Raw genomic sequence first — 144,179 nt, forward strand, 5'->3', positions numbered from 1 at the left:
TCTGTGGGGACAGTTACCTGTCTCCCCTAACCAAACTGAAATCTTCTTTCAAGCTGAAAGTTTGAATTGCAGTCTCTGAGACAGCATCATGGGCCATGGCAGGGCCTTGAGCACCCTGGGTTTTCACTGCAGGTGTAAGAGAGGAAAGCAGCGGAGAAGCTCTGGCAATTCAAGGAAATGGAAAGAGCACAAGGACCAGGACGTGCTGTGACTTTGAGATGACATGAGTGTGCTAACCATGTAGATTTTCCCTTTGTTTTGTCTCAGCTTAGGACCTTAACAAGGTGCAAGAGGTGAAAAGGATACAGGTCATATGTACCCTGAAGCTTCTTGGGCAAAATGTAAGTCAAAATCCCCCTCTCTGGAGAGAGAGAGATTGGAGTCAGAGCCACAGGAAGTACAGGGGGGTGTGTGTGTGTGTGTGAGAGAGAGAGTGTGTGTGTGTGTGTGTGTGTGTTGTCTGCAGAATGACTCCTCCATGGCCATTGATTTCATGCACCTCTCTGAGCAGCCACAGCCCTGGTTAGAGTTAAGATTCCACCCAGGCCAGCACACTGAGACTGAGAAGGTCCTAGGGGGAATTCTGAAAGGCTGGAGCTGGAAAGGACTTACAGAGCAAGAATCCCAAGTCACCCACTGCACAAATGGAGCATTGGAGCCTGTGGCTGGTGCAGAGCATGGACCAAGCAGGCTACAGCTGAGCAAGAACAGCCACTCAGGCACTACTTTGGGGTGGGGCACACATGCCCACAGGGAGCCTTCCTTGGTACTATAAAACACTGCCAATGCAAAAATACAGGAGCAGTGAGACTCAGCTTCTCATTAACTTGCCATCCTGGGCTTGGCAGTACATGTTGTCTTTCCAAACCTTGCTACTGGGCCTGGCAGTAAAACTTCTCAGAGACTCCACAGGGGAATCAGAGGTGGGTAGAGAAGGTTTAAATAAGTGCAATGTATGAACAGGTGGGGAAGAGGGATGCCTCAGTGGAGAGGGGCACACAAGGTGAGCCAAAGAGAAGCCAAGGTCAGCCATGTACATATGACTGCAGAGGCCTCTGGCCGAATTGAGCAACGCGTTTTCTCCTGTCTGCAGGGGAGGAAAGCCAGATGAGGCGCGTTCTGGGAGGTGCTTTTGAAAATCCCTGCCTGCAGAATCCTTTGGCTTACATCACCTATAAATGTTAGGTGACAGCATAGCCTAGAGGAAAAGCTGATGGTAAGATGAGACCCAAAAACAGACTGTGAGGTCCATCGGAAAACTCCAGCCTTCCCAAGGAGGCCACCAAAACTGCAACTTGGAGTCCAAAGCAGGGTCAAACCTCAGAATATGGCAGTTCCTTAGGGACTTCTTGTCAACTTTTTGTCTGAACCTGCCTAAGGCCAAGATATCCTGTGCCTCATGCCAGCCTAACCCTCCCGAAGTATGCTTTCATCTCGCCCCTCCATCATCAGATCACTCCCCTGGTTTCATCCTGCCTCCTGCTTCAAGTCTAAACTTTGCTGCTCCATTCCAGGCCTCCACAATCTAACCCAGCCTCACTCTCCATCCTACATTCCTTCCTCACCTCCACACCTTCCACTTTATTGTCCCCTGCACTCTGTGCTCCGTCCTGACTCTGTGGTGTCTTCCCCCACTCTTCTACCCAGATAGTCCTGTTTTCTCCCTCTGTCTAAAAATAAGTTACCTATTCAGCAAAGTGTGGCTCAATTCTTCCACAAATCCTTCTTCTTTACCAATGCACATCCATCTCTCACTTCTCCAAATGTTGTTATAGCACTCCAATACCCATACCAACCCCAATTATGTTACTAATGCTAGTGCTGACACTATCACTGATAGTAAAACTTATGCTGGCCTAAATTGTAAGTAATTTCGTGTTCTAGCTCCTTTAATCCTCCAACAGTCCTAAGAGACATGTACTCTGATTATCCCAATATTACTTGCCTGAAAACAAGAAAGGAGATAGAGCACTCCAGTGGTAAGTGTCTTCATATTTGGTGGATATTTAATATATAAGAGGCCCTCAGTGGCATCCAATGAGAGGAGAAAGCTATTCCCACTTCTCAGCTATAGGGCCATTGCCCCCCAAATAAATCATCCCTGACCTGACTCAGGGTCCAGGATAACCAGGTTTCAGGCGAGGGAAGCAGGAGCATAGGGAGAGTTGCATTTATCATTGTAAATATCTTAGGTCTTGTTAAATATCTGGTACATTACATGTGTGCATTACATTTTGTTGAAGCCATGTATAAACATTCAATTACTCTTCCTTGGCCTCCACTGGAGCAGAACTCATTGTCCTTTTAAGGATTTATTTTGTGTTTTTTATGATGAATAATTTCAAACATACACAGAAGTAGAAGAGTTTAACAAATCCCAGTGTACCTGTAACTCAGATTCAGCAATAATCAACTCACAGCTATGCTTGCAGATTTTCTAAGGGAAAAAGCTTAGAAAGCTTTTAAACTTTGTTCCATTCACCCCTCACCCAAACTCAAATTATTTTAAAGTGTATCCAAGACACTGTACCATTTCCTGATGAGGATATTTCAGAGAGAAAGGAAAGAGAGAAGGGAAACATACATTTTACATAAATTTTACTTTTCCTAAAACAAGGGATGAGACCTAGGGAAAAGGAATGCAAGACACCCTGTTCCCAGGATGGACAGAAAGTGACTAATTCTGCATTTTAATTGCTTCCCCACTTTATATTTATGCAGTGTATTCTTTACCATTGTTGTTGTATATGTTGCCCTGTAATTTGTAACTTTAAGGATCTCACTTGGGTTTGCCTCATTGACTCCAGTTGAATTGGAAACACCTGGTTAACAGCATCCACATTATCTTCTTACTGGATTTAATGTTGTATGTTCTTGTGCTCCGCATAACATCTGGCTTACCTTCCTCTCGTCTTTCCTTCTCAATGTCCTTCCTTCCTTTCTTACCAATCCCCTAACTTCCTAATAACTTCCTTTCATTAATCTCATATTTATTGGGTACAGCTCCCGGCATACAGTAGACAAAGTAAAAATGAGATGGGAACATCTAGATGACTTGTTGGGACTAAGAGGTGGCAGGAAAGTCTTGCAGAATAAGAATGAATTAGCCAATTAAAAAAAAAAAAAAAAGGAGGTAGCAAGCAGTTGAACATGAAGTAAGGGCATTCAAGGCAGAAGCAGCAGTTCCAGCAAGGATCTGTGAAGGAATTTGGGGTCCATTTAGAGAACTGAAAAATGCACCATGTGACTGGACCAATATTTGAGAGAAGAGGGAGTAGAAAACAAGGAGGGTGGAAAATGTAGAATTAAGCATAGTTGAGAGCTTCAATAACAATATTGATTGCAGTCATGGGGAGATGGTTTGAGTCGAGCTAGGGAGAGAGGGGGAATTCTGCTACAATAAAGATACATAACTATGATGCACTCCCCAAGCACCTGAATTTACCAAAGCACTTTTCAACTTTGACATCATCTTCTACGAGAACATATTCTCCCAAGACTAACTTATCTTTTTGATAATTAACTAAAGACTGTTTCCTCCCCCAAAGATTTTTCCTTGATTAAGAACTTGCATGTCAGCTGGGGAAATCCATGGCATGCATATTTATTTAGTTTGCAAACATTTCTTTTCCCAGAAAATGTTTTCAAAACAGAAATTAGACTAGACCTTACTTTTTTTTACAAATTTGTTTTACTTCGTATAACGAAATAGAGACAAAACAATTATAAGATGGGAGGGTGAGAATGTAAATAATCATTTTTATTGTGGTGGTTGGTTTTTTATTAGGTTGACTGTATCTGCAGTGCACCTGTGGAAACTTACTTGGAAATGTTCAGTTCATGGCACAAGAGCTGTTTAACCATGTAGCTGAGACTTTGAGCTAGATCTGTAGAACTCAAAATGAAATTTAGTGTTGTCAAATGGCTGCTGAATTGGAGTTGTGTAGATAATCATTGCCACTGAATGATGTGTTCTGGCTATTGTCACTGCCCACATTTGCTCGGCAGTTAAAAATTCTAAACTTTGCACTTGATTTGTTGCACTTGACTGGTTTCAAAGCTCAAGGGCTGGATGGGTAATGTTTTTAAGTTCCAGGGGTCATAAATTTCAATTGCAGTGCAGTATGCACTAGAGAGCTCTGGAGTGAGAAATGTGATTAAATGACCTCTAATGTACATTCCATTTACATAATACTCTAGTCCTTGAGTCACAGATGTCTGGAGCTACTTAGTAGATCATGTTTTTCTAAAGTAAAACTTAACAAAACTTCTAGAAGATGATTTAATGATCAGTTTGAATGGTGGAGGCAAGCATTCGATCATACTGGGATCTAGTTTCACACTTTATGAGATTTAGGTTCAGGATCCACCAAGAACCTTGTTCCAGTACAATGCCAGTTTTTCTGCATCCAGACGTGACATCATTTCCACCCATTTGTTCTCTCATTTAAGTCAGGGGATTATTCACCCATTTCTCTCATTTTCAACTCATGTTTTTCTAGGCTTTGATTATACTGTCTTACTTGACCCAACTCTCACATTTCACCCAACTCTCACCCTTATTTTGTAAACTCAATTGCGCCCCAACTCTAGGTATAGATGTGATTTTAGACAGAGAGGAAGAGCTGTTTGGAGGGCATTGAGAGCCTAGAATCTCTGTTTTTAATCTCCTACCTTCAGACTGCCACTATGAGGGTTTCTACCTCCTATTTCCAGATTTCAGGCACTAGTTACCCAACATATGCTACCAGCTTTTTTGATACTAACATTGTGCTGTCTGAGCTTTAGCTGGCATCCCACCCTATTCCTGCCTGGAGTCACCTCTGAATGTTATACTGTAACATCTTGGAAATGATCCTTGCAACCTACAAGCCCTAGATCCCTGGGACTAGGAATCAAGTCCTAGATCCCTGACACTAGCATGTGCCCTCTGGAACCTGCCCCACATGTCCTCCAGCCAGGCTCGCATGTGGACCTTCAGACTGTGTTGACTCTATGGATAAGCTGGGCTTACGATCCTACAATTCCCCAGTCATCTCCAGCCCCTGCTAGGCCTGAAGCCTCACTTATGACCCTGGACTTGGTTTCTGCCCAAGGAGAAAGTGAAGGTGAAATCTCTATCTCTGCCAAAGCCTTGCCTCAGTTATCAGCATCACATCATCACTTTCTAATTGCTTTTCTCTGGTGTCAGTTTTCTTTCTTATATGTCCAGTCACTGGTCCCTGACCTGGAGCTTGACCTGACTGTGGTTACAGTGTCTGTCTCATGCCTCTTGCTTCCTTGAAACTCTCAGAGTCTCCTTAGCTGCTGGGGTATTACCTTACTCTGATATTTGGCTTGAATGTACTCTGACCTTCCTGGCTTTAACCAATAGCTGCTGTGGGCCCAGGACTTCTGACCCCAAATCCAGCTTTATTTCAATGTCATGATGTAGCTCAGTGTCAACTGGACGCTGTCCTGAAGAAAATAACTATTCCATGAGACAACAGGCCTTGGTTAAAAAAAAAAAAAACAAAAAAAAAACAACTGATAATTGTAAATTATATATTAGTTAGGAAGTATGTATTTCATATCATGTGAATTTGGGAAATGCTGTGTTAAATAATGTTAAGCAGGTGACTTCATGGCAGGACTTTTTGAGTCTATTAATATGCTACTAATGAGCATAATAATATTCAAGGAAGGTTGAGGGGGTCAGAGTACGTAGCTTTTTTCAAATGTACTGGCCTACTGAAGTTTTTCCTGTAGAACACTCTACATATCTCGCCAAAACTTTTCCAGAACACTTTGTGAGAAATCCTGAGTGATTTCAGTTCCAGCCTTTGACACTGACCTGGATCCACTCGAACAGGGAAATTTCCCTCTGTCAGAACCTAAACAGAGCATGTTGGTCAAGACATCTCTGAATATGAGAATGAAATTGGATCCTTATTTTACACCGCACACAAAAATCAACTTGAAATAGATTAAAGACTTAATCATAACACCTTAAACTGTAAAACTCCTAGAAGAAAATATAGGGATCTAGGAGTGGAGGACAGACCAAGATGGCCATTTAGAAGCAGCTGCAACTCTCACGGAGAAGAATGAAAATGACAAGTGAATTTTGCACCTTCAACGGAGGTATCCATGTTCTTGCATTGGGACTGACTAGGCAGTCAATGTGACCCACGGAGAGCCAGGAAAAGCAGGATGGGGCAACAGCCCACCCAGGAGTGGCACGAAGCCAGGGAAGTCCCCACCACCAGCCAAGGGAGGTAGTGAGTGATTGTGCCACCCTGCCCGGGAAACCACACTTTTCCCACAGATCTTTGCAACCCTTGGATCAGAAGATCTCCTTGTGAACTTGTCCCACACCCCTAGGGCCTTGGGTCTGATGCCCAGAGTTGTGCAGGCTCTTGGCAGCTTCTCAGGCATGCACAGAAACCCAGGAATTTTTGCATACTCTGGCCCCAGGAATTCTGGTGAGGCAAGAGATCGGTCTGTGCATTCCCCTAGGAAGGAGGCTGAAGCCAGGGAGCCAAGTGGCATCATTCTGTGGACCTCACTCCCATGGCACCTCACAAGTTAAGACCCACCGGCTTGGAATTCCAGCCAGCCAGCGGCAGCAGGCTGGAGAATACCTGAGACAACCGAGTTCCAGAGGGGGGAGGGGCAGCTGCCATCTCTGTAGCTCGAGTTGTGGGTCCTGGCCTGCTGACTTTAGAGAGTTTGGGCAGTCCAAACCATGAGGAATTCCCCACAGTGCAGCACAGTTGCTGTGGCAGTTCACAGCCAGACGGCTTCTTTATGTGGGATCCCAATCCATCCCTCCTCACTGAGAGGGGCCTCCCTGTGTGAATTTCAGCAACTCCGGCCAGGATTTTACTGACAAAACCCTGATCTCCCTGGGACAAAGTCCCTGGGGGGAGGGGCGGCCATGGTCTCTGTTGTTCAGTGGACTTAACCTTTCTTGCCTGCTGGCTCTGGAGAGTATGGGCAGTCTGGATGAGAGGGGTTCCCCTCCAGCACAGTGCACCTGCTCTGCCAAGGGGCAGCCAGACTGCTTCTTTCAGCTGGTCCCTGATTTTGCTCCTCCTGACTGGGTGAGACCTCCCAACAGGGGTCTCCAGACACCTCCTACTGGAGCGTTTGGGCCCCCATTAGATGAATCCCCCTGGGACAAAGCTTCTAGAGGAAGGAGCAGGCTGCCATCTTTGCTGTTTTGCAGCCTTCACTGGTGGTACCTCCAGGTGTGGGAGGGACTGTGACAATTAGGATCTGGAGTAGACTCCCAGCAAACCACAGCAGCTCTACAGAAAAGGGACCTGACTGTTAAAAGAAAAACAAAATAGAAAGCAACAACAAGAACAACATCAATGAAAAAGACCCCACAAAAACCCCATTCAAAGGTAAGCAACCTCAAAGACTGAAGGTCGATAAACCCACAAAGATGAGAATTAATACAAAAATGCCAAAAACTCAAAAAGCCAGAGTGCCTCTTCTCCTTCAAATGATCACAACACCTCTCCAGCAAGGGCACAGAACTAGGCTGAGGCTGAGATGGCTGAACTGACAGAAATAGGCTTCCAAAAATGGGTAATAACTAACTTTGCTGAGCTAAAGGAGCATGTTTTAACCTAAGAATCATGATAAAACATTACAGGAGCTGATAATCAGAATAATAGCCAGTTTACAGAAGAATATAAATGACTTGGTGAAGCTAAAAACACACATGAGAACTTCACAATGCAGTCACACAAGTATCAATAGCCAAACAGACCAAGCAGAGAAAAGCATCTCAGAGATTGAAGACTATCTTTCTGAAATATGACAGGCAGACAAGATAGAGGAAAAAAATGAAAAGGAAGAAACAAAACATCTGAGAAAAGACTGAACCTACTTCTCATTGGGGTACCTGAAAGAGAGGGAGAGAACAGAACCAAGTTGGAAAATGTACTGTAAGATATCATCCAGAAGGCCGGGTGCAGTGGCTTACACTTGTAATTCTAGCACTTTAGGAGGCTGAGGCGGATGGATCACTTGAGGCCAAGCGATCAAGACCAGTCTGGCCAACATGGTGAAACCCTGTCTCTACTGAAAATACAAAAATTAGCTGGGTGAGGTGGCATGTGCCTGTAATCCCAGCTACTCAGGAGGCTGAGGCAGGAGAATCATTTGAACTCTAGAGGTGGAGATTGTAGTGAGTCAAGATTGCACCACTGCACTCCAGCCTGGACAACAGAGTAGGACTTGGAATAAAAATAAAATAAAATAAAGAGTATCATCCAGGAGAACTTTCTCAACTTAGCAAGACAGGCTAACTTTCAAATTTAGGAAATCCAGAGAAACCCAGTAAGATACTCCATGAGAAGTTCAACCCCAATACACATAATCATCAGATTATCCAAAATTGAAATGAAAGAAAAGATAAGGGTAGCCCGAAAGAAAGGCCAGGCCACCCACAAAGGGAAGCCCATCAGACTAAAAATGGGTCTTTGAGCAGAAACCGTACAAGCCAGAAGAGATTGGGGGACAATATTCAACACTCTTAAAGAAAAGAGTGTCCAACCCAGAATTTCATTTCCATCCAAATTAAGCTTCAAAAGCAAAGGAGAAATAAGATCCTTTTCAGACAAGCAAATGTTGAAGAATTCATCACCACCAGGCCTGCCTTGCAAGAGCTCCTGAAGGAAGCACTAAATATGGAGAGGAAAAACTGTTAATAGCCACTAAAAAAACACTGAAGTACACAGACTAGTGACACCATGAAGCAACTACATAAACAGGTCTGTAAAATAACCAGCCAGCATCATGATGACAGGATCAAATTAACACATAACAATATTAACCTTAAATGTAAGTGGGCTAAATGCTGCAATAAAAAGACACAGAATGACAAGCTGGATAAAGAGTCAAGACCCATCAGTACACTGCATTCAAGAAACCCATCTCATATGCAAAGACACACATAGGCTCAAAATAAAGGAATGGAGGAAAATTTACCAAGTAAATGGAAAACAGAAAAAAGCAGGAGTTGCAACCCTAGTTTCTGGCAATATAGACTTTAAACCAACAAAGATCAACAAAGACAAATAAAGGAATTACAAAATGGTAAAGAGTTCGATTCACCAAGAAGAGCTAACTATCCTAAATACATATGCACCCAATACAGGAGCACCCAGATTCATAAAGCAAGTTCTTAGAGGCCTACAAAGAGACTTAGACTTCCACACAATAATTGTGGGAAACTTCAACACCCCACTGATGATATTAGACAAATCATTGAGACAGAAAATTAATGAAGATATTCAGGAGCTGAACTCAGCTCTGGATCAAGTGGACCCAACATATAACTACAGAACTCTCCACCCAAAACCAACAGAATATACATACATTCTTCCCATTGCCACATGGTACTGACTCTAAAACTGATCACATAATTGGAAGTAAAACACTCCTCAGCAAATGCAAAAGAACTGAGATCATAACAAACAGTCTCTCAGACCACAGCACAATCAAATTAGAATTCAAACTGGAAATTCACTGAAAACCACACAACTACATGGAAATTGAACAACCTGCTTCTGAATGACTCCTGGGTAAATAATGAAATCATGGCAGAAATCAAGAAGTTCTTTGAAACTAATAAGAACAAAGAGACAATGTACAAGAATCTCTGAGATGCAGCTAAAGAAGTATTAAAAGGGAAATTTTTTTTTTTTTTTTTTTTTTTTTTTTTTTTTTTTTTTTGAGACGGAGTCTGGCTCTGTCGCCCAGGCTGGAGTGCAGTGGCCAGATCTCAGCTCACTGCAAGCTCCGCCTCCCGGGTTCACGCCATTCTCCTGCCTCAGCCTCCCGAGTAGCTGGGACTACAGGCGCCGCCACCTCGCCCGGCTAGTTTTTTGTATTTTTTAGTAGAGACGGGGTTTCACCGTGTTAGCCAGGATGGTCTCGATCTCCTGACCTCGTGATCCGCCCGTCTCGGCCTCCCAAAGTGCTGGGATTACAGGCTTGAGCCACCGCGCCCGGCCAAATTTATAGCACTAAATGCCCCACATCAAAAAGCTAGAAAGAGCTCAAACTGACAACCTAACTTCACAACTAAAAGAACTAGAAAACCAAGAGCAAATAAACCCCAAAGTTAGCAGAAGACAAGAAACAACTAAAACCAGAGCTGAACTGAAGGAGACAGAGACACAAAAAACCCTTCAAAAAATCAACAAATCCAGGAATTGGTTTTTTGAAAAAAAAATTAACAAAATAGATAGACCACTAGCTACACTAATAAAGAATAAAAGAAAGAAGAATCAAATGGACACAATAAAAAATGATAAAGGGGATATCACTGCTGACCCCACAGAATACAAACCATCGGAGAATACTATAAACACTTCTACGCACATGAACTAGGCAAGAGAAATCTAGAGAAATAGATAAATTCCTGGACACATACACCCTCCCAGGACTGAAACAGGAAGAAACTGAATCCCTGAACAGACCAATAATGAGTTCTGAAATTGAGGCAGTAATAAATAGCCTACCAACCAAAAAAACAGACCAGGAACAGATGAATTTATAGATGAATTCTATCAGAGGTACAGAGAGGAGCTGGTACCATTTCTACAGAAACTATTTCAAATAACTGAAAAGGAAGGACTCCTCCCTAACTCATTTTATTTAGCCAGCATTATCCTGACACCAAAACCTGGCAGAGATACAGCAAATAAAAAAATTTCAGGCTAATATTCCTGATGGACATTGATACAAAAATCCTCAATAAAGCACTGACAAACCAAATCCAGCAGCACACCAAAACTTCTATCCACCACGGTCAAGTTGGCTTCATCCCCAGGATGCAAGTTTGGTTCAACATATGCATATCAGTAAACATAATTCATAACATAAACAGATCTAAAGACAAAAACCATATGATTACCTCAATAGATGCAGAAAAGGCCTTTGATAAAATTCAACATCGCTTCGTGCTAAAAACACTTAATAAACTAGGTACTGAAGGAACATACCTCAAAATAGTAAGAGCCATATATACAAACCCACAGCCAATAAACTGAATGGGCAAAAGCTGGAAGCATTCTCCTTGAAAACTGGCACAAGACAAGGATGCCCTCTCTCACCACTCCTATTCAACATAGTATTGGAAGTTCTGGCCAGGGCAATCAGGCAAGAGAAAGAAATAAAGAGTATTCAAATAGGAAGAGAGAAAGTCAAATTATCTCTGTTTGCAGATGACATAATCCTTTATCTAGAAAACTCCATCATCTCAGCCCCAAAACTTCCTAAGCTGATAAGCAACTTCAACAAAGTCTCAGGATAGAAAAATCAATGTGCAAAAATCGCTAGCATTCAGATACATCAGCAACAGGCAAGCAGAGAGTCAAATCATGAATGAATTCCCATTTGCAATTTCTACAAACAGAAAAAACACGTAAGAATACAGCTAATAAGGGAAATGAAGGACCTCTTTAAGGAGAACTACAAATCATTTCTCAAGGAAATCAGAGAGGACACAAACAAATGGAAAAAACATTCCATGCTCATGGATAGGAAGAATCAATACTGTGAAAATGGCCATACTGCCCAAGGTAATTTATAGATTCGATGCCATCCCCATCAAGCTACCAATGACTTTCTTCACAGAACTGGAAAAAACTACTTTAAAGTTCATATGGAACCGAAAAAGAGCCCACATTGCCAAAATAATCCTAAGCAAAAAGAACAAAGCTGGAGGCATCACGCTCCCTGACTTCAAACTATACTACAAGGCTACAGTAACCAAAACAGCATGGTACTGGTACCAAAACAGATATATAGACCAATGGAACAGAACGGAGGCCTCAGAAATAACACCACACATCTACAACCATCTGATCTTCAACAAACCTGACAAAAACAAGCAATGCGGAAAGGAATCTCTATTTAATAAATAGTGCTGGGAGAACTGGCTAGCCATATGCAGAAAATTGAAACTGGATCCTTTCCTTACAGCTTATACAAAAATTAAGATAGAGTAAAGATGTAAATGTAAAACCAAAGACTATAAAAATGCTAGAAGAAAACTTAGGCAACACTGTGCAGGACATAGGCAAGAATAAAGATGTCATGACAAAAATGTCAAAAGCAATTGCAACAAAAGCAAAAATTGACAAATGGAATCTAATTAAACTAAAGAGCTTCTGCACAGCAAAAAGAAACTATCATCAGAGTGAACTGACAACCTACAGAATGGGAGAAAATTTCTGCAGTCTATACATCTGACGAAGGTCTAATATCCAGAGGCTACAAGGAACTTAAACAAATTTACAAGAACAAGACAAACAACTCCATTAAAAAGTGGGCAAAGGACATGAACAGACATTTCTCAAAAGAAGACATGCATGCATCAAACAATCATATGAACAAAAGTTCAACAACATAACCAACCATTAGAGAAATGCTAATCAAAACCACAGTGAGATATCATTTCACACCAGTCAGAATGGCTTTTATTAAAAAGTCAAAAAATAACAGATGCTGGTGAAAAAGGAATGGTTACACATTGTTGGTGAGAGTGTAAATCAGTTGAATTATTGTGGAAACTGGTGTGGTGACTTCTCAAAAACCTAAAGGCAGCAATTCCATTCGACCCAGTAATATCATTACTGAGGATACACCCAAAAGAATACAAATTATTCTACTATAAAGACACATGCACACATATGTTCATTGCAGCACTATTCACAATAGTAAAAACATGAAATCAACCCAAATGCCAATCGATGATAAACTGAATAAAGAAAATGTGGTACATATACACCATGAATGCTATGCAACCATAAAAAGGAACAAGATCATATCCTTTGCATGATCTGATGGAGATCATCACGGATGGAACTGGAAGTCATTATCTTCAGCAAACTAACATAGGAACAGAAAACCAAACACCACATGTTCTCACTGACAAGTGGGAGCTAATGGATGAGACCACATGGACACTTTGGGGGAACAACACACACTGGGGCCTATTGGCCGGGGAGGGAGGGAAGGCATCAGGAAGACTAGCTAATGGATGCTGGGCTTAACACCTAAGTGATGGATTAATCTGTGCAGTAAACCACCACAGCACACGTTTACCTATGTAACAAACCTGAACATCTTGCACATGTACCACGGAACTTAAAATAAAAGTTGAAGAAAAAAAAGAAAATATAGGGATAAATCCCCTTGTCATTGTTCTTGGCAATCACTGCATAGATATGACACAAGAAGTACAGGCAACAAAAGCAAAAATAGACAAGTAGGACTACATCAAACTAAAAAGCTTCTGCAGAACAATGAAAACCATCAACATTGTGAAAGGGCAAATTATAGATTGGAAAAAAATATTTGCAAACCATTTATCCAACAAGGAGTTTTTCAAACTATATATTTTCAAAATATATAAGGAACCCCTACTACTCAATAGCAAAAAATACTAATATCCCAATTTAAAAACGGGCTAAAGACTTGAAGAGACATTTCTCTAAAGAAGACGTACAAATGGTCCACAGCTATATGAAAACATGTTCAATGTCATTAATCATTAGAAAAATGCAAATCAAAACCACAATGAAAGATCACTTTGCATCTGTCAAGATGACTGTTATGGAAAATTTTAAGGTAATTGTTGAGGAGGATGTGGAGAAATTGGAACACCTTCACACTATTGATAGGAATGCAAAATGATGCAAACCCTATAGAAAACAGTATGGAGGTTCCTCAAAAATTAAAAATAGAACTATTTTGTGATCCAACAATCCCACGTCTGGGTCTTTATCCAAAAGAACTGGATGAGAATTGAAGAGATGTTAGTGCTCCCATATTTATTACAGCACTATTCACACAATAGCCAGGATATAGAAACAACCTAAATGTCCATCAATACATGAATAGATAAAGAAAATGCATATATAGACAATGGAATATTATTCAGCCTTAAAAGAAAATTCTGTAATGTGTGACAACCTGGACAAACCCTGAGGACATTATGATAAGTGAAATAGTCACAGAAAGACAAATACTGCATGATTCCATTTATATGAGGACTCTAAAACAGTCAAATTCATAAAAGCAAAGACTGGAATAGTGTTTCCAAGGGGAAATGGGGAATTAATAACCAACAGGTCTAAAGCTTCAGTTAAGCAAGATGAATAAGTTCTAGAGACCTACAGTACAACATTGTGCCTATGGTCAACAATACTATATTGTAAACTTGAAGTTTTAAGGGAGTAGATTCATGTTAAATGTTCTTAACACACATAAAGTGAATTTGTTTAAGAAAATAAATAAGAATGAAATTGTAATAAGTAAATAGAAGTAAGCATCAGAGCATTTTCCTTTTTTTTTTTTTTTTTTTTTTGAGACAGAGTCTGGCTCTGTCGCCTAGGCTGGAGTGCAGTGGCAGAATCTCGCCTCACCACAACCTCTGCCTCCCAGGTTCAAGCGATTCTCGTGCCTCAATCCACCACCACGCCCAGTTAATTTTTGTATTTTCAGTAGAGATGAGGTTTTACCATGTTGGCCAGTCTGATCTCAAACTGCTGACCTCAGGTGATCCGCCTGCCTCAGCTTCTCAAAGCGCTGGGATTACAGATGTGAGCCACCACACCCGGCTGAGATAGCACTTTTCAATTTTAAATTCTTACTTAGTTGCATGTCTTCATAACTTTTTTATTTTTTAATTTTTGAGGCAAGGGCTCACTCCAGTTGCCCAGGCTGTAATACAGGGGCACAATCTCAGCTCACTGCAGCCTTGACCTCCCACGTTCAGGGATCCTTGAACCTCTGCCCCCCAAGTAGCTGGGACTACAGGCGTGCGCCGCCATGCCTGGCTAATTTTTTGTATTTTTAGTTAAGACAGGATTTCGCCATCTTGCGCTGGCTAGTCTTGAACTCCTAGACTCGAGCAATCCTCCAGCTTCCGCCTCCCAAAGTGCTGAGATTACAGGTGTGAGACACTGCACCCAGCCCATAACTTCATAAATTTAAGTTTGTACCACTAGACACTTAGTTGAATGACTATAATAAAGAATATTGACAATACCAATAACTAGCATGGATACAGCGCAAGTGAATCTCTTATACATCAATATGGGATTATATTACACGATAGTGTTGTAGTAGTTATTCAGAAATTATTTTAGCCAGATAGAGAGGAAAAGGGATCCTTGGGAAGTTTTCGTTTTTAAATCAGCTCCTAGAGCCAGGCCAGCAACCTTTGATATGCAAATACAGGCCATTAGAAACTGGGTCCACCCAAACATGGCAATTGCTGCAGCCTTCTTGCCCTTGCCCCACATGTTCCTGGCAACATGCCCAACCCCACATATCCCCACGTGTGTAGAACATCATTACGCCCTCAATTTGCATATTAAAAGGCTAGAGTGGGAGTGCCAGCTTTTTCACTGCCTATGTGAATGACATACCTGGTCAAACCAATCCCCTGAGCCCTTTGCGAATCAGGCACCGCCTCCTCCAGCCTACTCATAAAACTGACAGGTATCCGTGGCACTTAGGGTTGCCTCTCTCAGCTTTGGAGCCCCGCTCCCTCTGTCTCTTTACAGGGCAGCAGTCTTCTTTCTTTCTCCCCACTTCTTTCTTGCCTATTAAACTCTACGCTCCTTAAAACCACTCCGCGTGTGTCTGTGTTGTTTTTTCCAATTAGACTGGAGACAAGACCCCTGGTGTTCCTCCGCTGATCAGAGCCGTATCAATAGTACCACTACTGCGAAAACAGCTTGACAGTCTATTATAAAAGTTAAACATATATTTACCATATTCCCCAACAATCCTACTCTGATGTATTTACCCTAAAGAAATGAAAACTTAGGTCTGCACAAAAACCTGTGTATGAATGTTCATAGCTTTATTTATAATAGCCAGAAACTGGAAACAGTCCAAATGTCCTTCAAAGTTTGAATGGTCAAGCAAACTATGGTACATCTATACCATGGAATGCTACTCGGCAATTAAAAAGAACAAACTTTATTTTTCTGTTTTTTTTTCTGCTACAACAAAAGAAACTTTAAAATATTTTTTACAGACATGAGTGCTTTAAAAAGCTCTTAACCATTATGGAAATGAAAAAATTAATAATTAATGTTAGTGGAACAGACCTCTAAATGTTAATACACTGGCAAAATAAAATAGACTTAAAATGAAAATGAATCTTAAAGCTCTGCTCTCTCTGTAAGAACATTTACCTTCTATTTTTCTTTTTCTTTACAGGTGATAATGATTACATACGATTACATACTGCTAATATAAATAGTTTTTATATTAATAACACACTTTTTAAAATAGTCTGTGGAATTTGTTCAAGTTCTTTATGGAAGCTGGAAATTAGACTTTGTCAAATTCATAGTTTGCAAACATTTTCCCCCATTCTGTAGGTTGTCTCTTTACTCTGTTGATAGTTTCCTTTGCTGTACGGATGCTCTTTAGTTTAATTAGATCCCACCTGTCAATTTTTGCTTTTGTTGCAATTACCTTTTTTGTCTTTACCATGCAATCTTTGCCTGTTCTTATGTCCAAAATGGTATTGCCTGGGTTGTCTTCTAGGGTTTTTATAGTTTTGGGTTTCACATTTAAGTGTTTAATCATGTTGAGTTGATTTTTGTATATGGTGTGGGGAAGGGGTCTAGCTTCAATATTCTGTATATGGCTAATCAGTTATCCCAGCACCATCTACTGGATAGGGAGTCTTTTTGCCATTGCTTGTTTTTGTCAGCTTTGTCCAAGATCAGATGGTCATAGGTGTGTGGCCTTATTTCTCAGTTCTCTCTTCTGTTCCATGGATCTATGCTTTTGTTTTTGTAAATTTACAAGAGAAAAACAACCCCATTATGAAGCGGGCAAAGGATATGAACAGACCGTATTCAAAAGAAGACATACATGCAGCCAACAATCATACGAACAAAAGTTCAACAACATAACCAATCATTAGAGAAATGCTAATCAAAACCACAATGAAATACCATCTCACACCAGTCAGAATGGCAATTACTAAAAAGTTAAAAAATAACAGATGCTGGTGTGGTTGTGGAGAAAAAGGAATGCTTATACATTGTTGGTTGGAGTAAATTAGTTCAACCATTGTAGAAATTGGTGTGGTGATTCCTAAAAGACCTAAAAGCAGAAATACAATTCGACCCAGTAACACCAAGACTTGAGTATACACCCCAAGGAATACAAATCATTCTATGATAAAGGCCAGGCACAGTAGGTCATGCCTGTAATCCCGGCACTTTGGGAGACCAAAGTGGGCAGATCACTTGAGGTCAGGAGTTTGAGGCCAGCCTGGGCAAAATGGTGAAACCCCATCTCTACTAAAAATACAAAAATTAGCCAGGCATGGTGGCACACACCTGTAATTTCAGCTACTTGGGGAAGGCTGAGACAGCAGAATCACTTGAACCTGGGAGGTGGAGGTTGCAGTGAGCCGAGATCATGCCACTGTACTCCAGCCTGGGCAACAGAGGGAGACTCCATCTCAATAGAAAACAACAACAACAAAAAGAAAATGTGGTACATGTACACCATGGAATACTATTCAGCCACAAAAGAGAACAAGATAATCTCCTTTTCAGGAACATAGATGGAGCTAGATGCCATTATCCTTAGCAAACGAATTCAGGAACAGAAAACTAAATACCACATGATCTCACTTATACATGGAGCTAAATGATAAGAACACATGGATGCATAGAGAAGAACAACACACATTGGGGCTGATTGGAGGTTGAAGGGTGGGAGGAGGGAGAGAATCAGGAAAAATAACTAATGGGTAATAGGCTTAATACCTGGGTGACAAAATAATCTGTACAACATACCCCTATGACACAAGTTTACCTATATAACAAACCTGCACATGTACCCCTGAACTTAAAATAAAAGTTAAGTTTTTGTTTGCTTGTTTGTTTGTTTGTTTGTTTTAAGTCCACGAAAATCTCACCGTATTTGTTTTGTTTTCTTCTTAACACTGATATACAAATTGGGACTCTTCATTCTGGGGAAAGCATCAAGTTGTCTCCAGCCCCATCCAGGTGAAGAATTTCAAAATCATGAATAAGGAGTACTGATATGCAAAACAATTGTGGTCAGATCTCAAGGGGATTATGCTGAGTGAAATAAGGTCAATCTCAGAAGGCTATATCCTTTAGATTCCATTTATTTAACATTCTCTAAACCACAGAACTATAGTGATGGACACGGTTGCCAGAGTTTACAGTGGAAAGTGAGGTATGAGTATAAAGTTAGCAGAAGGAAGTTTCTTTGTGTGAAGAAACAGTTCTATATTCTGGTTATGATGGTGGTTCCCAAGTGAATCAATACATGTGATAACATTTCATATCCACCTCCAAAAACGTGCAGGTTAAAAGCTAACATGAACTGTGTTCTGTAGTTTTAGTTAGTAATAGTGTATCAATGTCAATTTTCTGATTTTGATAGTATCTATGGCTACACAAGATATTATTCTTAGAGAAAGCTGTGTGAAGAATAGAGAAACTATTAAAATACAAAACTAGGTGAAGAAAACAGAAACTCACTGTGGTATTTTTGAAACTTGTGTGTCTTGGCCGGGCGTGGTCGGGAGTTCGAGATCAGGCAGAGGTCGGGAGTTCGAGATCAGCCAGACCAATATGGAGAAACCCCGTCTCTAGTAAAAACACAAAATTAGCCGGGCGTGGTGGCACATGCCTGTAATCCCAACTACTAGGGAGGCTGAGGCAGGAGAATCGCTTGAACCCGGGAGGCAGAGGTTGCGGTGAGTCGAGATGGCACCTTTGCACTCCAGCCTGGGCAAAAAGAGCGAAACTCCATCTCAAATAAATAAATAAATAAATAAATAAATAAATAGAAAGAAAGAAACTTGTGTGTCTTAAATTATTTGAAAGTACAAAATCCTTTGCTAAGGAAAAAGCCCTCTACCCCAAAATTCAATTTCAGTTCAGTCCAGGTGAGAGGCTCTAGGAAAATAGGAATCAGATCCACTTTATTTGCCATTTTGTCTCCAGGATTTACCACCATGCCTGGCTCACTCATCTCTACCACAAGCCTTCCTGGCTATACTCTTTACTAGCTGTGTGACTTTAGGAAAGTCACCGTCTCTCTTGGCCTCAGATTCCTCATTAGTAGAATGGAAATAACAGACCCCACATCATAGGATTCAGGTTAAGATTGAAGAGTGAGTAATGCCAAGTGCTTTCAATACTTTATAGGAAGAGTCTGTCCATGAGGGGACGTATATCCTTTCTATCCTCTGAGTATGTGATATGCGCAAAGGAATAGCATGACTGGGCCTCATGTCTTATCTTATCTTGTAATGATGGTAAACTACAAGCCCGGGGAAATGGTGGAACAACCAATTTATAAATGACACGAAATCCTTGCTTATAAAATCATGTCTACAGTATGCCTATATTTTTCCCTTTGTTTTCTTCCCCTTTTCATCTTCCTTCCTCAAGCTTTGAAATGCATGGAACTGCAACTGTCAGCCCTTTGTTTTTGACACAATTTTCTTTAAAATTATTAAGAAAGAAGGTTTACAGTAGGGGATCTTGCAATATTTTTCCTTGATTCATATTTAGTTTCTTGCTTTCCTAGTATCTTCTTCATGTTACTATCACTTCACTCGGATATATTTGATGACGTTCATAAGTCTATTTCTCTTTCTAAGCTGTGAATTCTTGAAGCCAGGATCATGCATTCATTTATTTATTCAACATTGTAGTGACTGAACAACTACCATGTTCCAGGCATGGGTCTAGATGCTGAGAATACAGCAGTGAACTAATGCCTTGTTCTCATTGGTAGTTACAATCTTGTATCACATTCCTCTTTGTACTTCTAGCTTCTAACATAGTACCTTGTAGTTGCTCAAATGTTTCATGGATAGATGAGTAGAGTGATGGAATGAATGTTTCTGTGGGAGAGTGTACTACATTTAAACAGCAACAACAACGACAAAAAGCCCATGCTATGAAATTGGCTGTTCTAAGTTTCTGGAAGCAGTGAGAAACAATTGTCATGGGATTCTTGGAAATGAACTGTCTTTCTGCCTCTCCCTTCCCCATGAGATTTCCTGTTTGGCATGTTACTGTGGATAAAGCAGTAGATGAGTGACCATGAGACAGTGCCAGTGTGGAACAGAAGTATCCCCTTTGGAGAGATGAACTGCTAAAGGATCTTTAAGAAATCTTTTATATTTTTCGTCACAGAGACATTGATTATGAGCGATATTTTTTTTTCTTTTCTTTTCTTTTTGAGATGGAGTTTCACTCTTGTTGCCCAGGCTGGAGTGCAATGGCGCGATCTAGGCTCACCGCAACCTCCTGCCTCCCGGGTTCAAGCAATTCTCCCGCCTCAGCCTCGCGAGTAGCTGGGATTACAGGAATGCACCACCAGGCCCAGCTAATTTTATATTTTTAGTGGAGACAGGGTTTCCCCATGTTGGTCAGGCTGGTCTCAAACTCCCGACCTCAGGTGATCCGCCCACCCTGGCCTCCCAAAGTGCTGGGATTATAGGCGTGAGCCACTGCGCCCAGCCTGATTATGAGAAATTTCTGTGATAAGAAATATAAAAAGATGTTTTGGCCAGAAATTAGCTACTCTGTCCCATCTCCCTAAATTTCAAACTTTGAATTCTCTCCATTTGAACTTTGTATTACTTTTGTGTTTGTGATCTAAGCCCAAGAAAAGGATGTCAAATTCTCACGAAGAGGATGTGGAGGGGTGGGGAAGGTGGCCACTTCTCCTGGAGAGCAGGGCAAGAAGCTGATTCCCTTTGCAGATTTTACTCAAATGCTCCTCAGAAAGCTATTACTAGAATTTTAAGTCTAGTGCATACGACTCTTACCTTGGGCTTCATCAGTGCACATTTCCTGGAAGCCATAGAAACATTCTACAGTTTTTATTTACAACTTTTTGAATTCAATAATATATACAAATATTGTACTACTCAAAACGCTCAAAATAACAAATCATGACAAGAACATGTCCTTCTTTGCCTCCTGTCTCCTTGCTAGCCCATTTTCCTTCCTAGAGGCACCCATTGGCATGTTTCTTATGAATCCTGGCAAGTTATTCTATGAATATCTGTATTGGAAATCCAAGATTCCAAAATCCAAATGTGTTTCATGTAAACAGCTACTTCAAAGTCAAGTACAATAAAAGCCTTTTTAAAACTTAATCCTTACTCAGATGAGTGGATTTTGTTTTCTACTTACTTTCAAGAAAGGTAGTAAGAAAAGAAGCAAAAAGAGATAGCTTGGAATAATAAAAGAGTGTTGACAGGGGCTAAGGTGACCAGGCTCCACCACTAACTAGCAGATGTGAGTCTAGCTCCTCCACCAGAAAACCACAGGGCTCTCCAGGTGATGTCCAAGGCTCCTTCCAATGTAAGGACCTCAATTCTGCTCAACAAGAGATCACATCTTTTTTCTCCAGTCAAAGGCCAGCATAGGTACCTGTTGCATCTGCAGTATTGTACAGTAGATTGCTGCTCCAAATGGCTCAGTCTGAGACTCTAATATAGTCAGGGCAGTTTCATGACTCATTGTATTTCACTATATCTCTTTGAAAATTGGCATTCTATCAAATATAAATACAGTAACTTAAATCATAATAACATAATTTCTGAAATATTCTTGACTAATAATACCCTATACATTTTGCTAAAAACCATGAAGAATTGATTACTGCACTTGCAGGTAGGTTCATCAACGCAATTGAGCTTGAAGGTGTTGCCTCATCAGTGCTTGGTGTGTATCAATTCTTAGCATAATCATATAAATCTTACAGTAAGGTTATGGGTCCTAAAGCAAATGTGCAGAGTCAAGTAGGCTGTAGCAAAATCACTTTTCAGTTACAGATCTTCAGGTTAACTCCCTGCGAGCTTTGTTCATCAGATCTTGGGTGAGGCTTGAGAAAGGCTCTCTTTCTAAGCTCTCTTAGCTGACTATACATTGGGATCTCCTGGAGAGCTTTAAAAAATGCTACTCAATCCCATTACCGGGTATATACCCAAAGGAATATAAACCATTCTACCATAAAGACACATGCATACATATGTTCATTGCAGCACTACTCACAGTAGCAAAGACATGGAATCAACTAAATGTCCAAGCATGGTAAACTAGATAAAGAAAAAGTAGTACATATAGAATGTGGTACCATGGAATACTACACAGTCATAAAAAAGGATGAGATCATGTCCTTTGCAGGAACACAGACGGAGCTGGAGGCCACCATCCTTTGTAAACTAATGCAGGAACAGAAAGCCAAATACTGCATGTTCTCACTTATAAGTGGAAGTTAAATGATGAGAATACAAGTACATGAAGAGGGGAACAAGACACTGGGGCCTATTTGAGGGTCGATAGTGGCGGGGGGAGGGGAGAGGATCAGAAAAAATAACAGATACTAGGCTTAGTATATTATTTGGGTGACAAAATAATCTGTACAATAAACTCCTGTGACAAGAGTTTACACCACACACACACACACACACACACACACACACACACACATATACAATCCGCCCATGGACTCCTGAACCTAAAGTAAACCTTTTTTTTAAAGCTCCCCTTCCACATAAAAAAAAATTAAAAAATTTAAAATGAAAAAAAAAGTGCTGCTGCCTGAGTCTTATCTCCTGTGATTCTGACATTGTTGGTTTTGTGTATGACCTGGGCATTGGGTCTCTCAAAGTGCTCCTGCTGATTTCAATGTGCAGTCAGAATTAAGACCCACTACTGTAGAATTTGCCCAAGATTGTCTGGTTCTGGAAATCTCTTTGGATCATCAGAATTTGTTTACTTCTCTCACATGGAAGTGGTATAATCTCCCATATTAGTGCTACCCTTTGCATGAAACTGAGGCATAATTGGCCTGTTTCAGGCTACCCAGTGTTATCTGATGACCAGGAGCATCCACATCACCCAGAAGCTTGTTAGAAATGCAGCCTCAGGCCGACTGCAGTGGCTCACGCCTGCAATCCCAGCACTTTGGGAGGCCGAGGTGGGCGAATCACGAGGTCAGGAGTTCGAGACCAGCCTAGCCAACATAGTGAAACTGTCTCTACTAAAAATACAAAAAAACAGTAGCCGGGCATGGTGGCGGACACCTGTAGTCCCAGCTACTTGGGAGGCTGAGGCAGAATTGCTTGAACCTGGGAGGCAGAGGCTGCAGTGAGCCAAGATTGTGCCACTGCACTCCAGCCTTGGTGACAGAGTGAGACTCCATCTCAAAAAAAAAAAAAAAAAAAAAAAAAAAAGAAATGCAGCCTCAGCCCAGTCCCACAGACCAATTAAAACCCAATCTGCCTTTAAGATACCTAAGTGTTTCATTTGTATATTCAAGTTTAGGGAGCACAACATAGTGGCCTCAAATTCTGCATTCCTAACACAATGCTTCCTAGTATTATGGATACTGCCGGTCCTCATCCACAGTGGCAAGGATCTAAAGCACTTTCTCTAAGTGTGGGAAACTCATTCTGGAATTCTCCACAAACCTGAATCGAATTCTCTCTGAAACTGCCTTTTTGACTGACGGCTTATTCCCAGGTGATTAGTTACATGAAAGTTTAAGAACCACTGATGCAGGCCCAACTTTTTCCCAGAGCAGGAATCATTCTCTTATTTGAAAAGCAGCTCAGTCTAATTGCACTTAGCCTACATGAGCCTAGAGGAAAGTATATCACCCTCTGGAGAAAACTACATCATCCCTTCCTTAGCCCTTCAAATAACTGAAGCTCATATTTCTCCAGCTACCTGGTCTTCATTGTCAGGCTTAGATTTGCTGACAGTTGCTCCTGATTCTGTTTCTTACTCTTCTTGGTATCCCATTATAGCCCCCAGACACACTGGAAACCTTTCACTTCAGCCATACTCCTCAAAGTAAGACAGCCCAAAGCTAGAGGAAAGCTCTGAAGTGAGCCACACAGTATAAAAATGACACTATCATCGGCTCTGATCAGAACTTTTTATTTTTTAATAATGCAGCTGGAGGTTGCATTTGTTTTAGAAAAGATATATGTCATGTTAGTTCAATATTAAGCTTTCATTTAACCACATGTCCTATGTTCCTTCCCTATGGGTCATCAACTGATGTCACCTCATTCCAATACTTTCACAAGGACCGACTGAACTTGCATATAGGGCTTTACTTGTAACCCAAATAAATGTCATCACTGTGATCTCTGCCCACTATTTCAGCCAATAAGGAATTTCTGGTCGCTGGTCCTACATACACGGAACAGTCAGTCTTAGATACAGACAGTCAGAACACATGGATTCAAGTCTGATCTCTACAACTTTGCTATAGGTCTTAGACAAGTTATTTGGCCTTTATAAGCCGGGTTTTTAATCTATAAAATGGACACAATAATAGTACCTATCCTATGGTTGTGAGGATTCAATAAAGTAATATAAAAATCACTTTGTAAAGTATAAACCTGTGTAAATGTGAGTTATTAATAAAAGCATCGCAAGATACAAGGTACAAATAATCCAGAAACTTAACCATAATAACAATTTGTTCATTCTTCGTGTTTTCTACCCCCACATGAAATTAGTGGCAGTTCTGAAATCCTCTGAAATGCAAACTCTGTCTCCTCCACTACCATCTGTGACCGATTCTAGTTTGCTTTCCTTCCTGACAGAGTTTCTGTCTTTTGTCGACAAAAGAAGGGGAAAGCCGGTGTAAGAACCAGTGTCATTAAATACCAGGATAGTTCTCTAGAAACCAACTATGTGGAAGCGGATGAAACCAGAAAAACCCTTTAATGTCGTTGACGTGGGTGTCCAAATGTTCAAGCAAGACATCCACTTCCAGTTTCTCATGGAAAGAGGAACTTAAAATTGCTGAGGTTCTGGTTGTTGGAATTCCATAGAGCCATGGTCCCCAAGAAAAGGGAGACACGCAATGAATACCAACGTGAGATCTCACCCTGCCTCAAGACCATGAGAGTCCTCTGAACTTATTCAGGAACAATGAGGTATCTACCCATTTCCTATAATAAGGACAATCTCAAAAACTGAATTCTCAGATTTAACCCAAAAGACTAGGAAATGCTTGGTAGTTTTCACTGAAGTCTCTCCCTACGAAACTCCAGGTACCTTTCCAAACTCAAACCTTTGCAAATTTCCACGATTTACAGATTAGAATGGCTGAGGTTTTTAGAACACACATACTTTTGCAAAAGACTAATCAACACACAACTAGAGGAAATGTACAAAGCAAGAGATTTAACGATTAAATACACTCGGACTACTTAAGTAACAAACACCTAATGTTTATTAATAAATTAGTACACTTGAAGGCATTTTTCTGATATCGGTCCTTCACCACTACCCACGAACCCCGCCCACAAAAAGGGAGTCCATGCCACCTCTGCATTGGAATCTGGCAACTGAGCATTAGAAGGTACATTTGTAAATGGGAGCATAGTTGCAAATATATCAGACACGGGTTCTTATAGCTGCAGCCATTTTTAATTAAAGTAATTGGTGAAGGAATCCCACCAAGACCAAGGCCTTGAGAGCAGATTGGACCTATTGACTATATGTATATAAAAAACAAGACATATGTTAAAGCAAAGCTGGGCAAACTCTCTATGGAAAGGGTGCCACTGGCACTTGATTTTGACTTTCCAAAGTGCAGCAATGTGTTCCAGAACAGCTCAATTCTTAAAAGGTGAAGTTCAAGTTCTTTGGTGGCCCAGTTGTCAAGCCACTTAACTAGCAAATCCTGATGGCTTGAGGATATCATTTCTCCAGCCCAGAGCATATTAGCATAAGAAGAGTACAAGTAATCAAGCATTCTACACAGTGTCCAGGTGAAAACCATACAATCAGCAACAGTGTGGTCAAGTTTCAGCCATGAATATGAACTATACAAGACGTATTTAAACGATAACTCAAAGTTGAATTGCATTACAGTAACTCAAATGGGGTCTTAAATTTTCTTAATCTTTAAGAAAATTTATAAAGGACAAATAATAATAAAAATAGTAATAATATTTGTTTTTAAAAAGTAGGTGTGAATGTTAAGAGACATAAAGACTGCTTATAGGATTCACAAGATGCCATTATACTTTTAAGAAGTTAAGAGCCTCACAATCCAGTGTGTGGGAAAAGTCACACTGCATTTATGGTAAGTTAAGTAAATTTAAAGTGCACAGAACAATTTTGAAAATACGTAAGAAGGCAAAATGGAGAAAATATGGAACTTAAAAAACTTTAGTGGTGGGTATTTCACAACAGTTACACCTTGCAAAGCTTATAAACCAACTTCCCAGAAGAGTTATTTAAAAAAAGAGAGAGAAAGAAAGAACTCAAGCACTGGCCATATACTCTGTTAAACACGCACACACACACCCCAAACAACAAAAATCAGAAACAGAAGAAAATAAAAAAAACCACCCTGCCACTAAATTGAGTAATTTCCAGAATGCAGTAACCCTATGTTCTACAGCAGGTCAGGAAGATGGCTATAAACAGAGTCCAGGAGGGTCTGGCTGGCTTCCTGGCTCTTGACTCCAATAATTTCGAATAGCCGGTCCAGTTTGTCCTCAGCCTGGGGAATCTCTTCAATCACCCGCAGCTCCTCAGGATTTAGAATATGGAGCATGTCGTCAAAGATAGGCTGCAAGTCACAGGGGTCCAGGCGTACCTGCCGCAACACTGTGTCCTTCTTTTCTGTAGAGAAGAGAGGGAAGCAAAGACAGCTGTAAGGTGACTGTACTGGCAAGGCCTGGGGAAAGGAGAGGGGGTCCTGGAGAGAGATACATCTATTTCCTCCCCAGCCTATTATTATCCTTCCTCCATTACAGTGAGAGAGTGAGTGACCCTCTGGCACATTCAAAACAACACAAGAGTTTTTACTGGCATTGCACGTGTAAGATAGCAAACAAGATTTGCCTGATAGAGAGCAGACAAGTGTCTTGCTTGAATAGCTTACTGAGGTATCGTTAATGTGACATTTGCCTAGACTTAACTAACTTCTAAATTATTTTGGAATTCAGAAGGTGAATGGTGAGATACTTAAAGAAACCAAAGAAACAAAAACACAAAACTAAAAAACTTTTACTACTTTCCCTATCTGTAATGTGTTTACTAAACTAAGATATACATAGGCCCACGCCTTTTCCAAATGATCAAAAATTCTAAGACAAAGTAGTCTACTTATCTGACTTTCCGATTACATTGTGATACTTTAGAACTAAACTAATGAGACAGTAAAAGCACATAAATAAGAAAATATTATTTCTTCTCAGGTCATACCTTACACTGGGATGAGGAACTATAACTTTTATTACTATTAAAAAGCTCCTTTTCTAAAATATAATATATAACATAAATATAAACTAAAATATAAATATTTTATGTAAATGTAAAAGAGATTAATATAAATATATAAAGTATATAAATTATAAATATGTAAATAAAACATTTTATAAATACATAAAATATCAAATATAACCCTTTCACTAAAATATAATTGGAATTACCCAAAACTAGAAAATTTCTTTAAAAACTGTCATAGTGTATGCTAATTCCCTAACCAATATTAAAAATTAAAAGTTGCAAATTCTTTGCCAAAACTACCAATCCATAACGTTTAAAATATTAGTATTTGCAATGTAGAGTAACAAAATGAATTTTAGGGTATTTTTAAGTCACTAAAACCTGTAGTTTTCTTTTTTTTTTTTTTTGAGACAGTTTTGCTCTTGTCACCCAGTCTGGAGTGCAGTGGCACGATCTCAGCTCACTGCAACCTCTGCCTCTCGGGTTCAAGTGATTCTTTTGCCTCAGCCTCCGAGTAGCTGGAACTGCAGCGGGTTAATTTTTCTTTTTTTTAGTAGAGGTGGGATTTCACCATGTTGGCCAGGCTGATCTCTGGCTCCTGGCCTCAAGCGATCTGCCAACCTCGGCTTCCCAAAGTGCTGGGATTACAGGCGTGAGCCACCGCACCCGGCTAGAACCGCTTTATCAATGACGCTCAAGCTTGGACATTGTGCCTACCATCTGGATATGGTGCCAGCCAGAGCCTGGACTTATAAAGAGGCAAATGAGGCACTCGCCCCTGGTACAAAATTTAAGGTGGCACCAAAAAACTCAGTAGTCAAGTTAAATTTCAACGAAATAGGTTTTTTTGGTTTAGGGGTTTTTTGTTTGTTTTTGAGACAGGGTCTTGCTCTGTTACCAGGTAACAGAGTGGCACAAACTCCTGGGCTCAAGGGATCCTCCTGCCTTAGCCTCTGGAGCAGCTGGGACTACAGGTTAATTTTTAATTTTTTGTAGAGACCACGTCTTGCTTTGTTGCCTAGGTTGGTCTCCAACTCTTGGCCTCAAGTGATTGGCCCACCTCTGCCTTCCAAAGTGCTGCGATTACAGGCATGAGCTGCTGCGCACGGCCTAAAACGTGTACTTCTGACTCTTCAGATAAGTTCAACTTTAAATCTTTGGACACAGCAAGCTTGGTAAATAATTTTCAAAAATCTTGCCAGACTACATTTTATCAGGCCTTCCCTGAAACACACATTTGATAGCATCATGAGGCCAAAGGGTGGCCCATAGCTCTCCACCAGGCAGTGTGAGCTGCAAAGATTTCGGAGGCGTGTCTTCACCAGCCAGTGGCAAGGTTTTTCTCGGGCCAGCGTATCCTGAAGTTTTGGACTGGTCTTCCTGGGCAGGTAATTCAGATGACTCACCTCTCAACTACAACTGGACTGTGGAAGGGGAGGGACAAATCCCAGGGGCTCTTTGGGGGGTTTAAAGTGCGTGTGTGAGGTCTGCTGAGATGCCCGTACCTTTGGTAATAAAGGAACCGTTCCTGCTCAGCGCGGAGGAGCCGCTGGATGTAGAGTCACAGCGGAGAAGGGGCTCCGACTCATCCACGAAGAAGCCCTTGTTCTTGTCCTGGGGGGAAGGCTCCACCGTCAGGAGAGCGGAATTCTCAAGTTTCGCGTTGGGGCTGGGGATGGGGCTCGGGCTAAGCGGGCTGGGGCTCATCGGGAGAGCCAGTTTGTCAGTTTCCAGCTGTAGGAGGGAACATTTTTTTTATTATATATAGACAAAAACACAAACAAAAAAAAAAAAACCGTAAAATTAAAATCCCTCCTCAGAGGCTATTTTCTTCCCATTTAATATTTTATATATTCATCCTCCCATTTCAGTTGACCATAACTTATTTATATGATTACTAGACATACACACAGACTTTTAAACCCTTCAAAACTACAGTGAGGATATGCATGAGTACTAAAAACTGGGAGGCATATGAACCAAGCTATTATCTCAGGGGAGTAGAAGGGAACATGGGTGTAAGGAGAAAGATCCCCAATTTAAAATATAATTTTGTAGAGCCGAAAGGAGTCTTAGATATAATTTAGTATTGTGAGCTGAATGAATTATGCCCCTCCATGTTGAAGCCCTGACCCCCAGTACCTCAGAATGTGACTATTGGGAGAGAGGGCCTTTAAAGAGGTAATTATGGTAAAATGAGGTCATTAGGGTTGGCTACACTCCAATATAACTGGTGTCTTTAATAAAAAGAAGAGATGAGGACACAAACGCACACAGAGGGAAGACACAGTGAAGACGTGGTGAGAAGGCAGCCATCTACAAGCCAAGAGAGAGACCTCAGAAGACAGCTATCTAAGGTTCCAGAATTGTGAGAAGATCCATTTCTGTGGTTTAAGCCCTCAGTCTGCGGTCCTTTGTTACCGCAGTGCTCGCTGACTCTTACACTCAGCTTCACAGGGAATGAAACTGGGGCCTGGAGAAGTGAAGTGACTTTCTTAACTAAGGGCCACAGGGAAGTCACAGAACTAAAACTAGACCCCAGGTTTTCTGACTCCCATTTCAAACTAGCTCAGGAAAAAAACTGCTAAAATTAAGAATGAGAACAGGAGAAAATGAGAGGTGTCAGTGGCTGGGAGGAGAGAGTAATGACCAAAAGGACAGAACAGACACTGTGAAGATTGCATTCTGGAGTGGGGAGGTCAGAGAGACAACAGCAAACACACAAGATGGTTTCAGATAAAGATGGTGAGCTTCACCACCACTCTGGCTGGTGGGTAGAGAATGGATTTTAGGGAGGCAAGAATCAAAGTAGGGAGAGCAGTTAGGATGCTCCTACAGTGGCTACATACAGTATGACTATGACTTGTACTGGGGGCGTGCAGTGGAGATAGTGGGGAGTGATAGGTGATGTGACCTCATTTTACCAGTGAAGTGACTGGGGCCCAAAGAGAGCACACAGCTACTGGGAGAAAGCAAGCAACTCAGGCCTGCTTGACATCTCTTTGGCCCTTTCATTTGAGAAAATACATCAGAACTCTGGCAGGTACTTGTGGCCTCTCCTAGTAATTGACTTTATCTTTTTATTGGCTCTTCCGACATGGATTAAAAATCCTGGGAGCCAGCTGGCCCGATCACACAGAGCAGGGTTCAGGGAATGATGGGCACTCTCCCCAAGCTGTTAATCACCACTCAGAATCCTCAGCCCTTCACTCACACACTTCAAGTAAAATGTTTTTAAGCTCTTCGAAGAAGATATTGATATATCAGAGTATTATATGGAATAGTTATATAAAGCACAAACCAAACACAACTGCTTCTTTTACAAATTTTAAGGCCTGAGAAATTCTTGCAACTGATTTCAGATTGTGAAAGACAACTGATGACTGCACATGTCTAATGTTCCAACAGCGTTTTTCCTCTGAACCACCACCCACGCCCCGCTGCTGCTTCCAGTGCAAGTTTCAGACTTGGGAAACATGCATACCTAGCAGTCCGTTTCTGATCTACAGACAAATGTTATGTATACGCTTGTAAAATTTTAATTCCACTGACCCTGGCATGTGCCCCTCCTCCTTGAAAATGCACATGGCCATTTATGCCAACACACTTCATTTATGTTTTGTGTTTTTTGTTTGTTTTGAGACAGAGTCTCGCTCTCATCCCCAGGCTGGAGTGCAGTGGCACGATCTCAGCTCACTGCAAGCTCCGCCTCCTGGGTTCACGCCATTCTCCTGCCTCACAGCATCCCCAGTAGCTGGGACTACAGGCAACCGCCACCACGCCTGGCTAAATTTTTTGTATTTTTAGTAGAGACGGGGTTTCACTGTGTTAGCCAGGATGGTCTCAATCTCCTGACCTCCAACACACTTTTTAAATTCATTCAGTTACACAAAGAACATTTGTCTACATTCTGGTTCTCGGGGACAATACATTGGAAGACATGGTCAGTCAACACAGTACACTGTTCTTGCTTAAAAAGGAAATTCCCACCCACAAATCACATGCCAACAAACCAAAAAGTCCACCCACCTATTTCCTAAATTCATTTGAAAACTTTAAATGTTTAATTTTCCCCCCAATTTTGCCAAAAGGTCCTATAGCAAAAATTAAGCACATGATTTCCAACATAATTGGAAAGACAGAATGCTGAACTGATGCTCTCCTGTAATTAGCAATGAATCAGGGGAATATGAAAATGCCCCTACAAATGATATTAGCATCACAACAGAGCTCACAAGCATTGCTAAAGTCAGAGACCATTTAAAAATCATCTTTCTAGAAAATCTACTCAGTTACTAAGTATAAGTATCTCTTAATTTGTGTAACAGTAGCTGGTTGCATTCTGACTTCATCTAAAGTTGTTTTCATTTTTTCTCAAAAGAAAAAATCATGTTCATAGAAATTTCTTTCCTCGCTTTACCATAATATATACAATATCCATCAAAGCTGGTTTGCAGTACTGCTACTGTACTAAGCATTGTGTTACTTCTGCTTTCTAATCAGAGCACTGAGTCATCAGAATATGTGGAATAAATTAATTCCTCGTTTTATTAATTCTGAAAGTTCATGGTTCAGTATTCTGAGTTTACAGCCAATGAAGAACACCTACAATAAGATTTAGATATTAAAGAGAAGACAAATACTCTAAACAAGAAAGCTGTATTTCCAGAGAAGAGGATCCTCTTATAAAAACTTTGAGCATAAACTTACCAAGATACTCATAAAATAAAATAATTTATATCCTAAGGTTCTATGAGCTTTCCAAATTCTCTATAAAGATATATTAGGCTGGGCATGGTGACTCACGCCTGTAATCCCAGCACTTTGGGAGGCCGAGATGGGTGGATTACTTGAGGTCAGGAGTTCAAGACCAGCCTGGGCAACATGGTGAAACCCTGTCTCTACTAAAAATACAAAAATGAGCTGGGTGTGGTGGCGTGTGCCTATAATCCCAACTACTTGGGAGTCTGAGGCAGCAGAATCACTTGAACCCTGGAGGTGGAGGTTGCAGTGAGCCAAGATCATGCCACTGCATTGCAGCCTGGGTGACAGAGGGAGACTCTGTCTCAAAAAAAAAAAAAAGAAAGAAAGAAAGAAAGAAAAGAAAAAAGAAAAAACGATATTAACTTTTACAGCTAGAAAATCAATAAATGTTGTTTTTAAAAGCAGTCACCACCGATAAGTATATTTTCCTTCGGGTACCTTGAAAATGTGACCACAGCAGCTCTTATTTATATGGGTAGCCAAGAAACAGGGTAGCAGGAAGATTATCAATGTGGCTGAGCTCCTCTCTATACTTTTGTGAAATGTTCATGGACTTGGCATTCATACATGCCCCAACCTATTTCAATGAGGCAGATATTAAGAAAATGTGTCCTGTAAAGGCAATGTATCTGTCACTTTTTTGAAGCTCCTTTGGAGAAACTTGAAAACTATAGTTCTTTTTGCTTACTGCTGTGATATAATCCTAACTTGGAAGACTCACATGAGAAATGAGGTGGAGACAGTAAATAGACCAGAATGGTAGGGGGCATGGAGAGCTCCCAAAGCAGCCCAAAAGGGAACAATTCTATTTTGTGAACTTCAAGAATGTGGCATTTCTTTTGGCCAAACAAGTCCCAAATGTCCTTCTGATTAGTTTCCATGCAAACACACTTAGTCCTTCCAGATACTTATTAGTCCAAACTGATAAGGGAAGAAAGATAAACGGTTCAACTTACTCAAGGCTGAGTCACACCTAAAGCTCTGCTGCTGACCTAACAATTTTCCTTTCCGAGCATCTCTACCACTGAGTACAAGGAACCATCCAAACGATTAGGTAAACAGACTACTGCTGGAAATCTGGGAATCTGAACATCTCTGGGTTACTGAGTTTGGTAGCAGTGTTTATGAGAATAATGATTTAACTTACATCTGGATTGTACTGCAATGAGCCCTGACTGTCATCATTGCCCTTCCCCATTTCCAGCTGTGATCTTGCCAATCCTACATTCCCACACCAACCAGACTTCTAAAAAACTGAAGTACCCACTCTGGGTGCTCAACCAAATCAAAATTGGAAACTGAAGCCAGGCACGGTGGCTTACACCTGTAATCCCAACACTTTGGGAGGCCGAATGGGCAGATCACTGTAGGTCAGGAGTCCAAGACCAGCTTGGCCAACATAGCGAAACCCTGTCTCTACTAAAACTACAAAAATTAGCCGGGTGTGGTGGCACATGCCTGTAATCCTAGCTACTCAGGAGGCTGAGGCAGGAGGATCACTTGAACCTGGGAGGCAGAGGTTGCAGTGAGGCAAGATCGTGCCACTGCACTCCAGCCTGGGCGACAGAGCAAGACTCCATCTCAAAAAAAAAAAAGAAAAGAAAAAGAAATGGAAACTTTAGCTCAAAAATAATTCTCCACTTCTAATAACAAACTGAAAAATCACTTCCCTGTTGACTGCCTTTTCCTGAGATGACACACTAGTGAAGGTTGCAGTGTTCCCCTAGGCCCTGGGGATAGCAGAGCCATGGATGGTAAAGGAAAATCCTTCCAAGTTTTATTCATGACAAGGGTGGTAGAGAAATGAAGTAAGATTTCGAGGCAGCAAGATCTGGCAGCATTCCTGAGTAGACTCTGAGAGCAGGAATGGGCGAGAACTCCAGCCTCAGCTGCCATCTGTGTGGCATGCACTTCATGTTCCCCATAGTCAGCTCCTAAAAATCAAAGTCATGAAAATCCTGGAAAAAGCATTGCAAGAAAAGAGAGAAGACATAACACTAACTAGCTGTGTGGTGCTAGGAAAACCACTTCCCTCATCAGACCTGTGGTCTCATTTCTAACCTAAACAGGTTAGACCAGGTCACTTTTGTGTTCCTTCCATTCAAATTATGTCTTATTTATTGCTCGTTTTACTGTTGCTACTTCATTCTCCTCATGCCCTAATCCCCCACTCCAATTCTCTTTCCCCTTCCAAGTTACCCCCAACTGAACTACCTACTCAACTAAAGTTTACCACAAAGTTATTTTCAATTACTACCCAATTACTATCTCCCTGTGGTTGCACAATCTGTTTTCATAAAACTAATTAATGACTTTGATGCAACAGTAACCCCCTGAAATGAAGTACTAATTACCCAGCATGGATGCTCTTTGCCAGCCTGCTACCATGGTTCAATTGAACCCCTTGGCTCCTGGCACTACCCAGTTCAATAACACCAGGCCCCCTTTCCCTAATATAACCAGATATGCCTGATAGTCCCCAGCAGAAAGCTCCTTACAGTAAAGTCGCTGTTTTGATTTACTTTTCCCTCCAGACCTCATTCAACACTTAGAAAGAAGGAAGAGTTCTATGTTACATTTGTGAAAATCCCTATCACTTTAATAATGGTTTTTAAAAGCCCTTTGCTAAATCTAACTGAAACTTACTGCTGTTCCACATGAGGTAACAAAAAGAGACCCGAAGAAATAAGCCATTGCCGGTACTGTGCTAAGTGACTCAGCAGAAAGTTCTGTGATTCATTTGCTGCTAAGGAAGTTGTATCAGCCCCATTTTATAGATGAGGAAACTGAGGCTCTAAGAGGTAATAACTTGCCCCGAGCCATAGAACCAGGATTCAAGACCAGGTCTGTCTAGTTTCAAAGTTACCCTCTTTGCTGCCAAGTCACTTCCCTGTCTGGACCCCACAGCATTTAGAGAAAATTGACAAACTCTGTAATCTAATCACAAGCAATCACATGACCACAAGGCATTGCCTGAGCCCCTCTGCCAGAGTGAAGGGGGCAGAGGTGACATCTGTAAGTACCTGGGACTCAATGGCAGATTTACACTCCAGCTGGATGATTGCCCTGAGATAAATATGAAAGATTCTGTAAGTACCAGATACCTCAACTGTAGTCAATAACTTTGTTTTCTATTGAAAATATTTCAGATCCCAACAGACCAGTGGCTAGTTTAAAAAAAAAAAAAAAAAATTCAATTTCTACTAAAAGTTTATCTCAAAGGAATTCTAGTCACAAATAAATATAAAATTACAACTATTTAAGAATTATGATATTATCTCAAGCCCATTTCCCCTGCTTTCCCAGCTGTCCACATAATCAAAATCAAATTAGATTTCAAGACCTTCTATAGGCCTATATAGGCATATAAGATTGGGCTCTGGGAGGAAAAAAAGGCATATTTCCTTTGCCAGAAAAGTATTTCTTGATATCTGAATCTATGGGGTCTTTAGAGAAGAGGAATTCAGATAATAAGAAATGCTTTCTTATTCAAATCTATGTGGTTCCAGGATTTCAGATATAAATGAGGGTTCATATAATGAGGGTTACCAGCCTGATCACAAAACAATTTATCTGAATCTATTCAATTCCTAAGTTCCGACACTGTAGAATACTTGTATATAATGGTTTCTCCCTTAAAAAATAAAAACAAATACATCACCCTAAAAAGAAAAAGTTTCAAATGATGAGAGACAATGATTTTTAAAATTATTCTTCTGAGTGTGAATTCTTGTTCAATTCAATCCCGAGTAAGGGGTCTTCACAAGTAGAACCCAAATATACTCAAATTTTTTTGCAAACAAAAATCTTAAGAGGCAAATGGAAAAATGCCGATTTCTAAATGCTTGAAAGAAGAATGATCAGTTATAAGAAATTTAGGGAAAGTCTTCAAAACGGGAATATGGACTGGAAACGTATACACACATAGATAAAGCAAATATGCCAAAATGTGAATAATTATTGAATCTAGATGGTAGATTTATTATTTGTGGTAATGTGCTTCCAAATTTTCCTTGCTTTGTAAGGCTTCTCTTAAAACGTTATTTTAAAAAATTAAAGAGAAGGGCCAAGAGTTAAGTAACTTTAAGACAAAAATTCCCCAAACTTTTCCTGAGCTTTTGATCGTTGAGTTAAAACCTCTTGTTTTCTTTCCTTCTTTCTTCTTCTCCTGTGCAGCGCAGACTTTAGTACATGAAGCAAGGAGGTGCTTCCACTGCAGAAGTAGGGAACAGCACCAACACTTAAATCTAAATTGTCCATTGCCAAGTGGACAGCGAGGGCCATCTGCTATCTAGAGCTCCCTGGGATCACTGGATGTCATGGGATGGAAGAAGGAACAGGAGTACAACACCAAGATGTTCTGCTCAGCTTCCTGGGGAGCCCTTAAGCCAGACCACAGAGATGCATAGGTGAGTGAACCTTAAGCTGGGAGCCAATGCAGAGCCTGCAGAACAAACTCACCCACCATCAAGGGAATCTAGGATTAACCTGGCCAAAAAAATGCCAAAACCACTGGGGAATTATTTTTTAAAACTCCCACTCACCCTAGATCTGTTCAAGCACAAAATAATGAAAAGGTTTTGTTTCAACTGCAACCTTACTTAAGGCATATGAAGTTAGCCTAGGTTAGCTGGTCACGGTGGGTTTCTTGCTTAAATACCCCAAACTCAAATCGAGGTAGTTGGCTATAATTGTCTGTATCTACCTTGTCTTAGAATTCTCATTTCTAAGAGTTAATATCAAAATTGAACTCCAAAGTCTATAAATCCACCCCCATTTAAGTCAAAGTGTCAATAGCCAATCCTTGCCCTAAGCAAGAGAGCTGTGCCTTTCCTGTATGTACAGGAGAAAAGCCACAACGAATAGTGCTGCACAAAGCTGCCAAAGCTGGTAAGAACCAGCTGGCCCCAGAGGAAGGGAAAAGCGGGGAGGGCCTCCCCCCGCCCCGCTGCCGGCGTGGGTGTCTGCAAGCTGTCCAGGCTGCTGACATCAACGGTAATGGTGTTGCAGCCCTGAGCTGACTCACCAACTAGCTTTCTCAAAAAGAGGAAGTGAGGACAGTGAATAAGTTGGTTCTCTTGATTCAGAGCTGGAGCCCACTCATGTTAGAATATGTTGCCAAGCCTTCTGAGAGCTCAGCACCATCAGAACATGAGGAGATCATGCTCCGTTGGAAATTCCTTATGTTTCCCTAAACTTCTATCAGAAAATCTTTCCCACAAAAAAGCCTTTTGATAATCCTATCCATGAGAAAAAGTTTCACAAACCTTTTTAAAGCTTGCCATAAGACACTGTGGAGGATGGAAAGAAATTTCAAAGGAAACTCAAGACCTTGAAGTAAGAAGGCTTAAGTTCATCTTTATGATTCAGGCTTTTTGAACTCAATAAATCTGATTAAATTAGCATTGCATGATAAGTCCATTAATTAGATTCATGCCATTAGAATTACAATGCATATGGTCTACAAGTCTAAGTTACCTTTGACTTTAACCTCTGACTTCCAAGTCTCGGCAACTCAGTTTCCCTCCATGGTGGTAACTACTGTTACCAAGTCACAATATACTCGTCCAGAGATAGTCTATACTTATACCAACAAATAACTACATATATTCTCCACCTCCCTCCTTATTTTTTAAAACAATTTTTAACATCTATGTATATACTGTGTGTGTATATATATTTGCAATATGGTGGCACAATGTACATACTGTTTTTTGTTTTGTTTTGTTTTGTTTTTGTGTGTCTCCCAGGCTGGAGTGCAGTGGTGCAATCTCAGCTCACCGCAGCCTCCACATCCCGTATTCAATTGATTTTCGTGCCTCAGCCTCCTGAGTAGCTGGGATTACAGGCACGCGCCACCAGGCCCAGATAATTTTTGTATTTTTAGTAGAGATGGGGTTTCACCATGTTGGCCAGGCTGTTCTCGAACTCCTGACTTCAAGTGATCCGCCCACCTTGGCCTCCCAAAGTGCTGGGATTACAGGTGTGAGCCACTGTGCCCCATCCTACATACTACTCTTCACTTTGCCTTTTCTCGCTTAACCCTTCTTGAGGTTAGCACATGAAGAGCTGACTCACTTCTTCTGACAAGTGCATGCTGTTCCACTGTATGGATGTTCAATAACTTACGTAACCAGTCCTCTAGTGAAGGGCATTTGTAGATCTCCTCATTCTTTTGCTATTACACACGACACTACAATGAATACACGTGTACTTGCATCATTCGGAATGCATGTGAACCTGTGTAAGATATCTTCCTAGATGTGGAATCATAGGTCTCTGTGCCAGCCTGAGAGGTTAAAAATCTGCACGTTTAAAAAGTCTTCAGTTTTCCTTCTCTGTGAACTGTCTTGTTCACAAGACTGCACATGTTTTTCTTAATTTGTAAAAACTCCTTATTTTTCAAGAAACTTAACCCAATGTTTCAAACAATTTCTACCTGTGATTATTTTGTCTTTTGATTTGCATATAGTGTTTTCTGGCTTGTGTATTTATTGTTAAGTAGTTGCATTGTTCTTGTACGGCTTCTGTGTTTTATGTTATTCTCTACTGTTGTGATTATAAAAACAAAACATTTCCCCCAAGTTTTTTTTTTCTAATACTTTTTTGGTGATAAGTTATTTTAGTTGTTGGGCATTTAATTTCAGTCTGTCCTCTGAAAGTCCAACTGTAGATCAATCAAAGTTTCCTCTCTGGCAACTGTTTATTAAAAAATCAGGAATGGGCCGGGCGCGGTGGCTCAAGCCTGTAATCCCAGCACTTTGGGAGGCCGAGACGGGCGGATCACGAGGTCAGGAGATCGAGACCATCCTGGCGAACACGGTGAAACCCCGTCTCTACTAAAAATACAAAAAATTAGCCGGGCGAGGTGGCGGGTGCCTGTAGTCCCAGCTACTCAGGAGGCTGAGGCAGGAGAATGGCGTAAACCCGGGAGGCGGAGCTTGCAGTGAGCTGAGATCCGGTCACTGCACTCCAGCCTGGGAGACAGAGCGAGACTCCGTCTCAAAAAAAAAAAATCAGGAATGACATTAGTTTCTCCCAAGGAAATGGTGACAAATAAATGATGAAAACCTAAAAATTAACTGATACAAAATAAAACCTACTGTTGACCATGATGCAATTCCTCATCAGCAAGTGTACCTGTTATTGACACTTGGGTTATAACAGAATAAGGGACACTTTCACAAACACAGAGTGGAGAAGCTAGGCCAAAGCTGGAAGCTATTCAACTTTATCCAAATTGGTGCTTTGGCTTTAAAAAGAAAAAATGAAAATGTGCTCTCCTGCACTGGTAACTGATGGAGAAAATAAGTTTCTTTTCACAGTATTGATTCTGATTTCCTCACAATGCACTTTTTAAGAAAGACAGTAAGGGTGTAGATTAAAGGGGTGGGAAATGTCATCCACTAATAGACCCAGCCTCTTCTGAATGGTGAGATCCTCTGTCTCAGAAAAAAATTAAAGCCCACTTCAATCCCTCTGTATAGCAGCTTCACAGAATATATTCTCAAGTCTGGCTCACATATCTATCCCTCCTATAAAACTGTCAGTATCCTAAGGGATGATTCTGTTTTGTATTTTGTTTTGTTTCATTTAGTATCTCAGTGCCTGGTACAGGGCTCAATACATAATGGGTGCTCTGATAATCTATCAAATAAATTGTCTGTGTTAAATTATCTCAACCTTAAAAGCAATACTAATAAGAATGTGTGTGTGTGTGTGTGTGTGTTGGGGAGGGAGTGTACATTAATATAAAGACCCCAAGAATCTGTTTCCTAGACTTTTCTCCTTACGATCTGCATACAGCAAGCTCAACTACTACATTTTTTTAATTCTATGATGCGTATTTTTTTTCACATTTTAACATCTCTGAAATGGGGATGTCTCTTACAATTATAATTAGCAGTATTTTATTTCTTTCTCAGTAATACATAATGACAATGGTACATCTTACAATTGACACGGGATTCAATGAAATATAGTAATATATCTGTATTAGTCAGTTTTCATACTGCTAAAAAGAAATACCTGAAATTAGATAATTTATAAAGAAATGAGGTTTCATAAGCTCACGGTCCTGCAGGCTGTACAGGAAGCATGACTGGGGATGCCTCAGGAAACTTATAATCCTGGCAGAAGGCAAAGGGGAAGCAGCCATGTCTTACATGGTCGGAGCAGTGGTGACAGGGGAAGGTGCCACTCGCTTTTATACAATCAGATCTCGTGAGAACTCTATTGCAAGAACAGCGCCAAAGCGGGAAATCTGCCCCCATGATCCAGTCACCTCCCACCAGGCCCAACCTCCAACACTGGGAATTACAATTCAACATGAGGTTTGCGCAGGGACACAGATGCAAACCATTTCACTATCTTAATTAGAACATACCCACCTATACTTCTCAGGACCATGAAGCTTGCTAAATAAACCAACCATAGAGCACCCAGACAGTGTTTGGGATGAAACAGATACTTAGCAAATGCTGGTCCACTTTCAACTTAATGGGCACTTATTGAAAACAGGACGCATTTGCTGTTAAGTCAAAAAAAGGACAATGTAGAATTCAAATTCCAACACAGAAAACAGTTGCTAAGATTTACTGAGTCCCCTACTCTATGTCAAGTGCAGGACTGGGCATTTACACTCACCTCTAGTTCTCAGCAAGATCTTTCCAAGACACTTACAAAGAAACTGAGGCTTGGAGACTTTATAGGACTTGCCCAAGGTCACACAGTGAGTGGCAAAAGCAAAATTCAAACCCCATTCAGAGGGACAAAGTCAAATTCTTGAATGTATCAGTTCCTTCTAGTAGTTCCTGGAGATTCAAAGTGCGATCTCTAGCACGTGACGTGAAATGGGATATTAAAACCTTACTTCTATGCCTTAAATATTACAGAACTGTTAAGGGTTTCTAAAAAGCTTGCTACTGAGCAAAACAAGGATATAAGTAAAACGGACGTTCTTTGCAGAGTCAAAAATTTGAGAAGCCCTTAATATGAAAAAGCAGGTGGGGCTTCCTAGGAGGAAACCAAATGTGAACGCCTCAGGAAAGAAGACCAAAATACAGTCTTGAAAAAAAAACTAGTCCGATTTTTTAAAGTGACTTTCAAATGGACAAATATATATCTGCTCTAGCTTTCTATGTATTTTTTTGGCAGGTTGAGTACTCTTTCACTCTGATGCATATAATTCCTCATGCACACTTCAATGATAATTATTTGCACATGCATCTCCATTGCCACAAGTGAGTTATTGAAAGGCACTGACCACTTTTCTTCTTTATCCAGTACCAGGCACACAGCTGGTGTCTGATAAAAGGTTGTCGACTAACTGAATGAAACTCTGGACTATGATAATAAATAGAACAGTCTGAAATGTCATTAAAAATCTCAAGGCTATTTATAAACATTGCTCCTTTGTGCACAATGACAACTTTAAACACAAGCATCACTAAAAGTTCCTCGTTCTAAGTGTGTCAGTCAGCAATCCCTTTATAACGTCCTCTTCTCACCACCACCCCAGAAGTTCCCTAGAGCCCACAGTCACACCCTACGAATTAAGTAACTTGACCTTAAATAACCCTCCATGCTGCAGTAACAGGGCAGAGGGCAGCTGCTAGATAACACGCACGTTTAGCTGTTACCTTAGGTCCTCAGGTCTTAGGACAAGAATCCCTATTTTCTAAGAGATGATAAATAGGAAAATTAATGACAAAGACTAATTTGAACAGCCAAAAAGTCAACAGTTAATGTACAGCTGGTAGTTGCTTCAACTCGCCCTCACTGTATTAAATTTCTGAAAATAGCTGGTCTCAGTCAGACCCGTAGATAAGGACAGCTGCATCCTGCAGCTGGTAAGCAAAAAATCAGTAACTGTAGTTCCCTCTGCAGCAGAGGCAGGAGTGCTGTTCTCACCAAAATAGAAGGGCCAGTACTTCTCTAGCTGTTGGGATTCTCCGAGTTGATTATACAGAGCAAAGCCATCCAGGCTCCAACACAGAGTCTACTATAGTAGAGAGAGAGAGAGAGTGCCTAAGTGCACAAATGCTCTATTCCTGAGACATAGGTCTCCTATGTGGTTCTGGAAAGAACTAAAATACCCTAACAAAGAATCATTCTATTATATAGAAATCAACAACCACCACCACAAAACATTGGCGGTGGGTCTACTAGCTGTTAAATTATAGTGTAGTTTTCATCTACTGAATCTTATGGAAGGAGAGATAAGAAGTAGAGCACGGATTCTCCACTCCACTGCCTGCTTAACATCAGTCCTTTATATTTGTGAATCTCTGATCAAAGCAGACAGCTAAAGGAACAATTTATATTATTTTAAATTGTTGTGGTTGTTTTTAATATCATCATTTTTAAAGTATCTATAAAATTTCTTTTTCTGCCCCTTTGTCTCATGAAGCAATGAAGGGATGCTGAAACTCTAACCACAGATATAATACTTCTGAACCTAGCTGCTAAGCATCACCTTAATATCTCACTCTAGTATGGCCCACAGTCATTTGATTATTAAAATTAATTTTGATAACCACTCCGAGTGTGAAGGGCAGGTCCTGTAATTCCCATTTTAAAAGGAAAAATCTCAGAGTTAGAGAAATTGCTTGCCCAGGGTTTCCTATGGAGAAGAAATAGACTCCCTTCCTCCCACCCTGTCCAAGGCGCAGGGAAAGAGTGCACTGGTTAAGTCTCTCTGCACATACAAACGCTGTAAAATAAAAGAAGGGAGCGAAAAAAAAAAAAAACAAAAAAAAAAACATGGAAAACCAAATCACAAGGAAAATCAGAAATTCACTTGCTTAATTTTGTTTCTCTTTTTCTGCCAGCTATTGAGGAAGCAGACCATTATCTGCCTTGCTAGAGAAAACATCCCAGCCAACCTAGGAACATGTGCTCAGGCAGTAAGCAACACATACCTACAGTCAGCTGGGATTTCCAGCTCTGGGGCACTGAACCTAGATAGCAGCCTTCCTGCTCGACCATCTGCTTTCAGCAGTCCTGGAACTGGGTGAACATCCCCACGCAACACTAAGTGACCCTCAGTATTCAGCATCTAAAAGACCCATTATGTGTATGAGTTTTAACTAGTTAGGAACATTCTTCCATCTCTTTTGCCTCCAGAGCCTGGAAATAATTGCAATATTAATAGTCAACATCTGACAAGTGCTTACAGTGGGACACAATCACTTCATTCTCAGAGTCACCCATAGGACAGGCTCTCATGTTGTTCCTATGTCTTCATGAAGAAACTGAGGCAGAGAGGCCAAGTAATTTACTCAGGTCCCCAAAGTGACTATGTTGCCAGGACAGGGATTTAACCCGGCACACGTCTCCATACTAGTGTTCTGATCAGAGCGTTACTGGCTGGTTAGATGGCGATCCAGCACATTCCTCCTCCCGACCTCTTGGATTTACTCCTTTAGATTATCTAAGTATGTGCCAATTTCTTCCTTCCATCCAAGTGTAAGCTTCCTTGATGGCATTGACTTTGTCTTACTCATCTTTGCATTGCCCAAAGTGCCTGTTATAATATTGTGCACAAAACTTGTTATGTAATATAGATTTAAAAATAAAATCACATCCTCTCCTTTGCTGGTTAGCAGGGGAAACTTAAACCCAGGCATTAAAGGACTAAAGGAAAATAACTGGCAAGCTAGAATTGTATTTCCAGCTATCCTTCAAAAAACTAAGGTGAAATAATGCAATTTATTTATTTATTTAGAGGGCACTTTTCAGACCAAGAAAAACAGAGTTTACTGCTGGAAACCTATACAGAGAAGTATTCTTTAGGCAAAAGAAAAATTATCTCAGGTAGAAGTTGAAGCTCCAGGAGGAAGGTATTAAGAACAGAAAAGATCAATATGTGGATAAATCCATGTGACTCCTGACTGTGTAAAACCACAACAACTCTGCCTGTTAGCAGTATTAAAAGTGTAACATGAAAATTCATGAAAACAAAAGCAAAGTGTAAGAGGAGGATAAATAGGATTCAAGCCTTCTAAGGTTGTTGTAGTATCTGTAGAATCATAAGAAGTATATTTATTACCTATATGTCATAATTTAAGTACATGTGTTGTAATCCCTTGGGTATTCATTAAAAGTGAAGTAAAAAATGTGAAATTAACAAGCTAACAGATGAAGAAAAATGGAATAAGAAAAAAATACTTGATTATTCCAAGAGAAAGCAAGAAAAGATGGAGAGAGAGAGAGGAAACAAAGAGGACAGGACACATTGAAAACAAAGATATGGTAGATTTAAACCCAAATATTTCAGTAATTACATTTTTAAAATTACATTTAAAAAGCAATTATATAATTACATAAAAATGTAAACACACTGAAATTCTGTAATTGTCAAAAGCTATCAGACTAGATTCAAGGAAAAAATCTGAAATATATGCTTCTTACAAGAGACACTCTTTAAATAAAGACAGAGAAAAAAATCAAAAAGGATGGAAAAAGAGATAACATACAAATTGGAATGCTGTATTAGGGCAGTGTTTTGTTTTTTAATAGCTTTGGCAAAATTGCAGTAACTTCCAACTATCATCCCACTGCTTTGCTGCTTCTTCCAAATGCTCATGTCCCAGAAGGGAAGAATAGCTATGATTCTGGAAGGCTGGGTTCGGTTTAGATGTCGAACTTGAAAGAAGAGGGTGCTGAAAAATACAGCTCATACCTCAGATAAAGAAAGAGTCAGACTCTGAATGGGTGTAATTTAAAAATGGCGAATAGGCCGCCATGGTTAATAATGATCTGGCTGTTCTTGACAGAGGCAACTAAAAGCCACACCAGGGTTAATCCTTTGAGTGGAACGTAACATAGGCACTTTCAGGCTTATGAAGAGAAAAAACATTGACCATTAAAAAAAAATAGTCATTTTTACCCATTAAGAGTCCATTAACTCCTGGGGCAAAGCCCCAAATCCCGAGCAGTACCACCATGCAGAAGGAGTACAAGCCCATCACAGGATGAGAATAAGAAGTCTCAAATAAGCCCCCTGCCTTCTGATTCTCTTGTTAGACGGGACAAATTTCAGAAATAAACTATGGACAGAGAGTAACATACTGTGCAATTACCACTTGAGCATCCCTAATCCCAAAATTCAAAATCCACAACTTTTTGAGCACCAACATAATGCCACAAGTGGAAAATTCCACACATGAGTACTTAACACAAACTCTGCTTCATGCACACACTTCTTCTAATTTTGTATAAACTTACCTTCAGTCTATGTATATAAGGTATATGTGAAACATAAAGGAATTTCATGTTTAGACTTGGGTCCCATCCCCAAGCTATCTCATTATGTATATGCAAATATTCCAAAGTCTGAAAAAATCCAAAATCTAAAACACTTCCAGTCTCAGGCATATCAGATAAAGGATACTCAACCTGTAATAAGAACTGGTAGCCAGAAATCCATGTTCATTGGCTATTAAAATTAGAGTTAGAGCTGGATCCAAAATGCTGCTAGACATTGATGTATATTATTAAAACGTGAAATAAAAAACTTAATATTGCCTTCTCAGCCTCCATCATAACTTACAGGCTATAGCAGAACCAAAGAGAAAGCTGTAGAGTGCTTTGACATTACTGTTCTCAAAAAATAAATAACAAAAAATAGCTACTATTAGAATCTTTTGGTATTATAGAAGAGATAAAGAGAAGGAAAGGATTCAAGTGTACAAGAATTTGGCACTTAGGAAGAAGGTGCTTTGTTCTCTTATTTGTTGACCTAATGATTTTATTATGAATCACTCTTTTTGACACGCACTCTCCCCATTTTATTTTTCCATGGGCCCACCATAGGTTTGGGTTAACCAAATCCTAACCTTGCATCAGTCGTATGTTATCTTTCTTTTTTTTTTTTGAGACGGAGTCTCGCTCTGTCGCCCAGGCTGGAGTGCAGTGGTGCGACCTCGGCTCACTGCAAGCTCCGCCTCCCGGGTTCACGCCATTCTCCTGCCTCAGCCTCCTGAGCAACTGGGACTACAGGTGCCCGCCACCGCACCCGGCTAATTTTTTGTATTTTTAGTAGAGACAGGGTTTCATCATGTTAGCCAGGATGGTCTCGATCAGGCGTGAGCTACCGTGCCTGGCCATGTTATCTTTCTTTTAGGCATCATCAAGGACATTAGGTGACTTATTCTCACGTATCTAAATCCTTCTTTGAGCCTTAGGCTTGTCTTCCAGCTCTCTCCTTAAACCCAGTCTCTAAGAATGCATGGCAATGCTTTGCCTCCAAACTCCCTGTATTCAAACTGCAGCCATTTTACCTAACTGGAGGGTTAACATCTCCCTCACTTTTCCCCAAATCCAGCTACATAAAGCCTAGTTTTAGTTTTGAATAATATTTCACACCTAAATTATTTCTTAGAAAGTCATAAGACACTGGTGTATGCCTTTGAATGTTTATCACTTGGGTCTATTAATAAGTATTTTTTCTGAAATTCCACATTTCAAAGAAGTTAAAAATATGCCAGGAGCTTTAAAAGACCACCTTCAAAGTCAATTAGCACCTATAAATTATTATCATCCAGTTACTTGGATAAAAGATTCACCTGATAAATGATTACATCAATTGTCAAGAAGTACTGTGCTATCAGTATAAAAAGATAAAAGCATTTGGACTTCTTAAGTACATAAAGTATACTTAAGCATAAGTATAAAGTATGTAAAATGGAATCCTTTGATACACAAAATGTGATATAGAATGATAGTAAATTGAATTGATGTCAGAAAAAATCTCTACCTAGCTCTTTTAGGTAACAAATTTGGACCACCGGAATAATAACACAGACCGGCCCTTTAAATCTTTTTTTTTTTTTTTTTCTTTTTGAGACAGAATCTCGCTCCGTCACCCAGGCTGGATGCAGTGGCCGGATCTCAGCTCACTGCAAGCTCCGCCTCTCGGGTTTACGCCATTCTCCTGCCTCAGACTCTGGAGTAGCTGGGACTACAGGCGCCCGCCACCTCGCCCAGCTAGTTTTTTGTATTTTTTAGTAGAGACGGGGTTTCACCGTTTTAGCCAGGATGGTCTCGATCTCCTGACCTCGTGATCCGCCCGTCTCGGCCTCCCAAAGTGCTGGCATTACAGGCTTGAGCCACCGCGCCCGGCCTGGCCCTTTAAATCTTAAGTGGGTTTTATCAAGTCTTAGTGGCAGCACTTTCTTTACTTTGGGAATATGTTCTGAAACCTGAATCGAAGTCTGTGGAAAATATGATTCAATATCCAAATCTGTACTTTATTCATGGCCTTTCAGGGAAGTACATACAATTAAAGAAAGGTTAAGTAAAATGAGTTACATCATGGTCGTAACTACCATTTGTAGAACACTTGCAATGAGTCAGGCATTTTATATGCTTTATTTCTCATCTTAATCTTATATAGCGGGCTTGAAAACGTGAATAACAGAGGCAAGGAAAGTTGAAGTAACTTACCCTTCGTCACCTAAGCTAATATGTACCAGAGCCAGGAGTCAAATCCAGTGTTGTCTGGCTCCAAAGCCAGGGTTCATTGGCTATAAAGAAATCACACTACTGGGTCGCCTCAGTTCCCATCTGATGTGCTCCAGGGAACAACCCAAGGAGGAGAATCAGTTCTGTCATCAACTGCTGCTAGCACCACCTGCATCCTCAGGACGCGAGAATGCTGCCTTCATATGCCACTTCACAAAAACACCCTCTGGAGGAGAGGCAGGTGTAGTAAAAAGCGTATTTTCTTGGTTTTGTTCAAAGTGTGCCACGCAAAATGACATGGTAAATGGGGTAACAAAGAGAGCTTTTAAAAATACTGATTCATATTCTGCCCCCTGGAGATTCTGATGTGACTGGTCTGCAGGTAGGGTCCGAGCATCAGTATTTTTTTTAAAGTTTTCTAGATGATTCTAATGGACGGCCACTGAAAACCCCCACCCTAGAAGTTAGGGGGTGTGTGTGTGTGTGCGTCTATCCACCGAATATGTTATTTTTCTTTGTTCCCATACAACTGATAAACTTTGAAGCACAGGGACAATAGGCCAGTGGTAAAGACACACAACCAGGGCTCCATTACCTGGGTGGTGTCTTCCATCAGCCCACGAATCTTCTCCACAACATCGTTTCTCCGGTGCTGGCGCAGGGCGCTAATTAGCTGGGCGAGGCTGGCCTCGGGTCCCCGGATGGTCCAGTGCTGCAGAGCTGCGTAGGCCCGCTCGTGGTCGGCTGTGTACCCGTTGGAGAAAGCAGCAACCTCCCTCTCACTGGCATTGCAGAGAAACTGATAGATATCTTTCCACTGGCTTCCCACTTGGGCTGCTACAAGCTTCAGGATGTCGATACCTACACCAGAGAAAAAATAAAAAAACAAATGAGGGCTTGTAAGGAAAGCTTCTTATCTAAGGCAGCTCTGTTTTAATGAATGACTAGAAGAGGCAGCTTTCCTATCACCCTGTGTCAAAGGAATGCATTGCCTCCCTTAAGCACTTGGCGCAAGCAGCTCATCTTGTGGACTAACTTGTACCCTCATACAAATTTCACTTCCTGAGTGCGGAACCAGAAGAAGGAGCGACCATGGAATTATAATAAATCAGACCCAAAAAGATGTTTTGAAAGCCAAACCCAAATAAGGTATTCACAGTGATTTCTCTGTTACTGTAGTAATCCACCCTTGTTGAAGGAGAGGGGTGGATAAGTTCCAAGATCCCCAGTGGATGCCTGAAGCCATGGATGGTACACAGCCCTTTACACACTATGCATGAATTTCTTTTTCCTTCTTCACAATGTCATGGATAGAAGATTCCTTCTTCTTATAGATCTTAGCAACCTCAGCATACAATTGGCTTTTTTTTTCATTATTATTATACTTTAAGTTCTTTTCTTATTAAGTAGGGAACTTTCACATTTTCACTTAAAGGAAGCACTTTATGGCCGCTGGCATATCCAAATTGTCAGCATCATTCCTCTCGAGCTTTGGGCCATTATTAAGTAAAATAAGGGTGACTTGAACACAGGCACTGTGGTACCAGTACCAAGACAGTCAATCTGATAACCTAGACGGCTACTAAATGACTCACAGGCAGGTGAGGTCTCCATCATGGATATGCGGGACAAAGGGATGATTCCCTTCCCCAGCAGGACAGAGCAGGATGGTATAGGACCGTGAGATTTGACCACATTACTCAGAATACTGCATAATCTAAAACTTAACTACTGTACTAAATACAACAGTAACCAAGTAAGTTAGAGGCTCCCATCTAAAAAACATGGTGACTTCATGGCATTTAGAAAAAGGGAAGCTGCAAATTAAAACTGCAATGAACTTTACCCAGCACTGTCTAGGTAAAAGGTGTTCAAGTTCTGGGAATGGTGTCCTTTATATCAACTGACAGTGTACTCAGCTGTTCCAGGCCAATGGAAGCATTCCTGAAGAACACCTAACTTGTGCTCAAAGTCATGTTCAACAAGCAATTTTCTAATTCATTATTAAGTCTTCCAACTTGACTTGCATAGTTATAATGAAGACAGCAGCCAAAAGGACAGTGTAATAACAATAGCTGTTATCTTCCAGGTATTATGTTAAGGCATTAGCTCACTGAACATCTTTATAAGGCATTAATATTTCAATTACACAGGTAAGAAAAAAAAAATACACTTAGAAAAGTTAAGCTACTGGCCCAATATCACAAAGGTAGTTGAGTTGGTTATTGAACCCAGCTCACCAGGTTTGCAATTGAAATCCTGTATGTGTAACCACTATGAAATGTGACAATATTGATGGCACCTTCCAAGAGGAAGGAAATGCCTTGGCTTATAAATGACCATGACTGGTTATTCTGACAGACAGCTGTCCCCAGTGATTCAATATATTGTTATTCTGGCTCAGCAGTCACTTGAAAGCCCAGTGAGTGTGCATTTGTGGTCCCCAGATCTGATGAACAGATGAAATGGTGATGATGAAACTGGTGAATTGCAAAAATCAAATCTCAAGATCCAAAAACTCAGGATAAGCACCTGGCACCAACCCTTCGTGAGGCAAGGCTCTCCCTGAGCAGCTCACTTTGATGTCTCTCTCTTTACGGCATCTTCTCTCCGCAATTACCATGGGCTTTGCCAGGATTTACATGTGGGGTGCATATATCACCCTTATAGTAAGGGCTCTGGTATTTTACTACAATGGGTGAATAAGTCCTCTGAATCAATGTCATGTCTTTTTTTTTTTTAGATGAAGTTTTGCTCTTGTCACCTAGGCTGGAGTGCAATGGCGCCATCTCGGCTCATTGCAACCTAGGCCTCCTGAGTTCAAGGGATTCTCCTGCATCACCCTCCCAAGTAGCTAGGATTACAGACACCTGCCACCACACCTAGCTAGTTTTTGTATTTTTAGTAGAGATGAGGTTTCATCATGTTGGCCAGGCTGGTCTCGAACTCCTGACCGCAGGTGATCCGCCTGCCGCGGCCTCCCAAAGTGCTGGGATTACAGGTGTGAGCCACCGCACCTGGCCAATATCATGTCTTTGAATGAGGCCATGCTCACTTGCCCTGATATCATAGCTGTTATAGTTAACAATATCTTAAAAATATTTACTACTCAATAAAAAAATAGGGTCACATTCCCAAGTGAGGCTTAAGAGAGAAAGGAAAAAAGAAGAATAAAGAGGGGCTTACTGTTCTGATTTCTCAATCGAAGGTTTCCTAGAAAAAAAAAATTTTTTTTGCATCCATCAGTTGTTCAAGAAAATATTTATAAAATGAGCTGTCAATTATTGCCAATAAAAACAATAATAATTATAAAAGTGTCTGTAAAAACGAAGGACACTGTGGCTCCTCAACATGCATTCTTACTCTGCCAAGCAATCCTACTGAGGCAGATGATGTGGAAGGCTGTATACACATCCTGAACCAATCCACTGAAAATGGTTTTCAAAAATGAGTTCCTAGTAGAAGGCTGTTTTCTTGTCAACTATAAAAGTAGAATGCTGGCTGGGTAGGGTGGGTCACACCTCTAATGCAGCACTTTGGGAGGCTGAGGCAGGTGGATCACTTGAGTCCAGGAGTTCGAGACCATCCTGGGCAACATGGTGAAAATCCATTTCTACAAAAAATATAAAAATTAGCCGGGTGTGGTGGCATAGGCCTATAATCCCAGCTACTTGGGAGACTGAGGTGGGAGGATTGCTTGAGACCCAGAGATGGAGGTTGCAGTGAGCCAAGATTACACAATTGCACTCCAGTCTGGGCAAAAGAGGGAGACTCTATCTAAAAAAAAAAAAAAAAAAAAATGTAGAATGCCACAAAAAATTAAAAAAGGACGCCACAAATTGAGTCATTACTGTACTTCTCACAGTTTTCCCTGGCAGTGTGACGTTACTTGAACCAATTGCTTTTCAGTTTTCTGAGCAATGCTTAGTCAGATACAGAGTTTTTGATTTCAAGCAAATAGACTCCTCAGAAAACCCATATCCGATTTAAAACCCTGCAGGTAGCTTTAAGGAATAAGCCAGCTCTTTGTGGTTGATGTGGTAGACTCTTCCAAACACCAAGTCTTGTTAGTCCCTGAATCTTAATTTAGATCAATTTGACTAAGGCCCACAGTGTCTTACATGAAAACATGACCGCGTTTTCCGGTAAGTAGGACCATTGCTTAAATCCTCATAATGCCAATGACAGTGGCTTTGGGCAAACCTCTAACTGTCATGTCCATTTCCTCATGTGTACAATGGAGAAACTCACTAGGGTCACTGGGGATAAGCTGATTAACATTTTCTATAGAGTTAATTTATTTTTGGAAGTGCTCCCATCATTATGAAAGCTCCACATACAGAGCACTAAACTTAAGGCTCAATACATTTCAGATGCAAATACACGGCCTTTACAAAGTAATTACAGAGTTTAAAAGGTTTAAGTTTAACAACCACTCCTTCTTCCAAAACCCAGTACTGTATTTATCCTTTTTTTAAGGCACAAAATAAAGAAAGAAAAAAAACCCCACAAAGAATAGATACAATGAGATTTCCCATAAACTAAAATGGACTGGAAGCTAAATTTAAGGTCTACAAATCAGGTTTCATCTTGTTCTCTCTCTCAACTAGATTCTCTACTATGAAAACGTGAGGTCAACTCCATGAACTGATTGGAGTCGCCAATGTTCTTTACTGCTGTCCTCTCCCTCGATGGAGTTGATAAATCAAAGATAAATCAATGACTTCCTCAGGGGATACCAACATTTTAGTCTAGCACATTATCACAAAACCCCAGTGAGGAGACCAGATTGGGGCTTTGAATGCCTTCTTTGTTTAGGAAAAAGTGTTAGGCAAAAGAAAACAATCAACTACACAGAAAAACAGGAGGATGATTTGCCAAATTGAGATAGTTACCTCTTTGGGGAGGGGAAGGAGCACAGAAGGGATTTCAAAGGTATTCATAAAGTTCTGTTTCCTAGGCTGGACAGTGGAGAAATGGGTTTTCTTTTCATGTTATTACTTTTATTTGAGATTTTACTATTCCTTTTTAAACTGTCTACATAACATACACATATATAACATACACATATATAAGATGTGCTTATATATACTTTATAAATACACAAGATTAAGTGTTCAATTTTGTTGGCAAGGAAATCGCATGCAGAGGGGTTGGTGACTAGTCCAGGTCACCCACCCAGTTAGTGGTGCCTCAGTAGTGGTTAATAGGGAATATGATGTAGTGGAGGAACATTATTATTTGCTGGAATTACTCTCCTCAGGAATGGCCATCCAGCCTACGATGAATGCACTCAAGGCTGGCCACAGTGTGTGTGCTGCCTCCTGGTCTGTTATTATTGACCAAGTATATGTTGGTGCAAAAGCAATCGCAGGCTGGGTGGGTGGCTTATGCCTGTAATTCTTTGGGAGGATAAGGTGAGTGGATCCCTTGATTCAAGAGTTCGTGACCAGCCTGGCCAACATAGCGAAACTCTGTCTCTACTAAAAATACAAAAAATTAGCCAGGTGTGGTTGTGCACATCTGTAATCCCAGCTACTCAGGAGGCTGAGGCAGGAGAATCGCTTGAACCTGAGAGACAGAGGTTATAATGAGCCAGGATTGTACCACTGCACTCCAGCTTAAGCAACAGAGTAAAACTCTGTCTCAAAAAAAAAATTGTGTTTTTTTTTTTGGTCACCAAAATGGCAAAGACCACAGTAACTTTTGCACCACCTAATAGACACTGGAATAGTTTCCCCAGGGACTTTATTTCTTTTCTTGTGATCTCAGCTCACTGCAGCCTCTGCCTCCTGGGTTCAAGAGATTCTCCCACCTCAGCCTCCCTAGTACATGGGACTACAGGTGTGCACCACCGTGCCCGGATAATTTTTGTATTTTTAGTAGAGACGGGGTTTCGCCATGTTGGCCAGGCTGGTCTCAAACTCCTGACCTCAAGTGATCTGCCCACCTCAGCCTCCCAAAGTGCTGCGACAACAGGCATGAGCCACCGCACCCTTTATTTCCTTTCTTTAAATCTATGATACCCTAAAAGAAAGAGAAAAAGAGAGAGAAAGAGAGAAGTCAGCAAACTTTTCCTGTAAGGACAGCAGTAAATATTTGAGGCTTTGAAAACCAGTCTGTCATGACTCCCCATCTCTGTTGGAGCATGAAAGCAGCCACCAACACCACAGATGAATGTGGTTGTGTTCTAATAAAACTCGATTTACAAAAAAAGTAGGCTGGATATGGCCCACGGGCTGTAGTTCTCCAGCCCCTGCAATGACAGCAATTTAAAGAGACCTTGGGTAGGACTGTCAAATAGCATACAGATTTAGAAAAGCATTTCATTCAAAGAAAAGAAACCACACTCAGAAGACAATGAAAGTTCCCACCCCAACTATTAACCTCAATGTGAAATGACAGTGACATGGAGACCACCTCTGCTTGGCAGGATGCCCAGTCATCTGTCCCATTGGAGTTCCCAGGGTTTTCATCAAAATTGGTGACAGTTGCTGTGTTGAATTGATCTACATTGTTTAACTGGATGTGGTGCCAAGTGTCTTTTTCCTTACGTTGAAAAGTAGCACAACCCTCAACCCACTGGAGGGCTGATAGACAGGGGCATAGAACATCACGTTGCCTCTTTTTTTGTGTGTGAGACAGAGTCTCACTCAGTCACCCAGGCTGGACTAGAGTGCAGTGGTGCAATCTTGGCTCACTGCAACCTCCACCTCCTGGGTTCAGGAGATTCTCCGGCCTCAGGCTCCCAAGTAGCTAGAACTACATGTGTGCACCACCACGCCCAGCTAATTTTTGTATTTTTACTAGAGACAGGGTTTCATCATGTTGGCCAGACTGGTCTCGATCTCCTGGCCCCAAGTGATCCACCTGCCTAGGCTTCCCAAAATGCTGGGATTACAGGTGTGAGCCACCGTGCCCTGCCAACATTGCCTTTTCCCTTGGTGCCAGATCCTGGAGTTCTGGAGAATGGATGAAGTTTCTGGGGAGGTCATCAAAGGAGTCAAGCCCTATACATCCGAGGCTGTACTAGTCAGGAACTGTCTGAGAAGGTGGCCCTGGCCCCTGGAGAAAAGTACGAGGATGGGAAGGATCAGGTAGTGGGAAGATCATCGGTAGTAGTTGCAAGACATGGTTTCAAACTCCAGCTTTGTGACTTGTTAGTTGTGTGACCCTGGGCAAATGGCAACCTCTCAGATTTCACTTTTCACTTCAATGAAATAGAAACACCACCTCTTATCTGGTAGAGTGGTTAAGGAGATTTATGCGATCAAGCATTAAAGACTCCTAGGGTGGCACGTCAGTACAGTTCAGCTCTCCTTCCCCTGCCCCTCCATTTCTGCCTGGACAAGTGTCACTGGGCCAAGGAACCTAAAAGATGGGAAGAGTTCTGTACAAACACAGGTTTTAGCACTGGGATTACTGGTGCTAAACAATGGAGCCAAGCACCAGACTCCTGGCTTCCTGTGTTTCTTGGAACCTCACATGTACACGTTAGGAGATCGCTGAAGTCATCCACAGGAGGGGAAATGTGGAAGGAAAAATGCTGCTGCCACCACCTCTGCCACATGCAGGCCATCACAGCCATACTCAATGGCTTCTTCCAAGCGAGCTGGTACTGACCTGATCCCCAGCCAGAGAGCTCAAGAACTGAGGTGTGAGATGATAAACTGGTTATTATGGAAGAAATGGCAATTTCCAGTGCAGTACAAAATCTTGAATTACATATTATCTGGCGGACAATCCTAATTTGAAGCTAATTTTTTAAAAGCTGAATATCAGCTTCGGGATGCAAAAATGGGTTCCTTCTCTTTTAATAAAAACCCAAATTGACCTTTGTAACTAGAGAAAATATGAAGGCTGTTTTCCTCATGGAGATAAATATCTGAAATGAATGTCATCACTGAGAACCCATATCAAAGCCTTCCTTGGAAGAAGGATAAAGGACAGTGAAGACAAAGCCGGAGGAAGCAAAGGCTGCCCGGAACTACACAACATAGCACTCAGTTTCATGCTGCACAACCACGCTTCATGCAGAATGGGTGCATCTAAGAGATAGGTTTATAAACTTTTTGATGGTATCAAACTCATCCTATATAAAGATTCAAGCACCCCCAACATCTTGCTACATGTAATGTCAGTTCTCATTATTCTTCTAGAAAGAGAGTTGTAAAGGGATAAATAATGAGAAAATTCCCAGGGAGGCAATTAATACACAACCTCCTCCCAGGACAGATGACTCCACAGTTATCCCTGTGCCAGTTTCTCAACACACACCCAGCAGTCTCCTGAGATGTACACATGGAAGATGGGAGACATGAACTCAAGACAACCTCCCTTCTAACACCCCCCCAAACCTCCTCAAAAGACATGCTCCTAGTAGGCAAGCACTGTGTCCATAACCTTACAAGCTGCAGATACAGGGACAAAGATGGCCACAGCACATACAGCAAATATATAAAGCAACATATGTCAAAGTCAGAAATTGGAATAAAAGTCTGGCTTTAACATTACTGGAATCGATGTTCCACATACAATGGTCATGTCCTCAAAGGTGCCTTTGAGGCCAAGCCCAAGTCCACACTGCTTTGACTAGCAGTATCCCCAGAACTTAGCAGAGGAATACCACAAATATCTTTGGATGAATGAATGAGAGCCTTTTTTTTTTTTTTTTTTTTTTTTTGTCATCTCTATCCTCTTAACTGAGTCTCCTCACCATCTGTCATCTCATCAGCTTCTGTAACCTAAGCCACTGAGAACCTGAGTGGCCCCAGGCCCACACACACCCTAGCCTTGTGGCCCTGCCAGATCTCCAGCCTCTACAATAATGAGACGAAAGAACAACGGTTCTATGGTGTTCTGTGCTCACCAATGGGTGAAACCTGGGCTCCCAGGAACCCTGTTCTTGAACAAGGGCCTCTCCCTCTGCCAGTGGCCTCTTCCCATTGAGAGTGATCCACTGCATCCACTTTAGTGGTCAAAGCTCACAAGCGGGGAAGTTCTCCCAGATTCTCCCACTGCAGCAGAATCCTTCTGCTGGGATCAGCTGTCCAAGCTGTGGTCTCTCCGGCCTAATAACAGAGTAAGTGTTCCTAAAAGCAACATACCCACATGTACCTGTGATTCATAGTAACCAGTATACCATAGCGTGGTTAAAAATTTGTGTACCAACAGCAGTAACTTCCAGTACGTCCACTACAGAGGAAACTGCTTTATTAGTGCTGGGAACTATGTATGCCCCAGGTTAAAAATAGTCCTTTCCTAACTGAGGTGTAAAAGTTAGAAGATCTGTTTAGATTTTACTTTAGCTGCAAAAAAAAATTATTTCTGAAGCAGAATTTATCACTATCTGGTTGAAGTTTTAATAGACAATAACTGTAAGCTCAGATGAACCCTGGGGACTATTAAGAAAGAAAAAGAAAAAGAAAAAACAAAAAACACTGTGCAAAGATCTCTTGAAGTAAATGGACAACATGTTTTCCAATGATAGACTATCAAAACAGTAGACAATTTTCCAAATGGAAGAAATATCCCTGATACTGCGAGGAAAACGAATAATCTTTTATTTCATTCCACTGGGCAAAAAACAAAACAAAAACATCCCTCCTTCTTCTTTATATCAGTCTGTTTTTGAAGCTATCCCAAATACCTGAAGCTGTTAACTTATTCATTCAACAAAAATTTATTGAGCATCTACTTTGTGCCAGACACTTTTCTAGGTACAGGCACTTTTCATGGCAGTGAACAAATGCCAAGTGAAACAAAATCCCTTTCTTTGTGAAGGCTACGTTCCATTGTGGGGAAGTAATAAAACATAAATGGTGTTAGATAGGGAGGAGAGCTAAGGAGAACAACAAAGCAGGGAAGGAGGATAGGGTAGAAGGTGATGGGGCTGCCATATCTAAGAGAAGCCTCACAGAGGTAGCATCAAGCCCTTAATGGAGAAAGCTGTGCAGATTATCTGCGGAAAGAGGGTTCTGGGCAAAGGGAGCAGCAGGTGCAATGGCAGGAAGGGTATTGGCATGGACAAGATGGAGCAGGAAGGCTGGCATGGCTGGAGCAAGTGGGCCAGGCAGAGGGACCAGTAGGAGTCATAGAGAGAGAAAAAATTGGAGTTGGGAGAGTGCAAATCACATCTGGCCTTTAAGCTGCTACTCTGCATTCAATAGAAAGTCACTGGAGACCTTGGGGAGAGAAATGACACAGTCTGACTTTACATTTAAATGATATCATTCCAGGTGTTGGGTCAAGAATACACTGAAGGGGGCAGAGATAAAAATGGAGCAACCAGTTAGAGGCCACAGCAGTAATCCAGCAGAGGTAATAATGGTCTGGGCCAAAGTGGTGTCCGTGGAGGTGATGGGAGATGGTGGACTTCTGCATGTATTTTGAAGGTAGAGCTGACAGACAGGATTGGCTAATGAGTCAAATATGGGGCGAGAATGTAATAAAGGAATCAAGGATGCTAAGGTTTCGGCCTGAGCAGGTGGAAGGCAGGGGACCACTTTCTGTGATGGGCAATTGATGTGGAGGTATGGTTTGGAATTTGGTGTTAGACATCTTAAGCAGGAGGTGCCCGTTAAACATCTGGGTCTGTCAAGCAGGCAGGAGCATATTTCTATAGTGAGTTCAGGTAAAAGATCCAGGCTGGAATACGCACTTGGGAATTACCAGCAGATAGATGGTATTTAAAGTTGTGGGTCACCAAGGGAGAGAGTGTGTACATTGAAAAGAGGTGCAAGCACTGAGTTCTGGAGCTCTCCACTGTTTAGAGGTCAGGAAAATGAGGAGGAACCCGCCATGGAGACAGAGAAGAAACAGCCCAAGATGGAGGAGGAAAACCAGGACAACGTGGTGTTTTGGAGGCAAAGGGAAGAAGGTGTTTCAAGGAAAAGGGAGGTAACAGTGTCAATTGCTGCCCAATAGGCCAAGCAGAGGAAAACTGAGAACTGAAAAGTGGCATTAGAATCATGTTGTCAGACTCTATGGAAAAAACGTGGGACTGCAGCTGAAAGATCACCATATTTACTAATTCTAAGACACCTGAATGTATATTTTAATCAATGCCTTTTCATAGTTTGTTTGTAGTGTTTCCTTTTTCTCCTTAGTGGTGTATAAAAGAGTGGTATGTCTCACAGTTAACTGTGTCTCAGATTTGGTGAAATATAGTAAGAGGTTTTTTTTACTTATACATTTGAATTCACCTATTCGTTAAAATTTGACACATCATCAATAAGCCTAATATGTCAAATTCTATACATACATTGCAATGTTAACCACCAATTACTCGTGAAGAACATCAGCAGAATTCCAGAAATTCCTCTTCTTCTGCAAAATCTGCTTATGTAATACCTGACCAGGTTGACTCAAGGTCATACATTTTTAGATGTATTTTTTCTATTTGTATTTGAGTCCTATGTGGGGGAAATGCTGATTTGCTTTTCAATATCCGAAACAGCTTGAATTTAAAAGCTGTTAGTTAAAAGAGAGTGAAATATACATTTTTAAAATAAATACCTTAGGTCGGGCACAGTGGTTCACACCTGTAATCCCAGCACTTTGGGAGACCAAGAGGTCAGGAGTTTGAGACCAGTCTGGCTAACATGGAAAAACTCCATCTCTACTAAAAATACAAAAATTAGCCGGGCATGGGGGTCCCAGATACTCAGGAGGCTGAGGCAGGAGAATCACTTGAACCTGGGAGGCAGGGGTTGCAGTGAGCCGAGATCACGCCACTGCACTCCGGCCTGGGCGACAGAGCAAGACTCTGTCTCAAAAAATAATAAATAAATTAATTAATAGCTTCACCCTAAAGGCTAGAGAACAAAGTCATTAGAGGGCGGGTCTGAGGAGAATAACAGTCTCTGACTCCCAAAGTCAAAGGCCATGCCTCTGGCCACCTTGGGCATAAGATAATGCTTTTTAGGCTACAACCATGAGAGGCTTTTTTCCTGCCAACAGTTTTGTGTGCTTTATAATCCTCAAACACCCTAAGAGGTTAAAGAGAAAGGTGCTGTCTACTGGAAATGGCATTCCTGGACTCAGAGGTGGAAAAGGCAGTGGGATGGGGGTGGGGGTGAGAACAGTCCAACCCCGCCGCTGGAAAATGACTGCGGCCGTCAGCCCGGAGCTGGAACACTAGGACACAGCAGCCTCTTAAAGAGAATAACCTGCTCCTTTCAGCCTGGCTTCCTGCTGTTTACACTTCAAGCCTACTTCCCATAGGAAATTCGGGCTGACAGACAGGATGACTGTCTGGAATTTTTAGTCAAAAAGTCTACCTGGCAAAGGAGGGAAAGCTTCTTTGGTTGCAGCAACTGCTGCTGCTGTTGCCACTGCTGTCTGGTGCTGAGAAAAACATCAAGTTCAACAGAAGTGAGTTCAGATTAGAAGGACTCCATTACCTCTGACTTGAAACAGCCTCTCTTTCTTAAAACAGCTTTGTAGAGCCTTCAGCCATTGGGTGTCTGGCTTTAGAATTTTTCTATTTCAAGTAATTTATGAACAAGTAGGAAATCGGAGTGATTTCTACAGAGGAAAATTTACTGCTGATGACAATTTTGTAGGCGTTTTATTTCAGAACAAGCTGGGCTTTGCTAAGGTAAATAATTTTTTTCTTGATTGAGCAGTTTTGGTTTTTTTTGTTTTGTTTTGTTTTTTAAATCAATCACAAAAGGTTAGACCTTTCTAGCACCAAGTAACTTATGGGAAAATCCAGATTCTGATCATTAAGGGACAGTGTCTAGCGTCAGATCAGTTCCTGACTTTAAAACCTGGCACTGCTACTTCCTAGCTATGTGACCTCGGGGAAGTCACTCTTCAAACCTCAGTTTCCCCATCTGTAAAATAGGAATAATAGTGGCCTTCCTTATAGGGTTATGAAAATGGAGTTGATATTTATAAAAACTTAGAACAGGACATGGCACTCAGGAAGCATATCAATCTTTGTTAAAGAAAAGTAGAATGTGAAAACAATGTAGCAGAAGGAACCTTTCCTATAAAGGTTAAAAATGTATATCACAGTAATCACATTTTATGTCATCTTTGCATTCCAAATCACCTCCTGATCTTGCCTATGCTGGTAGTAACAAACATCCCATAACTTCATTTTAGGCAAAACCAAAGTGGCAAAGTGCTAACATATCCCAAACACACTTGATTTGTTCATTTCCAAACACTGCATATGGTGGTTTTAATGATTCAGATGAAAGTCTTCTTAAGCTATTCCTGATACTTGATTGAAGAGTTTATTAATATTGTTCAAATATATCCACAGCACAGTTTACAGTTGATCAACTTCTGTCACCTAACCACTGAAACCTCTAGGAAATCTTTGTATAAGAAATATGCAATTCCACTCCAACAATTGCACTGCATTGCAAATGTACTCCCACTATTGGACTGGCCCTTACTACTTACCATAGAAAGAGGGAGAAGTCTGCAGGGTTCTGAGTCTGGGAGATGGGTTTTGTTCACAACCCCCAATAAAGACAAATTCTCCCACATTTGACCAATCCTAAAAGAGGAATCACACTTGGGGAAGGAAGGAAACATTTTTTTCTAAGCCTGTGGTTGGGATTCATAGGAACTTAGAACTCTGAACTGGGCTGTTATTGAGTAAAACCATTTTTGCTGGTTTGCTAGGGAAAGAGGGATGTTATGATTTGCTTTGCTTGAGTCGCACATTGTGCATAAGGGATAGAATGGAAGAAATAAAAAATGTTATCACCAGAAACTCAAGTCCTAAAATACAACTTAATTCAATATATAAATAAGTACACTAAGCAAATTATGTCTTGGTTGTTAAGCAGCCTTATTTCCCCAAAGAACAGTCTTTACATTCAAATTGAGACATCAAAGTTATGCTAATAATAGGTTCGACCACCAAGCCAGCTGGTCTGTACTTTAACTTAGTATTTGAATTTCAATCCTAAAATACAGAAGGGGTTGGTTGTAGGTTGTTTCCAATGGCAAGTTTCAGTTTTTGCATCTCCGAAGAGAAGGATTTTAAGATGAAAAGAGACATTACAAATAATTTGAATCCAAGACCTTTATCATTAAGGTGAGCAAAATCAGGCCCACAGGGTCCTTCCCTCTGCACAGCTTCCCTCCCGAGCCAATGCTGCCCCACTCCACACATCTCCCAATGAGCAGGTTTGCTTTTTCACTGGTACACAGAATATTCCGTTCTATCGCCTCCCAAGGCTGCACCCATCAACTTAGCAGGTGCCACCCATCCTACAGGAGCAGACCCATGTGAGTAAATTTCCTTCCTTCCAGCCTCTAATATTGTTAGTCAGACTACCCATGCCACAGTCTGATTTTCTTTTTTCTTTTCTTTCTTTTTTTTTTTTTTTTTTGTTGAGATGAAGTCTCATTCTGTCACCCAGGCTGGAGTGCAGTAGTGAGATCTCGGCTCACTGTAACCTCCGCCTCCCAGGTTCCAGTGGTTCTCCTGCCTCAGCCTCCTGAGTAGCTGGGACCAGAGGCACGCACCATCACGCCCAGCTAATTTTTGTATTTTTTAGTAGAGATGGGGTTTCACCACGTTGGCCAGGCTGTTCTCGAACTCCTGACCTCAAGTGATCAGGCCCCAGCCTCCCAAAGTGCTGGGATTTTAGGCGTGAGTCACCACACCTGGCCTCACACTCTGATTTTCTTTTCCACTCTTCTTGTACTGGTCAATCTTTAAGTCATTTTATAGTCAAAGTTCCTAGTGCAGTTGTTGCCTCTGCAACCACTTCTTCTGGCCTATGTGACTCATTATAAATTTTGACCCTAGACAGATTTCTACTTGGGTTGAAAATCAGATATAATGTCCCTCTGCCTGACCTCAGCTCTCCATGAATGCTTCAGTATGGCTCATCTCCCTGACCTTGTGGGGAAGAAAAAGGGGCAGCCAACCTAGCAATTTTATCAATGTTACATATTATATCAATCAATCTGCATAGACATCCCATGAGATAGGAGTCACGTCCACATTACAGGTGAGACACAGGCTTGGTACCATGGCATAGACAGGACTGATATTCAAAACCCAAGTATATCTGACGCATGAGCCCTCACCTTTCACTGCACTATGCTGCCTCCCAGGGTGAAGTAAACAATTATCAACCCTATCTTTCTGAATCTTGGTTGCTTCTTTGAATATAAATCTCTTGAATATGTCTCTCCATCAACCCCCACTCCTCATCATGGGGTCCTAGAAAGGGAAACAAGTAGAAATTGAGGAGAAATATGTTGCAATAGTGTATTTGTGATGGTCTAGGTTTCAAGCGTCTGTCCACACCTCCACTCCTCCTTCACCAAAGGATGGAAGGGTAAGAGTGAGATGCAGTGTATACACTAGTTCCCAGCTCCGGATCCAAAGCCATATGCCTGAGAGCCAGTCCAGGCTTACCACTGACTCGTGGTGTGGCCTTAGTCAACTTATTTTATCTTTCTGTGCCTGCTCCTCATGTGTAAAATTGGCATGATCCTGACAGCATAAGGTTATTCTGAGAATTCAACAAGAAAATATATATAAATCCCACGGAACAGTGCCTGGCACATCATAAGCATTCAGCAAACAGGAAGTATTATTCTCTCCCTTCCCTCACCAATAATAAGGCTCTCCTAGAGGAACTTTCTTATAGATTTATCCTGGACGAGAACATTTTCAAGTAAAACTGAGTTAAAGTCACAGAGTGTCAAAAGCAGCCAGAAAGGTGCTCAAGTCTCTAAGAGGGTTCAAGGAAAGGAGACATGAAGAAGAATACCTTTGTCTCTTCAAGAGAAAGGTGGGAAGGTTTCATGCATGTTGAAAGAGTTTAAGAATTTCTTTAAGTTGCTTTCACCTGGAGCCAAGATCGCCTAATTGATCTCACAGCCACCAGTTCTTTCACCTCCCACAGCCTGAAATCATCCAGGTAAAAGATGCTCATCAAAGGTAGACACATACCGCTTCCCCTTCTGGCTTGATTATCATCTGGGAACCATTACCAGTGTCACCCAGGTTATCCAGGGGGAGATAGCAGGTCAGGCTCTGAGACACACCTTCCATCCCTGCCTCCTCCTCTACCCTACGCCCCTGATAAGGGCCAAAGGGCTATGTTCCTTCATTCCTTTGCTTCCCCAACCTCAGTCTCCAGTATCCTCATTTATCTTCTAGGTTTTTGCATCGCCTGTGTGTTTTCTCATTCAAGAAACTTGAGTAATTGTTTACAAACCAGAATGTCCTCTGCACTGAGAACCCTGCAGTCCTTTGACCAGGAAAGCAACATGTCAAATATAAAGAGCACTGTCTCGGGAATTAGAGACTGAGGCCTTGGCTTCCCTCTAACCCTACTGGCCATGTGACTTCGGGCAAGTCACCCTTCCTTCCTGTGCCTCAGCTTCATCCTCAGTATAATGAGAGGACTGGACTAAGTGAATCTCTTCTAACCCTGACTTACATACAAACACACACACACAGACACGCGTGTGTGCGCTCACACACAGACATTCCCCATGATCTTCATTGCTCTCCAACTTGTAAATTTTCCAAAAAATAAAATGAAAACAAACACTATGTTACTAAAGCCTAGTAAGCCCTAGTCCTGGAACAGTGCTTTGAACATGGTGTTCAAATATATATAATTAAATAAAAACATCACAAGTTAAGCAGTTGAATAACAAGTCTTTTTAAAGATTATTTTCTAGTTTTTCCTTTGCCTTGAGATCCCTTAAGAGTGAACCTGGTTACAAACTTATCCCAAACTTCCCTCCATCATTTCAGAGTAGGATAGCATGTTTACTTCATATAATGTATTTCCCTGCTTTAGCCAAATTCCAACTAATTCAGAATTGGGCAGACTGACCATTTAGCTTCTATTTAGGCAAATAATGCAACCTATAGATAACAATAACTCTCAACCAAGAGATAATACACCAAAAAGCAGAACAAAGAGGGAGAAATATCATCTAAGACAGCGAATAATTCCTCTCTAATTTAATATCTCTCATAAGCATTTTTCCAGGAAGAAATTTGGTTGTCATAGCTAAAAGTATACCCTGTGGACAAGAGGTCTGCCTGGGCCCCTGGAAAGCCACCTTCTTCCCAGCAGAGCACTTAGCCTGTAACCTGCATGTGAAACCAGACGTGGACATTGCCTTTCTAGAAGTGAAATAAATTATTTCTATAACCCCGGCCTCCACCCATATATGAGTGACAGTTTTCTCCATTTGCAAGAATCACTTTTATGTTATCTTGTAAAATTTAAGCACGTAGTCCCAACAAATTACAAAGATTCACTGATCTGTGGTAAACATGTAATTTAAGGAAGTTTTTACTGGGGAGAGTCATGTTCACGCTAATAAGCCATGATCAGAAATACTAAAGTTAAGAAGGATTTCCAGTATAGCCAAAACCTGCACCTATTTATTAATACTTAAGAGACTGGGAGGGTTTTATTTCCAGGACATGCGTATCCCAGAAGCTGGCTACTCTCTACAGGTGGATATGACCTGTTGACCTCTTACCAGCCCATACAAGAATTGAGCAACTTTTCCAAAGCAAGTAAAGCATTTACTAGGTATGTAAATACCTCGTGACCCACCTTGTGACTAATGCAAGGTTGTTCTCAGGAGTTCTGTTTATGGCTGGGGCTCCTCGGCTCATATGAAACCAAAGTGTCCCTCATCATAAATATTCAGAGATGGATGAAACCTTTGGATAGAACTTTTCCATTCCTTTACAATCAGGTTGCATGCTAGAATATTATAATTTTTGGTTACACACTTGAAGGGAATGAAAGACTCAAGACATTACTAGTTATATAATAACTGCTCAATTTCAATCACTACAAAAATATCTCACATTCGGAAGTAGGATCAAGATGGCCGAATAGGAACAGCTCCAGTCTGCAGTTCCCAGCGTGATCGATGCAGAAGATGGGTGATCTCTAAATTTCCAACTGAGGTACCTGGTTCATCTCACAGGGACTGGTTGGACAGTGGGTGCAGCCCATGGAGGGCAAGCTGAAGCAGGGCAGGGTGTTGCCTCGCCTGGGAAGCACAAGGGGTCAGGGGATTTCCCTTTCCTAACCAACGGAAGGCCCTGACAGACAACCTGGACAAACGGGACACTTCTGCCCAAATACTGCACTTTTCCCAAGGTCTTAGCAACCGGCAGATGAGATTCTCTCCCGTGCCTGGCTCAGCAGGTGCCACACCCACAGAGCCTTGCTCACTGCTACTGCAGCAATCTAAGATCGAACTGCGAGGTGGCAGCCTGGCTGGGGGAGGGACATCTGCTATTGCTGAGGCTTGAGTAGATAAACAAAGCAGCCAGTAAGCTCGAACTGGGCAGACCCCACCACAGCTCAAAAAGCCTGCTTCCTCTAGACTCCACCTCTGTGGGCAGGGCATAGCTGAACAAAAGGCCACAGACAACTTCTACAGACTTAAACGTCCCTGTCTGACAGCTCTGAAGAGAGAAGTGGTTCTCCTAGCATGGCATATGAGCTCTGAGAAGGGACAGACTGCCTTCTCAAGAGGGTCCCTGACCCCCATGTAGCCTAACTGGGAGTCACCTCCCAGTAGGGGCCAACAGACGCCTCATAAAGGCAGCTGCCCCCTAGAATGAAGCTTCCAGAGGAAGGATCAGGCAGCAATATTTGCTGTCCTGCAATATTTGCTGTTCTGCAACTTCCGCTGGTGATACCCAGGCAAACAGGGTCTGGAGTGAACCTCCAGCAAACTCCAACAGACCTGCAGCTGAGGGACCTGACTGTTAGAAGGAAAACTAACAAACAGAAATGAATACCAACAAAAAGGTCTTTACACCAAAACCCCGTCTGTAGGTCACCAACATCAAAGGCAAAAGGTAGATAAAACCACAAAGATGGGGAGAAATGAGAGCAGAAAAGCTGAAAATTATAAAAATCAGAGCACCTCTTCTCCTCCAAAGGAGGACCTTGTGACCTAATTTAAATAGAAATTTTCACTAACCTGCCTTCACACTCTCATAAACCTGGGGGAAAGCGCTTTCATGTTGCAGTGAGCACACAATCCTTCTGTGGCTTCAGGTTGGCATTGAGCGTGGTCTCTTCCCTCTGACTAGCAGCGCAGTGTTCTCCACCCTACAGCACATTGCAGGACCCCTCAGGCCAATGTTTTTCCTGATAGAAACCAGCAAGACAGTAGGCACACTCAGGTAAGGCACAAATAAATTGTCACACTGATCAAAATCTGGTGGCCCTTCTGTGATGGGTTCAAGTCTCCTGATTTTGCAAAGAAAGACGAGATGAAAAGAGAGGAAGTGCCTTGCCTGAGATCATCCAGCCTTTTAGTAGCAGAATAGATCTGAACCTCAGCTTTCCCAGACCCCCTCCTCTCTTCTCTATGGCTCCAGTTTGGCAAAGAGATGAATTGTAGCAGGTACATGGCAGGTACACCTGTGAGGTGGACCCATACATAAGATGGAGCTCTCCCGGTGAAAGCTGACATCTGTTAGGAGATGGAGGAAGCATAGAACAATTTTTAAGGGAAAATACAAGGACAGCTGCCACCTTTTCCTTGCTCCCACTCATAACTGATGGTTCTCCTTTGTTACTTAACCCTTCAGCAGACTTAGAAACAGTTACTGCTAGAGGAAAAACTGAGCTCGAACTGTTGAAATTCGAGAAAGTCTCCAAGAATCAGACTGTTTATCCAAGCTGTGCAAGCCAGCAGAAGGTGAAAAAGAAGCTGCTAAAAGATGACCAGTCTATGGTGTAGACCAGATGCTGGTACACGACAGCCTGCAGAACAAACCACCTGTTCTTGCAAATAAAGCTTTGCTGGAACACAGCCACACCCATCATTTACATGGTGTCTCTGGCCACTTCATACTTTCAAACAGAGTGGAGTAGTTGCAACCTGTAATCCTAAAAATCTCCTAGATTCTCTTAAAATACTTTGTAACTTGCTGACCTGTGGTATAGATAGCTTAGGGAAAATATTGTTTTGGACAGCATATATTTACATCCAAGTCTAAAGTCACTGAAGGTTAATCCATTTCCACACTAGTTAAACATAAGCACTCAAGCATTTACAAAGCTGCCTTGGCCTTTGAATTAGCAGGGTTCTCTCTCTTGGCATCACCCTGCTCTCCAGTGTTCATTGGCTGATGTGTTTCACTTTGAAATAAGCAAATCAGATAAGGGATGTCAGCAATCTTTTCCTAGTCAGTTTTTGTGTATTTTAAAGCAGTGCTGTTATGGAAGTCTTCTTTAGCTCTGAAAAATAATTCTTATCATCTATGGCAATTTAGTATAAAGAACCCACCTGAAGGTCTCTATGTTTAAATCCCTAACACCAACATCAGTATAAGTCAACAAGAAAAAAACCAATGCAATGTCTTTAAAACAATCCGGTCTTAAAAAGTATATGTAGATTAGTTAATTTATGGGTGCTGTACACCAGTGCTATCCAAGAGAACTTTATATGATGATGGCAGTGTTCTCTATCTGTCCTATCCAATATGGTAACCACAAGCTATGTGTGGCTACTGAGTACTTAAGATGTGGCTGGTGCAACTGAGGAGCTGAATTTTTAACTTTAGTTAATTTTAGTTTTAAATTAAATAGCTCATGACACTAGTGGTTACCATATGTGCCAGCTCAGCTCTGGACCACCCCTCCTCGAGCCCTATTCCAGGCATAGGGAAACACAGAGTAAGACCCAACGTCTTCTCTCTAAGAACTTAGAAGCTATGTGGGGAGACAAACCACATAGCCACAAAGAGTTAAACAGTGACAGATGGCGAGAGCTAAAGGAATGAAGAAATTGCATCTTAGAATCCAGTTCTACAGGATAAGACCTTTGCCCTTTTGCTGTAGTGGGTACAAAACAATCTGCTTGAGAACCAGTGCCTGCCCCGACTGATTTCATAATCCCTGTTGCAGCTGATTTAAAGGAGGTGCTGCCTATCTACAGCATGTGCCTCATGTAACTACGTGGAGAGGGATCACTGTCTCTAACAAATGCTTACTGCAGTGTCTCCTCAAGGTAGAGCACTGAAGAATGTGCTAATCAGAAACTGAGCAGGTTTAAACTAGGTATATCCGATTCCTTTGTCTCTCACCTTTTTTCCCTCACTTTTCTTCACAGTCCGAAGGAAAAAGGAAATACGATCCAAGCCAGAAACTGCCAATGTTTTGTTCCTTTTGTCACTTTGCAGAGCTTCTTTGTCCATAGGTACTTTCAGGGCAATTCCTACTCCTCACCTGCTTTTCAAACTTCCCCTCTAAATTTCCAGGCCAACTCGTTGCTGAGAACAAGACTTTCTACTTTTTGCAAATAGTTAAAGAGGGAGGAAGAATGGGGAGGGAAGGGAGGAAGGAGAGGAAGAAAGAAGGAAAAGGGAAATAGTAACGGCACAAATTAAAAACAGCAATGAGCGAACAGCAATTGGTTTCTGTTCTCAGCTACGCTGTTTTTCAGTTGGGACTGGAATACATTGTTGTAGCCTCCATAGCTATAAGGAAATGAACAAAGTGTTTTCAGCTCATTGGTGACTTTTCTCAGTGCCATGTATGGCCAATTGTATAGGGATTAAGTTCTACTATCTTTACTTTTGTTCTTTTGTGACAAAACAGATCAAATAAAAAATGTTTTCCATGTAACCTAGTGGTTAATGTGAATCCACATATATCCTTAATTTTTAATTAAATTGAACTTTTTGGACACTCCCCCGCCACTTACCCCATTATGTTGAGATTATACAACATAAAGAAATACATCTTTAAAAAATGATAAAAGCATGACAAATTGAGTATTAACAATATTCTTATCCTGCTGACACTTCAACTTCTTAACTATAATTTTGTATATAAACATTCTAAAGTACTTCCAATTCCTGTTGCTGAAGTAGATATACTACATGAAACCACAGTTCAGTCCCCAAACACATACCAACATCTACCAAACATAAAATTGCTCTGACTTCAGAAAGGAAGAAAGCGTACAAAATACCACAGCACCCTCATTCTTCCATCTCCTAGCCATGTGAGGCCTCATCTTATGTTTCCAATACTAGGACTCCATGAAAGTACGATTATAGCTTTCTGGAGTTCAACTTTAAAAACTGTAAGTCCATGGTAGATGAAGATGGATGAGTAGAGCTGAATAATAAAAGAGGTTTCTGTTCGCCAGAAAGACGGAAACCAATGGCCTAGCTTCAGAGTTCGGAGGATCTATATGGCATCCAGGAGCATGACTTGTTCTACTGAGGGTAGGCAGGGACAAGTGAGATTTTAGAAGACCTCTGATAAAAAACAACCCAAGGCTAAGCCATTTCCTTCCCACCTTATCCTCATGAACAATTCAGTGTGAAATAGACAAGGACCAGGAAAAGATCTTATTATACAGGATTATCTGCTGGCCAGAACTCAGTGCAATCAGACCAACAAAGCCCTGTTTCTAGAAGCCACTCTGAGCACCTGGAATGGCTTTACTAAACAGAACCTCTCTTTGTAATAGGATTTTACCCGGTTGCATGTTTGAGACTAGCAATTTGGAAAGAAAGGACTTTCCTTAGAAAAACACCTTAAATATAAATATCCCAATGCAAAAATCTGAGGAACAGCCTAAACTATTGGAAGAGATAGTTATGCCTCAATGAAACTACTGTAATTTAGTTTGAAAAGCACATTGCTGAGGTACTGCTTTCACAGAAGAGTAGGATCGGGCTTTGTTTGATTTGGCACTTCCATTATTTTTACAAAGTAGGGTATTGTTTTAAGGACACACGCATAGTAGTTTATAAGGTTACCATGGTCATAAGAACGTCTAAGATCATTATATTAAATTGCTTTCTGCTGCTGGGCCAGTTTTTACTCTACCACTTGCTGTGTTCTCAAGAATTTGAAAAACCAGACTGCCAAAGAGAGTTTTAAAATGTAGCTGATCATAATCTAATCTATAAAAGCAACTACTAAAGGAATGGAGTTGCTTTTGTAATAAAGTGAATAATGAGAGGACAGTTCCAGATATTTAATTATCTACCAGGATGTTCACATTGTTTTCTACTAATTGGGTAAATCTGCATCAGAACAAATATCCTGACTAGCCACTCACAGGGCAGTTTAATGCAATTCTGATCCTAGACTGGATCCTACGCTACAGAAAAAAAAATATATTATCTACCAAGGGCCTTATTGCATCAACTTACAATATTGGCAAATGAAAGGCAAATGATTGTAACCCTGCTAAATTTATTAAGGTTGAAAACTGTAGTATGTGTTCTGCAGAGAATAGTCTTATTGTCGGGAAATATATGCTAAAGTATCAGGGGATAAAAGGCCACAAAATAATTAAGAAAAATTATTTTTTCCATGTATATATGTGTATATATGCACATAATTATGTATTATATATTACATGTTATATAATATATAATAAGCTATTCTATAATACATATTTTATAATATAAAATCTATGTGTGATTTTTTTTTTTTTTTTTTGAGATGAAGTCTCACTCTGTGGCCCAGCTGGAGTGCATGGCATGATCTTGGCTCACTGCAACCTCTGCCTCCAAGGTTTAAGTAATTCTCCTGCCCCAGCCTCCTGAAGAGCTGGGACTATAGGCGTGTGCCACCACACCTGGCTAATCATTGTATTTTTAGTAGATACGGAGTTTCGGCATGCTGGCCAGGCTAGTCACAAACTCCTGACCTCAGGTGATCTGCGTACCTCAGCCTCTCAAAGTGCTGGGATTACAGGCATAAGCCACCGCACCTGGCCCTATAGCTGTATTTTTTATGTAGACAGCAAACAATAAAGCAAAAGAGCAACATGTTAATAATAGGTAAACGTTGGCACGGGTATATAGGTATTCTTTGTACTGTTGTTGCAACTTTTCAAAAGTTTGGAAATACGTACAAATAAAAAGATTTTTTTTTTAATTAAAAAGAAGGGGGCAATTGAAGCTTTCCCCAGACAGGCTTCCAGTAAATAGTTGTCTTATTCAAGTTTATGCAGGATTAGACTGCTAAGACCCAACTAGGACGTTTGCCTCTGTCCGACTTTCACTTGACTTTTGACCATTTACATCATAGGTGTCCAATCTTTTGGCTTCCCTGAGCCACACTGGAAGAAGAATTGTCTTGAGCCACATAAAATGCACCAACAATAACTGATAAGCTTTAAAAAAAAATGCTGGGGGAGGTGGCTCATGACTGTAATCCCAGCACTTTGGGAGGCCGAGGCAGGCGGATCACCTGAGGTTGGGAGTTCGAGACCAGCCTGATCAACACGGAGAAACCCCATCTCTACTAAAAATACAAAATTAGCTGGGCATGGTAGCAGATGCCTGTCATCCTAGCTACTCGGGAGGCTGAGACAGAAGAATTGCTTGAACCTGGGAGGCGGAGGTTGCAGTGAGCCGAGATCGTGCCATTGCACTCCAGCCTGGGCAACAAGAGCTAAATTCTGTCAAAAAACAAAACAAACAAACAAAAAAACCCTCATAATGTTTTCAGAAAGTTTATGAATTTGTGTCGGGGTGCATTCAAAGCTAAAGCTTATAGCTGTCCTGGGTCAGGGGTTGGACAAACTTGATTTATACAAATCAACAAGGGGAAGCAAAATGAGTTGCAAGACTTTAACTTTTCCTAAATTTTTCATTATAGAAGTAGCATGTACTTAGTACAGACAACTTGGGGAAAGTACAGAAAACTAATAAAGAAAAAAGAAACCCACACATAAATCCCACCACACTGGGGAAAAAAAAATGTCACTTTGGCATATTTCCATTCAGTCTTATTCTCAAGTTTTATGAGAGTTGAGATTATATTCTATAAAGTATGTGGTTTGGTGTTTGTTTTTTTCCTTTAGCCTAGTATAAACACTTTCCTGGCTAAAATAAAAAACTTCATAAAATCTTGAATGTCAACATAATATTCCATTCTATGAATACACCATAATTTACTTAGTTATTTCCCTAAAACTGTCCTTCTGTTGTTTTCAATTTCTGTGAGACACGATGTTGGTTTAAAAGTTTAAGATCTTTGTGCTTATAACTTTGTTTCAATATTTCTGATTATACCTTTATGATAGAGTCACAAGAATGGAATTGTCATGCCAAATGGTATCAATATTTGTAAGACTACAAAAAGCCAAACTGCTTTTCAGAAAAGTAGATACACCCCTTTCTCTTTGAGGGGAGAGGACACACCTGAATGGGGTTATCAAAACTGGGCTGAAGTTTCATTTAGGATTTAAAGAAAGGGAAGTTACTGCACAGTCTAAAAACTGCAGTCTTCAGATCAAACTGAGCTCTGGGACAAGTTCTGTGAGCTATTTTTTTGCCCTCAAAAGAGGAAAGGCCAAAATATTCCAGCCCGTATGCAACACACGCTGACTACCAGGAAAGTAATACTGAGCTTCAGATGATGACTGACCTATTATGCTTCTGGGGTCTACAATCCAAAAGACCATCCTACCCTCCTGACAGACATGGGACCCTAAAAAGTTAAGTGGGGAAAAGATATATGTGAGGAAATTGTTAGAAATCTAAAAGCAAGGTTCTGATTGAAGAAGGCAAACTTATGACAAGTTGGGTTTTGTCCCCTTTACTTGCTTCACAGCCTAATCGTATAGAAAAAGCAAGTGCTCCAACAGTCAGGAGTCTCGTCCCATCTGTCCTCAAAAACAACTAGCCTCTTGTTTGGACCAATGTTGCCAAACCTCTCTGAACTCAAATCCCTCATTTGTTAAATGACAAGGTCAAACAAAGTCCCTAGGGGTCACTCAGGTCTCTGATTCTGCAACATTCTTCTGTTTTAAAGGTACCAGGGGAAAAGGAGGAAGAGAGATTATTCTCTCTGAATGTATTACTTCTAATAAGACAGTCAATCTCTTTTTCTATAACATGAGTAGATCAAGTAGCGTTTGGTCTACAAAAAAGATTCCACAAACTATGCATTCCCATTCCTTCAGAAAACAGGGACCAGGGAAAAAGCAGCAGAGAGATCTGTGAGCGAGGAGAAAAGAGAGAAGGCTCACCATGGCCATTGCAGTAGTAGATCCATTTCTCCCGGTTCTGGGTTGGAGTCATGGATTTCTTCAGCCCTGCCTTTTCCACAATGGCACTGGGATCCTGCCGGGGCCCCTTTTTCAGAGTCCTCGAGCTTTTCCGGATACTGCACACCACAATCACCACAAGCACCAGCAGCAGGAAAAGCACAATCATCCAGGGCAAATGCTCATTGATGTCAAAATGCTTGTGTAGGTTCTGTCTAGGATGTCCCCTCTTGGGGCCCTTGATGGGCGTGCTGGACTTCTCGCCCCCAGTGGCCTCCATGGACGGCAGCAGCTTCAGGATATGTCTGTGGTGGGGGCCTTGCTGGTGGTTGACTACCTGAAGGTTTGGGAGGGTCTTGTTCACGTCTTCCTTCCCCCTTGCTGAGCTTGTGTTGTCAGGGACTTCCTGGATTGTGTTGTCAGTCCCTTCCTGGATGCTACTCAGTACCTTTGGTCTAACAGAGGCAGAAGAGTTGGATTCTGTTGAGTTCATGCCTAGAAAAAAGAGTAAGGAGGGGGGAAGAGCTTTTCCATATTTGGGGATCTATACATTCCCTCCTTTCCCAGATCATCTCCAAGCTAGGGCAGATAATCAAAGATGAGATGACCTTTGGGGCTTAAGAATAAATTATGTTGCACATTTTCATAAAGACCCTATGTGGAAGGCAAAATGGAACTGAACCACTAAACTCACTTTCTTACACCAAAACCAAGGGCATCCTTAAGGATCCAACAGCTGAGCTTCACAGCAGCTTCTCCTGTACTTCATATACTGAGCAGGCACATACATGTGCAGAGATCTAATCAATTCTTATTTTCAGTTTTCAGAGAACCAGTTCAAATTTATTTCTTTTGTCCATCCTCCTCCTCCCACCTTTTGACTATTTCATGATGCAGTGGTAAAACTGAGAATACGAGTAAGATAAAGAAAAGAAATCAAATGCAAATTTGACTAGTGAAAGACTTGGTGGGACAGGTCAGTGATTAAGAGCATCTGTTATCAAGAGATTAAACAAGATTTGGGCTGGCAGCTTAGCGAACTTCTCTCAGAGAAGTCTCCACAAGTAATCTTCATTAAGAAGTATGAGAGATGGGAATTCTGAGTCCCAAGAGACAGGACTTGGCCTAAGAAAAGCTGGAGTGGCCATCTGAGCTCTTGGAGGTGGTTTCTTCATTTCAATTGGCAGTTGTAAGATGGCTCTCTCCACAGGGTTATCATGAAGGCTAAATGTAATCATGCATGAGAGGATACTAGGAGGAATAACTCAAGTGGGTCATCATCTCATGAAAATTACATTCAATCAAAAAGGATTTGAAAATAAAGCATAAATTTTATATTCTGCTGGAGGTTCTGATGGAAAACTTGAATAATTGATACAAGGAATAAAGTTAAAATCATTGGGAAAAAATAAAGTTATTATTTTACAGACATGAGTGCTAGTTACCTTCAATCTGATACAAATTTGCCTATTTCCTGATGCTTCTAACTTTCCTACCCATTCTTTGCCCCACCTGGATTCAAAATTCATCCCTCGCTTCCAGATGTAATGGTATTTTCTCCCTTTCCCCCTCTTTCTCTGCTCCTGCCTGTGTCTGCCTGGGACTGACTCCATGTTGGAAAACTTTTAATCTGGAAGGAACCTGAAACATCTAAATCATTCATTTGTTTGACAAGTTTGAAACCGAGGCCTGAAGAGGTTAAGTGACTTACATAAGGTCACACACTGTCCTTGTTTCTCCTGGTTCATATTTTATAGCTTGATGTGACCTAGTTTTTAGATATTTGATCTCCCCTAATAGAAAAATTCTGAGTCTACATGTTTCTACTAAGTCCAAAGAAGCCAGATTTAATTAGCCACCATTTGAAGGCCTCTTCTCCAAGGGGTGACTTTGGAATAACAAAGTGGAGAAAACATCTTTGGTACGAGCCCACTCTTGGTACGGCCACTGGGCTCAAAGCCTTCCTCAAATAAATAATTCATGAGGTTAAGTTACCTTTGGGAACATAAGTGGAGGAAGGGACTTCATGGGAATCCATGTGCTCTGGGCGTGAAAAGATGGCTGTGCCAGGGGAAGGTGAGGTGGAGCTGGAGAAGGACGGAAGTGTGCCACAGACATTGTCTGCCTCCTTGGTCCCCGGCTTGATCACCACCAGGTTCTGACTCAGACAGTCTGTGTATGCTTTGCATTTCATCACACTAGAAGGCACATCTGAGAAGGTACCCCGAGCACACTGCTTACACCGCACATCCTCAGTCTCTGTCCCTTTCTTCCGCACACCCCAACCCACAGGACACACCGTATGGGGGGCACAGGTTGCGTTAGACTGGAACATGCCAGGTGGGCAAGTGCATTCTCGGTCAGTCAAGGCAGCACAAGGTAATTTCTCAATCATTGGCCATGGGCATGGCTGACTACAGTCATGGCATTTCTCTATGCCATTCTCATGCCTGGTAAAGGTCCCCACAGGGCAACTGCTGCAGACGCGCAGGCTTGTGTTGGTACAATGCTCAGAGACATAGGTTCCTGCTGGACACTTGTCACAGGTTAGCACCTGGCCGGTGGCACGGTCAACATGGCGGTATGTGCCAATGAGATTTGAGGCCTTCTGTTCTGGCTGAGCTGTGGTGGTGCTAAGGAATCCAAGCTGAAAGAAACAGAAGGGAAGGGAAAGGAACAAAAACCAAGATGTTACACAGGAGCAGGGGAGAAAAAGGGTCAACAATTCCAGCACCACCATCATCATTCCTGTTAAAGATCCGACCAGGACTGCATCCTCTTGACAGCGTGCTGCAACACAGTAGAACTACAGAAACGAAGACCTGGATCCCATCCTACAGCTTGATCTACTGGCTGTGACGCTTTGGTTTCATTGCCTGACCTTTGCCTCAGCTTCCTTTTTTTCCATTTGTAAAATGAAACTGACAATGCATCTCAAATTGATTATAAAAATCAGTTGAGAATATGGATGTGAAAACACTTTGTAGCTGAGATTTAAAATGTTATATACGGCTGGGTGCAGTGGCTCACACCTGTAATCTCAGCATTTTGGAAGGCCAAGGCACGCGGATCACCTGAGGTCATGAGTTCGAGACCAGCCTGGCTGACATGGTGAAACCTCGTCTCTACTAAAAATACGAAATTAACCAGGTGTGGTGGCACATGCCTGTAATCTCAACTACTCAGGAGGCTGAGGCATGGGAATCGCTTGAACCTGGGAGGCGGAGGTTGCAATGAGCCGAGATCGCGCCATTGCACTCCAGCCTGGGTGACAAGAGACTCTGTCTCAAAATAAAAAAAAAAAAGTTATATACTAGACAAAATCCAAATGCAATAGGAAAATAACTTGCTAAATAGTTCTCTTCCTTTCCCCAACCCCAATGTTAAGCTGCCATGTCATGGTGGGAGGATAGGGCAGCTAAGAACCAGGAAGGCATGCATGCATTCAAGCTGCCACTTCCACAGCACCAGATTGCCTGCTTGGCGTTCCCTGACAGTCACGGCATGATTTTTTCAGACAGTTTGCATATGTGAAGCTAAACTTTTATTTATTTGTCAAAACAGAGGCGGGCCTTTGGCAGCTTTGTAATGTGCTTTAAACAACAGAGTTGATGCTTTTAGATTCACATTCACACCCTGTTTGTTCAGCCTTCGAAGACCATAGCTACGAAAGCATGGGCCTGCAGCCACCCAGGAGAGGAAGCACAAAGCTAGACCCAGCAAGAGGGAGTCAACAGGCGCTTAGGGGAAAGGAAATTGTATTTGTGGGACTAAATCCTGAGGTCCTTCTGAGAAGACAGTGGGGGAGAATAAGAATATTAAGAGAAAGTTTTTCTGCATTAATCAATATTGAGAAGTTCCAACAGTTTTCACTATCCTTTATGAAATGCAGAAAGTTTATGTGTCAGGCCAATAATAGGCAGTGTCAGGCTGCCTCAAACTACCAGCTACCCAGCAGGACAAATTGCCTCTCAATTGGCTGCTATAGCAGTGACTAAGAGAATAAATCAAAAATTTTTTTCATAGTGATCAGTTTCTGTCTTTTTAGCACCTTGACCCTTAATTCAAGGTTCAATTCTCTCCCACCCCAAAATTTAACTATTTGAATCAAAAGTATTTCCCTGAAGTCCCTTCCCCTATCCCAGAGCTGCCCATCTAGTTAAATGACAATATTGAAAACTAATTTTCAGCTTATGACGGTATATTCATTTTTTCTGTCGAGACCCTCCCCCCGGCCAAAAAAAAAAAAAAAAAAAAAGGACAGTTGTTGATTCTCTTGTGAAGAAGCTTAACCTCATCTTAGAGCCTGGAAAAAATCTCCTGCTTGATGATAAAATCTGTGATGTCTTCCCTTTTCCCTTCTGACTTTACCTTTTGTTTTCTTGTTCCTTCTGTTTGCAAAATAAGCCCCAGCCACCTTTTTCCCAGCACAGTAGATGCACTGGATAAAAGGAACCATCCTGCGGAGCCCAAGTTACATTTGTCAAGAATACCAGCCGGGCACAGTGGCTCACGCCTGTAATCCCAGCACTTTGGGAGGCCAAGGTGGGCAGATCATTTGAGGACAGGAGTTCGAGACCAGCCTGATCAACATGGTGAAACCCTGTCTCTACTAAAAATGCAAAAATTAGCCAGATGTGGTGGCGCATTCCTATAATCCCAGCTACTCAGGAGGCTGAGGAGGGATAATTGCTTGAGCCTGGGAGGCAGAGGTTGCAGTGAGCCGAGACTCCGCCACATTACTCCACCCTGGGCGACAGACTCAGACTCTATCTCAAAAAAAAAAAAAAGAAGAAGAAGAAGAAGAAAAGAATACCAACGACGGGATTAGACCCTATCTCCCCACTAAAGACCCAACCCAAGAGGTTGCAAAAGTGGCTCTGCTCTGTACTTCCTCGCGTGTCTACATGCAAAAGCAGTTTTAGATAGCTGCGGTGTTCTGAAAGTTTGAAAGCTGTATTAGTAACCCAAATGGCAGCTTATTACTCTTCAATTAATGAAAGAAGAGAACTGAACCCAAGATCTGGGCAGGGAGTGGTGGTCCACGATGAATATCACTCTGCTGTGCTGTGCGATCTCAGTCAGCCTCCCTACCTGTGTGGGAGGATGGGCGGTCAGACACACCCACACACTCACCAGGGTGGCTCTGCAGAAGGAGCACAGGAGGTCATGAATAGCAAGCATGTGTGGATTTGGGTATGGAGTTGGGGTAGGCTTCCTACAGCTTTCTATATTTCCCTCCAGATATGCACTTCTAAATCTAAAGTAAGGAAACCTGATTACTGAGTTACCAAAGAGGTTTTCCCAGCTATACATAAAACCCACCTCCAAACGCCACAGCCTCCACACTCTTTCTCAGACTTTAAGTGGATTTTAGAGCTCTTTGTTCATTTGGAATAATAGATCAAGTTTCTAATTAAAGCAAAACTTGTCCCTGTTTAAACTGTATCATACGGGGTAACCCACTTTAGACAATGTGTCTCTAAAAAAGAACCTTTAAATTACCTCACACAATAAGAGACAATTCCAGTTCCCACAAGCAGAGCCCACAAACAATGATCCTTCTGCAGTCGTGTGCGGGCTGAACACTAGAAATAAGATATGGCAAAAACTAGACACTATGAATTCATTGGACAAATGCTTACTGAAGATCTAATAGGTGTGTGCAAGACACCATGCCATGGGCTGAGGATAGAACCTTGAGAACTCTATTCTAGCCCTTATGAAGTTCACATTCTAGGCTGGGATGAATAGTAAAAGAATATACTCAATTCTCAACTCCTGACCTCAAGAAAAATTACTCGATTAGGATTGAGATCACTGCTGAGAGAGAGAAATATAGAATCCTATGACAGGGAATTTAACAGGTGCTTCCTAGCTCAGGGAAGTTAGAGAAGCATTTTGATATAGCTCGTAAGGATGGAGAGGCAGAAATTAACTCCAGGTAAGAAGCAGTGAAACGGGGTTAGACAGAAGGAACACCAGAGCAAAAGTGTGAAGCAGAAGGAAGCTCAGTACAGGAACTAAAAAGCTTGTGGCTCTATCTCAAGATGCAACAGAGGGGCCACAGTTACATCTGAAGAGCCTCCACGTGCTGATCTTAATTCAAAATGGAATGAGAAGTCATTAAATGTTTACATGATAGGTGGGGGGAGGAGGCATATAATTGCACCTGGAATAAAAAAGCTATCTGCCTCAGAGCAGAGGGTGAAAGGGGTATATGGGAGAGTAGACAAGAAAACTCAGTTAGAGGGTGAAAACCAACATGGAAGGTGGTGGTGACTCGGACTAGGGTGGTGGATGTAGAAATGGAGAGAAGGTGACAGATCTGAGGGCTCAGGTTAGCTGAAGTTGGTGAACGATTACTTATGGAAGGGGAAAGAGGAAGAAATCAGTGGTTTTCAAATAGGACTTAAGAGAGCACTGGACAGAACACAGCTCTCAGGATGCCCCTTAGACCAGGGAGCGGGGGAGGTAAGCTCCAAGCCCCCCATCTCTGCCTAAACCAAGCATCTCTACTTTACCAATTTGCTAATGCGGCTTTCCAAGTAAGAATTCATTTGCAGGGGGTTTATTCCTAAAACAAGTCGAAAATCACTGAACTAGAGGGACCTTGAAGGCCTCTTCCAATTCTGAAGTAAACAGTTAACCCAATCTGTGCTGCAAAGCTGGAGGGACCGCTCCATGGGCTCTTTTGCCTGAGTGAAACCCTGCTGAGAGGAAGACTAGGCAATATCCCTTTCTCTTTATAGAGACTCAGATGGCACCTGAGAAAAGCCATTTTCCTAAGGCCTTTTAGTCAACTCATGATCTAAAACTGGGGCTTTTCCCACTAGCCTCGTGGCAACCCTCTGATTTCTAAGAAAATTAAAACACTGTAGAAATTATTCCCAATGATGATCTGGGAGTGAAGCAATGGGAAATGGGGATGAGGTGGACCCCATTCAAAAGTGGCATTTAAGAATGTTTTCCATATAATACGACAACAAGTTGAGATGCCACCCAAAGCTAATGCTAGGAAAACACCTGAATTAGGGGATGCAGTCATTGAAAAGTACAAGAGAGTGGGAGCCAAAAGATCTGAGGCTGAGTCCTACCTGGTCAAGATCCTTAATTCCTTCATTTGTACAGAGTTGGATAAACTAGATCGGAGGCTCACCAAAGCCTCGGGTCTCCAAGGCAGCATCAAAATTACCTGGAAAGCTTTTTTAAAAAAAATCACATCCCAGCCCCATCATCTGAGATCACTGTGGGTCTGCAATGGGGCCAGGAATTTATTTGGTTTTAGCTTTGGTTCATTTTCTTTTTAAGCTTTCCAAGTGATTCTGATGCCCATCCAAGTTATGGACACCCTGAACTAAGGGCTCTAATCTCTGGTTCTGAGACACATTTTGGAGACAGCCCAATCGCACTCTCCGTACCACTCTCTCAGCCTCTTAACCAATCTGGCACTTTTAATTGTTTTAATATTGCCCTGTATTAATTAATATTTTTATGATGAAAATAAACATTCATGTAATAATTCTAATAATTAGGAACTAAAAAGTAAAACATTTAAGTCTCTGCTCAAAGGCACTCATTTCCAGAGAGACTCACTGTTAATTTTGGTGCACATCTGTCCAGACCCTTTTCTGAGCATTTATACATAATACATATGTACATGCATGCATACCTTAAATTGGCTGTTCCCATTGATTTTTGTTTTGTTTTGTTTTGTCTTACACATCCAAGGGGACTGTGGATACATAGTGTTCTGTGATTTACTTTTGTTCATCTTCTAACACTGCATCACTAAAATTTGCAAGTTGCACTAGGTTGTATTCACCTCTAACCCTCTAAGTGTTTACAATTATTTCTGTCAAGTTCCACCTTCCCTGTAAAGCCTTTAAAATTATTCCTAGACACCCAGATTCCAAGCAGATGAGTGAACTCTTCATCACACTTCCTGTTTCTGTTCATCATATTGGTGCCTAATTATATATTGTCTTGTGATGTTTGCTGATGGCCACTTAAGTGTATATACTTATCTTCCCATAATGATTACAAGCAGCTCAAGGCCAGGGACGACCACATAGATTGCATTTCCTCCCTTGCACAACTACCTCAATAATGAAGATCATGGGAATAAGAAGCAAAGCGTTCTCCAAGCCAGGGGTCAGCAAACTAAATCCCACATGCCAATTGTTCCTATAAACACGTTTATTGGAATTCAGCCATTTATGTGGGTATTGACTGTGGCTGCTTTCATGCTACAGTGGCAGAGTTGGATAGTTCCAAAAGATACCTTATGTCCTGCAAACTTAAAATATTATCCAGCCCTTTACAGAATACACTATATACACTATATGCTGGATAATATACTATCCAGCCCTTTATAGAGAAAGTCTGTCAACACCTGCACAGGGCAGTCAAAAGAAATGTCAAAAAATACAGAGAGCAGAAGCTCACTCACAGGAATCGTCAGACCTCTGAGAGTTTAGCAATGAGTACTGAGATCTTGGCTGCCTTTCTTGACACCCACTCCAACTCACACACCAAATCTCATCTTTTCATCCCCTGCTTAAAACTCTCAATCACTTCCCACATGACTTAGGACGAAAGGCAAAGTCTTTAACAAAGATAGGACTTTCTCTGGAATGCCATCCCTGACCACCTCTCCACTAATAAAAACAAGTTTCACAAGATCCCCTCATTCCCATATTTTCCCCCAGTATGGCTACCACAATTTTGTACGTACCCGTTTTTCTGTTTAGCACGTCTTCCCCTATGGATCACAAGCTCCATGTGGACAAGGATCAGGTCTATTTCATTTACTGGTGCTATCCATGCCCTCAAGGACCCGACTCATGGTAACGTCTGACAAGTGTTAGTTGAATAAATGAATATAAATAATTAGAACCAGCATATTAGAAGTGATGGTAGAGGAGGTTGCTAAAGATGAGTGCAGGTTTTTTTGTTTTTTGTTTTGAGACAGAGTCTTGCTCTGTCGCCAGGCTGTCTGCAACCTCCGCCTCCTGGGTTCAAGCTATTCCCCTGCCTCAGACTCCCGAGTAGCTGGGACTACAGGCGCCCACCACCACGCCCAGCTAATTTTTTGTATTTTAGTAGAGACGGGGTTTCCCCATGTTGGCTAGGATGGTCTCCATCTCCTGGCCTCGTGATCCTCCTGCCTCAGCCTCCGAAAGTGCTGGGATTACAGGCGTGAGCCAACATGCCCAGCCGAGTATAGGTTTAAAAGCAAGCAGGAGAAAACCCAAAGCCTCCACAATGTAGTCACAATAACTCAAGAGATAAAGCAGTCTGGCCTTATACCCTTCAGTACATGGACAGATACTTCATTTCATCTCCAAAGACCCTGAGGACATCACTCTGCTTTAACAGAACGACAAATGGCTTACAAGAATTACACTCTGCAGGGTACTTAAGGTGACAAGCAAATGTATCAAAGAGTTAAAACATTCCCTCCTCGTTTCTTTCTTTTTTTTTTGAAGGGGGCCAGGGGCTCTCACTATGTTGCTCAGGCTGATCTCAAACTCCTGGCCTCAAGCATTCCTGCCACCTCAGTCCCCAAAAGTGCTGGAATTATAGGCATGAGTCACTGGACCCAGTCTCCCCTCTTATTTCTTCAAAAATGATGATACTAACTTGGTGATTAGAATTATAAGCAGCATAATAAGATTATCTTCTGGAAGTTATCTATGCTCTGTCCTAGTTTAAACTTTAGTTATTTGGAAAATTTCATTTATCCAAGACATTTATTTCACCAACAATGGATACATGAGGTAAATATCAGTGTGCCATTCCAAACTGTATGGGATTTATGAGCACTGTAAAATGCCTACTGAATGATTGATTAAAAGGTAAACCCAGAACAATACAAATTTCAAAAGAGGGAGGAGGTAGCTCTAAATAACGAACTGTAAAAACTCCCTGGGTCTCAGCATTCACCCTGGTGAACCACATCACACCTCTCCTGTTGTCACTTCTATTCTAGGACACAGAGATGGGCCTGACTAAGGACAGGAAGCACCCAGATCTGCAAAGACATGTCAGAATGTTGATGCCTATTTATTTAACAATTCTTACTCCATGACCTCATCCTTCAAACAAACAAAAGATTCCTCACAGCTGATGGTTACAATATATTTTTGTCATTCTTGTTCCCTATCTAACTCTAATAATTTTTAGTGGAAAATGAGCAAAGTCAAGGCAGCGATACACTTTTTTTTCTATTCATAAAGGGCAGGCAGAGAGACTGCCTATGAGTTTGTTGTAGAATTTTTTTAATGCTGCATAAAACTCATATTTGGAGAGGAAACCTGTTACTGTAGAGATGATAATGCAACCAAGTTATTCCTGAGATGGTGAATCTAAAACATGATAACAGATGACCAAAAGGCAAAAGCCAGGCAGAGCTAGACCTTTCAGAATTTCTGATCATTTTATTTTGAGCATCACATTAAATGTGTCATATCAAGACACTGGCTGCTTAGAATTCTGTAGATTTGAAGTGGGGGGAAAAGGAACGCTCAAAGAGGAAGGCTTCAAGGACAGAGCTTCCACAAATCACAGACAGAACTGTTCCCAGTTATGTTATATACATTTGGTCAACTCTCGCATTTGCTACTATCCTCTCTGATTTAAAAAAAAAAAGTCTTCTGTTGCTAAGACAAAAGCAGGGACCGTTTTTAAAACTGGCGAATATAGAGGATGCCAAGGCTAGAATGTGCTGACTGCAGGACTGGAAGGAGGCAAGCTCAGGAGACACTGGAAAAAGGAAAAGCCATGCGAGACTTAACCCAGGTTTTGTTTTCCCTGGAACCTGCAATGCAGGAGAGTGTACACTCAGCAGCACTCAGTCCTGGGGCCACAGAACCTCATCTCCTTCCGTGTCCTTAGAAATAACTATTTCTAAGACTTCTGCATACATGAAGAAGCCAAGAGTAGGCTACCCATTTATTTAGTCACTAAGTAGTAAATGAATTGGCATTCCATGCAAGACAGGAGGAAAGATGCAGAAGGAATGTTACTCTGTGCTCACTAAGGATTTAAAGAAAAGCCTATAAACCAAGGCAAAACCAATGACTCCAGCCAGTGCAGCAACTCCAGCATAAAAGCACACATAAACAAAACCTATTAATATTTTAGCCTATAGCGTGCTGAGCAGCCCAGATCTACCAGGTACTAGCTAGGTGTGATAGTGTGATCTAATAAATATATATTTGGTCTCTGTCCCTGGTTTCTGGTGCACAACTCCTAAAACCTTAACATCTCCAGTCATAATAGTGTCTTTTGTATGCTAATGAGATGATTGGTGGCTGGGGGCTGCTAAGTAGCTTCAGGATAGGGGCTGGTCATAAGAAAGACCAAGGTATGATTGAAGGGTTGGGACTTTCAACCCCACCTCCAACCTCAGGGAAGGGGAGAAGGACTGAAGGTTGAGCTGATCACCAAAGGCTAGTGATATAATCAATCATGTCTAAGTAATGAAGTCTCCGTAAAAGCCCAAAAGGACTGGGGTTTGGAGAGCTTCTGGAGAGCTGAACACCTGGAGATTCCTGGAGGATGGCGCGCCCAGAGAGGGCATGGAAGCTCCATGCCCCTTCCCACACACCTTGCCCTATGCATTTCCTCCATCTGGCTGTTCATTTGTATCCTTTATTATATCCTTTATTAAGAAACTGGAGTTGGGCGTGGTAGTACACGCCTGTGGTCCCAGCTACTCAGGAGGCTGAGTAAGTAAAGTGTTTCCCTGAGTTCTGTGAGCCGCTCTAGCAAATTAATCAAACCTGAGGAAGGGTTTGTGGGAACCTTGATTTACAGCTGGTCAGGCCAAAGCACAGGCAAAATAATCGGCGGCTGGTGCTTGACATCAGATGTTGGGGGCAGTCCCCCGGGACTGAGTCTTTAAACTGTGGGATCCGACCCTACCTCCAAGTAGACAGGTCAGAACTCAATTGAATTAGAGGGCACTCAGCTGGTGTCTACTGGAGAATTTGGTGTCAAAGGTGTTGTATTGAGCCTTGTGTGCGAGTAGAAAAACATGTTGGATTTTTTTCATCCTTAATTCTGGGTGGCCTTGGCAAATGACTCACTTCTGTGTCTCTGCTTCCTCATTAGTATAAAGGAGTTAATTAGCAATACCTACTCTTCAAAGACTGTCTTGAGAATTAATTGTTAATACAGATAAAGCAGGCAAAACGTGTCTGACACATAGTAAGCATTCCATAAATGTTATTTTAATTATCAATCCCGCCAACTTAACGATGTACTATATTTTAACCATCTTTTAGTTTTTTACTTTTATTTTTCAAATTTTCTAACCAGTGATGGAAAATCCTCTCTCTTTTTACTTTTCTTTTTTCTTTTCTTTTTTTTTTTTTTTTTTTTGAGTTTTTTGAGACGGAGTCTCGCTCTGTCACCCAGGCTGGATTGCAATGGCATGATCTGGGCTCACTGCAACTTCTCCCTCCTGGGTTCACACAATTCTCCTGCCTCAGCCTCCCCAGTAGCTGGGATTACAGGTGTGTGCCACCATGCCCAGCTAATGTTTGCATTTTTAGTAGAGCTGGAACTTCACCATATTGACCAGGCTGGTCTTGAACTCCTGACCTCAAGTGATCCTCCTGCCTCGGTCTCCCAAAGTGCTGGATCACAGATGTAAGCCACTGCACCTGGCCAAGACAATCTTTTAAAACACCCCAATTAAAATGCGAGTATTCAATTCCTGAGAAGTGTATCAAAGACTTCAGATTTTTAAAAGCTATAATCCTGAAACAAACCATCCCGGACTAAAAGCAAATAATGAAACAAAAAATACAGACTGCACAGCAAAGAGTTAAAAGAGAAACATGGGTCCACTAGCATTTTCAAAACATTTACAATAAAAACTTGGTATACAGCAAATGAGAAAACACAAGAGAGCAGAAAGGATTTACTGTTAATAAGTACTTTAGATAACTGGAGCAGAATTTAAGAAAGCATGTCCCACAGTGAGTTTCCCTGACCTAGTCCCATGAGATATTAATGATTCTACGGTCTTTAAAAAGAGTGAGCATGGGAGGGCAAGGGGAGAGGATCGCTTTAACCTAGGAGCTTGAGACCAGTCTGGCAACACAGGGAGACCCCATCACTATAAAAAATTAAAAAAAAAAAAAAAAAAAAAAAGCCAGGTATGGTGGTGTTCCAGGTACTCAGGAAGCTGAGTGAGGTAGGAGGATCACTTGAGCCCAGGAGGTTGAGGCTACAGTGAGCTGTGATCACACCACTGAACTCCAGCCTGGGTGACAGAGCAAGACCCTGTCCCAAATTAAAATAAATAAATAAACATTTTAAAAGAGTGAGTAAGCTCCAGTACCTGCCTGTTTCTGCTCACAAGCTAAGATTGGTTTTTACATTTTAAATAGTTTCTTTAAAAATCAAATGAATAATCATATTTTGTGACATATAACAATGATATGACAAATTGTAGTGTCCACAAATAAAGCTATATTGGAACACAGCCACACCCAATCTCTTAGGTATTGCCTAGGGCTGCTCTCAGCATTCAAACACAGAATTAAGTAGTTAGAGCAGAAATCACATGGCCTATAAAGCTGCAAATATATACTATCTGGTCCTTCACAGACAAAGTTTACCAGCCCCTGGCCTAAAATTTTAGAAAGTGCTCCTGATTAGAGCCTTCTCTCAAAAAGGCACAATTAATATTAACCTATTGACGGCTCCAGCAGGCCCTGCAGGAGAGCTGCCAGAAATGGTGACTTAGTTGAACCTAGCGCTCCCTAAACATATTTGACCACAAAACCCTTTCCTCATACAATGAGTATTACTGTCTTGCAGAACATACTAATGTAATTCTTACCACAAATATGACACTAAAGTCCGAAAAGTCAACAAACCCAACGTTTAAAACATCACATAGAAAATTCAGAGTTATCAGAATAGTTCATTGCACCTGCAAAGAGATCAATTTCTGTTAAAATGAACAGCACCAACAAAATGAAAATATTCTCAGACACAAAATATTTTCAGACACAAACAAAGAAAAAGGTTTAAAAATGTAAATCTCAGCTGGGTGCGGTAGCTCACACCTGTAATCCCAGCACTTTGGGAGGCTGAGGCAGGAGGATCACTTGAGGTCAGGAGTTTGAGACCAGCCAACATGGTCAATATGGTGAAACCCCGCCTCTACCAAAAACACAAAAATTAGTCAGGCAGGGCGGTGCACGCTGTAATCTCAGCTACTCAGGAGGCTGAGGCAGGAAAATCGCTTGAACCCAGGAGGAAGAGGTTGCAGTGAGCCGAGATCGTGCCACCTGCACTCCAGCCTGGGGGACAGAATAAGACTCTGTCTCAAAAATAAAAACATAAATCTCAACTTTTATGTTATTAAATATAATAATATTAAAAGTAGAATGTAAAAAAGACATACACTGCTAATAAAAGCTTATAAAACTAAAAACGCATATACAGAATTCATGCAAATGTGGCTAACATAACTCCTACTCAATAGTTATGACAGAGGGCTACATGAGTACATAATTACAAAGGTGATCATCCTATGGATAAATGTCTGATATCCCTAGGAGCTATTGAAATTCAAATTTGCACAACCAAGGACCCTCACATATCTATAATTAAAGCAGCATAAATAAATTACAGTTATAAACTCCAATACTGGCAGTCTTGTGGGCTAGAAAGCACATTTATAGGTGACTGGTGGCATTCTAAATTAATTTAGTTCTTCTGGACTACAGTCTGGCAATGTACAGCAAAAGCCATAAAACTGTTCATTCATTTCCTTTGATCCAGCAATTCCACTTTGAGGAACACACTTTGGGGAAAAACCAAAAAGGAAAAAGAGCCATTGGTTTATACAGAGACAACTTCATTAGTGCTGCTTGCAATGGAAGACCAAAGAGACAGCAAGCCAAGCATCCAACAACCGTAGAATGGCTCAACACAGTGCCAACTGGAGGGGATAGAGCTATTAAAAAGTGGCAGCCATAAAGGCTTGAAATGAGTGAATCACAGGCACCTCAAACTTATTCAATATGCATCCAAACTTAAGGCCTCTCAGTTTCACCCACTGCTCCCCAAGTCTTCCCTTTCAAAGTAATCAGACCACCATAGACTGCTCAATGTGGGAACCTAGGAATCAGCCTTGATCACTGCTTTGTTTCAATATCACCTGCTCCTTCCTATCTCGCCATCAGCAAATCTCTCCAAAATTTCTATCTAGCAATCCCCATCTTCATTGTCACTGCCCCAGCACCATCATCTCTGCCCTGAATTGCTGTAAAAGGTGCTAACTGGCTTCCAGCTTCTATGCTCCCCTTCTCTAATTCATTCTCCACAGAGCTGCCAGTGAGTTTTTTTTTTTAAATTGCATTCAAGTCATATTATTACCCTGCTTCCCACTGCACTGAGTGATGTCCTGATCCCTTAAAGGATCTTGTATGATTTTGCCTCTGCCTGCCTTTTCAAGCTCGATCCATTGTCCCCATTCACTGAGCACCAACTACCGTAAATCTTCTTTCTATTCTCTGAACATATAGGCTCTTTCCTCCCTCTGGGCCATCCCACATACCGTCCTTCCTCCTGGCATATTCTTCCTTCTGTTCTTCAAATGGCTGGTTCTTATTAAGCATCACCACTTTTATGGCATCCAAGAAGAAAGCCCATGAATAGCCTTTCACTATCACATACCCAAAGTCTAGCAATGCCTGACATTTTATAGATGCCCCATAAATTTTATTAAATGGATAAAATATAAATATATCTCTCTAAGATAATAGAAAATATCTACACTAAGAAAAGCAGAACACAAGCAGGTACATACACATTAGTTTTAACTATACATAAATACTGTAAACAAAGGGAATTGAATTGAAATGACACATAAAGAGAATTCTACACCCAGTAGGTTCTTCTAGTCTGCCAACTTACATAAGTTTAAATTGTTCTTTCTTAATAAGTCAACTATTCTTCAGTTGTAGTTCAAAGGACTGAGATGTAACTCTAGCTCCAACTAACCTCTAACTTGTCTAGAATGAATGAACAGTTAGTTTAAATCAAAATCCTTCTGAAATTCATTAATCATTTATTGCTTAACTGCTATGTGTCAGGACATTGAGCCAGAAACACAAAGATGAAGAGCATATTGTCTTTGAGAAGCTGAAAAACAGTATTAGCCCTGAGCTTTTCAAATGAGGAAACACACACAAAACTTGTCTATTTTGTTATTTTTGCTTGACCAGGTCAGCAAGGTTTAAACCCACGAGGAGAGTGGAGTCATGGACTTCTACACATAAAGGAATGGCTTAACATTGTCTCATTGGTGATAACTGAGTTCTCTTAATTCCTACCAGACCTGGTTGTTTAAAGAGCCTAGCACTTCCTTCCCTCTCTTCTGCTCCCTCTCTGACCATGTGATACACCATGCTCCCTTCCCTTCTGCCATGACTAAAAGCTTCCTGAGGTCTTACCAGAAGCCAACCAGATGCTAACTCCATGCTTCTTGTACAGCCTGCAGAACCATGAGTGAAATAAACCTCTTTTCTTTATAAATGACCCAGTCTTGGGTATTCCTTTACAGCATCACAAAACGGATTAACAAAAATATCCAGCTAAATTATTCTGGGGACCTGTTACCATTTGCCTTGGAATCTCTTTCTTCCTTCCCAACACTCCCACCTCTCCTCATCCTGGGTAAGCTGACCTGGTCATATATAGGATGAAATCAAACAGTGGTCTTATCCCAGAGGTTATTTGGGAGACCAGAATTCCAACCTGTTTTCCAGGACAAATGATTAAATGATTTCCTCCCACCCTTTACCTTTTCCTAGTTTACTCAGTCTCTACAACCTACAAAGCGATGTTTAAAAGCTTACTTAAGCGAGTGCTACCAGTCAGTATGATAAGCCACACACAGACACATGACCTCTGACACCCCTCAAATCATGGAGTTAAACCGGTTTCCAAGAGACCTGAAATGAAAAGTGAAAAAAGGAAATACTAATAACAGATGGTACAAGCCCGTGCACTTATTCTATACAAATAACTAGGCTGGCAGCAAAGAAAACCCTAAAAGGTCCTCAAGTTCTCAGGATAAGTGAGTTGAAACTACATTGCTAAGCAGAACCCATGTCACACCGTTACTCACTAAACAAATATTTTTCAAAATGACCCAAGTAGCAGGAAAGCAAAGCCTTCATTCCCTATTTATAACATTTCAATTTACAGGAGTATCTTTCCATCTTAGCCATGGCACCATTGCCCGTCAGAGTCACACCATAGGAAAACGCTAGAAAAAGCTTACCAATGACTGCATACCCTCCCCTTTCAATCATTGCTCTCACTTTATGATCAGCAGTTTCAGTTAAACTTCCAAGTACCATCACGGAGCAGAATTGCTCATTAAATTTCTGGAAAGAGAATGTTCAACTCTAGGGTAAAGTCATTCTCTTTACAGAAAACAAAATTCTGGTAAATTAAGGTGACCTCTCTCCTACCAACAACTTTCAGAAAAAGCAGTGTGCACAAAGCCACACAGACCTAGATTTAAATCCTTTCTCCAGCAGTTGCCAACTGCATGACCATAAGATTTTTCAGACTCCATTCACTTACCTGTAAAATGGGGCTAATGCTACTACCTCATAGACTTGTCAGATGTATTGAGATCATTTGTAGAAGGTATTCAACACAATGTCAAAGATAAGTACTCAATAAATAAGTGATAGCAATATCAATGATTAATATTAACACCCACTTGCTTATTCCTCCCCTCTGGGCTCTCAGAGCTGAAGCCCTATTGAATCCACAGCTGCTCTCATTTGATTCCAGGACTCACAGACTCACTCCTCTCCTCTCTCCTAAATCCATTAAGCTCATGCTCCTTTTCCCAAAACGGATAGATTTGCAAGGGAGCCAAGCAACAGAGCCACACAGCAGTACTGAGAGCAGCGGAACAAATAGAAAAGTATACAAAGATTAGATAATGAGCCTTGCTATGACTTAGCTTACTAAGTGCCCCCCCTTACTTTTCTTGTTTTTATTTTTGTTTAGCACAAAGTCTTAGGTATAATTTTTAAATATGAAGCCACAGGGCAACGTCCTGATCCCCACCCACACCCTGCTCAGCCCCACACCTGCCTGAGATCTCTCTGAGCGCAACTTTCCCACCACCACACACATCTGTCATCTCAAAGCCAGGATACTGACAAGAAAATCTTCTGGTGGCTTTTAACACCTCTCAAGAACACTGAGATTGCTATTGCCCACTGATCTCACTGAGATCACTATTGCTCACTATTGCTTTGAGTCAGCAGCCTAAATATCAGTGAACCCCACCTCTGGATAGCCCTCAGTCCTGCCTGTACTCACTGATATCTGCCAGGTTCCTCCCAGGTTATAACCTCTGCCCAAGCTCCTCCCCTCTTGGATTCAGGCTAGAAATGAAGGTGGTAAGAAAGCCAGGTGGCAGCGTGCAAGCCAATTTAGGATTCCTATTTTATTTTTTGGTATTTGACAAACACAAACACTGGGGCAAGGCCAGTATTTATTCATGATCTCGCCCCTATCCTAAACAATCAAAGCTCAGCAGCTGTTGCTGCTACAGCCACAAAACCCAGCCTTCTGCTAATGCTAAATGAGGATCCAACTTTGGGGACCAAATTGATTCCTATTATGGCTCCTATTGTCATTCTGTCAAACAGACATATCTTTGTCTAATGGTCCACACTGAGTCAGCTCCAAGTGATCACTGGACACAAGCCCAAAGCTCGGAGATAACCTGGGCTCTTCCTGTCACAGAAGAGAAGCACCTGAGTTTGCCAAGAAGTTGCTGATGACCTGGTATCACCGGAATTTGCCAGGCCTTCTTGGGGAAAGAAAGCCAACAGAATATTATTGCTTACTGGAAAATAAGCATGAGGAAAAGTCACTCAATTCATACCAGCCCCTGAATAGTAATGGTCTGATAATGCACCTGACCATTTTGTGTCACCAAAAACCAAACCAAAAAAAAAAAAAAAAGATGTTTATTTAAGGCAATTAGAGTTTACATGCTTTATGAAGGACCAGCTGAGCACAAAATTAATTTGTAAACTGTCTATGCAGCCTCCAAAGAGGCTTCACCTCTCATCTTCGTGGATATAGTTGCCTGAAAAGCTAAAGTGTGATGTCTCCACATTCTGGTCTACAATGCAGAAAGGACAAAGACCATCTGCCAGAGCCAGCCCAGAAGCTCACACCTATTTGTTCCGACCCAATGAGAGCATACCTGAAGAAAAGGACTGTCTGCAAACTGCCCCAGAAAATACAGCATTAACTGTGCTTACCATATCCCGCTTGATAGACTTTGTCGACATTTAGCCACACTAAAACATGTCAAGCAGGCATTAGGTGGATATATGCCTTTTCAAGTCTCCCTTTTTTTCCTTCCCACCTTAAGGTAGTCCTTAAATCCCATTTACAAGGAACTTTTTTTATTGCTGATTTGATTTACTTGTGTAGTTTATTTACACTAGAGGTTTGCTTGTTTTGGACTGGACTTGAAGAAGATTCAAACACATGTCTTCAGAAACAGTTCAGATGAGAGAGCTCAACTCCGTTACACACATTTTGGATGTAATGATAACTCAGGGGGTCGGTCAGGACTCCTGCATTCCAGCACAGGTTTTGCACTCCCCATTCCTCTGATTAGAAGCTGCTTTCTCTACCGAGGCTAATGTATGTCATTCTCAGATTTGAAAGTGTTTTTTTTTTTTTCTCTGATTCTCAGACCAACAGCCAAAGTTACTTCAGGTATTTTAAAGATTTTAACATCAATCATATTTTGTGTATTACGGTAAGTATAGTACCTTCATCCACTGATTCCATATGAGCGAGTAAAACCCAACCAGCACTGGTGATGGCCATGTACATTGTACCTTCATGGCAAGATCCAAACCCCAGTTCATCCCTGGGTTCCCACTGCCCAGGATAGTGCCTTGCTTAGAAAGGGTGCTCCACGCAGGTTCATTTGTAAACATGAAAAATGAGTCACTTGCCCAATAGAGTATTTTTTTTTCTCTCAACCAAAAAATATAGGGTGTTAAATCAGTATTTTTTATGCTCCCTTCCAGCTTTCTCATTCTAGGATTGTAGAGCTAAGATATATAGGAGGGAGAAAATCTTTTGGATATAATCTCAGCTCTAATTTAAAGTTCTGCTTGAATTTGCCACCAAGTCTTGATGTGATTCAGAACTTCAGCCCCCACCAGACCACTCCACGCCTGCCCAAACAGTCAAAGTGAATTGCCAATGTGCCAGGTAATGTACTTTGATAAATGAAGATCAGGAGGTAGCACTAAGCTACATGTCTAGTTTCAGTAACAGAAAAACACTATTACTTGGCACTTTCCAGGCAAACACACAGCTGGACAGGCTATAACAGCAAATAGCCCTCTATCTGAAATTCATAATGCTTGCAAAAGAGTGTTTTCTAAAACTTCACACCTGATACCCTTACCAGTTATGGCTCCCTTCTCTTCTGACTGCCTCACTGCGAACATCCTATCTATGCAGTTAAAGCGAGCTCCCTGAGGGCAAGAGGCGTCTCTGACTATGTATTGTCATGCTGGGCAAGCCATTCTAGAGCATTCCTTATCAGTGGAACAAACCTAAAGGTCTTGTCTCTGCCTTACAGAGATATGATCTAGCAAGGGTGAGTGTCTCAGGCAGGAAAGTACAATTGGTAAAGTCAAGATGGTGGAAGGTAATCTTAGATTCTGAAGACAAAGCACATCCATGCACATTAGACTTACTGGGTGTTGAGCAACAAGAATGTTTTGTCCACCTGAGCCCCAGACTTTTGAACCCAGCTCTTGTCTTTCAGTGTATGTTTTACTCCCTATTATCATGCAGACCCTCATCAGAAGTAGAAGTGCAAGCAGCAAGAATACTTCCTTCCAAAAGCATTCCTGTAATTCTCATTCACGTTCTGTAATGAACCAAACTGCCATCTTAACTGTTCCCCAATAGCAACTTCTCTGTTGTTACATTTTATTACCAAGCAATTTGGACTTGTGAAACACGCAGTGTAGCACAGGGCTAAAGGAGGACATGAGCTGAAGAGCCGGGCAATCCTGAGTTCTGGCCCTAGCAATATCACGTGCAAGCTGTGTGGCCTGGGACAAACCAGTGAAATTTCGGGAGCTTCCATTTTCTCAACTATAAAATAGAGATAATATCACCTGCTTCACAAAGATGCTATGAATAAGTGAGATATCATATACAAAGCACCTGGCATGTAGCAATTGCTCTCTCTATACATATACAATTGCTATATATGTGTGTTTATATATTATGTCATATTGTGTGCATATATATTTGTATTTTTATAAGCTTATAGTAAGCTATCTTTCATGCAGTTAGCCAGTCATGACAAACAAAAAGTCGCAACACAAATATGATGACAATAAATATTGTCACACAAAAAGGGAGATATTTGAAAGAAGAGCGTTAGAAGACATAATAAACAGAACACTTTATTTGGATTATTACTTTTTTAATCTAACTGCAATATGTGGGCATGCCACTAACTTGCCCACCTCCCCCAGTAGTGTTCTGAGTACCCTGCCACGTGTACCCAGGCTCCAGTACCTGGTGTCCATCATGTTCACATGGCCAACGATCCCAAAGGGATAAATACTTCTTGGAACAGTATCATGAGATCATCATTTTACACATTAACAAAGCCTGTCCTGTGGACTTGGGCATGCAGAGTAAGAATGTGAAAGACAAAAGGCATTTCCTCCCCACCCTGGATGGGGATTATAACATAGTCTCTGCTGATTCCTGGCACACCCTCCAGTCACCCTTCAGGATGAAGGGCTCAACCTCATGCCATTCTATGAATTTAACTGAAGTCTTTTTAGCATAGCTAGCGGAAGAATAAGGAATCCTGTATTGGTTATCATCTTGAGACTGCTCCTAATCCCCATTAGAAATTTTATTTTTTCAAAGCAGCCAAACTTAAATTGTCAGGTCTTCAGTCGCAAATCTAGTGCAAAATTTTTAGGATAGGTTGAGTTTGATGACTTATTTTTTATTTTGGTTTTTGAGACCGGGTCTCACTTTGTGACTCAGGCTGGAGTGCCATGGCATGATCGCAGCTCACTGCAGCCTCAACATCCTGGGTTCAAGCCATCCTCCCACCTCAGCCTCCTGAGATGCTGGGCATACAGGGGTACACCACTACCACACCCACCTGACTTCTTATAGAGATGGGGTCTCACTATGTTGCCCAGGCAAATCTCGAACTCCTGAACTCAAGCAATCCTCCCACCTTGGCCTCCCAAAATGCTGGGGTTACAGGCGTGAGCCAGGGTGCCTAGCCTGATGATTCAAAAAAAGGAGCTGGGCCCTTTCTCAGTTAAAGCAACCTACCGTTTGATTACATCAAGACCTTTGTTTAATTACCTACCTCATGCTAAAAGGTAAAATAAATGGAGTATTGCACCATGACTTAAGATTTAATCTGGGAATGGACTCTAGGAGGCATATAATAATCAGATGTGTTGGAAGCACCCGAAACATAGCAGTGGATAGTAGTGGATCTACAGCCGTGAAAAAGGAACCGATGATAATTCTCACTCCACTGATCTAGGATCAGTGTTCCCATGGACCTAGATGTGCTTCTCTCCACACCAAGACTGTCAATTCAGGTTCATTGTCCCAAGAGACTCCCCCACTACTGGTTACCATCCACCACACTTGTTTCAAAGATATAAACCTTGGCCATGCCATTAATAAATGGGCAGAAAAGAGTTTCTGAAGGGAGACTGTGACTTGCTTCATTATAAATGCTAACAGTAACAAACTTTTCTTTAGTCTCTCTCTTCCTCTTAAAACACACACACAAGGAACCAGAGTGTCTGTAGGATGAATTCCCAGGCCATAGCAACTGCAATGCCCTGAGATCTAAGCAGTTCTTGGCTGGCCAGGCGTTAAGCCCTTTTGGGGAAGGAGACAGCAAGCCTGCTTTTCCCGTACACAGTCCTGCCATGAAAACAAGCTCTTGTTTTTTGTTTTTGTTTGGTTTTTAGCTAAGAATCTCCATCCTTCCTGCAGGGATAAAAGATAGGCAAGGGAAGCTCAAGGGTTTGATCTCAAATTTTCTTCCATCTAACTTGCCCCTTCACCCCAATAGTTGGAAATAAAGGGAGGGAATTTGGGGGAAGATGAGGGTAAGTTTTCGGTCAAGATGATTGACCCGAGATGTGGATGCAGCTTGGGCGATGAGGGAGACTGCACCACCCTGCAGGGTCACCTGCCTAGCCACAGGTAAACGAGGGATCGGAAAGACCGCAGAAAATTCATCTTCCTTTACACACATCTCCTTCCCCCTCCCCCCATTCGAGTGCCAGCGCGCTGGCTGGCTGGAAGCCGGCGCTTGGGAGGCGCCGGAGAGTGGGTCTAAGGGTGATATTTCGGCAGGCAGAACCTGAGACCCCACCCAAGCCAAGAGCGAAGAGAGAGGGTAAAGGGATGGAGGAGGGGGCTGCTTGCGCCCTGCTCGGGAACGCACCGCGAGGCAGCACCCGGAGGTCTCCGGTGTCCGGCGCGCACCGGTACCACTCTCTTCCACTGCAGTAGCATCCCGACATGACATTGCAGCTGCAACAAAGCGCCGGGCTCGGCCGGCCCTCGGAGCCCCACACCGCGGCCCCGGCCCCACACCACGCAGAGGGGCAGTGGCCGATGGGTGGAGGGCTGTGGCTGCGGGCGTGGGGAGCCCGAGGTAGGCCGAGGAGGGGGAAAAGCCCTCAAATGCGCAGAAGCCGGGCGGCCACCTCTAGCGCCTCCACCAGCAAAGCCAGACTGCAAGGAAAACAATTCGTCTTCATTCCCCGGCCCCGGCTGAGCCCTGTGATTCCCCTAAATAACCTAGTCGAGGCCCTCCGGTGTGTTGCCTTCCCTTGCAAACCCCTCAGTGCCCGTAACCCAGTCGGCCGGGCCCCGCGCCTCCCGAAGCCCCGGCTCGGAGATCCGCCCAGCTCCCGGAGAGCGGTTCCTTCTGCTCCGGCGCCGCCGCCACCCCCGGTCCCCGCAAGCGCTCACCAGCAGAAGGGAGCCCGCGATCATCGTGGCTCTGGCTCGGCGGGCGATGCGGCTGCAGGAGGCGAGGGCGGTGCTGCTGCTCGCAGAGGTCCCCATGGCTGAGCTGGGGACTCGCAGGGGCGCCCGGGGCGCGCGGCCCCACGGCAGCTGGAATCGGCGGCTGCTTCTGCCCAGCGCCGCATCCACCGCCGCCTCCCGGGCCGGGAGCCCATCTACCTCCAACACCCCATGTGCACTGCTGCAGCCGGGCAGAGGAGGGAGGCGGCAAGGGAGGCTCTAAGGGCGCTCAGCACCTGCCCAGCGGCGCGGCCGCCCAGGCGGGGAGAAGACGCCGCGACTGCAGCCCGCGCCTCCGGGTGCTCTCCTCCGACAGCGGCTGCGGAGAACCAGGGAGGAGGGCTGGGCGCGAGAGATCAAAGAAACAACTTCCCATAGCGAAGCTTCCAGCCACTGCCAACCACCCTCCTCCGCTGCCCAGACTGGCCGGCGAGGACTGAGTCGGTGGCCACCGGGCGCAGGGACACACGTGGTGGCGCCGAAGGGGCGGGGGAGCGGCCCTTTGTGATGTCACCCGGGAGGAGGCCGGGCTCTTTGTGCGGTCGGAAAGAGGAAGGCTTTCCAGGTACAGCGGGGAGGGAGAGGGTGCCCCTTGGCGTTCGCTGAGGGAATTGCACTCGCCTGTTGGCCCAGGGAAAGCGCTGAAAAATCATTACACCCCCAGTCTAACTTTACTTCTTTTTTCCAAGATAATTCCAACTAAATTATTTCAGCTGCAGACGCCTTTCCATTGTTTCGGACACGATGACTAAATCAGACAGCGGTGGTGAATAGACCACAGAGCACTTAGATCAACTGCGTGACAAAAAAGGAGACCTGTGCGTTGCTTCCCCAACTTTGCTGCGCTGTGGAATCACCTGGAGAGTTTAAAACATATATATTTATTCCTGGGCCCCACCTCTAGAGACTCTGATTTAATTGGAACAGGACATGACCTGGCCTGGGCATTGAGGTTTGTTGCTGTTGTTGGTTTGTTTTTTAAGTTTTCAAGGTGATTTTAATATGGGGCAAAGTTTGAGAATCTCTGGGCTTGGGCTTGTAAATGCAATTAAGGAAATCCAAACTAACAGGATTTAAAACCCAGAGTCAGTGGTTTTGGGTCCATGGATGGTCTTGGAGAGACTCCTTGAAATGTGTCAAAAGATGCATTTTCCTAATTTTAAAATCAAGAATTTAGAATCAGATTATCACTGAGATTTTTTAAAATCAAACTTCCCCCAAAAAGTAATGCGAAAAATTTTTGAGTTGATTTCCAAAGGCCTTGTCAGGATGTGGATGGTAGAAGAGGTAGCACTCTGCTTCAGAAGGAGAAATTGAATATTCTCGTGGATGTTGGCATCTCACACACTTCTGAATGTGAGAGAGAGCACCTAGTATCCCTTTCTTTTTTTCACCTGCAGGAAGGGCGAGTCTCCTGACTGTGGCCACCATTTCTAGTATCGTGTTACCCATCATCTAGGTACTGACAGCACGGCACACTGTATTGATATTACCTCTTCAACCATCCCGTCGACACCCCTCCGTTGGGAGCCCTATGGTGCTGGGCTTATCTTAGCCTTCTTTGGTCCCATTTCCAAAGAATCACACTCTTTAACCTATCAGCTTCAAGATCCAACACCCAGTGCTTCTGAAGGTTACTTGTTAAGTCATAAGTACCAACGATTTACTTTATCAGTTAACATGTTGTCCTTTGGTTCTTTGTTCTATGCACACTTTGGAAGAAACTGAAATTAATATGGGGGTTAATTCCAATCTATTATTTCAAACGTGTCAGTATTGTCTATAAATGTTCGAGTGGGAAAAAAGCTACAATATATAACCTATAGTGAAATTCAAAGAAGCTTTAGAAAATATTACCACTCAATATGGAGTTTTGGGGAGAGGATGATGGTTGCACTTGCCACTCTCTAGCTATTTTCAGAAGTTGAAAGAGTGAGGGATAGGTGCTGTGTTTTCATGCATAACAGTATCAATTTTTTCTTCAAAAATTCAAATGACTGGCCAATACTATTATAAGGTGGTGGTGGTTGTTTTTTTTAAGAAGTTACATAGGTATTAAAGAGGAGGGGGAGTTTCAAATACGTTTTTATTTGGTCCATTTTACTCCTTGCATCCAAACTCACATTTTTCATGGTAATATCTGATGGATTTGCTCTTAAAAAGTCAGGCAAGTTTAGAGTTTAGTGTCTGGGTTACTATGCAGGTATAAGAAGTTCTCAACTATTTACCTTCCTAAAACTAAAAAAAAAATGGTTTACTTGTGCTTGGACTACTTTGAAACTTCATGAATTCCTGGTGTTCCATTGATCACATCAAGTTGAAATTTAATATACATTTTGAGAGATGAAAAACTTAATTCTGTTTACTACTAACATTTAAATACATGTCCCTTTATAGAGTGACAGATTATAGATAATTTGAATCTAGATGCAATGTGAAATTTTATTATTTTGAATTGAAATGTATAAATGCCTTCCATTTTGAAGTAACAATGCTGCAACCATTGAATACCACTACCACATTTTCAATATGGTAACTTAACATATCTGTTTTCTGGGAAAGGATAAAAATTCAATGATACATAAGGAAGTTCCTTCCCAAGTTCCAAGGAAGGAGGAGATATGTGTTGATAAATCATAATTATAGCTAAATTTTAAAGTAAGGCCTAAGTGAGTTAATCCAATGTCATCTTTGCCATAAAAATTACTCTGTCTCCACCCTCCATCCTAACGGTGGACTTTGTCTTTCTGCCAATGTTGTACAATTTTCCTAGTTTTCCAGCCTCAAAAATCATTGCTAATTCTTTCCTATTCCTTAGTGCATTCCAATTAATGCTCTTCTAACCTTTCATTTTTTTCTATTTTGTCTGTCTTTCTTGTTAAAAACCTGATATATACATCTGGATACTGAAGAAATCACCAGATTTACCATCTTACCTTTTTATTTATTTTTTTAAACTTATCCTGCACACTTTCAGAAGTTCTAGTAAAATTTCATTTTTAAAAAATCTAAGTACTCATTCTTTATAATGAAAATAATAATTGTCCACATTTTGAGAAGTGACTGCTGCATGACAAACATCCTGAGCCGATCTATGAAGGAATGACAGAAAGTTGACGGGAAAAGGTGTGAGCATAGAAAAGGTGCATGAATTAGCTGAATTTAAGCTCAAAGGGAAGAACTTGAAATATGTCTAAGCAAGGCTGGATATAGTGGCTCACACTTGTAATCCCAGCACTTTGGAAGGTCAGGAGTTCGAGATCAGCCTGGCCAACATGGTGAAACCCCATCTCTACTAAAAATACAAAAATTAGCCAGGCATCCTGGCAAGCAGCTATAATCCCAGTTGCTCAGGAGGCTGAGGCAGGAGAATCGCTTGAACCCAGGAGGCAGAAGTTGCAGTGAGCCGAGATTGTGCCATTGCACTCCAGCCTGGTGACAAAAGTGAAACTCTGTCAAAGAAAGAAAGAGAGAGAGAGAGAGAGAGAGAGAGAGAGAGAGAGAGAGAGAGAGAGAAAGAAAAAAGAAAAGAAAAGAGAAAAGAAAAAGATATGTATCTAGGCAGTGGCAAGATTGTTTCATTGCAATGCATACTAAGTATCTATGCATCTGCTGTGTGCCTGGCACTATTGGCTACTGCAGATACAACATCTCCCCTTGAAAAGTCTCATCTTCAACGTCTCCAGAGGAGAGAAAATAAAAGGATGATTCAAATACTGCAGCTATAATACAGATACGGGTGGCAGAGATTGCCCTTATTCCACTTGATAAGTGTATACCTATTTTCAGCTGATCCCATGACTCTCCAGAAAAAAAGACTACATTTCCCAGCTTCCAATTGTGCTATGCATGGCCATGTGACTGAAGTTCTGGTCAAGCTGAATTGTTATATGTGCCTTCTGGGAAGCCTTCTCGTTGGCTAAGACTTAATTATCCATTATCCCTCTCATTCCATGTGTCACCGAGACCTGATAATTTTATCTCAATCGATTCTAATTTAATTATATCTCTACCAGTTGTGTCCCCTGCCCCTTCACAATATCCCTTCTGCCCTAGGTCTTTTTCCTAGATGAGTACACAAACCTCATGATTGTTCTCCCTGCCTCTAGTGTTGTCGGGACCTCTTAGTCCTGCAAAAATCTCTTTTTCATATGCTAAGGAAAATGAGCTTTTCAGAATCCAAAACTGATCATGTTCTTCTCTCACCAAAAATCCAGCAGAGTCCTCATTATTTTCAATTTGAAGTTCAAAGTCCTAATAAAACTACCCATATTCTGATCACTGCTTATGATTCAACCCTCCACATTGCTACAATATGGCACATAGAGCCTTTACTTACTATATCCAGTTTAGTTTTCCATCACTGCCTGCCAATCTCCGGGGATCCCTACCCCAAATTCTACACACTAATCCAATTTGATTATTCTGTTCCTTAACTACGTTTTTCCTGTTGTGCTTCCAAGCCTTTGTTGGAGTTGTTTTCTTTTCATTTCCCTTCGCATGAATCAACCCTTTAAGATCAAACTCAAATGGCACCTCACCTGAGAAGCTGTTCCTAATGCTCTCTCTTCACCTATTCTACCTCCATTTGGAACTAGCTGTTCCTCTCGTGAGTTCCATGTGTGTCTGTTATAGTATATGTGATATTATACTATAGTTATTTTATTTCTGTATGTCCCCAGCCAGACTTTGAGCTCTTTGGGGTCAAAGTTCATGTCTTAGTTATCTTCATATCTCCATACTCGAGATTTGAGATAGTTACCAGCTCAATAAATATTTGCTGAATGAAACAAACTTGGAAAGTTTGACGAGCAGCGTAAGAGTTAACACACATGATGTGCTTTTCTTTTTCCAAGTCTTAATTCAAACATCCTGAGTTGTGCTATCCAAACAATAACAGATTTAATATTGTGTATTACTAAAGTGCTATGTACCAGACTTGGGTTAAACATTTGTCAGCAGTCTGGTTCTTTAAAAGAATTCATTTAAGAACCTGCTGTTCTTTGGCCTAAGAAGGAACATCAGTCAGTGAGCAACAGATTGCAAGATTAAGTGCATGAGCATGCGTTTGATCAAGTCTCCATGGTGACATGCTACAAAGATGGCACTCTTGGATAAGATAAAATGGGGATAGAATTGCAAAGCAGGCACAGTTCCAGAAGCTTCCTTCTCTCTTGGATGATAAGAAAGGAATAATTTGAAAACTAAGATGGCCAGTCCCCTGAGGATAACATACTTCTGTCCCACTCCCAAGAACAGTGGGGCCATTTATTTCCCTTCTCTTAGGAAAGAAGCTGCAAAATATAAAACACTGTGGAAAAGGGAGCTCATCTGGAATTGCCCATTCCCCATCTGCTTTGGAGTCCATATGTATAATGTTTTCATTTTGCCATAAGCTTTTCTCACAATCCTAAATCATTTGTCCCTTACTGCAAGAGTTGGTATGAAAATAGACCTTGTTTTCACCCTTCCCTGCTCTAGCTAAAAGAAATTTTAGCAGTTTACTCAAAAGGCAGTGGGCTTGGGGAGCCACCAGGTATTGGATCAAATCTCCATTATACTACTTACTAACTGTGTAAATTTAAGCAAGTATCTTAATCTATTTGCATCTCTTCACTCGTAAGGCAGTTAAAAACTATCTCACAGTGGAGATATGAGGAATAAATGAGACAAAATCTATAAAATTTCCAGCACAGGACTTGTCCCTTAGTATTTACTCAATAAATTAACCTTCCTTTCTGAAATCCCTTTTTGAAAGTATAGTCTTTTATAAACTACTCAGATTAAAGAAGAAACATTGGGTTGGAAAGTTAGAAATTTCTTCAGACACATTAGAATTTAGGGTTATGATAAATAGAAAAATTGCTTACTTCGATATTGATGCAACGTGATGTCATAAAAGGTGTAATAGCCAGGAGATCTCACTTCTGGTCTTGGCTCTGGCATTAACCAGTGGTGTGATTTTGGACAAGTCGCTGTACTTCACTGTATCTGCTTGGATTTTTAAGCTTCCTCATGTGAAAAATGATAAAAGTGGACTAAATTATCTTTTATGATCCTTTTCTGTCACTGAAGTGCTAGGATACTAATTGGATCATGTGGTATATTTCTCTTGGTTATGAGAATTGTGGGCTGTTTGAAGTAGGAAAAGAGTAGATTGAAGAAGGAATTATTTGGGGAGCAGGAGGTCCAAGCAGATGCTTTGAAGTGTAGAGGGATCATGGAACATAATTAGCTTCTGTTCAGGAGCTGTTTGTCCAGTTCAGGAGTTATCAAGTCATTGTCATCTCCAAACTTTTTACTTGTTATCTCTCTCTGATCTCCTTTCATCTGCGCAATCACCAAGTAGTTACTGAGGGCTCGCTTTGGCCGAGTGCTGTGCTAAGAGGCAGAGGTGCAAGCAGAATATTGGGCAAGGTCTCTGCCTTCCAGAAGCTTTCAACAAAACCAGATTGATGAGATTAACATACATGAAAGTATATGGTACAGACCCATAATTTAGTGCCGAGATATGTGACCCAAGTTATACACGTAGAGAAGGATTAAAAAAAAAAAAAAGATTATTGAGGGTTGGAGTACTTAGGCAAGGCAGAATAGTTATTCTTGAACATGGGGAAATTTTGTATTGGAAGAAATCAGTTGGGTTTCTGAGCCAATGAAGCAAAATAAGCAAAGGTGCAGAAACAAGGAAGACATGACATTGCCATTTGACACTCTAAGCTGTTTCCTATCTAACCAAACACTGTGCCCTTTTCTCTGTCCTTCAGCCCTGCTGAGCCTGACATGTATTCTCATCATGGTTTCTGATCTATCTACCTCTTTGCTTTCCCTGTTAGTTATCGCTTCTCCTATTGTCAAGTCACTTGCCCCAGAGCCATGCTACAAGTCCTCTCCCTGTGGCCTACCATTCTTATCTTACAAGGTTCATCCTGGTTGGCATAGCCCTGCCTTTATTTCCTCAGATCTTACCCTGTGAACATTCAGGCTTGTTAAAGAAGTCTTGTCTACACTAACAGAACTCCATGGTATTTAACTGAACTTGGTCCTCACTGCTCTGTGAAAATCAAGTGTTTTTTTGTTTTGTTTTGTTTTCTTTTTAGACAGAGTCTCGCTGTGTCACCCAGGCTGGAGTGCAATGGCACAATCTTGGCTCACTGCAATCTCTGCCTCCTGGGTTCAAGCAATTCTCCTGCTTCAGCCTCCAGAGTAACTGGGATTATAGGTGCACACCACCACACCTGGCTAATTTTTGTATTTTTAGTAGAGATGGGGTGTTGGGAGCAAGCCCCCCAAAATCTGGTCATAAACTGGCCCCCAAACTGGCCATAAACAAAATCTCTGCAGCACTCTGGTATGTCCATAATGGCCTTCCAGCCCAAGCTGGAAGGTTGTGGGTTTACAGGAATGAAGGCAAGGAACACCTGGCCCACCCAGGGTGGAAAACCGCTTAAAGGCATTCTTAAGCCACAAACAAAAGCATGAGCGATCTGCGTCTTTAAGGGCGTGTTCCTGCTGCAGTTAACTAGCACAACTTATTCCTTTAATTCAGCCCATCCCTTCGTTTCCTGTAAAGGATACTTTTAGTTAATTTAATGTCTATAGAAACAATGCTAATGACTGGCTTGCTGTTAATAAATATGTGGGCAAATCTCTGTTCAGGGCTCTCAGTTCTGAAGGCTGTGAGACCCCTGATTTCCCACTTCACACTTCTATATTTCTGTGTGTGTCTTTAATTCTTCCAGTGCCGCTGGGTTAGGGTCTCCCTGACCAAGCTGGTCTCAGCAACAGAGTTTCACCATGTTGGCCAGGCCAATCTCCAACTCCTGACCTCAAGTGATCCACCCACCTCAGCCTCCCAAAGTGCTGGGATTATAGACATGAACTACTGCACCCAGCCACAATCAAGCTTTTGTCTTATGTTGATTGCCCCAACCTCTTTCTGTTTTTCTCAACTCCTCTGCCCACCCTCCTTTGCCCTTTCACTCTCATCAGGTAATCTTGATGATCATGATTCTGTAATGTGAGCTCCCACCACTCCTTCTTTACAAGTCTAAGTAGGCCTGGAATGGTGGCTCATGCCTGTAATCCTAGCACTTTGGGAGGCCAAGGCAGGCACATCAGGAGAAGGGGAGATCAAGACCATCCCAGCTAACACGGTGAAACCCCATCTCTACTACAAATACAAAAAAATTAACTGGGCTCAGTGGCACACACCTGGTATCCCAGCTACTCAGGAGGCTGAGGCAGGAGAATCACTTGAACCCAGGAGGCAGAGATTGCAGTAAGCCAAGATTGCACCACTGCACTCCAGCCTGGGTGACAGAGCAAGACTCCATCTCAAATAAATAAATAAATAAATAAACAAGCATGTAAACAAATAAAAGTGTAAGATCCCTTCCTTACACTTTACCCTGCAACCTCTTCAAGTTACTCCTTGGTCTTTCGTCTTCTTTTTAGCAATCAACATTTTGGAAAAGTAACTGTTTTCTTCCAAGTCAGTTTTCTTATTTCTCTTGAATTTGGTTTTCCTTTAATCAAACCACAGTCCCCATCCCCCACCCCCCGTCATGTCCCCAGTGCTCCTGCTCCACAGATCCTTCAGCATTTGTGCTGCTGAATCCATCTTCCCTCCTGAGTATGCATTGCCATCTATTGGCTTTTGCTGTTCTAGCATTACCTTAAGGTGTCTAATTTTCTCTTTTTGTTTCTGCCTTATTATTTGTTTCAGTTTTCTTTCTCCCTAAAAATATAGACATCCCCTGATATTCTTTTTTCAGCCCTTTCTTTTCTCTCCATGCCTTCTCTTTGGTTATGTATTTATGATCACAGTTTCAGCTGTTTCTATTCCTTTAACTCTCAACTCTTCACCTCTGACTCTATCATTCAGTCAAGACCCATTTTCATTTCTAGCAGTTTGCTCAATGCCACTTCTGCAATATGGAAATGGTCCTCAAACTCAACATCTCAGCCAAGCGCAGTGGCTCTCACCTGTAATCCCAGCACTTTGGGAGGCGGAGGCTGGTGGATCACCTGAGGTCAGGAGTTCCAGACCAGCCTGACCAACATGGAGAAACCCCATCTCTACTAAAAAATATAAATCTAGCCAGGCATGGTGGTGCATGCCTATAATCCCAGCTACTCAGGAGGCTGAGGCAGGAGAATTGCTTGAACCTACCTGGGAGGCGGAGGTTGCGGTGAGCCAAGATTGCAGCATTGCACTCCAGCGTGGCAACAAGAGTGAAACTCTGTCCAAAAAAAAAACAAAAAACTCAACATCTCTGAAGTCATTCTCCTGTTAACAAGGTCCCAGCTCTAAATAAACCAACAGCTCTTTTTGCGATCACTGTTTCTGTTTTGTTTTGTTTTTTCATTGGTTTGTTTGTTTTTAGTAACAACACATTTCTTCCCCATTCATAGGCCTAGTTCCCAGAATTGTCTCTGAATCCTCCTTTTCTTTGCTTTCTCATACCTCCTACCTCTACTCTGCTGCTAAGACCTGTACTTTAACAAAGACTCTTACATCTTTATATGCCTTTCCATTTCTTTCTAGCAACAAACTCATTGAAGTTTTAAACAACGTTGCTTAGTTAAATTCATTAGCTTTATACCTGGGCTACTCCTCACTAGTCCCTCTCCTCTAAGACACTTAAACACCATGGCTAAATTAATCTCCCTAAGTAACAGACTTGATTATTTCTCACAGTTGTTCAAGAACCCTCAATAGCTCCCTATTGATTGAAAACTGTATGAAATTGTCAAGTTAGCATTCAGGGCTCTTCACAATATAGCTTCAAACTCATTATCCACCACTCTCAGCTACAGAAAACATGAATATCTCACTGTCCCCAGAGAATACCTTGCATTTTTCTACTAAGTGATTTTGTTTAGTCCATTTTCTCTGTGTGGAATCGTTACCAGTTAAAATTATCAAGCAAAACTCATTTTAATATTTCTCTTTTTTTTTTTTTTTTTTTTGAGACGGAGTCTTGCTCTGTCGCCCAGGCTGGAGTGCAGTGGCACAATCTGCAAGCTCCGCCTCCCGGGTTCACGCCATTCTCCTGCCTCAGCCTCCCGTGTAGCTGGGACTACAGGCGCCCGCTACCGCACCCGGCTAATTTTTTGTATTTTTAGTAGAGACGGGGTTTCACCCTGTTAGCCAGGATGGTCTGGATCTCCTGACCTCGTGATCCGCCCATCTCGGCCTCCCAAAGTGCTGGGATTACAGGCCTGAGCCACCGCGCCCGGCCATTTCTCTCTTTAATATTTCTCTATTATTCATTCCATTCAATTCAGCAAACGTTTATTAAGGACTTTCTATGCAATGTGTGCCATACAGAGGTGTGCTCATACCTTTGAGCACTGGGAACAATATTGGGAAGACAGCCATATATATAAGTATCTTCATATTTTCATGTTCTGTAATGAATGTCTAGCATAGAGCCTGCCGCAGAGATTATGCCATACAGATTTGTAGAATGATTGAATAATTAAGTACTTTATGAGATGCAAATAGTGCAATACCAGTGTACATGAAGTAAGGATTCATTCAACTGAGACACCAGCTGGGAAAGCCTAAAGAAGAAGTTGGATTTCCAGCAGAGAGAGGCTCTGCAGTCTAGTAGTTAAGACCACAGGCTTGACAGAAAGTTAAATTAGATGCTGTTGTTCTGAAAACCATCTGCCTGATAAAGACAGCCTGGAAGAAACAAACTTCTCTCTCCTGAAGATTCTCACAGTGTTTCTCCGGCCTGCCCTCTCTATAGAATTCTACCTCACATCTTTCTTCTTCCCAGCATCCAGGACTTCCCCAAACCTTTCTGGGATCTGTCCCAAGAAAATTCCAAATTATTTTGCATAGAAAAACCTTCATATACAAGAAAAGAAAGTTTTACTTTGTTATATAGAGTTCCTTGACTTCCTTTGTCTTGATACCATGAAGCGTGCCTTTCAATTAGACATTTTGCAAAACAAAGGAGTAGTTTTTCCCTTTTGCTAACTCCGAATGAAGAAATCTGACTCCATTTATGATGAGAGCTAGCAAAAGCTTTAGGACACTATAGTATGAAGTACTACTAATAACAACATATATGAAACATTTACTATGTATCAGGCACCACATAAGTCCTTTACATACATTATCTCATTTGATCCACACAGCAAACTTTTGCAATGTGTGTTATTAGTATCATCATTCCCATTTTGTAGATAGACAAATTGAGGCTAAAGAGATTTTGTGACAAACGTAAGGCACTGATGGGGACAAAATTTAAACCGAAGTCTTGTGGCTTTATATAGCTCATCTCTTTAGCTAATACATGGAGAACTGCCTCACCGTAATAGGTTGTTGGTTGTTGGTTATCGTAAAACATCCTATGGGTAAACAGGTACTACACCTACTCTCTTGAGCACTATTGTTAGCCTTTGTAATTGGTAAGGGCATCAGTTAAAGCCTCTGACAAATGAACAAGAAACACCTTTATTAGCAATTTAAAAAAAAACTGGATCCAGAGTCATTTAAGTAATAAAAATGTAATGAACAAGTGCGATTCATCCCAGGGATTCAAGAATGGTTCAACATATGTAAGTCAGCAAATGTGATACATTAACAGGATGAAGGACTAAAACCATATGATCATTTCAATAGATGCAGAAAAGACATTTGATAAAATTCAACATCCTTTTACTATTAAAATAAAAAAAACTCTCAACAAATTAGGTTTAGATGGAATGTATCTCAACAAAACAAGGGCCATTTATGACAAATCCATAGCTAACACTTTACTCAGTGGGGAAAAGTTGAAAGCGTTTCCTCTAAGATCCAGTATAAGACAAAGACACCCACTCTTGCCAGTTCTATTCAAGTTACTACTGGAGGTCCTGGCCAGAGCAATTAAATAAAAGAAAGAAATAAAAGGCATCCAAATTAAAAAGGAAGAACTTAAATTGCCCCACTTGCAGATGACATGATCTTATATGTAGAAAATTTTAAGGACACCATTAAAAAGTTAAAACCAATAAATGAATTCAGTAAAGTTGCAGTATATGAAATCAACATACAGCATTTCTACACACTAACAGCAAACTGCCTGAAAAACAAACAAACAAAAAAAAAAAAACAAGAAAACAATCCCATTTATGATAGCTACAAGAAAAGTTATGAATAGTTGAACAAAAGAGGCTGAAGACCTCTACACTGAAAACTATAAAACCTTGATAAAAGAAATTGAAGAAGACATAAATAAATGAAAATATATTCTATGGACTGGAAGAATTAATATTGTTAAAATATCTGCACTGCCCAAAGCATTCTACAGATTCAATGCAATCCCTCTCAAAATAGCAAGGACATTATTCACTAAAAGAGCAAAAAACAGTCCTAAAATTCATACAGAACCACAAAAGATCCCAAATAGCCAAAGCAATCTTGGACGAAAAGAACTAAGCTGGAGACATCACACTACCTGACTTCAAAATTACACTACAAAGAGATAGTAATGAAAAGAGCATGGTATTGGCATAAGAACAGACATATAGACCAATGAAACAGGATAGAGAGCCCAGGAATAAATCCATGTATTTACAGGCAACTGATTTTTGACACAGGTACCAAGAACACACAAGGGGAAAGAACACTCTTTTCAATAAATGATGCTGGGAAAATTGAATATCCTTATGCAGAAGAATAAAATTAGATGATTATCCCATATCATATACAAAAATAGACTCAAAATGGATGAAACACTTAAATGTAAGACCTGAAATTATGTAACTATTAGAAGAAAACTTAGGGGAAAGTCTCATGACATTGGTCTGGGTGATGACCTTTTGGATGTGACCTCAAAAGTAAAAGCAACAAAAGCAAAAATCGACAATCAAATGGGATATATCAAGCTAAAAAGCTTCTGCACAGCCAAGGAAACAATCGACAGAGTGAAGAAACAACCTACAGAATAGGAGAAAATATTTGTAAACTATGCATCTGATAAAGGTTTATATCCAAAATATCTAAGGACCTCAAACAACTCAATAGCAAGAAAAAAAACAACCCAATTTAAAAATGGTCAAAAAGATCTGAACAGATATTTCTTAAAACATACAAATGACCAGCAGATGTATGAAAAAAAATAGTCAACATCACATATCATCAGAAAAATGCAAATTAAAACTGCAGTGAGACATCAATTTACACCTGTTGGAAGGGCTAGCATCAAAAAGACAAAAGATTACAAATGTTGGCCTGGATGTGGAGGAAGGAATACCTTGCACACTGCTGGTGGGAATGTAAATTAGCACAGTCATTATGGAAAACAGCACGGAGGTTCCCTAAAAAACTAAACATAGAATGACTATATGTCCCAGCAATGCCACTACTGGGTATATATCCAAAGGAAATGAAATCGATGTGTTGAAGAGATGTCTGCCCTCCCATGTTTATTGCAGCATTATTCACAATAGCCAAGATATGGAATCAACCTAAGTGTCCATCAGTGGATGAACGCATAAAGAAAATAAATGCACATAATGGAAAACTATTAAGTCATAAAAAAGAAGAAAATCTTATCATTTGCAGCAACATAAATGAAACTGGAGGACATTATGGTAAATAAATCAGACCCAGAAAGACAAATACTGCATGATCTCACCCATATGTGGAACCTAAAAAAATTGATCTCATATAAGTGGAAAGTTATAGAAGCTACCAGGGCCTTGGGTAGTGGGGGAGGGTGGATTGGAGAATGTTGGTAAAGGAATACAAAATTTCATTTAGATAGAAGGAATAAGTTCAAGAGATCAATTGTACAATACAGTGACTACAGTTATTAATATACGGCACTCCTGAAAAATGCTGAGTGTGAATGTATTCTCTTCACAAAAATGACAGCTTTGTGAGGTCATGCATGTTCATTAGCTGGATTTAGTCATTCCACTGTGTATATACATGTGTGCGTGTTTGTGTGTGTGTGCGTATATGTACACACACATATGTACATGTATACATATATGTATATATACACATATGCATACATATACACATATGTGTGTGTGTGTAGATATATACTTCAAAATATGCTGTAAATAAAAATACACACAATTTTATCTGTCATTTAATAACAAATATATTTAAGCCTCAGTGCAGTGGCTCAAATCTGTAATCCTAGCACTTTGGGAGGCCAAGGTGGGGGGGATCACTTGAGGTCGGGAGTGGAAAACCAGTCTGGTCAACATATTAAGACCCTGCCACTACAAATAAATAAATAAATTTTTAAAAGGAAAAAAAAAAAAAACTTGAACCCAGGTCTGCCTAACTGGCGAATTTGTGCCCTTCATTTGTTTATTTGTTTTTGTTTTGAGTCAGGGTCTTGCTCTGTTGCCCAGGTTGGAGTACAGTGGCTCAATCACAGCTTATTTCAGCCTCAAACTCCTAGGCCCAAGCAATCCTCTGACTTTAGCCTCCACAGTAGCTGAGACCACAGGCATGAGCCACCACACTCAGCTAAATTTTAAAAATTTTCGCAGAGATGTAGACACCCTATGTTGCTCAGGTTTGTCTTGAACTCCTGGCCTCAAGTGATCCTTCTGCCTCAGTCTCCCAAAGTACTAGGATTTTTTTTTTTTTTTTTTTTTTTGAGACGGAGTCTCGCTCTGTCTCCCAGGCTGGAGTGCAGTGGCCGGATCTCAGCTCACTGCAAGCTCCGCCTCCCGGGTTTACGCCATTCTCCTGCCTCAGCCTCCCAAGTAGCTGGGACTACAGGCGCCCGCCACCTCGCCCGGCTAATTTTTTGTATTTTTAGTAGAGACGGGGTTTCACCGTGTTCGCCAGGATGGTCTCGATCTCCTGACCTCGTGATCCACCCGTCTCGGCCTCCCAAAGTGCTGGGATTACAGGCTTGAGCCACCGCGCCCGGCCCAAGTACTAGGATTACAGGTGTGAGCCACTGTGCCTGGCCTTATACTGTTTTTTAAAAATACACCAGAGTGGGTCAATCGGTCCCAAGATGGCCAAATAGGAACAGCTCTGGTCTGCAGCTCTCAGCATGATCGACGCAGAAGATGAGTGATTTCTGCATTTCCAAATGAGGTACCTGGTTCATCTCAGTGGGACTGGTTGGTTGGACAGTGGGTGCAGCCCACTGAGGGCAAGCTGAATCAGGACAGGGCATCACCTCACCCGGGAAGGGCAAGGGGTCAGGGATTTCCCTTTCCTAGTGATGGGAACCTGTGACAGACTGTACCTGGAAAAATGGGACACTTCCACCCAAATACTGCACTTTTCCCAAGGTCTTAGCAACCGGCAGACAAGGAGACCCTCCCCCATGCCTGGCTCGGTGGGTCCCATGCCCACGGAGCCTTGCTCACTGCTAGCACAGCAGTCTGAGATCTAACTACGAGGCGGCAGCCTGGCTGGGAGAGGGGTGTCCACCATTGCTAAGGCTTGAGTAGGTAAACAAAGCGGCCAGGAAGCTCAAACTAGGTGGAGGCACTGCAGCTAAGCAAGGGCCACTGCCTCTATAGACTCCACCTCGATGGGCAGGGCATAGATGTAGGCTTAAAAAGGGTTAGATGAATGGCTAACTAGAATAAACAGTGTAGAGAAGACCTTAAATGACCTGATGGAACTGAAAACCATGGCATGAGAATTTTGTAATGCATGCACAAGCTTCAAGAGCTGATTTGATCAAGTGGAAGAAAGGGTATCAGTGATTGAAGATCAAATTAATGAAATAAAGCAAGATGACAAGGTTAGAGAAAAAAGAGTAAAAAGAAATGAGCAATGTCTCCAAGAAATATGGGACTATGTGAAAAGACAAAAATCTACGTTTGATTGGTGTACCTGAAAGTGATGGGGAGAATGGAACCAAGTTGGAAAACACTCTTCAGAATATTATCCAGAAGAATTTCTTCAACCTAGCAAGGCAGGGCAACATTCAAATTCAGGAAATACAGAGAACACCACAAAGATACTCCTCAAGAAGAGTAACCCCAAGGCACAAAATTGTCAGGTTCATCAACGTTGAAATGAAGGAAAAATGTTAAGGGCAGCCAGAGAGAAAGGTCAGGTTACCCACAAAGGGAGGCCTATCAGACTAACAGTAGATCTCTTGATAGAAACGCTATAAGCCAGAAGAGAGTGGGGGCCAATATTCAACATTCTTATTCAACATTCTTAGAAAAGAATTTTCAACCCAGAATTTCATATCCAGCCAAACTAAGCTTCATATGTGAGCAGAACTAAAATCCTTTACAGACAAGCAAATACTGAGAGATTTTGTCACCACCAGGCCTGCCTTACAAGAGCTCCTGAAGGAGGCACTAAACATGAAAAGAAACAACCAGTACCAGCCACTGCAAAAACATGCCAAATTGTGAAGATCATTGATGCTATGAAGAAACTGCATCAATTAACGGGCAAAATAACCAGCTAACATCATAATGATGGATCAAATTCACACATAACAATATTAACCTTAAATGGAAATGGGCTAAATGCCCCAATTAAAAGACACAGACTGGCAAATTGCATAAAGAGTCAAGACCCATCAGCATGCTGTATTCAGGAGACCCATCTCATGTGCAGAGACACATATAGGCTCAAAATAAGGGGATGGAGGAAGATCTACCAAGCAAATGGAAAGCAAAAAGAAAAACAGGGGTTGCAATCCTAGTCTCTGATAAAACAGACTTTAAACCAACAAAGAGACAAAGAAGGCCATTACATAATGGTAAAAGGATCAATTCAACAAGAAGAGTCAAATATCCTAAATATATATGCACCCAATAGAGAAGCACCCAGATTCATAAAGCAAGTCCTTAGAGACCTACAAAGAGACTTAGACTCCCACACAATAATAATGGGAGACTGTAGCATCCCACTGTCAATATTAGACAGATCAATAAGACAGAAGGTTAACAAGGATATTTAGGACTTGAACTCAGCACTGCAACAAGCAGACCTAATAGATATCTACAGAACTCTCCATACCAAATCAAGAGAATATACATTCATCTCAGCACCATGTTGCACTTATTTTAAAATTGACCACATAATTGGAAGTAAAGCACTCCTCAGCAAATATAAAAGAACAGAAATCACGACAAACTGTCTCTCAGACCACAGTGCAATCAAATTAGATCTCAGGATTAAGAAACTCACTCAAAACCTTGCACAACTACATGGAAACCAAACAACCTGCTCTTGAATGACTGCTGGATAAATAATAAAATGAAGGCAGAAATAAAGATGTTCTTTGAAACCGATGAGAACAAAGACACAATGTATCAGAATCTCTGGGACACATTTAAAGCAGTGTTTAGAGGGAAATTTATAGTACTAAATGCCCACAAGAGAAAGCAGGAAAGATCTAAAATTGACACCCTAACATCACAATTAAAAGAACTAGAGAAGCAAGAGCAAACACATTCAAACGCTACCAGAAGGCAAGAAATAACTAAAATCAGAGCAGAACTGAAAGAGATAGAGACACAAAAAAACCCTTCAAAAAATCAATGAATCCAGGAGCTGGTTTTTTGAAAAGATCAACAAAATTGATAGACCACTAGCAAGACTAATAAAGAAGAAAAGAGAGAAGAATCAAATAGACGCAATAAAAAATGATAAAGGGGATATCACCACTGATCCCATAGAAATACAAAGTACCATCAGAGAATACTGTAAACACCTCTATGCAAATAAATTAGAAAATCTAGATGAAATGGATAAATTCCTGGACACATACAACCTCCTAAGATTAAACCGGAAAGAAGTTGAATCTTTGAATAGAACAATAACAGGCTCTGAAATTAAGGCAATAATTAATAGCCTACCAACCAAAAAAAGTGCAGGACCAGATGGATTCACAGCCGAATTCTACCAGAGGTACAAAGATGAGCTGGTACCATTCCTTCTGAAACTATTCCAATCAATAGAAAAAGAGGGAATTCTCCCTGACTCATAAAATGAGACCAGCATCATCCTGATACCAAAGCCTGGCAGAGACACACACAAAAAAAGAGAATTTTAGACCAATATCCCTGATGAACATCCATGTGAAAATCCTCAATAAAATACTTGCAAGCCAAATCCAGCAGCACATCAAAAAGCTTATCCACCACAATCAAGTCAGCTTTATTCCTGGGATGCAAGGCTGGTTCAACATATGCAAATCAATAAATGTAATCCATCACATAAACAGAACCAACGACAAAAACCACATGGTTATCTCAATAGATGCAGAAAAGACCTACAACAAATTTCAACAACCCTTCATGCTAAAAACTCTCAATAAACTAGGTATTGATGGAACGTATCTCAAAATAATAAGAGCTATTTGTCACAAACCCACAGCCAGTATCATACTGAATGGGCAAAAACTTGAAGCACTCTCTTTGGAAACTGGCACAAGACAAGGATGCCCTCTCTCACCATGCCTATTCAACATCATGTTAGAATTTCTAGCCAGGGCAACCAGGCAAGATAAAGAAATAAAGGGTATTCAATTAGAAAAGGAGGAAATCAAATTGTCCCTGTTTGCAGATGACATGATTGTGTATTTAGAAAACCCTATCGTCTCAGCCCTAAATCTCCTTAAGCATATAAACAACTTCAGGAAAGTCTTAGGATACAAAATCAGTGTGCAAAAATCACAAGCATTCCTATACACTAGTAACAGAAAAACAGAGAGCCAAATCATGAGTGAACTCCCATTCACAATTGCTACAAAGAAAATAAAATACCTAGGAATCCAACTTACAAGGAATGTGAAGGACCTCTTCAAGGAGAACTACAAACCACTGCTCAGTGAAATAAAAGAGGACACAAACAAATGTAAGTATATTCCATGCTCATGGACAGGAAGAATCGATATCATGAAAATGGTCATACTACCCAAGGTAATTTATTGATTCAATGCCATCCCTATCAAGCTACCGAAGACTTTCTTCACAGAATTGGAAAAACTACCTTAAAGTTCATATGGAACCAAAAAGAACCTACATTGCCAAGACAATCCTAAGCAAAAAGAACAAAGCTAGAGGCATCACGCTACCTGACTTCAAACTATATTACAAGGCTACAGTAACTAAAACAGCATGATACTGGTACCAAAACTGATATATAGACCAATGGAACTGAACAGAGGCCTCAGAAATAACACCACACATCTACAACCATCTGATCTTTGACAAACCTGATGAAAACAAGCAATGGGGAAAGGATTCCCTATTTAATAAATCATGCTGATAAAACTGGCTAGCCATAGGTAGAAAGCTGAAACTGGATCCCTTCCTTATACCTTATACAAAAATTAATTCAAGATGCATTAAAGACTTAAATGTTAGACCTAAATCCATAAGAACCCTAGAAAAAAACCTAGGCAATACCATTCAGAACATAGGCACGGGCAAGGACTTCATGACTAAAACACCAAAAGCAATTGCAACAAAAGCCAAAATTGGCAAATAGGATCAAATTAAACTAAAGAGCTTCTGCAGGGCAAAAGAAACTACCATCAGAGTGAATAGGCGGAATGGGAGAAAGTTTTTGCAATCTACCCATCTGACAAAGGGCTAATATCCAGAATCTACAAAGAATTCAAACAAATTCACAAGAAAAGCAACCCCATCAAAAAGTGGGCAAAGGATATGAACAGACACTTCTCAAAGGAAGATATTTATGCAGCCAACAGACACATGAAAAATGCTCATTATAACTGGTCATCAGAGAAATGCAAATCAAAACCACAATGAGATACCATCTCATGCCAGTTAGAATGGCAATCATTAAAAAGTGAGGAAACAACAGATGCTGGAGAGGGTGTGGAAAGATAGGAATGCTTTTACACTGTTCGTGGGAGTGTAAATTAGTTCAACCATTGTGGAAGACAGTGTGGCAATTCCTCAGGGATCTAGAGCTAGAAATACCATTTGACCCAGCCATCCCATTACTGGGTATATATCCAAAGGATTATAAGTCATGCTACTGTAAAGACACATGCACATGTATGTTTATTGCAGCACTGTTCACAAAAGCAAAGACTTGGAATCAACCCAAATGCCCATCAATGATAGACTGCATTAAGAAAATGTGGCACATATACACCGTGGAATAATATGCAGCCATAAAAAAGGATGAGTTCAAGTCCTTTGTAGGGACATGGATGAAGCTGGAAACCATCATTCTCAGCAAACTATCACAAGGACAAAAAACCAAACACTGCCTGTTCTCACTCATAGGTGGGAATTGAACAATGAGAACACTTGGACACAGGAAGGGGAACATCACACACCAGGGCCTGTCGTGGAGTGCAGGGAAGGGTGAGGGATAGCATTAGGAGATATACCTAATGTAAATGACGAGTTAATGGGTGCAGCACACCAACATGGCACAGGTATACATATGTAACAAACCTGCACATTGTGCGCATGTACCCTAGAACTTAAAGTATATATAAAAAAAAGAACTATGTTATTCAGCAATCCCACTAATGGGTATACATACAAAGCAAATACAATCGATATGTTGAAAAATATTTGAACTCCCATGTTCTTTGCAGCATTATTAATAAAAGCCAAGATATGGAAGAAAAAAAAGAAATGTGGCACAGATACACCATGGAATACTATGCAGCCATAAAAAAGGATGAGTTCACGTCCTTTGCAGGGACATGGATGAAGCTGGAAACCATCATTCTCAGCAAACTAACACAGGAACAGAAAACCAAATACTGCATGTTCTCACTCATAGGGGGGAACTGAACAATGAACACTTGGACACAGGGCAGGGAACATCACACACCGGTGCCTGTTGGGGGTGGGGAGCTTGGGAAGGGATAGCATTAGGAGAAACACCTAATGTAAATGACAAGTTTATTGGTGCAGCAAATTGACATGGCACATGTATACCTATGTATCAAGCCTGCATGTTGTGCACATGTACCCTAGAACTTAAAGTATAATAATAAAACAAAATACATCAGAGTGATGAGATCCATCAAAAAAAGTTATACATTATCTTTATTATTTTTAACATTGGGTTTTGCCTTTTTAGTCCTTAATGTTAACCAGTTTAATGACTGCATTTAAAACACGAGGCTTATTTTCACCCTTCGTATCCTCAAATATGAGCCCCCCAGCCCTCTGGCATTTTAGCTACAGCAGGCAGGAGTCAAGGAGGCCCACTCCCATGGACAGCAATGGCATGAGAGCTGACTTCCCAGGGATCAGACTGCCCCTTCTTTTTTTCTATTTTGTTTCTTTACTCTTCTTTTGATCTTATGCTCTCAGCTTCTTTGTCCAAGCTCCTCCCTCTTCTCTCACCCCTCCTCCTACCTGACCCCTCCTATACTTGTGAACTCCTTACCACCCCAAATGCCAAGAATGTGAATTATGTAAAAAGGCAAAAATATGAGACGTAAACAGAACCAGACAATGGAGAAGGAAGCAAAATTGCTTTTCAAATAAAGGAGGAAAAAACAAATCCTCTAAAAGATCTTATTACATGGTGATGACTCAGATACTGGGGCTTGGGGAGGGATGGGTCATTTCAACTCTCACAGGAAGGTAACTTTGTCCTATACAGAGACTGTGATCTTGAGAAGTGTTAACTTCCCCCAAAGTAAGGTACTTGCGATATCGCCATCTAGTTAGAAACATGTGTTTGGTCTTTGTTCCTGATTTGATAGAAGTGCTCTATCTTGTAGATAGAGGTGCTAGGAGAATCTTTTGTTCTAATATTTGGTCTTTGACCCTAGTTCCTGACACAGAGCTTCTAAACCCTTTGTAATTTCTTGAGTGATAGGAGTGTCTGATACAGAGCTCCTAAATCCTTCAGAACTTCCTCGGTAATAGGAGCATCTTTTGTTCTAGTGAGGCAGGCAACTTTTGGTAGGCTTCTGGATAGCCTCAGGATGGAGGCTGTTTGCCAGGGGAACCAATCATATGACTAAAGGTTGAAACTTTAAGCCCCATCCCCTGATCTCAGAGGAGGCAAGAGGGGCTGAAAGTTGAATGGATCCTCGATGACCAGAAATGTAATCAATTATATCTATGTAATAAAGCTTCAATATAAATCCAAAGGGACCAGGGTTTAGAGAGCTTCCAGGTGGCTGAATAGGTAGAGGCTCCTGCCCAGAAAAGGCCTGGAAACTGTGTCCCTTCCCACACGCCTTGCCCTATGTATGCATCTCTTCCATCTGGCTCTTCATCTGTATCTTTTGTAATATCCCTTATAATAAATGGATAGATTACGTAGGGTGTTTCCCTGAGTTCTGTAAGCCTCTAGCAAATTAATCAAACTCAAGGAGAAGGAACTCTGATTTACAGCCATTTGGTCAGAAGTATAGGTGACCTACTACTTGTCATGGGCATCTGAAGTTGGAGGGCAGTTTTGTGGGACTGTGCTCTTAACCTGTGAAATCTGACTCTAATTCCAGGTAGACAGTGTCATTATTGAATTAAATTATAGGACACCCAGTTGGTGGTGTTAAAAGAAAAACTTCAGCTGAATTAAAATAAAGGAGTTTAACTGAGCAATGAATGATTCGTGGATAGGGCCACCCTCAGACTCAGCAGATTTAGAGAGACTCCAAGCATGCCTCATGGTCAGAAGAAATTTACAGACAAAAAAGGGAAGTGACGTACAGAAATCAGAAGTGAGGTACGGAAACAGCTGGATTGGCTACAGGTTGGTGTTTGCCTTATTTGAACACAGTGTGAACACTTAGCAGTCTATGAGTGGTTGAAGTATGGCCTCTGGGATTGGTCAAGACTCAGCTATTGTTACAGGCACATACTCCTAAGTTAGGTTTTCAGTCTTGTCTGCTTATCTTAATAAGGTTACAGTTCATCCACCAGGTCTCAAATATAAAATTACGGAGTCCTTCTCAGCCCATATTGAGTTTGCTTTAACAGTGTTCACTGGAAAATTGCTTTTGGTGTGTGAGAAAAAAAATCCCCACACACACTTTGGTGAGCAGAGGTGACGCATTCTATATTGAGTGTGTAAGAAAAACACTTGGCTTTCCATCACATACTCCCAGAGCCAGGCGAGAATGCAGGAGGCCTGTCAGTAATGCCTCTAGGAGATACCAGAGGGCTTCTCGGCAGAGGTGACACATGAGCAGGCTATTGCTGAATGCAGTATGACTCTCCAGTGGATACAGGGAGAAGGGCATCTGTCTCCTACATCAAAGGAGCAGCCAAACAATGACGTGACGTCCTCAAAGCCCCTCCATGGTGTGACCTCTGGAATCCCCTCCAACTTCATGTATCACTCCCTTCTGTGCTCACTCTGCTCCAGCCACACTGACTTCTGTGCTCTTCCTTAAACTTGCCAAACAAACCTTGCCTTGAGGATTTTGCACTTGCTGTTCTCTCTGCCTGCCGACCTCTTTTCTCACTCCTTCACTGTAGTCTGCACTCACAATCATCACTGCAGAGAAGCCCTCTCTGGCCCCCCTTCTAAAAGAGCAATCCCTGTCATTCTCCATCCACTTTCCTATTTTGCCTTTATCAGCATTTTTCTCTACCTGGCATTACATTTTTTCTTTCTGTGTTTATCTTATCATTTTCTGTCTTCCCCCATAAGAATTTAAGCCCTGTACTTACAAGACCTTTTCCCACAAGCTTCTTAGCAGACTTGGAATTGATTCCTTTGTTTTGGGCTGACTGCACAATTTTTTTGCCTTAGAATTTCATCACCCAGAAGTCTTCACACACAAAGTCTTCACAATCAGGGCAAATGTTCCTCAAAATTCATTTTTTAAATCCACATGGGATTTTCCTACCCTGTTTAACCCTTCCTATCTGTCATTCATTGGCTTTGTGAATTATCTCAAGCCTGAATTATTCTACCTCACCCCAGCCTGTCTGCACCCTGCCTATGTCAAGAATTCTGCCTTAGCACTGAGAACCTGCGTGAGATCTGGGGTTTAAAATGTCAAGTGGGACCCACTGGCACAATTGTGTTTCAGTCCAGACTTGTTGAGCTGCCTGGGTGCAGACCTGTAGTAGGTGGAGGGCTAGGTTACCCAAGGGTGAAGCTTACAACAGAAAGAGGGAAGGGCAATCATGTTAAGGGTGCATGCAGTGGAAGATTCACAAAGACAGATTGTGAAGTCTACCTGAGGAAGTGTGGAAGTGGGGACAGGCCCATGGATGGTTGTGGTAAACTGAATAACCTCCCCCTAAAATATTCACGTCTTAAATGGCCAGATCCCATGAATGTTACTTTATATAGCCAAGGAGACTTTGCAGGTGTAACTGAGTTGAGGAGACTTTGCAGGTGTAACTGAGCTTAGGATCTTGAGATGAGATTATCCTGGGTTATCCTGGGTTATCTAGTGGACTATAAATGTAATCACAAGGGTTCTTATAAGACGGGGGACAGAAGGTGAAAGGAAGAAGAAGATATGTTGATGGAAGCAGCAACAAGAATGATGCCCTTTGAAGATGGAGGAGGAAAGCTATGAAGCCAGGAATGTAGGTGGCTTCTGGAAGCTGAAAAAAGCAAGGAAAGAGATTCTCCCCTACAGCCTCCAGCAGAATGCAGCCCAGTCTATGCCTTGACTGTAGCCCAGTAAGACTGATTTCGAATTTCTGACCCCTAAAACTGTAAGAGAATAAATCTGTGTTGTTTTAAGGAGAGAGAGAGAGAGAGAGAGAGAGAGAGAGAGAGAGAGAATTTTCTGCCTTAAGGCCATGTGAGAGCTGTCAATTGCCAAGGTGTCTGCTGAATTTAACCAGGAAAACTAGCCACTCTCATTGAATCATCAGCATCACCATCCTCCTCCCCATTATCAGCACCTCCAGGATCCCATTGCCACTACCACCACAGCAACAGCTAACATTCATCAAGCACTTACCTTATGCCAGGTTTCTTGGTATGTGTTTTACATGCATTATCTAATTTCTGTATTTACAATAATCTTGTATGGGAGGTACTATTATTAACCTTATTTTAGAGGTGAAGAAAATGGGACTGAAAGGTAACTTTTTGCACAGAAGTTTCATAGGCTTTCTACCAGGTGGGGAAATACACATATTTCCTATTTTATGGTTTGCCTGATGGTGCTGAACAGGGTTTGAGACCGGGAGTGGGGGAGGGGGCAGAGTAATGGACATAATCCCTTAGTATCTCCCTTTCTGATATCTGCTTCTTTCTTTGGTATTTGGGGTCGGGGAGCAGGCACACCAATCTAAGACAAATCTTAGTCCCTGATCCATGACTCTAGCAATGGTTTCCTGGAAGAGACCCCAGTAATAATAATGATCACCACTTTGCAAAGCTACTGTGTACTCAGCACATTATTAATAGACTTTCCAATCTCCACAACTATCTTGCATGGTAGATATTACTGACATTTTTCAGGTAAGAAAACTATATCTCAGCTAGGTTAGATGACTGGTCCAAGGCCAAGCAGCTAGTTAGTAAATGCCTAATCTTAGATTCAAACCAAAGGCTGATGCCATCATCTATATTGTTTCAATTACTCTAGGCCACTCTCTAACAACCAGCTCACAGAGAGCACATGTTGAAGTCCATTTCAGATTTATACCCAGATTTGAGTTGAGCATCTGATCTTATATGGCCAAAGAGACTTTGCAGGTATAACTGAGTAAAGAGCCTTGAGATGGCGCGACTGTCCTGGATTATCCAGTTGGCCACAAATGTAATCACAGAGGTTCTTCTATTGGTTTTATTTGGGCTTCAGTGGATGCTGTGCCTTCTGCAGTTCAGAATTCTTCTGAGACAGGCACTTAAAAACTGGAGTTCAGGCCTTTACACCTCGGTCACAGCTACCCCAACCCTGGGGTGGGTTGTTGACTGGCTGTTTGGCCAAGCAAACCTCAGTGTTTCATTCTGAGATATTCACAGGTTCTGGGAATTAGGACATGGATGTCTTTTTGGGGACATTGTTTAACTACCACACCAGGTAACGCAGATCAACTTCAACCTTGGGCCTGAAGACCAAGTTTCTCCCTTTAAAATCTGGCTTTAGATTGAATATCTCATCTTATAGGACACTTTGTCCCAGTGCCACAACTGGTAAAATCTACTAGAAATGTAATGACAAATAGTTATCAAGTGTCAACTACTACATGCTAGTCACCATGCTGATCTCCAGGGATTTCAGAGTTTATGGTGCTGCGATAATTGCCAAGCCACATGTAGAAGAATGAAACTGGATTCTCATCTCTCACCTTATACAAAAATCAATTCAAGATGGATCAAAGACTTAAATCTAAGACCCGAAACCATAAAAATTCTAGAAGATAACATGGGGAAAACCCTTCTAGACATTGGCTTGGGCAAAGACTTCAAGACCTAGAATCTAAAAGAAAATGCAACAAAAACAAAGATAGATACATGGGACTTAACCAAACTAAAAAACTTCTGTATAACAAAAGAAGCAATCAGCAGAGTAAACAGGCATGTTTACTCCAGGAAAAATCTTCATAATCCATACATCTGACAAAGGACTAATATCCAGAATCTACATGGAACTCAAACAAATCGGCAAGATAAAATCAAACAATTCCATCAAAAAGTGAGCTAGGACCTGAATAGATCATTTGCATTAAAAAAGATATACAAATGGCCAGCAAACATATGAAAAATGCTCAACATCACTAATGATCAGGGAAATGCAAATCAAAACCACAATGTGATACCACCTCACTCCTGCAAGGATGACCATAGTCCAAAAATCAAACAATAATAATAAAGGTTGGCATGGATGCGGTGAAAAGGGAACATGTTTACACTGCTGGTGGGAATGTAAACTCGTACAGCCACTATGGAAAACTCTGGAAATTCCTTAAAGAACCAAAAGTAGAACTTCCATTTGATCCGGTAATCCTACTCCTGAGTATCTATCCAGAGGAAAAGAAGTCATTATACGGAAAGGATACTTGCACCTGCATGCTTATAGCAGCACAATTTGCAATTGCAAAAATATGGAACCAGCTCACATACCCATCAATCAAGTGGGTAAATAAATTGTGGTATACACAGATACAGTAGATTACTACTCAGCCTTAAAAACGAGCAAAATAATAGCATTTGCAGCAACCTGGATGGAGATGGAGACCATTACTCTAAGTAAAGTAACTCAGGAATGGAACATTAAACATGTTCTTACTCATAAGTGGGAGCTAAGCTATGAGGATGCAAAGGCATAAGAATGGTACAGTGGACTTTAGGAACTCGGGGGAAAGGATGGGGGTGGTGAGGGATAAAAGACTACACATTTGGTACGGTGTACACTGCTTGGGTGATGGGGGCACCAAAATCTCAGGAATCACCACCAAATAACTTATTCATGTAACCAAACATCACCTGTTCCCAAAAAGCTACTGAAATTAAAAAAAAAAAAAAAAAAAAAAAAGATAAAAAATACTTGAGTTCTGTAGGAAAAGAAAGAGCTAGACCATGTAAAGATCATGAGGGGAAAACATTCCAGACAGAAATGACTAGACTAAGGCCTTTGAGAGAGGTTGGCACACTCAGGAACTGAAGGAGGAGTGTGTGGTTGCAGAGTAAGGAAGGGGAGAATGTCACAACATGGCTGGAAAGGCAGGCAGGGGCCAGATTATGTGGATGTTTCAAGTCACGAAAGGCCTCGGGATTTTATTCTAAGAGTAGACAGAGTCGACTGACAGGAGAATACTGTTAATGTGGCAGTGAAAGGTGGTTAATGATATTAAAGGACTCCAAACCCCAGTTACATGTTTCTCGAACAAAAAAATGTAGGCTAAAGTGAAAGTCACTTATTTTATTTTATTTTTTAAAATGGAGTCTCACTCTGTCACCCAGGCTGGAATGCAGTGGCACAATCTCGACTCACAGCAACCTCTGCCTCCTGGGTTCAAGCCATTCTTATTCTTCGGCCTCCTGAGTAACTGGGATTACCACCAGGCCCAGCTAATTTTTGTATTTTTAGCAAAGATGGGGTTTTACCATGTTGCCCAGGCTGGTCTTGAGCTCCTGACTTCAGGTGATCCACCTTCTTCAGAGTCCTAAAGTGCTGGGATTACAGGATTACAGGCATGAGCTGGAAGTCACTTCTTAAAAATAGACTTCCTTCCCATGATGGAGAAAACTCAATACTACTAATGCATTTTTCTCCACTTGAGAAAAGGGTTCTGGCATTGCTTCTATGTCTGCCATTGCAACTTCTTTACAACTAACATCAAAGATAACTTTCTTACTTTAAAAACCTTCATGCTTTTCGGCCCCGTACTTCCAGATCTGGGAATCTATTATAAGGAATAATAATCAATGTAAATAATGATTTATATAGAAGGATAATTGTAGCATCATTGCAATAGTGAAAATATTAAAACAACCCTAATATTAACAGGGGGAATGATCATGTCTATTGAAATGATAGAATATTATATAGTCACTAGAATACTATCTTTTGAGAATGACATCTTCTTACATGTTTATTTATATAAAAATCTTGCTAATATAACTTGAAGTTAAGATAGACTATTAATAAATATATACCCACACATGTACATAAACATATTATCTCTTTCATTTAAGACAAATGCAAATGAATGTAAAAATAAAAATATTTACAATGGGTATCTCCATAGCTGCTCCTTACTCAGTATAAGATACTAATTGACATTTCTTGAATATCACCCAGTCTATAGTAGACACTAGAATAATAATTATTGACTAAAGAATAAATCCTGGCCGGGCACAGTGGCTCAAGCCTGTAATCCCAGCACTTTGGGAGGCCCAGACGGGTGGATCACAAGGTCAGGAGATCGAGACCATCCTGGCTAACACGGTGAAACCCCGTCTCTACTAAAAAATACAAAGAACTAGCCGGGCGAGGTGGCGGGCGCCTATAGTCCCAGCTACTTGGGAGGCTGAGGCAGGAGAATGGCGTAAACCCGGGGGCGGAGCTTGCAGTGAGCTGAGATCCGGCCACTGTACTCCAGCCTGGGCAACAGAGCGAGACTCCATCTCAAAATAATAATAATAATAATAATAACTCCTTGAGAATACAGAACTAATTCCAGATACGTGAATGACAACTTAGCTTTGCTTTAGTGCAATGGGTGATGGCAAGTTTGAGAGTCCTTAAATTAGAAACATTTCCCCCTTATAAAAAGATTTTCCTGTGCTTTATTTTGTTTCTTCTGAGCCTCTTTTAGAGCATAAAATGTGATTATTTCTGCCAGTCTCAACATCCCTATTCTGTGTGTCTCACAAAAAAAAAATCATTAATGTCTCAATCATCATCAAGAAATAGAGGTGGTAGTGAGATATTTAATAGAAGTTTGGAACTGCATTGATTGACACAGAGAATAAATGACTGTTTGTTTACATGATAATTGGAGTAGTCCGGGGAAATGTGCTCCCTCCCAAATCTTTCTTTCCTTCTAGCTGTCTGAAATAATCACATTAGAGGAGAATTTGTTCAGCTTAAGGTATCATTAAAAATGTAAATACCCAAAGAAACAGAGTGAGCGGTTTTCAGTTATAATTAATTAAGTAGATCCTGTTCAATAATATCAAGATCTGGGAGAGGGGGCCTTGCTCTGCAGTGGAGGAGAAACAACAGGGTGCCACAGGGGAATGAGGAGCTAAGAGGCAGGACACTGGTGAGGAAGAGATACGCAGAACTAGGGAGCAGGCGAATGAGGCATGTGAATGCCTGAATTTAGGCTTCACCATAGTCACTAATAGTCACTAACAGAGTCTGCTTGGAGAGAAGGTTTGACACACGTTAGGGCCTGCCATCTCCATAGTCCCTTCTGATGAAGGCAGACTATGGCCACCCTGGTCCTGGGGGTGGGCCCCAGGACAACTGATCCACAGGCCCGGTGGCAGCCTTCAGGAGAGTCTGGCACAAGAACTTTGTCCCTAAGAAATAACTGTGAAACTAAATGAACCAACCAATCCCTCTCTCTTCAGGGGTTTGAAGGATAGACAGAAGGAAAGAGAGTTAGCAATGGGCACAAGCTGAAGGAACCACAGAGAGAACCAGAAGGCAGGAACCTTAACCAGAAGAAACTGAGAGTCAGCAGAAGCCATAAACACTGATTAGTTGGTTTCTTTCAAGTTATTAACCTTCTGCGTCCATAGAAGTAGCAGGAGCAGTAAAAGCCGAGACTGAGAGGAGCAGGAACACGGCAAAGCTTAACCCTCAAGCAGAGAGGAAGGGATCCCTGCTGCTGGGGTTGTGGCCAGATGGCCTGGATCCTCTGCTGTCTCAACTCCTGCAGGAGTGTGCCAGCAGCCACAAAGCCCAGGTGCATGGGATTGTGGCTGACCTTCTTCACTTCCCTGTCTAGACCAGGACCTGCCACCACACATCCCCTCTAACACCCAAACATGTACACACACACACACACACACACACACACACACACACACACCCCTACATACCCATCCATGGGTAAGGGAACTAGGATGTGTCTCTGTTGCTTCTAACTCCAGAGCTTGTTCATTTTAGATAAGTTTCTCCGAAACAAAAAGATTTTTCTAAAATGAAGCATTTGGACAAGACAGTCTCTAAATTCATGTCCAAATCTTGCCTTTGGAATTCCACGAATGTAAGGTGTGAGGAGATTAGGATGGGATCATATTTCATATTACAGTAACTTCCCCCACATAAAGGGGGAGAGATTCTAAAAAATTTATCCCTTCTTCGTTATAGAAATCAGTGAATATTGTAATTTGCCTTAACAAATAACAAGAACAGGAGAGCTATAAATCTATAAGATGGGCAAAGTGTGTGTGTGGTGGGCAAAAGGGCCTGAGGAGTGGGGAGTTAAGGAAGTAAGAATTTGCTGAGAAGACAAACTGAGAAGTGAAGTGGGCTGAAGTAGGCAGAACTGATAAGGAGGGGCAGAGGTTTGCTGCTTTCAACCTAGCCCTAATCACATTATTTGAGAGTACACAGTGGGTCTGGTGCGTTTTCTCCAAATGATGTAGACATATGGCTGCTCAAATAAATTAATACTCTCATCTTATCTGACTCATTTGGTGGAGATGACAAGCACACATCTGACTGAAATAGAAGAAGGAGAGGGCACAGTGGCAGGGAGAGGGAAGACAGAGATATTGCACAAATGATCAGACCTTCCCCTCGCCATGGGATAATACCCAAACTCCCAGCTGCGGGCATGACTGGCCCTACCTCATCTCCCTCATCCTTGCCTTCCTACTGCACATGGCATGAGCCAACTATACTAAATTTTTTGGCAGTTTAGTTATATTCTTGCTATTTCTTGCCTTTGTGCTTCTATGTATTCTCTTCTCTCTGTTAGGAGAATCCTGATTCTCTTACCCACACAGAGAACTTCTATCCTTCCCTCAAGTCACGAAACAAGCTTTATATCCCCCCAACTAGAATATAAACTCCGATAGGACAGGATGTTTGCTGTTTTATTCACCATGATATACCCAATAGCTAGAGCAGCATCTGGCACTTAGCCAGCTCTCAGTCAGTGTTTGTTAGCTGGATGGATGGCTGGTGTTAAAGAAAAAAATTGTTCATTCTGACATGTGTTAAGAACAATAAGGTGAACTTTAGTCAAGTGAGGCTATTATAATAAGTATACAGGAGAGCTGCTACAAGGGGGTCTTACAGAAGGACAGAGAAATTGGGCTTGACTCCAAATACAACAAGGAAAAGTGGAAATTTATAGCTAAGAAGCAGAGAGGTCAGTGAATGGAAATCTACTGAGAGGAAACATTGAGGTAAGGAAGAATTCTGGCTAAACCGACCTAACAGGATTCTTGCTGAAGGCAGGCCAGGATATCAGACATCACCTGGGGGATATTGAAGGTAATCATATATCAAGGGTAGGCAGTTATGGTTAAAATGACTTAGCAGAATTCTTGCTAAAATTGTAAAATTCAGAGATGAACACAGAAGCCCAAAAGTTGACCTAGTTGAGAAAAGAGCTCAGGAAAGCCAGAGTAGAGTTTAGCCAAGGAGATAATCTTTTTGTCAATGGATAGGTGGGTGGATGGTTGGATGGAGGGATGGATGGATGGATGGATGGAGGGATGGATGGATGGATGGACTGATGGACAGAAGAACTTCCTCTTAACCCCCACAACTCCCTTTAGGTACAAATTGCTTCTTTCCTGGTGTCCATTTACCACATTTTACAAATCTTTATTAGGCCTTATTCCCAAGAGACAGAATCTCCTAAAGAGAAGATATCGTGTAATAACAGAAGCAGAGAATGATGGGTAGACAGGGGAGAAGAAGCAGACCAGCTATTTATAACCATCAATCCCCATCTAAGAAGCTGGATTCTATTAAATAAAGAGCCCCTGCTGTTCTGTTGGACTCGGGTCATTTTGATATCCAGTGGATCTGAGAGTATAGGCTGCTGGAAACTGGATACCTTCCCATAAAACAAGCAGGAGAATTTAAGGGAGGAGAAAAGACACTAGGAGGAGGCGAAGAAAGTGGTGTGACTGGCAGTCTGTTCTGGGTGAGAGAATATGACAGTAAAAAGTCACTGTTAATGGTAAGGTTGGATGACTTTTTAGATTTGAAGATATTTGCCTTCCTGCAACATAAACCCTTTTCTGTGTCCTTCAGTTTTCAATGAGTCCTATGCCACACGCTTGAAGTGAAAGGGACTGAACTCCCTATTAAGCAGGAAGAAGCAAGTTTTGCCAATGATGAATCAGCCTACAAACTGAGGAAAAGCAGGAGTTTGAACAGGAACACATTATAAGTCTCCTGGGAATGCAGTCATCGTAGGGTGGGTTTCAGACTCCCATAGGACTGCGAACAGGGGTTCAAGACAATCATGTCTATAATTTGTGACCAGGAATGACCCAGCTCATGTTTAACTCATAGAAGACTCTGAACAACTTTGTTGCGGGGGTGGGGGGAACAGAGAAGGGGAAAAATGAGGAAAGGGAAAGATGTAAATACTTGTACTTGTTTTCAGAACTAAGTCTTGATTACTTAATGTAAACATGGAAATAAAAATAGTATACTTACAATAAAAGAGTTACTCAAAGAATTTTCATTTATAAGCTGTCAGAGGCTTTAGCAAAACTAAACATTTGAGAAAATTTGTCTTGACCTCTCATTCATTACCTCCCAGACATCAGTCACTCTCCCCAAAGCATTTGCTTGCCAAACGGGAACCTTTGAACCCTAAAAGACCTTTAAATTAAGTAATTAAGATAGGCTGGGTGGAGTAGTTTTATGCACAAGAGGTCAACCTGCTGGATCAGGGAGTAAATTACAAGGATTTAAATTTGCACCCTCACACCCTTTTCCTCTATAAATCCTCCAGTCCAGGAGAGAACTCAGAGAAGGACCTGATAACTGCGTGTTCACCATGCACAATATTCTCCACTCCCTCTCTCTCCTTTAGTCTCACAGCCTTAATTTAGGATCTCGTTGTCTCCCTCATCTTATTCCCGAACTAGCAGAATAGCTTCCTGACTGCTGACTAAACTAATAGTTTGCCTCCTCTCAATCAGCTTCAACTTTCCATCCTACCATTAATCTGTTTTTTTTTTTTTTTTTTTTTGAGACAGAGTCTTGCTCTGTTGCTACGCTGGAGTGCAGTGGTGTAATCTTGGCTCACTGCAACCTCCACTTCCCGGGTTCAACCAATTCTCCTGCCTCAGCCTCCTGAGTAGCTGGGATTACAGGCGCGCACAACCACACCCAGCTAATTTTTTGAATTTTTAGTAGAGATGGGATTTCACCATGTTGATCAGGCTGGTCTCGAACTCCTGACCTCGTGATCTGCCCACCTCAGACTCCCAAAGTGCTGGGATTATAGGTGTGAGCCACCGCGCCCGGTCCCATTAATCTTAAGCAACATGTCTCTTGTGCTTATTCTTTAAGTCTGTGCTCAGACACCATCTCTAATTCTCTGCTCCCTCGGGGAAAATTTAGTACTCCCTGTTCTCTAGATAGAGTGCTTTTTTATCCTTTCCTACTATTAGAATTAATTGTTTATGTGTCTATCTCCACACAAGGCTGTGACCCACACCAGGACATGACCACACCTTTGTTTTCCGTAGTTCTGTATCTTTAGCCCAGTGCATGGACTACATGACTATTCATTCGATGCATGATGGTGTGGAGGCTGAATGACTCCATCTTAGATGCTAGTCCACATGATGACTTCTGATTAACCTCAGTTCTGAGAGTGCCTCTAAGATTTCTATTTTATCTACTGCTCCTTGAGTAAGAGCATGTACTTGCCAAAAATCCTGCCCATAGGTCAAAATGACCTTGACTATAAATCCTGCCTCTAGTCAAATTCTATGCCAAGACATAGTGTTCTTGCCCTTCCCTAGCAGGTCAACTTCAATTGCCCTACATAGTCTTTCCCTGTGATATATAAGCCCTGGATCTGGAGTGGGTGATGGTGCTGGGATCCACCATCTTGTCTGCCCTCAGACATGGCTTCTGTTTATAAATCTCTATTAAGTGTTTCTTTCTAAGAAACAAGACTTCTCAGCCTCCTTCTTCAACCTCTCAGCTTCCTCAGGCTTTGGGGGTAGATTTGCCCCCCTACAGAACAGATAAGCATGAAATAAATTATCTTTAAAGTAATTATGAAGCTACAGTATTTAAGGTCCTCACAATTTGAAGTAAGACAGTTGTGAAATAATAGAAAAATAAGGATTTGAACAGTAAAGACAGACTAAGGTTTCAATCTAATCCTTGTGACAGAGTGGCTATGTTGGCCAAATTCCATACACCCCTTGAGCTTCAGTACTTTAATTTGGTTGTTATGAGGGTGGGATGCAATCCACACAGAGAAGCTGGCCCATAGAACGTGCTCTAACAGAGCAGACAGCTAATATTACCAGCTTGGTCCAAGTTTGCCTTTCCAGAATTTCCTCCCATGGTTTTCTCTTGCTATGTGGCATGTGGGTTAGGAGAGGCAGGCTCGGCATGGGGTTGTCTAGTTTCAAATCCTGGCCTGACCTCTTGCTAGCCGTGTGCTTTTTTTTTGAGATGGAGTCTCGCTCTGTCGCGCAGGCTGGAGTGTAGTAATGGGATCTCGGCTCACTGCAAGCTCCGCCTCCGGGGTTCTTGCCATTCTCCTGCCTCAGCCTCCCGAGTAGCTGGGACTACAGGCACCCGCCACCATGCCTGGCTAACTTTTATTTTATTTTATTTTTTTATTTTTAGTATTTTTTTAGTATAGTCACCATGTTAGTCAGGATGGTCTCGATTTTCTGACCTCGTGATACGCCCGCCTCGGCCTCCCAAAGTGCTGAGATTACAGACGTGAGCCACGCGCCTGGCCCTGTGTGCTCTCATACAACTTGCTTTCCCTTTTTGCCCTTCAGTTACTGCATCTGTAAATGAGAAAAATAACGCTACCACCTCGCAAAACTGTGTGCGAAGATTAAGTAAGATAATATAGGTAACATACTCAGGATAGTACCTGCTCCCAGAAAGTGCAAAGTAAATGTTAGCTCTTGTTACTGAAACTCCTAAGCACAACCCACACATTAAGCCTCTTACCTTTGTACATGTTATCCCTTCCTTCAGGAGCCTGGTCTTTCTCATTTCTGTCAAAATCCTACACATTTCCCTAATCCTCCAAACCAAAATTTGTAGTTAGCTTATTTTTTATTTAATATTGATTCAATATTGATGAGAAGCACCATAGCAACCATCTCTAAACTTGGCCAGTCATAGGATTCATCTATGGTGTTTGTAGAAAATACAGATTTGTGATCTTATCCCAGAATTTCTGAATCCTGAGATGTGCATTGTTAACAATATGCCAAGTGGTAATTATGATGAGCAAGTTTAAAAAGCATTACCACATAGCAAAGTTCTTGAATCTCTTTACCAAGCTCCATGACCTGGGTAAGTTTATTTAACTTCTCTAACTCTCAGTTTCCTCATCTGTAAAATGGATATAATAACTGTATCCATTTAACCAGATTGTTATGAGGAGGAAATGATATATTGTGTAATGCATTTACCACAATACCTGGCACAGAGTAAATGCCCAATATCCGCCTGTATACACAGTATATTATACTGTTTGCTAATATTTGACACACATTGTCTATTCCCCCTGCCAAAGGTATAAGCTAAATATTATTATCTTCATTTTACAGATAACACTAAATTAACATGTGTTGAATAATTACTATGAGAAAACAGGCTCATAAAATTTGACTGCCTTGACTGAGTGTGGTGACTCATGTCTGTAATCCCAGCACTTTGGGAGAGGCCAAGGAGGGAGGATCATTTGAGATCAGGAGTTTGAGACCAGCTTGGGCAACAGAGTGAGGCCCCATCTCTAAAAAAACAAAACCATTTTAATTAGCTGGGTGTGGTGGTGCACACCTGTAGTCCCAGCTACGTAAGAGGCTGAGGTGGGAGGATCCCTTAAGCCCAGGATGTCAAGGCAGCAGTGAGCTGTGACTACACCATTGCACTCCAGCCTGGGCAACAAAGCAAGACCTTGTCTCAAAAAGCCAACATGGTGAAACCCTGTCTCTACTAAAAGTACAAAAATTAGCTGGACATGGCGTGTGCGTGCAATCCCAGCTACTCGGGAGGCTGAAGCAGGAGAATCACTTGAACCCAGGAGGCAGAGGTTGCAGTGAGCCGAGATGGCACCACGGCACTCCAACCTGAATAACAGAGTGAGACTTCATATAAAAGGAAAAAAAAATAGCTACATTGTCCAAGATCATAAAACCAGCCAATGGTAGAACTGTATATCAGTAAAAACCTTTGTTGCCTCAAAGACTACCATCTTGCCACTATATCACACTGGGTCACACATAAGATTTCTTTCTCCTTCTCCTCCTCCTCTTCCTCCTCCTCATCCTCCCTCTTGTTACAGTTTAGGACAGTAGGGGAGGTGTTCCCAGCATTCAGTGGCTAGAGGTTAAGGATGCTTCTAAACATTCCACAATGCACAGGACAGCCCTTCGCAAGAATTATCCAGCTCTGAATGTGAATAGTGCTGAGGTTGAGAAACCATACCTATAAATGACAGATTTCCTAAGGGCAGGAACTAGGTACCACTCATGTTTGTACCCTCTACAGCTGTCCTTTTCAATATGTGCTGCATTCTGTAACCACTTGGGAAGTTGCCTGAATCACCCTCAAAATGTTTCACTTAATTGTTCTGAGGTAAAGCCTGGGCATTCGCATTGTTAAAGCTCCTGGGATGATGGAGATGTTCAAAAATTGAATTGTGACAAGGCATAATTCTGTAAACTTACTAAAAAATCATTGAATTGTACACTTAAAGTGGGCAAATTTATGGTATGTGAATTAAACTTCAACAAAGGTCTTAAAAAGAAGAAGAAAAAAGCTCCCCAGGTCTCTTATGTTCCTCCCTCTGTGAAAACAGCTTTTCTTAAGGGTTTGCCATAGCGTTTTGTTCATAGCTGCTGCTCGGCAGATATTAACTGTACAAACTGAAATGTAACTAGATTGATTTAAATGTGCAGAACGATGACCTCTACATAATAGCCAGAATATAACTGCTTTAATTTCCTTTGAAGGTTATAAGCTCTTCATAGACATTTGTATTACATTGAAAACGGTAAAGTCCTTTGGCCCAAGAGCCTCAGCAGTTTGGACATCTGAAGCTGGCTGAGTGATTGGCTTCCTAGGGATCATTATGACATAGAAGCTGAAAGGGCACTCAGTGTATATTTCTGTCAAGCAGGACACTCAGCTTCCTGCGCCCAGAAAAATCGAAAGCATCTCTTTTCCCAGTGAATTGTGGGGAAACAAACTGCTTATATATCCATGAAATCATCCACTGTGACTTAAAGGTTTGAGATTAGATTTCACAATCAACACCCCCTTGCCAGTTAAGCCATATTTCTTTCTGATTGATGGTAGTAAGATAAAACTGACCTATCTTTTGTGGTGTGACATATCATTATAGGCCTATGTGAAAGTATGAGTTTAAATGAACTAGGAAAGGAGAATCCTTTCCAAAAGTGAGTACTGCCTTATTATTTGGAGAAAATAAAACTTAGTAACTTTAGACTTATGAGGAAAACTAAACTGTCCACCTCCCTTTTTGGCATCAGAATAAGGTGAGGGTAGATCACTACTATACTTGTGGAGGGCAGAACAAAGGATCTGAGTCCTCTTTGCTGGGGTCCATTTTAAAAGACATACAGACAAATAAGTGTAGCTTTTCTGGGGATAAAAAAAATTCATTTGATTGTGTTTTACGTAAAGCACCTTTTTCTGAAGATGATTTTCAGACTTTTCATGTATTTTGCTGCCAGTAATAGCCAGTGGAGTATTTTAAGTGGAATGCAGAAATCCCCCAGTCCTTATCTGTTTACAGCACGGTGGTAATATACAGTCAGGCTACTGCTCTAATGAGTATTCTTTTGGGTTTGCATGTACACAGGTTGGAGTTGTAGTATGTCTGTGTTAGGCTGTTGTTGCATTGCTATAAAGAAACACCTAAGGCTGGGTAATTTCTGAAGAAAAGAGGTTTAATTGACACATGGCTCTTCAGGCTTTACAGGAAGCCTGATACTGGCATTTCTGAGCTTCTAGGGAGGCCTTAGGAAACTTACAGTCAAGGCAGAAGGCAAAGGGGGAGCAGTGTCGTCACATGGCGAAAGCAGAAGCAAGCAAGCGGGGACGGATGCCACGCACTTTTAAACAACTAGATCTGGCAAGAACTCACTCACTATCTCAGGGACAGCACCAAGAGGATGGTGCTAAACCATTCATGAGTAATCCATCCTTATGACCCAGTCACCTCCCACCAGACCTCACCTCCAATAATGGGGATTACAGGTCAACATGAGATTTGGGTGGGGACAGATATGCAAACTATACTAATGTCCTCTTCTGTTCTTCTTTCTGAGAAAGTGGGCTTTTCTTAATACCATTTATTGTTATGTGACCCTTCCTTCTCAGCTTTGTAATAATGAGGTCACCTGGTTATGAAGTTTTCTGAGAAGTACCCTAAAGGAATGCTCATCTCCCCCACCAAGATTGCTGGGCTCCCCGTTGACCACATAATGCCAAGGGAGGCCTAGGAAAGTGTACTTACTGGCTGAGCCTTGACCCCACCAAATCCTTTTCAGGGGATTGAGTGGAGAACAAGACACCTATGTCACCCACTTACTCACTGGGAAATCTGCAGGACAGGCATTTCCATACACTAAGACGTCTGTGGCAGGGTAGGATTTTCTTTTCCCCATGCCTGATTTAACTACAGGACAGTAGCAGTTCCATTTTCCATTAGGCAATAGATATAGACCTTGTGCATGTTATTCAAACTCCATGCCTGTTTTCTCATTTGTAAAATATGAATAGTAATAGCACATACTTCATAGTCATAAATACAAGTGGTCAATAAATGAGAGGTAATTTTTTATAAGGCAATAAGGAAACAGAAACTTTGTCAGAAGAGTGAGGCATTGAAGTTATTCTCTGAGCAGGATTATCTATTTACCAAAGAAATATTGTTTGCTTATTGATCTGAAGTGCACCCCACAGAAGAGTCTGAAGGACTTAAAACCTTTTTCACTTACACCCAGGGAAGACCTGAAGTCACTTCAGGATGGAGCCATTAGTGACTCCTCCAGGTGCCCTAAAAAGAGCACAGAGGGAAGAAGAAAAAAAAAAAAAAAAAAAAAAAGATTGTGAGGGTTCATCAGGGAAGGAGAAAAGATGCCATATTGGAAAAGGCTCCCAGTTGCCTGAGGTAGGCGCTCTGTGAGGACTAAGAGGTGACTCTGTAGGAACACAGGAATGCTTGGCACCATCCTCTGCAGTCAGATTGTCTGTCCAACAGTAACATTTTGCTTCATTTTCTGGTAATAAACTTTTCCTGCACACTTGTCCAGACATGTACTCAGCTGAGATGTTTTCCTAGAGGCTTCTAGGAAGGGTGGGTGCCCTCTAGTCAGGATATCCACAAGCACTTGTTAAGCACCAGTTTTTCTAGGCACTGGAGGGAAGAAATGCGAGAAAAGGCAGAGAGTGAGGACAGAAGGAGGAAAAGAAAGTTCCTGTCAAGCTGTTTCTGGAGAGATAAGACTTACATCATGAAATGAAACTGCAGGCAAGACAATAAGTTATTGAGTTGCACCTACTTGTGTTTTGAGAAAGGAGAACTCTGTGGGGACATAGGAAGTCAAGGAATCTGAATGGGGAATAATGTGTAAATACTGATTTGAGTGCCTGCTCTAATCTAATATTTTAGCCCTCGCAACAACTCAAAAGTTAGATATCATTTTCCTCATTTTACTTAGAAAATTGCAGCACAGTGGCACTGAAAATCATGCCCACCCTCACGTGGCTAATGATAAGAAGCTGAATCTAAGCTGGTACCCAGGTTCGTCTGTATCCAGTGCCCTTGCTTATTCCACTCTCTCTTGGCCTTGAGATGAGGTCTGAAAGATGGTTATGAATTGGATAGTGGTGATAATAAAGTGGGTGGATTCCAGGTTTTAGTTCAGGAGAAGGAAGTATAGTTTGAAGAGGTGGTTTATGAGGATAAACCTTCATTTCTTTTACTTTGGAGATTGCTGTACAAAAAAATATATAAGGCAAAGAGAGTTAAACCACACAGCGGTCTTCTTCCCTTGGAAATTATCCTGATGATCTGGTGCTACAGGATTTTACCTCAGCAGCTTTGTGGAGACAATCCAACCCAGTACTGGAAAGTTCCAACAGTCTCTCTATGATTTTATGAGCAGATGGCACCATTTGGACCATATTTCAGAACTTACAGATTTTGCCTGGAATTTTTTATTTTTCATTTTCTATGTATAATTCATAGGAGCCTTGACAGCTTGCCTTGCTGAAATACTTTCCTTTTACACTCTCATGCTCTCAGTTGGTCTCTACCTGGCTGAGCCACTGGCCATTTCAAACAAATAAATCAGTAATTTTTATAATAGTAATTCATGCCTAGTTTTTATGAAAGTAATTCAAACTATAATTTTTGTAGGAATTTTCAAAGTCTATCTAGAATATTTATCTTTCTTGTTCAGATGCTACCTTAATAAGATAGTCAGAAAGGAAAGGAGACCTAGCAATGCCTGGTTGCACTGCTAGGCACTTATGTACACATTATCTCATTTTACTGCCGTCACTAATATTCGTGAGACTCTTACATCCAGAATCTGAGTGATAGGATGAATCATACTCTGTAGTTTGTAGCACATGATTGACAGCACAACCTGCATAGGTCCTTTTAAATTTAATTGTATGCATTTTTTTGTCATCTTCACCTCCCATACTCAATACCACTTGCTATCTCTTCTCTCATCATGCACATTCAAGCTCACATATTTAACGCATGTCATTCCATCATCCATACCTTTATTCACAAGTTTGTGTAACAATGAACAACATAAACTATTATTTTGTGTTTTATATAAATTGCATTGTGCTAAGCATTTTATTTTACTTTTTACTTTTTATACTCAATATTACATTTGTGAACTACTCTCATTGATATATGTAGATCTAGTTCCTTCTTTTTGATTGAAACACTGTATTTGATCATGTACATATACCACATTATGTTCATCTGTTCCCTGTTGATGAACTTTTGGGTTGGTTCCAAATCTCTGCTCTGACAGATATTAGTAACAATGTTTCTTTGTGAAATATTTTCCAAGATAATTGCCCAAGCATGGGATTTCCTGAGTTATAAGAGAAATGCATACTTAATTTAACTAAAAACCACCAGATGGTTCTCCAAAAGCTTGTCCTCTCAGCAGTGCATGAAGCTTTCTGCTTCCCCATTTTTTATCCACATTTGATAGCATATTACTTACTGCCTATTGTTGAAAGAAAAATGAAATGTCATTTTAATTGCATTTTAAATGACTGCTAATGAAGCTAAGCCTCTTTTCATGAATTTATTAGCTATAAGAGTTTCCACTTTCTGTGAATTGCTTACTCACATCTACTGTTCCTTTTTCTATTAGGTTGTTGATTTTTGTTGCAGATTAGCAGGGATTTCTATGCATTCTAGATGTGTATCTGTTAACAGTATGCAATATTGTATTATCAATATACTTTGTAGACATTTTATTTCAATCAGCCACTTTGTGGCTAGATAACTTCTTATATGCCACCTGTTGTTGAATAAATGTTGTTGAACAAATGTTTCTCATTTAAATACAGTAAAAAGTCAGTAAAATGTCCCCTTTATGGTTTTTAGATTTTTGTCTAAAATAATACTACTCCTTCCACTTCCAGAAGACCAGCATGAAGAGATCTAAGGATCCCGCTCTCCAGGAAACAGCTGTAATTAATGAAAATTATATTAAAACAACCATTTCACATCTCTGAAACAACCATTTCACATCTCTAAGGGCATATGCAAATAAAGAAAATTTTATTCAAGAAAATTTACCACATCTCAGTAAGAACGCCAAGAGTCTGGCCCTTGAGTCACCACCACTCCTGTCCTCATTCATCCATATTTCAGTGCAATGCCTGAAGCTCCAATCTGGGTGGATGGCCAAGAAAACAAGGTCCCTCAACTCTCAGCCTCCAGTTAAGTAATACGTTATCTTACCAAGAAGGGCAGACCGACAGCATTTCTCATCCCCTCCAGCTCCAAGTTGCTGAGGCTAAATTCTAGATAACTGTGATCAAAATACACTGTCTCCTTTCCTCCACTCTTCTCACACTTTTAGAGGCACAGGCTTGGCCCCAAATGTGGCAGGCTGAAAGTAATCAGATCGTGACTACTCTTGCCTCAGCTTATTCATGGAACAGAATTTCCATGCTGGAAGAGGCAAGCCAGAAGAGCAGAGGCTATCACCTCTATCCAATGCTCTGCTTCTTAAGCAGGAATGTCACTCCAAGAGAAGTTTGACACTGTTTGCTTCTCCTGCTCCAGAACAGGGGTTCCAAAATTTTGTTCAGGGGCAGAGGTGCTCCCTTTCTATTTTTTCTTTTTTCAGGAGAATAGAAAGTTCCAAACTGCTTCCTAAAGAAATGGGCTTTATTGGAAACACAGTGTAGGGAAGTTCAAGCCCGAGGTCACTCTCAAAAACAATGAAGATTTTGACAGTAAGCAATTAAGAAGAGGCTGGTAGCTCATTTGAGTAACGAGGTAAACTATAGGTTGGCTAGAACAAATCTCAAAGACTTGCCTCAAAAACTATCTCTGCAAAGGGCCCAAATTTAATTGTATCAGACCATGAAGTAAGTTAACATCCTGTGCATTATCCAAAACAACAGAGCAATCAGACAGTAATTAATGGAGCATAAAAGCTGAGTGTGATACTAACAGAAGCAGATAACTGAATAGAGAAATTAGGGAAATACACAGTCAGAGCAAGCCCTAATAAAGTCACTATAATTCTACTGTGATAATTTGTAATAGCATATAAAATAAAGTAATTAGGAAAAGATTTAACAAAGTTTCATGTACACTGAAAACTACAAAACATTGCAGAAAGAAATTAAACACATAAATGTTTGTGGATTGGAAGTTTTAATATTATTATTATGTTAATATTCACCACATTGAACTACAGATTCAATGCAATGTCTATCAAAATTCCAGCTACCTTCTTTGCAGAAAAGGATGAGTTAATTCTAAAATTAATACAGAAATGAAAGAGACCTGGAATAGGCAAAAACAATCTCAAAAAAGATAATACTAAGAAAGTGAAAAGACAACCCACAGATTGGGGGTAAATTTTTTAAAATTATTTATCTGATAAGGGTTTAGTATTTAGAATAATAAAGAACACTTAAAACTTAACAACAGAAAGACAATCCAATTTTAAAACAGGCAAAAGATTTCAATAGACATTTCTCCAAAGAAGCTGTACAAATGGGCAATGGAAATAAAATGCAAGAAACATATCTAAGTTTTTAATTTTAATTTTTATTTTTTTGACATGGAGTCTCGTTTGGAGTGCAGTGGCGTAATCTCCGCTCACTGCAACCTCCACCTCCTGGGTTCAAGCAATTCCCCTGCCTCAGCCTCTGAGTAGCTGAGATTACAGGCACCCGCCACCACACCTGGCTAATTTTTGTATTTTTAGTAGAGACGGGGTTTCACTATGTTGGCCAGACTGCTCTCAAACTCCTGACCGCAAGTGATCTGCCCGCCTCAGCCTCCCAAAGTACTGGGATTACAGGTGAAAAAATGTATAATTTAAAATTTTCTGGTAGCCATATCTAAAAAGTAAAAAAGAAACCAATAAAATTGATTTTAATAATGTTTTATTTAACCCAACACATTCAAAATGTTAATATTTCAACAAATAATAAAATAAAATTATTGATAAGGTAGTCTACTTTTTTTAATGATAAGTCTTCGAAATCTGGTGTGTTTTACATTTACAGCACATGTCAATTTGGTCTACCTACATTTCAAGTACCCAGTAGCCACATAGTAGCATAGTTCTAGAGCAACCTATGCTTACCTCTGTCATTACACTTATCTCTCAAGATGGTTACTCTTGTTTGCTAGCCTGTCTTCCCTTATACTAAGCCCTTTAAAGGCAGAGACTCTATCTTCACCACTGTTATAGCCTTGGCATCAGCATAGGACCTAGCACATATATACTTGAGTGTATTTGGTTAGAAGGTAAGTATGCCTACCTTATTCTACTTGAGATGTTCACCTATGATCTTCTTCCTTCCCAGAATATTCAGAAAAACTGGAACTTGAGAGTTCTTTTCAAGAAGAAATACCATTGGCACCTTCTCTAGCTAACAATATTAATCATCACTACTCTCTCTTTTTTTTTTTTTTTTTTTTTTTTTTTGAGACGGAGTCTCGCTCTGTCACCCAGGTTGGAGTGCAGTGGCACGATCTCAGCTCACTGCAAGCTCCACCTCCCGGGTTCATGCCATTCTCCTGCCTCAGACTCCCGAGTAGCTGGGACTACAGGCGCCCGCCACCTCGCCCGGCTAGTTTTTTGTATTTTTTAGTAGAGACGGGGTTTCACCATGTTAGCCAGGATGGTCTCGATCTCCTGACCTCGTGATCCGCCCGTCTCGGCCTCCCAAAGTGCTGGGATTACAGGCTTGAGCCACCATGCCCAGCCAGCAATCATCACTACTCTCAAGTCATTTTCCATTTTTATCATGTCGACACAAAATTCTTGTGAGGTTGAAAGAATTGTATTTTCCCTCATTGAAAGATGAGGAGACTGAGGGTCAAATATCCTAAATTACCTGCTCAATACCTAGTGGTATGCTGATTAAGGTTTTAAAATGAGCTTTTTCTTAGTGGAAGGTATTGAGGAAGCCCTGACTTACAGCAATTTGCTAATATCCATGGTGTGAATACTCCCACCGTAGCAAATTTCAAGCAATCCACATGATATCCCTGAACATGAAATAGGGAAAAGATGAACACAATTGCACATAACTCCAGTGTGAGCCAGCTCCGACACATCGCTATATGAGAAAGAGGATTTGTCGAAAGGAGGTAGCAACTGAAATTTTGAGTACTTGTTAAGTACTGAGTAATCTTCAAGGTGCTTTACCAATGTTATCTTATTTGATCATTGTAATAAACCTTTGAGGTAAATATTCATTATCCCCACTTTACAGCAATGGAAAATAAGATTTGGGTTAAGTAACATGCCCAAGGTTACCTGCTAATACATAGGATGAACTTTGGCTAAATTAATGGCTAACCCTACTGCCTTCTCCTTTACTTTTCAACTCTCTCTTTACGTATTTGGGTTCTCCATTCTTGGCCTTGGCAAAAGTCTTATTTTTATCTGGACTGTGATTCTATGCTAGCTCCCTCAAGGCCTTGCCCCAAGGGGAGGGTCATACCAGCTTGACTCACCAAAGATTCTTATAGATTCACTTTCTGCTCTAGAGAACTTTAAGTGATCTTATGGTTTCCACAGAACAGAAGCCTAGTGGAAGCTGAAGTGAGAAGCTTTCTAGTGGGCAAAAAATGTTTGTGTGGTGGCTCTGGCTCTAGGGCATCCCTCTGCAAGCTGGTTCCATAGTCTGTGTCAATGTGAGCATGAGATGTGAAATAAGACATCATCAAATGCCCTCTTTCTCCCTAGAATATCAGAAACAATAACTCCTACCAGTTATTGAGTAGTATATTGCAGCACATGGTTTACATACATGTCACTCATTAATTAAAAAAAAAAAAAACCTAGAAGGTTTGTATTGTTATTCCTGTTTTAATCTTGGAAATAGGGCTCAGACATTTAAATAACTTACAAAAAGACTCTCAGCTGATAAGTGACAAAGCTAAGATACGAATCTGGGTCTGCCTAACTTCTAGGTACATCGTGTCTCTACCATACTTTGACGAAGCACAACAGTGAACTCTGCTCTCCCAGCTGCCTCTCTTCGGTTCCTTTTATGCCTTTTGTTCCTGTTGTTCTATGTTCCCTTGCTTGGCTTGGTCTATTTGACGTCTGAATGTTGGGCAAATGACACCTGGCATGTTGGGCAAGTGACACCTGATATG

General features: G+C 41.3%; 1 protein-coding gene across 1 annotated transcript; it reads right to left on the minus strand.

Annotated features, from left to right (window-relative positions):
* Positions 1-25,296: 25,296 nt before the first annotated feature.
* On the minus strand, positions 25,297-98,217 carry TNFRSF21 (TNF receptor superfamily member 21). Its single transcript, XM_007972323.3, has 6 exons — positions 97,689-98,217; positions 75,579-76,230; positions 73,566-74,078; positions 48,154-48,419; positions 28,832-29,060; positions 25,297-26,717 (listed from the first exon to the last, which is right to left on the minus strand). Exons 1-6 carry the CDS (start codon positions 97,782-97,784, stop codon positions 26,488-26,490), a joined length of 1,986 nt encoding a protein of 661 aa, XP_007970514.2. The 5' UTR covers positions 97,785-98,217; the 3' UTR covers positions 25,297-26,487.
* Positions 98,218-144,179: the final 45,962 nt, after the last annotated feature.

This window comes from Chlorocebus sabaeus, chromosome 17 (genome assembly GCF_047675955.1).
Source record: "Chlorocebus sabaeus isolate Y175 chromosome 17, mChlSab1.0.hap1, whole genome shotgun sequence".
Lineage (NCBI taxonomy): Eukaryota > Metazoa > Chordata > Mammalia > Primates > Cercopithecidae > Chlorocebus > Chlorocebus sabaeus.

Bases quoted from the DNA above. Each gene is read 5' to 3' on its own strand.
- TNFRSF21 (XM_007972323.3), bottom strand. From the start codon at position 97,784: ATGGGGACCTCTGCGAGCAGCAGCACCGCCCTCGCCTCCTGCAGCCGC. The intron at 29,061-48,153 runs GTAATGGAGCCC...TCCCTCCTACAG, and splicing joins TGATGGAAGACACCACCCAG to CTGGAAACTGACAAACTGGC. The intron at 26,718-28,831 runs GTACGGGCATCT...TCTTCTCTACAG, and splicing joins CGGTTCCTTTATTACCAAAG to AAAAGAAGGACACAGTGTTG.